This window comes from Amphiura filiformis, chromosome 13 (genome assembly GCF_039555335.1).
Source record: "Amphiura filiformis chromosome 13, Afil_fr2py, whole genome shotgun sequence".
Classification (NCBI taxonomy): domain Eukaryota; kingdom Metazoa; phylum Echinodermata; class Ophiuroidea; order Amphilepidida; family Amphiuridae; genus Amphiura; species Amphiura filiformis.
This window is the reverse complement of record NC_092640.1, coordinates 8986030-9095452: the sequence shown is the minus strand read 5'-3', so window position 1 is coordinate 9095452 and position 109423 is coordinate 8986030. Positions and strand designations below refer to the sequence as shown.

Below are 109423 nucleotides of genomic sequence, written 5' to 3'. Positions count from 1 at the left end.
CTTTTGATATGACACGTCACATATATGTCCTCGACATCCAAAAACAGGGAGTGGCGTCTCACTATTTTGTATCACTTAGTAATTTAGTTTGCATAACTTTAGAACAACTGAAGCTACAACTACATACAATGCACATGGTTTTATTTTAGAGCTTGAATTAGCTGTTCTTTGCTGGGTAAATTGTCATGAATTTATAGTTATTTGGTTGAGATATTACAGCATCTGGAACATAGCTCAGCTTCTATTCTAAACCTTGATATGAGTCCTGAAACGTAACTCAACCACAGGACCTACAAAAGTATATCTGTGATATTTGCACAGAATTAGATAAGGAGAACTGGGACTCCCTATACTGCCACGTACAATCGCGCCGTCAGCTATGGGGGGAAATTGGGGATATTCGGGTCCTTGGTGAAGGTGCGCGGAGACGAACAAAAACAATTCTGCGACTCACCTGAAGCGTCTTGGTACTCACATGCAGGGCGCATCAAGTACGTCGCTCAAATGCGTCCTTCATCCATGGTGCGCTTGTATGACAACAAATGCCTTTAATTCTGTGGATAGTTGAATTCTTCTACACGCTCGCTATGAAATGATCAATGCAATTTTTGGTGAAGCTCACTACCATTCGCAAGATGCTGTGAACTATCAAATCGCAACGGTTTAAAATAGTCGCTAACCTTAAAAATAAAATGTGAAAATCTTGACCTTCACTCTCTGAGCTCATCTAGATATGCTGGCAGCGGTCACTAAATATATTACGATCAGAGGGGAGGGGCAGTCGTCAGGACCTGTGGTGATCAGGTTTGTGCATATATGAGTTAGGCCTATGCTCTAGTCACTAGACTGGACATGTCATAACAGGATGCTGCAGTCACATATTTAACGATCAGCAGGAAGGGGCAGTCCCAAGACTTGTGGAGATCAGAGGGTTGTGTATGGTTTGTGCCCTAGTCAATATGTCATCTCATGTGAGCTCTGATTAAGAGCTAGATCTGGAACATTAGGCGGGGTGGTGGAGGTGGAAGTGCATTCAAGTGATAGAGTGTACATCCACTCCACCACTTTGGCGGTTTGGCATCCACCACCCTGCTCAAAGTTCCAGATATAACAACAAATTCCTACATGTGTGTAAATTTATCTTTTCAATATGTTCTAATGTGCAAGTATACATTTTCTGATCGGAAATTTTCTTGGGAATCTTAAATTCAATGTCAAGAAAGAATGATTATAGGACAACTGAACTCCAAATAACCCCTAAATGTTTTTGAATGGTATATTTAGATTTCTCTTGTAATTCCTTTCAGAAAAAGTATACTTTTCATTATACTAAAAAAAAAGTTAAGTTTGGACTGCATAAATAAGGCCAAGCTTTAAAAAAAGGTGTGAGATGCAAAAGGTAGTGAGTTCAAAATTGTCTTTGTGGTAAATTTAACTTGTGACTATTCAGAAATGGGTTTTTAATGCAATCATATAAAAGGCAACAACATATCTTGGCTGGCTAGTCGCTACTTGTTGTATCTTCATACCAGCACCAACATTTTACACACACAAACACACAAATCCAGTATCTTTGGACAGCCAAAAAAAGAAAATATTGTTGAGAAACAATGTCATTATACATGTACGTGTAGATGTAAGTATGTATCTAGACAACTCAAAAATCATGTACTGAATCAGCTTAGTGTGGACCAAGAAATTGCCTTATTATATAACCTGGTATTGTTCGATGTCTGTACATGTACAACAAATAAGGCTACACATGCCTTTTTAATTTCGTAAAATATTTTTCAATTTATTTCAAAAATGTTATTAGCGGAAACAAGCTTTCCTGTGATAATTTATGTTCATTTCAACATCATGAATATTTTTATGTATAAAAATTTACTCAATGGAATATTTCATTGTTTTATATTATGTATTATATGTGTATGTCACAAATTGTAAATTTGAAGCCAATTCACATTCTTACAATAAAACAACAACAATCTGAACATGATCAGTGTTACTTTGCATCTTTTATTATACAATATAACAAAATAGGCAGCATATTTAGAAAATGTTTAGTTGTAACATGATCAAGAGAATCTCTAATGTTGCTATAATCAAATTAAGTATTTCTTGGCCAAACTGGAATACTATGAACTCTAGTGGCTCCGCGATAAACACACACAAATAATATAGCGCGGTACAGAAGAAAGTATACATGCGCCTTAAACTGCGTACACGCTTAGTACGCTACATGGACGCAATGTGCATGTTCCAGTTTGGCGAAGAAATACTTAATTTGATTATAATTGATTACTATGTATTGATAAAAAACGGGTGATACATTTTCATGTTTTACTTTGTTTTTAAAGTTGGAGAATCACTCATAATCTGGCCAAAAGTCAAATTTTAAGGGGTACTACACCCCTGTGGTAAATTTGTGACTATTTTTGCATTTTTCTCAAAAAATAATAACACAGTGGTAACAAAAGTTATGTATATTATTGGGGCAAGGAATCCAATTACTACACTGAAATTTCAGTGACTCAAGCCAAGCGGTTCAGTATATATGATAAGAAATGAGGTACATCATAGCGGTACCTTATTTCTTATCATAAATAACGAACCGCTTGTCTTGGGTCACTGAAATTCCAGTGTAGTAACTGGATTCCTTGCCCCAATAATAAACATAACTTTTGCTACCACTGTGTTATTAGTTTTTGAGAAAAATGCAAAAGTAGACACAAATTTATTGAGGGGTGTAGTACCCCCTCAATGTGGTTTGGGCCAAATTTTAACATTTTAAGAGATTTCTGAAAGTTTAAACTGACTTTCAGCACAAAAATTCCAACTAAATTTTGGATGTGACATATTCAGTCCTCTTGGTCATGTCACGTTCACTGGGCTGTTCCAGTTGAAATCCATACCCCCTATGGAAGACATGATTTTAATCTTTCACCAGTTCACACAGGGTGTATCAAACACATGTATGTATTATAAATTGAGTCAACTGATGAATGGGCGACTCTCTTTGATGATTCTACACCCCCTATGTGGGAGATTATTAACATCATGTCTTCCATGGGGGGGGGGGGGTGGATTTCAACTGGAATAGCGCATTATCACAATTTGAGGTCTCAGTGCAACACTGTCTCATCTCCATTTTGCAGTGTTGCACTTTTTGAGAAAATTTCATGTAAAGATTTCTGGCCTCAACCCCAGAATTCTATACTTTGTGTCCACACAAGAAAGGCTGGTCTCCACCATAATTCATACTGCTATTTGTGAATATAAATTTACACTTTAATCAGCTCGTAATCGGCAGGCCTTATAACATCGCGGATTAATATCAAAATATTTTATTTTGAGAATTTACTTGTGACATCTCGCCAGAAGCAGCATGAATTAATTAATTCAAGTCCTATAGTTTGTCCTACTTTCTTTTACACAAAATAAAGACCAGGCAGGTCACAGGTCAGCTAATACCACTCTTAATGTGGGTTTACTTTTCAGTGTAGTGGTAAAAGCCTAACATTTCCCGCCTATTACGAGCTGATCAAACTATAGATGGTTTTATATCAAAATAAAATAGGACTAAAATTAATAATAAGGAAGTAAGATATACATTTAAATATTCTTAATTCTTTGGTTTTGTTCTATTATCAGCGCAACAAAGCCTTGTGAGTCTGTGTTGCACTGGTAACTTCTGGACCTTTTGGACACTGGTCTGTAGCTTTATTGTGATTGGTAATCACAGAATTGGAGAAGGAGAACCGGGACTTCCTATACCGCCACATACAATCGCGCCATCAGCTATGGGAAGAAAATTGGGGGTATTCGGGTCTTTGCTGCCGGTGCGCGGAGACGAACGAAAACAATTCTGCGTCTCATCTGAAGCGGCTTGGTACTCATGTGCAGGTCGCATCAAGTGCGTCTATCAAATGCGCCCTTCGTCCATGCTGCGCTTGCATGACAACAAATGTCTCGAGTGCATTCCGAGGGAAACCGGATACCCCCAATTTTTGCTCCATGCCTGTATCAAGATGGTGGTCGAGTCCCGATTCTCTGTCTTTAATTCTGTGTTGGTAATAATAATTTTTGCCAAAAATGGAAATGCGGCAGTGTGTCGCTGAGCCCTTGAATTCATCTGTTTTTCATTACATTTCAACTCCATATTACAATAGCACTTATATATCAGTAAACCCATTCTGCATTCTCAATGGGCTTTTCCAGTTGAAATTCATACACCCCCTATGGATGACATTAATCTTCCACACAGGGAGTGTGAATTCCAAATGGAGTTAAATGGAATAAGTGACTCCATAGATTATCTTGTTTATTAATTACCATCAGATATATTGTTTTACTTTGGCAGCAGTATAATGTGATATGCATAATTATGTGATGCAATCCAGCACATGAGTCTGATGTCAGGCATATCCACTTTTGGGTTTTCAAAATCAAAGTATCTTGAATTTACAGAAAATAAACCCCATCAAAATTGAATGTTCAGTTCCTGACATATTAATCCTTTGTATTGTCATCTTAAAACGAGCAAAGTGTGTCTTGTGTAAGCCTTTCAAACATGTTTTAATTAGCGTACCCTAAAGCCTTCTGGTGTGTTACTAGGAAAGGGGGGGGGGTAGGGAGTATGAATTTCAAATGGAATAAGCACATTAGGCAGCTCCAATTAAAACTCTCACTCCTTCTGTGGAAGATTCAAGTTGAATCTTTCTCAGAGTGTGTATAAAAATCAAATGGAGCTGCCTAATGTGTTAATTCCATTTGAAATTCATACTGTCCAAACTAAAAAATATTATCCTGTTTTGTGAAATGAAACTACTAAATCAATAAAAGTTATATTTTAATAGCAGCATGGATACTGATATTGGACTCTTGCATATTGGCAACCTGCCTGCCATCTACAATGATCTGCTGACACTTGACCACCCATCGGGTGGTCATGTGACCGGAGGATTGTAAACAAAACATCACTACACTCAATGAAGACGCCGTGATGGTGTCGCAAGCTACGTTGCTGCTTAATGATGACTCTGAAAAAGGTAACATTTTAAGCAAATGTTAAATTTTAATATTTTTTACAATTTGAAGAAAAATGGGCCAAAACATACAATTTTGCAGTTTTCTATTTTAATATTTTACTCTAATTTTGATAATTGGTTATAAAAGAGATTCAAAAATGTGTTTTCCAACAACCAAAACCTGAAACAAGTCTTTGGGCTTTATTGTCACAGCATATAAAACACCCTCAAAATTCATGTTTTTAACCCTTATTTCCAAAAATTAGCCAACTATTATTAAACTCTTATTACCAATTAGTTCTAACTAACGGATTAGGATTTAGCTATGTTTCATTTAGCAAAATGGGACAATATTTTTTTTTGATACAAAAAAGACTTTATTTTTCTGGAATCTGCAGTAGTCTGAATAATGCAAGGGATGAGGATGGGACGCTTTATAATTGTTTACTAAAGTTTGTTCTGAAAATGATTCGGCTTTTGTTACTGGACGCGTCAAATCAATTAAGTCCCAACTCAACGCTCGCATAAATTCACTAAAGCGTGCGTTAGTCACCCGATACATCACTAGCGTGAGCACTGCGCCCAACTGCATGCACACAATGCTATATTAATACACAGTGTTATGAGACTGTATTTTTTTGCCTTATATAAAGATGAACAAACTTTACATCAAAAGTTTCTACTACTACATGTACCAGTATTTTGTCAATATGTGACCATCCACCACAACTGAGCCCGGATGTCTCCAGTGCCACTATTAAGATATGCTCCATTGAACTTAACAATAAACAATAGGAAACAAAGGATTTATTGACTGTTTTATTGATTTTCACTACTTAAATGTCAAGTACTATAGACATGATATACATCATTTTAAAGCTAATTTCAAGCAGAATATTTTGGTTGAATATCTCAAAAATGATGATTGGCGACTTCAGGGCTCAGTTGTGCTGGATGGTCACATATATGTATCCAATTAGACCAAATGTGTAAATTGTGAAATTGAGATCTATAATCAAGTATGGGGGATTTCAACATCAGTAAGTGTAGGTACTAAGCAAGATAGAAATTCTGATAAGATCAGTCAGATCAGCCCGTTGGACTGGTCATGTGATTCACTCATTTGATTACAACATTATTTACCATCACAATCAAGCCTCAAAATAAGCAGATCTGGACCAGCCACACATTTGGAAAAAGCAGCTCCTGGTCCTGAGATTATCTAGTGAACCAGGAGCCATTTTTAAAGCGCTAAGAGTCATTTAAATTTCAATTATACACTTGAAGGGGGTACTACACCCCTGCTCAATTTTGTGCCTATTTTTGCATTTTTCTCAAAAATTATAGCGCATTGATGGCAAGTAGGATATGTATATTATAGGGGCCAGGACTACAACTACTGCACTGAAAATTTTATTTCAGCACAGACAACAGTTGTGGAGTTACAGTCAAAAATGAGGGAAACCACTATTTGATCAATAAATCAATAACTACTTGCCTTGAGTTGCTGAATTTTCAGTGCAGTAGTTGAAGTCCTTGCCCCTATAATATACATATTTTACTTGTCACAATGCGCTATAATTTTTGAGAAAAATGCAAAAATAGGCACAAAATTGGCCAGAGGTGTAGTACCCCCTTAAATACAAAACCTGCTTTAACTACCAGGCTATATTTAAAAAAATAAGGAAAGAGTCTGGTTCATATGATTTTGGTGTGGACCAGGAGCCAAAATGTTATGACCATTCACCATTGGGTAAATGGCTCCTGGGTGTCTGGTTATTTTGAAGCTTGATCACAATCATTGACAATTTTGTATACTGTCATCCTTCAATAGCACCATCAACATAACACATGTTATAAAAAACAAAATATAATCATAATGATTTACAAAACTGATGCATACAAATATATGTGATGTGATCACGCAAAATCAGCCAAAAGTCAGAAATATTGATTTTGAGATATAGCCAAACAAAGGAAAGATTTCCTTTTGTTTCCTCCTGTTTTGGAAACTCTTAATTGTTCATATCTTTTGAACTGTTTGTTCAATTTCAATGGGATTTCTGCAAAATGCAGCTTTGTAACTGCTTTTTACAATCCTATAAGAAACTGAAAATTGAATGTCTGACTTCAGACTGATTTTACTTGATCACACCACATGTGTATCACACACAATACACCTCTGAACATTTTTCTTTTGTCCATATTCAATGATTTTCATTATTCACAAATTGTATGGCTCACCGTACTTTTTCAGCTCTTGTAAAAATTTCTGCAAGATACCAATAAAGCCTTTAAGTTGCTCAAACGAGAGTGACCTGACCAATCTAACCAATTAGTGCCCTACAGAATTTTTTGAGTGACAACTGTCAGTGTCCACTTTTTAATGCACATGCAGGCCGTTGCAACTCATTATACCAGCGCAATGCAAAAAGGTGGGACACCCTCGGCTTCCCCGTGTAATACCCGCCAGCGCCATTGATAAGTCACGGCCGCTGCCATTAATATTGAATATTGCTACAATTCATTTGTTTATGTTTCTTATATTCTTTCTTTTATAACCATTTATACATGTACTTTAAATATTAACTATCATGACTGTATCCGTTTCCCGGGGGGGGGGGCACTCAAATATGACAGTGTACGCATGGGTGACCAAATTTTTTCAAACACCCCCTAAACGAGTTTTACCCTACCAGCAAATTTAGCCCCTTAATAAGGTAATTTAATACAGAATTTACCCCCTAATGAGATTTTGGCTGGTGAAAATGCAACAAATGTACCCTTTTTGGACTCATAATTTACCAAAAATTTGAAAAGGTACCCTAAACAAGTTGTCCTGTTTCAGAAAACTACCCTTATTCTTGAAAATCAGTGTTTTTAGACCCTAAATGTGTCACGCGCGTAACTTGCCTTGCCTAAAAAAACACCCCTTTTTACTTGTTTTTTGGTCACGCATGCGTACAGACTATTTATGTGAGTGATCCCCCCGGGATCCGTTTGTTTGCTAAATTTTCATGAAATATTGATAAATTGAAGAATTTTTAATTAAACCCTGGGCGTCGCCATTTTAGAAAAGTGAAGTAAAATGCTGCTGCCACCAACAGGCTATGGGAAAATTTGCTGCAAGTACCTTGGCAGGCACCGTAGTACTGATCAAACTTACTCTATGTCGTCTTTTCAATATTGTAGCTTTAAATTTCATGATAATTAATACTTTATATGTTAAATAACACTATTATCTTTTATATGGACTCTCATTTCGACAATAATCGCACATTTATCCGTATTTAATTGTAAAATCATCGTAGCCGAAGCAGACGATGCGCGAGCTGACTCCAGGCCCGCCATTTTGTCATGTAATGAATAAATGAATATATGATTTAAGAAAAATGCTGCTGCTACCAACGATAGCTAGCGATATAGGCTACGTAAATCACATATTTATATAAGGACTTTATTTTTTGTCACTGGCCTCACGTCGGTGAACAGAGTTGCAAGTCCATCGCACTTCGTGCTCTATTATTCATCCATGGCACATGTACAACCAAGTTCCATCAAATGTCTAAATAAAATGAACTTTCAACTTCAGATACACTGCATTTTGAGAATTTGATTTGTGTTTGGTTGCCCCAAAAAGGAACACTCTGGCAATCACAACATTATGGCTTACATGTTAGAAAAATAATTATTAAGCATGAATCAGATTTTTAAAATTTAAAACAAACTCATATTGACCTTGAAAACAAATAAAAACAGCCGTCTCTCACCACGCGATATTCAAATATCCCGGGCACCGAAATTGCCTTTTGGTATCTGAAAACATTGCATTGTTTTGTCGTACCATCACAAATGTGGTTCACTTCTAATCTTTTTGGGACATTTTTTACGTTATTTCATCATTTTGAAGGGTTATGACCTGATCGACAGCATCATCCCCAATTTTCCTTCATCAAAACCGAGATTTAGGTATCTGAAGAAAGCTCTTTTTTATCATTACCCCAGTAAAAATTGACACCATATGTTTCATTTAGATGGTGCAGGCAAAACATGCGGTGAATTGTGGTAACCACAACTTGCTGCAAGTATATGTACTATCCTATGGGGCATTGTTGTAAACATTTTTTCTTCTCACAATTTGAAACATTGCTTTTTAAATGGTAGGTCACAATGTAAGATGGAAAATAAAACATGACAAAAACTGAAAATGACTGACTTATGCCCAGGGTGCAAATTAGGTGTACTAGCGGCCGCTAGATGAGTAAATGGAAGCGTTCACTCAAACAGGACGAATTACTGTACAGGTAGACTCATTGAAAATTAGGCCTACCATTTTGTGTCCTTATTTCTTTTCTTTTTTCCGTACCCTTACGATTTATGTCTTCGTAGGCCTAATGCCGTTATCCCGTATCACCATAACCCCGTGCGAAAGTTGGCTATGCGACGCCGCACCCTGCGCGTGCAAGTCAAGCGGCTAGCGTCGTGTACGCCGACGCGCTAATGGCGCTGTTTATGCTAGACACATGACGCAGCGTTGGTTGGCATTGGCCGAAACGAACTACCGCTATAAATTTGCCCGAAAAAAAAATCACTTTTTTACTTATTTTGAGGCCAATACTTGACCGTTTTCAACCAAATAAACTTTAAACACATTGTCGTATATTCCTCGATTTCCCGTTTGAATTTGGCGACATTTGGATCAAAACTGACGGAGCTGGTTCGTTCACATACACACCCACAAACAAACAAAATACCCCTATTTATAGTAAGATACAATCAGCAAATTATATTAGGGTGACAAAATATTAGATAGCAACTCTTGAAAAAGAGAGACAAAGTTTGTCTACAATGCTGGCCATAAGTGTTGGGACAGTTTTGATAGGGTAATGTAAATATGCCCCCACTCCCCCGATCAATGTTGAATCCTACCTTTTTGGTCACACGCCTAGTGGCACCCAACATTGATTGGTGGGGAAGGGGAGAGGTTGGGGTGTTAGGAAAAGGTTTAGGCTTGTCAACAAAGAAACCTCCACTTTATCACGTTAACAATAATGGAAATAAGGCCATAATATAGTGTACGTTTTCCATAAGTGTCCCAACACATTTTGGCCATGGTTGTAGCCTGGAAGACATCTTGTGTGTGACAATAAAGATAAATTACTACAAGAAGAGTGTTTCAATTTGTTCACTTATTGTTGAATAATGATAAGATTACCTATGTGCAAGTTTACCAACCATGCTTCTTTATCACCGTAACACACTAAATGTGTAACCCATTTTTTAATTTTTTGCCCCAACGGCAATTTTGTTTTATAATTAGTTATAAAATTCATATTCAGAGAATTGTGAATAAATTATTATGTTTATAAATAATCCCCTTAAATGTGAAATATGGAATTATATTAGGGCACTGCCTCACTCTTTCAACTGTTGAGGCAAAAATCCACAGTCTTCACTGAGTGATGAAATACATTTAAAAATCAAAGTGTCATTCACTGATGAAATGTATTGACTCAGGAAGCTCATCTGGAGGAATATATGATGACTCAATAAGCCACAATACTCATCAACTGGAAGAATACATGTCTGTAAACTCAAGAAGCCAAGTTCTCATCTACTGAAGAAATGTTAATGCAAGAGGTCAAAGTTAATCTCATCAACCCTCAACTGAAGAAATATGTTGACTCCGGAAGCCAAAACTTTCATCAATTGTTAATTGTCTGTGGCAGACATTCTCATCTCATCCAGATATGGTGACTTGGAAAGCCAAATTTATCATCAACTGAAGATAATAAGTGATCAAAGCAGCCAAAGTTGTTATCAACTGAAAAATTACATTGATGCAAGAGGCCAAAGTTCTCCAACTGAAGAAACATGTTGTGTCTACAATCCAAAATTCACATCAACTGAAGAAGTAAGTGGACTGCAGTACATTGGTGAGATCAAACTCTCCTGGCTTTGGCACCTGCTTAACAATGTCACCAATGGTTTGTATTTCTGCATTCTGAGGTTTCTTCTTCACAGATTTTGATATCGTTCTAAAGAAAAGACAAGTGAGAAAGGAGTAACAATCTATGTGTCAAACAGAAGAGTGAGATTTATAATGTTTATGCATATCTGTGTGTTTGAGTAGAAAGTACTGAGATTATAGCCTACTAGGCGGTCACCTGTCTTTTGCGGTTTTTAAGAACAAAAGAATTCTTGGTTTGTGTGGTTGACTGGAATCACTGAAATCTTCCAGTCAGTTAATATATTAGAATCTCGCTTCAGTGCTCCTTCCCACCAAATTTCATGAACCTGAACCAATCTATGGTAATTTGACCCTGGATGACCCCAAAATGAACTTGACATTTGTTGTCTAACCGGTGGTCGTTCCCACCAAATGTCATGAACCTGCAACAATCTATAGCAATTTGATCCCGGATGACCCAAAATGACCTTTGTCGCCTCGCTTCGGTGGTCGTTCCCACCAAATATCAATCTATAGCAATTTGACCCCGGATGACCCAAAATGAACTTGACCTTTGTTGTCTAGCTTCGGTGGTCGTTCCCACAAATGTCATGTCCTGCAATAATCTATTGTGATTTGACCCCAGATGACCCTAATTACTCCCAAATGACTTTACATTGAGAACCATCTGTGTACAGCACCCCACAAAGCGGAATGGAAAACTTGAAAACTCTGCCTTCTGTTGAGGTGTGTCATCAAATCAAAGTGAAATGGAGGTGGTAAGACTATCAATGAATTCTTGTGAGAACACAGCACCTTTGTTTCCAGCGGACATTTTATAATTCAAATCACATATTTCATAATTTAAAAGACAAGGCCTTATAAAAGACAAGGCCTTATATTTAGTGAACTATTGTATGACACACCCCTATGTGCCTCATGGGCACGGTGGCTCAGTGGTTACGGCCTTGGACTCATAATCTGAGAGATTGCTCGACGTGCGTGGGTTCGATTCCCCATTCCACCACCGTGTTGCGCCCTTGTCGCTTGCCTCACCCCACCCAGGTGCAATTGGAAGCTGTTAGGGGTAGTCACAGTCGTTGTACTGATGGACCCTGCGCCACTATAGGCTGCAAACGTGGTTCCGACATATTCTAATGACGGCGAAATAAATGTAAAGCGCTTTGAGGCTGTTTACGGCATAACGCGCTATATAAATATCTACATTTATTTATTTATGTTTGTATATAAATGCACAATTTTATGGAAAAAAAAAAACCCTTTACATGTAATGTATGGGCATTTGTGTGAAAATGGTATTTAAATGCAAGTCTATTGAGGAAAAAATGTATGTTTTCATTTAGTTTTAGGCTTGTAGTAAAAAAACATGCATTTTGTTTTACTTAAAATGTGCACAATATGAGCTTTGAACAGGGTATGTCATGCAAAAGTTCACTAATAAGACTTTGTCCTCAAAGATGAATGTCCTATACCTCAATGCATAAGAAACATAGGGAATGGGAGCCTCACACACACATTGTATGTACTGTGTATCAACCGGGGTAATTATGGCCAATCGGGCACAAAAACGCACAGTTCGAGGTTAGGGACTTCCACTTTGCTCCATAGAGGACCCCAGTTGTAAACAGTCAATTTTTGGCATATTAAGAATGGGGAATATGGGGTTATGCTGTGAGAGTTTGACAACTGTAGGGTCTATGACTAAAATGCCTAAAATCAGTTAATTTTGGGGCTATTCTTGCTGCTGTGCACCTGGGCTGGTCTCAGGTTTCTGGGTATGCATGAAGTCCCCATTTGGTGTTAAAAATACACAATGTCCCCTATAGGCAAGAAAAGCAACTGCACATCATCACATACACAAAAAAACACAAGGTACTTACATATCTCCATATTTATTGTCCAAGAAAGATGACAAATTCTGCAGAACAGGCTGCCCATGTAATTTGACAAATTGCTCACGACATATCTAGCAAAAAAAATTAGTACATATTTTATAAAAAGACGAATTTGATCTGAATTCAAAATAAAAGGTATAAGATTTAGAGAATAAAGGTATTGTTTTTAGCCGCTGGAGTCAGGGGGGTCGCTAGACCAATATGATTCGGGGGGTGTACAGTATGGTTTGCCGATGGACATTTTTTGTAATTTGTTGACCCAGAATTTTTTTATCCAGGACGGCGCTCAGAAATCTAAAAAGTGTGGGGGGGAGGGGTAGGAGTCAAAATAATTTTCAAAACAATTTTTTTAACTAGTAACTACTATACCATTCACAGTAGGTCTATTACGTTAAAACAACACAATTACGTAACACATGATTAATCTGTTATATGGCTCTCACAATTTGCCGACAATCACACATACCTTTGACTACATTTGCAGACAGTCACATGATTTTGCCGACAGCAATCAAATTTTGCCGACAAATTTGTGTATTGGGGGTGTCACACCCCCCATACCCCCCCTCTAGCGACAGCCCTGGCTGGAGTGCATCTATCATCTCATATAACATGAGCAACATCACAACTTTAAGTAAAACAATGAGGCAAAGCTGAGTTGTTTTGCACCTGTGGCATGTTATAAGAGAAGATAGATGCACGACAGTGGCTAAAACAATATATTTATTCTCATTCTAATAAATCTATTAAACACAAGTATACCAAATTTTAATTAAATTAAATCCCACATTTTACAAGGAATTACCTAGGGCTTAGAATCGATCAGTCCCGTTGTTGCTATATGCACCTCTGATTGGTTCAAATAGCGCATACAAGTATTGTGTCGACACACACACACACACACCCCAAAGTGTATGATATCGTGTCATATCAAACAGGTAAAAAGCAATAAGATTAGAGGAACGTTCTCAAGTGTTTAAGAATCCTGTATCTTTTATGTACTACACAACAATGCAAATCCGGAATCATGGAAAAATCCAGGAAAAAAATAAAGAAAAGATTCGCCTAATGGTGCACATGGGCTACTTTGCCTTGGGGACAATTTCATGTACAAATAGAGAGCTCCTTCCACTGAAAATCCAAACAAGAAAAAATGGTTCTTGTCCTTATTTGCTGGTAGGATTTTTACTGGAGGTCACTTTTAGTTTGTGCCTACAATTTCATTGGGAGCCTATAGCACTAATAGGCTAATCTTTACGGCATCAAAGTAAGTCAAACATATGTTGAGAGAACTGTTTACAGAGGAAACAACACATTTGAATTTATTCACTTAGTGTTATAACAAGCTCAACGTTTTATGGCCATGATATAAGTTTCCAACTGCCCAAGGTCCAGACAGGAAGAACATTGTGATATGTAAGGACAAAGTCATCTGCCCAATCCTAGTATAAACATTTAGTAATTGGTGGTAATAGTCACAGCACAGCACACCTACCTACCTGGCCAGTTGGCCTGGCCAACGATATTTCTCCTTTAAAATCTCTGTATATCAAAGAAACAAACCCTGCTACTTACTTGGTTCATTTCATCTACAGTACTGGCATGTGTCCAGAAACAGTCATGTACTGATACATAGGTAATTCCAGCTCTGTTCAAATAAATGAAATAAATTTATTACAATGCAATAATTTGTGCTCTGAAATTGACTCCCTAAGCAAACCCTGTTCTAAATTTAAAGGAGCATTTTGTGATTCTAGCATTCTATATTTTGGGTATGGTCATGCCTATATGTACAAATTGCCTATACCGGCTTGGAGTACACAGAGGCACAAAATGGCCCAGCAACTGGTAGTGATGGTCAGGTCTACGTACATACATGATCATGCAATGGAAAGAGAGTCACATTTTTTGGGGGGAGTCATGCGACACTGTCCTCAGGTCAAATTAAATTTACAAATCTAAAATACTCACTGTTGGCAATAGAGTGATGTGAGCATCATATGTGTTGAATCCAAAGAATGAATGAAGTTGGGTGCAAAGCCATTCTTCTGTTTCAATGTGTCTATTTGTCTGCAAAAGTAGAAAGAAAACAATTGTAATTTAATTAACTGAATTCTCTGCCTCTAAGAACTATTTTGATTGGTTACAAAATGGGGTATATCATTGAGCCAATGAGAGATGTGGTAAGAATAGTCAATAGGTATGAAGGGGATTAAGGGGGTACTACACCCCTGGCCAATTTTGTGCCTATTTTTGCATTTTTCTCAAAAATTATAGTGCATAGGTGACAAGTAAGATATGTATATTATAGGGGCAAGGACTACAACTACTGCACTGAAAATTCAGCAACTCCAGGCAAGTAGTTATTGATTTATTGATCAAATATTGGTTTTCCCTCATTTTTGACTGTAACTCCACAACTGTTGTCTGTGCTGAAATAAAATTTCCAGTGCAGTAGTTGTAGTCCTTGCCCTATAATATACATATCTTATGTGTCACCAATGCGCTATAATTTTTGAGAAAAATGCAAAAATAGGCACAAAATTGGGCAGGGGTGTAGTACCCCCTTAAGCTTAAAATTGCTGAGATTTAAAATGCTAGTTGTGTGTTGCGTTATGCGTGACTGGCGCATGCTTATGTGAATTTACACAAGCGCGAGTTGGGACTTTATTGATGCGCGCAGTAACAAAACCCGCATAATTTCCACCTTTTATAAGCCGAACAATCTTTAGCAGTATGATAAATATCCTCAATAAAAAGTATACGATCTCACATGCACATTGAAGGTGATGAGCGTCCACGGTTTAAATGTGAAATGTCATGTGCGTGTCCTCGTTTGTCAGTAAACACATATGCCGGTAAACACCAGCAACCATGGACAGTGATACACAACTTTTGACTATACATCTGAGGACACACACACACATTGAAGTTTTACTCGTCTTACAGTTTATTGTTAAGTTTTTACTCACCATACACATCCAAATGCAAACATTGTTTTTAATGTGGAAAGCATGAATTTCCACATTTCCTGTACATCCACCATTACACATAGATTTTTCATGTGTACGTCTTTCATTGACAGTGTTTACAAACACACCCCAAGACCTATATACCTGTGTTTACCAACAACCGCGGACATCGTGAATTGCTATCAAAACACAGACCTCTGATGAATTGACATTTTAATTTAATCAACAAACCGAGGACCAAAATGGTAGATTTTGTGTGTGTGGCAAACAACCACACACTCTATCATGCATTAGGCATAATTACAGAAAACTATGATGTTTTAATAGTTTTTAAAGTCAATTTTTTGAATTAAATCAAATATTGGAACTTACATTTTTTGCAGCTTGCTATGTTGCATCTGAAACAATCAGACTTCATCAGGCAATTAACTGACCCGCTGGGTGGGTCATGTGACACTTTGAGATGGCTATAGTGTTAACATTACTGACAATTACTACAAAACACAAATAACACTTACACATTGGACCTTCCTACATCATCATATTTGCCATAGCGTTGTTTGAAGTACGGCTGTGCTACTGGAAACCCAAGTGGTGTGACCCAATCCACACAGTGTCCAGCTTTAGCAATATAATAGGCACTGTCTGTGAGCCAAGACTGAGGAAACAAAACACACAGAACTATAGTAATTAATAATCTCTCTCTTGTTGACGACATACTGTTGCCTGTGATACTGGGGCACCATGTGGTGTGATCCTATCTATAGACCACTTGACATCATTGTTTATTAACAAAGGTGAGGGACTGGTCTATTGATATGCTTGAATGAACCGCTGCACTGTTCAATGGCTTTCTTGTGCTATATGAAATGTGGTGGGCGATTTAAAATGCCCGTGCCCTGAGCAAACTATGATGCGTACACACAATGCAGGGCAAAGAACAATGGAAATTGCCATAATTCGCGCGCATACTGCCGGGCAATGATGTCACATGTCAAGTGGTCTAAATTTTTGGGCTTTGGCAATATTGGGCACTGTCTGTGAGCCAGGTCTGAGGAAACAATACACAGAACTATATATTAAGTTTTGTGTCTTGGTGAGGACATTATATAACATTTGGCTGTGCTGCTGGGAAAACATATGGTACGGCCTAATCTTTGCATTAGTATTTCCTATATCACATCATTTATTGAGCGCTATATCAAAAATTACCACAGCGCTGTACAATAGCATATAACATGGTTAAAAACACAATAATATAAAATTATACAGCAAAAATAAATATCACTTACATGTACAACAATAATTATTAAAAAGCAACACGATTTCTTGAAAATATTGACTGAGGGTGAAAGGCGGATATGGAGGGGGAGCAAGTTCCAAAGGCGTGGGGCAGCAACATTGAAGGCGTGGTCCCCTATTGACAGTCGAGTCTGAGAAACTTGAAGTTGAAAATTACTACTGGAGTATAAATTTTCCCTGCTTGGTTTGTACTGAATGAGTAATGAGGACAGGTAACCAGGTGTGAGATTGTTGATACCTTTGAAGGTCAAAAGCAGCACTTTGAAGATAACCCTCTCATTAACAGGCAACCAATGTAATTCTCTCCATGAGGGGTGCTGAGGACTGAAGTCTATTGCATCTAAAAAATGACTCGAGCTGCCCTGTTTTGCAGTACTTGCAGCTTTTTTCTGTCCTTAGCTGAAATTCCAAACAACAGCGAGTTCGCATAATCCAGGCGGGATAGGATAAGCGAACGAACCAGGTGGTGGCAGCTTCCAACCGTGATATATCTCCTGATTCTATAGATGTTCCTCAAATGAAAGTTAACTGTTTTAACAACAGATTTCACATGGTCCTTCATTGACATAGTTTGGTCAAATACTACACCCAATTTTTTGATTGTAGAAGATGGGGTGATATTTATATCATCAATTTTGAGAGAAACATCTTGCAGCTTTTTCAAGTTATGTGAGGATGCCGCAACAAAAAACTCAGTCTTAGAATTGTTGAGCTTGAGCATATTGATTGTCATCCACTCATAAATGTCCTTAATACATGTCGACAATTTGGCTAATGCTAATTCGGCAGCTCCATCAGTTTTTGGATCAAATGCCAGATAAAGCTGAATGTCATCAGCATAAATGTGATAGGCAATGCCATGCTGACAAATGATTGCGCCAATATAGTTGGTATATAACACAAAAAACAGCGGTCCGAGAACCGATCCTTGAGGTACTCCAAATTCCAGACTATACTTGCCCGATGCTGTGCATGCAGCATCACCGGATTCCTCAGCCTCCTCCGACACGGAGAGATCACCACCGATGGAAACACGAAAACTACGCCCCTGGAGGTAAGATTTAATCCACCTCAGCGCCATACCAGTTATGTTAAAAGTGGTTGATAAACGATCGAGCAGGATTTGGTGATCCACCGTGTCGAAGGCTGCTGAAAGACCCAGTAGCACCACAAACACCGCACTGCCACGATCCATATCCGTCATGATGTCAGTTTTTACACAGAGCAATGCTGTTTCCGTGCTATGCTGCGCCCTATACGCCAATTGGAACTCCTCCTGAGACCATGTGAGTGAAGGTGATCCTGTAATTGAACTGAGGCAATCTTCTCAATGATTTTTGAGTAGTACCTTATGTTGGAAACAGGGCGATAATTGTTCAGGACATTTTTGTCAAGGGTGGACAGGGCATACCACTGCTTCGCGAAGCTTAGAAGGGAATTCACCACTACAAAAAGATTTGTTAACAACTACCTCCAGAGCTTGACACATAATCTTGATATTATCTTTACACAACCACATCGGTAGTGTGTCTAACACACATGACTTATTAGAAGAAGCAAGAACTGTCTTTTCAATGTCTTCTGCACTCACTGGTTTGAAAGTATCAAATTGTTCAACATCAATAACTACATTGGAGTCAATAACACAAATATCATGATTTCTATCAGAAACCGAGACAAGTTCTTGTCTTATCTTAGCAACCTTGTTGATGAAAAACTGAGCAAAGGAGTTGCTCAGTTCAGACATTGAATCACAACTGGGTAAAGATTGACATTTTTGTTCAACAGTTTGTTCATTATACCAAACATATTCTTATAACAGTCAGAAAATTCAAGTTCATCATTGTGATATACCTCTTTCGCAGTTTGAATGAGTTTGTTAACAATATTGCACTGGTCGACATAAGCAACATGATTATCATTGGTTTTATTTTTGCGCCATTTACGTTCTAGTTTACGACGCTTACACCTTGCATCATTAATTTCCTCATTGTACCAAGGAAAGCGTGGTCTTAAGCTTCGAGAACGTGCCTGAGGAGGTGCATGAGCATCAAGAACACAAGTAATCGACGATTCAAGCTGCTCAAGCATCTCATCAACAGTACCTCGAAAGTCAATACCACCAACTGCTGAAGTTAAGTCACTAGAAAATAGTGAGCTACATGTATGTGTGAGGAAACAAAACAAAGGGAACAAAATTAACTGTTTGAGGACATTATGTTTGGTTGTTCATGTCCTACTAGGAACTCAATCTGCAGAGTGTACAGCTTGATCAGGGGTGTGATTGAGGATTTCTAAAAAATCCAAAAGCAAAATTGTTGCGTTTCTTTGCTTCTTCTAGTTCTTTCTTTTATCTATAAGGACCAGCATGTTTTTACATAGCTAGCCATGCATGTACATTTTGTATAGGCCTGGTTCATGGATTTTCCATGGACCCAATCATGCATCCCTTATGGACAAACTTAGATAAACAAACAAATGACATGATTGAAACAAACAGACGAATCACTATTTGACATTCTGCCAAATTCATAACAAACAGCTATTCCATTTAAAATCCACACTACCCCTGTGGAAGAATTTGGAAATATCTGCCACAGGGAGAATATGAATTTCAAATGGAATGAGCACATAAGGTATATTGCTGATCGAGATCGCTGGGCAAACATGATGCATGCTGGGAATGAAAAGGGCTCAAAAGCTATAGAATTTATCGATCACTATCAGCAATATACCTAATTGGGCAGCTCCATTTGAAACTCACCCTCCCTCTGTAAAAAGATTCGGATTAAATCATTCTCAGAAGGTGTAAGTGATCCAAATGGAGCTGCTAATGTGTTCATTCCACTTGAAATTCATACTCCCCCTGTGGAATATATTTCCAAAATCTTCCACAGGGGTAGTGTCGATTTTAAATGAAATAGCCCAATATAGCCTTAGCTCACCTGTATCTCTCTGGTTTTAGTAAACATCTTCAGCAGACTGTTGAAGACGGCATTCGCCAGATATTTGGATGCCAACGATTTCTGGAAGCGATCCAAGCCTTCTTTCTCCCTCAGCTGTTTTAGGATCTGAAGCTTAGCACCATACACTGTGACTCCATAGACAATAGTCATTACTGTCTGTTTGACAACCTGCCATAAAGAAAGAATAATACATGTCTGTAATTCTGGTTCATCCTTCGTATAAAACTAAAGAGAATTTGGTGTATAAATTACAATGGAGAATTACGAGTTTTATTCCATCCTCTTTTGCTAATCGGTTTGCACAAAGGATACATCATAATTCCTGGCACATAATTGACAAACCATCATCTAAGGTCTGCTACTCCCAAACGGTTCAATACCATTTTTCAACCTGATGTGGCATTGACGTCAGTGCGGGTTTCATTGGGCGCGGGTTCAAATCGCTAGCGTCTACTGAAAGTTCTGGCATACACACGCACACATTTAAAGCCGCTGCATAGATGTGTGTGAGAAAAAGCTACATCTGCGTGTTGATGTCACTGCCAAATCAGGGTGGAAAATGGTATAGGATCACATATTTATCCCTTTACACTGTGACTCCATCTATACTTTGGTTCACTGCAACTTTGGTTGTGACATCAATGCTTTTTCGTGGTTACATCACAACCGTGTCAACAAACCACCCTTATATGCATGCGCTCTGCTCGATTAACTTTAAGTGTAATTTGATACTACAACCAGTGACACCGTTCCTACGTCACTACCAAACTTGAAGTGAACCAAAGTATACCCACTTCACCTACCAAACAGATAAACGGACGGATTGAGTTAATCTGGCAAATTGAACTATCACAAATACTAGCAAATAGCACATCCACAGGGTTTTTGCAGTAAAGCTAAAATCAAATGACATGATCTAATGTTCCAAGTGTTTCTTGTGTTCAAAAATTGCTTTACACCCAAAATGTTGCTGTCGACCATGAACCTCTATTAAAGTCTTCGGATATGATATTGAGTTCCAGTACAAATGTGCATGAAATTTGTATTTGTATGGGCTTGAAATGCAAAGTTCACGCAACCAACCATATCTCTGCTTCTGGATATCATATGAAGTCAAACGATATATATGGAATTGACTGGAGGCCAACTTTATAAAAGGTTCATACATACCTATAATGTAACAGCGCGCGTGATTGGTTGAGAGCATGAATGAACCGGTCATGAATACCGTTTATGACCAGCTATCGGAAAAATATGTAAGAAGAGCTCTGATTCGTCGAGGGAACAACCGATTAATCGATATTCATGAGCTGTACTACAGTTCAAGGCCAAAAGGTCGTCATCGTCTGCTTGAGTAAACACGAAGTAAACAAAACAAAGATGTTTCACCAACCGGATTTTCTGTGCTTTAACCTGGGTTCGTCCCAAATTATGCCAGGGACACCAGCTACAATCAAAATATCCGAATCGCACACGCGATTTAACCAAACAACACCGCGATTTGTGCGGCCGGCTCCTGCTACGGAGACTCGGCCCACTGCCGGTACCAGCAGTACTACTGCCCGCAGCATACTCTGCCCGCCACCAACACCGGCCGCTGTGAAGCAGGAAGGACCAGGTAAATTACAGTCATTAAATTTATAAAAATATAAATAACATATGAGTAACCTTGAAAGATAAGAAAACCACAAGCCCGACCCTTTAAACCATTGTTATCATTCATGAACCCTGCGACTCTCGGCCCCCAGTGACATGTATGCAATCGAAATGGTACATGTACAATGTACATTGTAGTGCATGTACAATGTGTATTTTCGAGCCTTATTTTTGTGTGTATATTTTTCATGCAACCAAACTGTTCTGATCATTGAAGGGAAAAAGAATACATAAAAAGGCAACTAAAAGTTAGTAAATATTAAACAAACAAATCTTCTCGACGATGTCATGATGAAGTGTCATGTATTGCAAAGCCCCAAAACTACAAATTTCTCCCTTATTTCTTATGTTACAGGAGCACTGACTCCACCATCAGCACGGTTCCTGGAACTAACTCCAGATGAGGTTTTGGAGATAGAAAATGCCAGGAATGAAAGAGCAACAAACATGCAAACTAAAGTATACATAAAGATACTCAAAGGTAATATACCTTGGCTAGATCTAAGCAGTAAAAGAGTGAAAAAAGTGCTAAAGTAAAGATGAATGGTCCAATAAACATATGAAAGAAATGAATATATAAGTAGATAAAATAATGGACAAAATCACAAATAAAATAAACAAATAAATTTTAAAATGGTAAAAAAATAATGCCAAAGCAAAGCTGAATTTATACTCCATTGCTGGGCGACGAAGCGATTGGTTCGTTTCTAGCAAATGAGGTAGTGCGATTTCTGTTGGGTTAACAAAAGCGCGCTACCTCATTGGCCAAATACCGATTGCTCGTCGCTCAGCGATGGAGTATAAATTCTGCTTAATTCTGTTTAATTATACTTTGATATGAGAATTGAGATGGGAAAAAATGTGCAGGCTCACTCAATTTGATTTTTCCCATCTCATTTCAGACTGGTGTGTTGCAAGAAGTGTGGACCCCAAGTTTGAACTTCTTGACCCCGATGAACTGTGTCAATTGCTTCGAAGATTCTACGCAGAGGTGAGACGGCAGGACAACACACCATATTCTGCCTCTTCCATGAGATGCATGAGGGCTGCTATACAGCGTCATCTGAAAAGTGCACCGCATAATCGTACTTTCAATATAATGTCTGACGCCAGATTCAACCCGGCAAATAAAGTATATACCGGCAAGCTGAAATTGATAAAGAGGGAAGGTGGCGCCCACCAAAGCACAAAGGCAACATTGCGGAAGGGATCTACACGCAAGATGATGGATTCTGAAGCACTGGAACCCTCTAATCCAGTTGGGTTACAGCGGTTGGTGTTCGTGTACATCGCACTGCACTTTTGCAGACGTGGTCGGGAAGGCCTCCATGAACTGACCAAGTTGTCATTTGATTTCAAACAAGATGACCAAGGCCTAGAATATGTCACAATGGCACACCTGGAGGCAACCAAAAACCATCCTGGGGATCTGGTTAATGATCCGGATAATAACAATGAGCGACGCATGTACGCAACCGGAGGTGAAAAGTGCCCAGTAGCTACTCTGCGCTTTTATCTTAGCAAGCTACATCCAAAACAAAAAGCCTTCTATCAGAGATGCAAACCCTTGCACAAAGTAAGATACTGTGATCCTACATGGTACGAAAACGCCCCCATTGGTAAAAATTATTTGGGCAACTTCATGGCAGCTATATCTGAAGAAGCGGAGTTGAGCAAACGGTACACCAATCATTGTCTCAGGGCAACGTGTATTGCCACTCTCCTTCATGCCGGCATATCCAGAAGTGAAGTGCAATCGCTCAGTGGTCACAGGTGCGACGCAAGCCTCGACAGCTATGCCCAACCCAGTGGACAACAGAAAAGAGCTGCATCACATCTGCTGCAAGAGGCCATGGGACATGACACTGTGATCTCTGTAGGCCCACATTTATCAAGCTCAAATTCAATTGGAAATTTTCCTTCCAGTTCCACATCCATGACATCCCACTCCCAGGCACACACAATTTCAAGAGCCCCGCCTAGCCCCAGACCGTTGAGACAAGTTACCAACCAGATTGTATCAAACCCCAACAGCAGTCATGTTAGTACTAGTACTACACCTAGTATGTCCATATCATGTAGATCAACTCCTGCAGCTCAAAGTCAAAGTCAAACTTCTGTATCGAGTGCAAGTACCATGAGTACTGAATTCTCTGCACTGTTCAGTGGGTGCACGTTTTCTGGGTCAGTTGTCATAAATATCAACAAGAACTAAAATTAATCAAAGATATAAATCTAATTAACATTATCCAATAATAGTAACAAGCTTACCTTAAAAAGTTAAATTTTAAGCTTCATGATCGTACTCTTAATCCGTTGAATTTTGATCTTCACTTTGTATTATATTCACACTGATGTATTCTCGTTGCACATGCAATGAATGATGTTGTTGCATTTCACGTGTTGAAACAGCTGAGTTGAGAGAGCCAAGTTCATGTCTCTCCACTGCCAAACTTGAGTATCAAAGCAGTGTTGACATGAGAACAAATAAATCATAATTTTCTCTTAATTTTCTTCGTGTCAACAGACAGTTTATTGTACCTTTTCTAGCTCATATCCCTGATTTTACTACACAAACTGCAGACAGACAAACGCACCAACCCGCGAACCGTGTCCTGTTGTTGTTTATCACTTTCGAAGTTCCGAGTTTCAAATCGATGTATGTTAATAGGACTCGTTCATTATTGTAAGAGGGGTAGTTAGTTTTCCAGAAAAAAGTTTGTAAAATCATTAAAAATAGTAAACTTTAATGAAAAATATAAATATTGTGTTTTAAAAATCTTAAGAATTGTGTTTTAATAGAAAAGAGAAAACTAATAATCCTTAGTGAAAAATCTGCGATCTAATTTTAACCAATTTTCAATGACTCATCATTTCCCCCCTTTGCGAATAATATATTGACCCAATTAATCGATTAAGGCTGTGACGTAAAAGTACATGCTCATCTCGCATCTTGCCAATGTAAAAGTATGTTTGAGTCTTATTTTCACTGCATTTTATTTTCATTTTAATTTTCAGCAAATATTTGACAAATATTAATAATATTTTTGAATAAATAGAATGTTGGGTATGTATGAGCGGGGTTCATTCATAGGATTTGAGCATGATCGCTGTTTATGCCCTCGGCTTTCGCCTCGGGCATAAACAGCGATCATGCCCTCAATCCTATGAACGAACCCCTAATTCATGGTGGCTGGTCACAAATATGCTAAAGATAGCATGACTTTATACATATATAGGCAGTTCAGTTGACCAGGCCAAATTGTCAATTTTCACTATTCTAATTGGAATGAGCTATTCCAGTAGAAATCCATACACCCCCTATGGAAGACACAACCTTAATCTCCCACATGGGGAGTGTAGATTTCAAATGGAGTCACCCATTCAGGTAACCCCATTTGAAATTCAAACTCTGTGAGTAAAAGATGAAGGTCATGTCTTCCCCTATAATAGATCTCAACAGGAGTAGTCCATCATTAATGCATAAGATTCAAATAAATCAAATTTCCCTATATCATGCCATACCTTTCTTTCCACTTTGCCCTCTAGTAGCTGGGCAATTTCAACTCCATCCTCTGCATCCTGAGCTCGTTGTTGCTCCACCTAAAAAAGCAAGAAAAGTAAAGCTGGGATAACACATCACATATAAATTCTTGAAAAGTGATGCATTATAATTAATTCTTTCTTTTAAATTTATACTACTGGCTGTGATCACACCTAACCTAACAGAGCTAGCGTGTGTTTTTTCGCTATCGGATGGGAAAGAAGAAACAAAAAAAATGAAAGAAGATGAACAAAGAAGTCACTTGCTACCCCTGGGATTCAAACCTCAGACCCCTTGCATGCCAAGCAGAAGATCACCAACCTGTAGTCGCAGGGGTTTTGCTGGGTATATCTGACTTGATCACATGGAATGCGGGAATGCGCAGTGGTTTTCCTTATGATATTGAGTGAGATGCAGTTGGGTTAGGGTTTAAGTTGCTGCACTTGCAGACAACAGCTTTTCACAAATTACATTAAAATGTATTACTATATTTAGGTCAATGTTGTTAATAATTACTGCCTTGAATCAATTCACTTTCGAAAGCTGATGATTGCAATAAGTAAATTAATGGCAAATGTAATTCATGTCAGTAACAGCATCGCTTGGTGGATGAAATATTAGAGCAATGGTTATCACTTGATCGGCTTAATGATTTCATAAATAATGCACAAAAGAGCATGCCTTATATTGTCTCCTACAATGATGCAAGAATGATCAATTTCAACTCTTAATAATCCTGGAATAGGCCCTTATTTATGATTTGATAACAAATTTGCACCAAAACACTCATTTTCATAGAATATCATTTTACTCAATTTGACCAAACATATCAGTGTACATAGTATTACACACACAAAACAACTAAAGATCCTGGTATTCTTTATACAGTTACATGTATGGACAGTCACAGCTACATGCATACCAGTTGTTCAATCAGGGTTCTACCTAGCAAACCATCCTAATGTCTAATATCTGCACTACTTTCTCCCAGTACATATCAATGAAATAGTAGTATGCGAGCAGTAACAAAAAAGAAATAATATTTGCCATTTATAAGCCAAATTAACTTTAATCATGATTTTAAAACCCAAACCATAATCCAACTTCCTTGGGGTTGCAGCTGTTATTCTAAAATTGTGCTATATTTTAAATCAATGCAAATTAGCCCATTTATATCTACACTTACCAAATCAGCCACACCCATATAGACATCTTGTGGCACATCAAATGGATGCAAGTTAACTTGTTCAGCTCCTATCTTATCTCTACCTAATGCTGCATAATGTTGTAAACCATTGCATGATCCATCCTATGAAAAAATTACAGGAAAGTTGACCTGTTAATTTGTGGTGTACATTAATAAGGTCAACTGATTTGAGAAAAACTAGCATTCCTGTATAATATCAGAGTTCATCAGAGCTTAGAGCAGTGTACAGCATCCATTGGAAGCAGCACATAAGCAACAAAGAGCTGTAGGGAGACCTTCCAAGACACTCAGAGAAAATCGGAGAAAGAAGGACATGCTTCGCTGGGCACTGCTTCCGGTGTACCAAGAAGAGCCTGTCGCCAATCTTTTAAATTGGACACCTAAACATGGAACAAGAAACCCTGGTAGATGTACTCAAGCAGGACACCAGACTGGAAGCATTTGACCTGGGAACGGCGATGCAGGCCAGGAGCATATGGAATATTGTAATGGTTTGGGAAAACAACCTGAAATAAGCAAGTAAGCAATCAGAGCTTGTTTGCTGATGTAGTGCAGAAAGGCTCAGAACATTAGGCATACATGCTGCTATGGAAAGCTAAAACCTGCCCCTGTTTGTGTACCCCTTGCCACTATATCAACCCTATTGTAATTAAAACTCAGCACAGAATGCATGCAAAACCTACCTGATGAATAGGGAAATAACTGATGAATTCAGCAGGGTTATCAGATCTCATGGCATTTGCTATCTCCATACAGCATGCTAAAGACTGCCACTGCTTATCTGCTCCTTGCCACCATTTTTGACCCTAAGAAATACAAATAACATTATTTATGGATTTAACATTTCAAGTCTTTCATGTTTTAAATAATTGAGTTGTGATCTTGTATAGGATACTAGTATTTGTTCCATTAACCGCCCATGCACCTATAAGAGCCCATCCAATAACTTTACAACAAACTGCCCATGCAAATCTAGATCATGGCCCGAAATATATGGCACACTGATGATGATGCTTGAATATTTAGGGCCATTTTTTATATATTCACTTAATAAGCGGCCATCCAAAATGACTTTGTTAAGCGCCCTGGGTGGTTAATGGAATGAACAGTATTAATTAAAAAAAAGAAAAAGGAAGGTTTTATTTCAAATGGTGAACCGCAGGTCAAATTGCTAGAATTGTACATTAAACACACCTAAACAGACACAATGCAATTTGCAGGCAGCAGCTTAATCAGCGCCAATATTGCAACATTGAAACAAACAACTATACAAACATCCAATCCAACCCAACCACATCCCCCAGTAGGCAATGAGGATAAAGTGCCTTGCACAAGGACACAACACGTTGGCACGAGGGGGGCTCGAACTCACAACCTATGTATTATGAGTCGGGCGCCTTATCCACTCTGCCACACATGCTCCTAATTTTTATTGAGCTATATTATCAGCACAAAACATCGCAACCACTCTTGATCAATTTCAGTGTTTAAAACATGCACTGCCCACACAATTCATTTATAGTGTATCAAACTAGACATGCAAATGGCACTTTGCTACTTTTTTATCACAGCCTTTTCCGCTTACATTGTAGACCATCACTTCCCAACTTTTGATCACTAATAGTACAATCTTTATTCTTATTAACATCATTTCTGACCTACCAAATGAGACATATTATACATAAATAAATATTGGCATTTAAAAAACACAAGATTTTCATCAATCAAATGAATTTCAAGGTGCTGTTGCAAGGCGCACTGGGCAGTTAAATATGTGAAAGTTTGTGATCTCCTGATTACAGGACTGAAAATTTTATTTTAATTGGACATTCGGTTACCAAAATATGGCCTGTCATAAAGACGCGAAACCAAGAAGTTGGCAAAACTTTAATTTTCTTTATTTTTTGCATGTAGTATTGGCAGGTAAATTTGTAATTATATATGCAAGAATCATGCAAAGTAAAGTTTTTAATTGATTATGTAAATTGAACAACCGTAATTTTGCAGTACCTTGTGTGTACATGTATTACCCATGTACCATGTCTGAGTACCATACTCTTAATTGTATCTGAAAACTTTACTTTGCATAATTCACGCTTTTTAAATTCATGCATATATTAATTAGAAAATTATCGGGCAACTGGACTTATATAATATAGAAAATAAAGTTGTTGCCAATTTCTTAGTTTCGCGCCATTTTGACAGGCCATATCTTGAGAACCGAATGTCCGAATTTTCAGTTTTGTAATCTACAGAGCAAGAGCTTGGACATATGTCAACTTAAAGAATATCTAAATTTTTGCCTTAGCCAATAAGGCCACCTTAATAAAGAGAACCAGGTATGACGGGACGAGGCGATATGACAAAAAAGGTCCCATTTCCAACATCCCCTTCATTAATTTTACCATAGTCCCTTCCTTTGAGTATCTTTTAACCAAATTGGTACTGCTGGCCGAATTATCAGCCTCTAAAACTATTGTGACAAAATTAAAATGGCCTATAGAATTAGAGAAGGAGAACCAGGACTCCCTATACCACCACGTACAATTGCACCGTCAGCTATGGGGGGAAATTGGGGGTATTCGAGCCCTTGCCGATGGTGCGCGGAGACGAACGAAAACAATTCTGCATCTCATCTGAAGCATCTTGGTACTCGTGTGCAGGTTGCCATCAAGTGCGTCTCTCAAATGCGCCCTTCATCCATGTCGCACTTGCATGATAGCAAATGCCTCGAGTGCAATCCGAGGGAAACTGAATACCCCTAATTTTTGCTCCATGCCTGTATCAAGATGGTGGTTGAGTCCCGGTTCTCCTTCTCTAATTCTATGTATACCATACTGTTCCTAACAAACACCTCAGGCATAAATTTATAGGGACATATTTTCAATGAACAAAGCTTTAAAATGGGTTAAAATTGTGAAATATGACTCACTTCCAGGTTCCAATCCAATATGATATGGCACTGAAATGTATGCATTTCTGTCACTTTATCATTGAAAAAATTATGGTGGGTGCATTTATTAGACTGGGCCATTTATAACAATACAGTATTGAGCTACTCAGAGGTATGGTAATAATAGTCAGCAGGGCCGAGTGAATTAAGATCAAAATAGCTGAGATCCAAGCTCTTTTTTGATTGGTTACTCAGATGATTATATCATATAATTAACCAATCAGAGGTACTGTAAGAAAAGCAGCAGTGCCCATGGGTTTAAACTCACCTCTAGAGGATTATCAGCCGAGTCCAGAATAAGTGGCATCTTCTCTTCTGCATACTTTAATCTGTCTTGATTAGAACTCCTGTATCAAGGATAGAACATGCATTACTTTCAAGTAGAAATAAACAAATGGTTGTAATGTTTTTCTTTTTTTTTCGAACAATTTCATCTGGAATGTTAGTTACAACTGAGAATTGTTTCTTCTTTGCGTACATGTAGATGTTTACTCAACTTTTTAGCAGCATTACAACACTGGCAATCCATCCAATAATATGAATCAGTCAGATCTGATGGATTGCCAGTCTGATGAAGCCACTAGTATAATGGTGAAACATTAGCAAAGATCTATTGTATGCAAAGAATAAACAATTCTTGGTTTAATGATGTATATTCTTAGTTTGAGAGAATGATTTCAATCTATTCAACCAGGTTAATCCAAAACATATCAACGTTGCGGTCAGTACCACTGACCTTCAGCTGGGTAGTGATGTTAAACACCTTGAGTCACGATGACTTCAATACATTCTTAGTTTGTTATGTAGTAAACCGATATACCATCCAAGGTCACAAGGAATTACTTGGGGTGAAATACTGCATGCATGACAAAAGGTTCCTCTTTCAACCAGTCATTCCTATCTCTCCAAGCAGCATTTCTTGGCAAATCCAAGAATTTTGATTCCTACCTACTTCTTCAAAAACCATGTACAATTAATCAGATGTATACCTCAATCAATCCAGTCCCTTCTCTCCAAACAGTGTCTTCCTCTGCCAAATACTGCAATGCTACTTGTGATATTGAAATTGTTACGAACATGGCTGTAGTGATTTCCCATTCCCACTAACACTTCAAGAACAAAGTATAACAAGGGGGTTTTCTCTGGCAAACACCACAATAATTCTTGTAGACATCACTGCAGAGATGGTGGAAGTGATAGTCCAGCCCAATATTGGCTGGCAGTCTCAGGTTAACAATATGGTATCAAAAAGCAGTCGAAGGTTGTACATGCTCTCACGTCTCAAACGCTTTGGTGTTCCAACTGGTGACCTAGTCTGTTTATATTGGTTATGTTCGCCCAACATGTGAATATGCAGCCCCTGTCTGGCATGGTAGTATTATCAACGACCAGGCACATCAATTAGAGCGCATCCAAAAGAGGGCTTGCCGCATTATCCTTGGAGGTAATTACTCATCCTACACAGATTCCCTTGATCAGTTGGAACTCCAAACCTTGAATGATAGAAGACTACATCTCTGTACAGTTTTCTCAAAAATGTGTCGAATCTGATAGGTACTCAGAATGGTTTCCACACAATATGAGGACCCACAATATGACTCTTAGACAGTGCAATAAGTATCAGGTCCCCAGCCAAAACAAAAATATATAGGAACAGCTCAATACCCTATCTCACTCATCTCCTTAATTAGTGCATCTCATCATGTTCATATTCAGCTGGTGTGTTTTTTAACTGTGATTTTATGACAGCATTTTTATCTTGATGTATTCAATTTGTCCCTTACAATTTGGCTGGTCCAATTTATGTGCAATATTTTGTTATGTTATTTATTAATTGTGATGTCAACTTTCAACACTGTTACAAAGATGGTTGAGGAGATTTGATTCCCCCACCACTACCCTTGTGACAACAAAGTATAAAATTCTCTGTGCAATGCAACACTACTTTACTATAATCTTAGACATAATGAAAAAGTCTTGTTTGCATCTGACGTCACTATCAATCAAACTCCCCACGATCCTTGATTAGTTTAGTAGCATGTAAAAGGAAGGTTGTTTCATCTGGTGCAGATCGGAGAAAAGGAATCGCAGAAGATTGCAAAAAATGTTGGTACTTTACACAAGGCAAAAAGCAACTTTTCTAGGCATTGTGGACATGGTGCTTTCATGGTGTTTTCTATTACTAAGACTTAACTTTTGAGACTGTTTGTATATTTGAAGGAGCAAAATTAACCATACAACATGCTATTTTACCACAGATATTCAGAAACTCATGACACTTGTAAACAAACTGTGCACAAGGTTGATTGACAGATGATGTCAGACGCAAACTAGTCTTTTCAATCCTGTCTTTGATTATACACATACTTCTTTAAAAACCCTGTAAGATTAATCAGATGTATCTTCAGCCAATCCAGTCCCTTGTCTCCAAGTGGTCTACCTTTGGCGAATACCAGTATACTCCTAGTGACATCATTGCCAAGATGGTTAAAATGTGGTGGACACGGGTAGACTCTGCCACGGAAGTCCAAGTTGTAAGGAAACCAGAAGATCTCATCACGGTACTGCAATATGAATACAAATGATAGGTTAACCCTATGAGAACTACCTGCCGATTGGCCAAAATGAATATTGTGTCCAATTTTGATCCAATCAAGGAAGATGTTAATAAAATCATCTGCAAATAAAAGTTTAACCATGAATAGCTCAAAGCCTAGTCATAATTGGCAATAGAAATAAGCATTTCAATTTATCAACCAATCAGAAATGCTGTAAGATGACCAGTAGTGTCCAGGGGGTTAATTACTGCACATCAGTTGTCTTGAGGATACAGTGAAACATCTAAAATCTTTGCTCTTGAAACAAAGGAATATGCCAAAGGGCTGTATACCTCAAGTGATATTCCAACTGTGAACTCCTCAAAATGTCATTCCTGTATAGTGTAGAATGCATCCCTGGCATAAAAGCCATCTAGCCAAATGTTTCTGTCATTTTGATCCTCTAGCAGTATGTTTGGACTTGTTTCCTCTGACATATTCTAGGACTCATTCCACTGTTTGATCAATAGAATAGGGCTATGTGAATATTACAGAGCAGTTTGAGTGCTATGGAACAAAATGTTTAAAAAAAATTACAGCTTAGATTTATCATCAATGTTAGAACTACACACCCATCTTTATCAAAAAAATACATTCAATCTCTTTAATAAAATTATATAGATGACAAACTGACATAAACAAATTATTCATTCAATCATTTCCACAACTTTTTTTTAATATAAATAACATCAAGAACAGTAAAACGCACAATGAACACAAAATGCTGGATGGCCAGTGAGGTCAAAAATTAGCCTATGCTTTCTATTCTTTTTCACATTCCCTCATCCCTACTTAATCTTTCTAAATATTCCTAAAATTGCTTACCTTATTAGCAATGGATAATTTATACAAGTCTGTCATCCTCAATGAATGCATCTCTCCTCTCAGTTTCTGATACAAAGACCTCTCACGATACACATGAGCTGCATGAGCTTTACTGGTTTCACTGCAAACAAACAAGTGCATTTAATTTATTTAACAAAGTCACTCTTATCTTGTTGTACTGAGTTTATGCTCAAATATCTCTATCTTAAAAGCCGTACAAGCTGTATCAAAATGATAGGTACCCATCAGTTTTGATGGTTATTGAAAAGCCTGTTTTTTCCAAATGCAACATTGGATCCTCTTGCAATGACCATAATATAGGACTGTGTATGACATTAATCAACAAATTATGCAGACCCTGTATTGCATATTGCAATCATGTCAATAATCACTGAAAACTGATGGGTACCAATCATTTTGATACAGGCTGTATGTTAGATGACTCCAAAAGTGGAGACCAACCACTTCTGATGATGACAGTGATTCTAGTTTGAAAAACTAAAGTAGTCATATGGATTGATTTAGGGATTCAATCATGTTTTACCGTTGTTCATCACCGTTTAACAGCGATGCGGCCGCATCGTCTGCGTGGTTTACTTCGCGAGGGCAGCTAAAGCCCTAGTGAAGTAAAGCACGAGACGCTACCGGACGCGAAGTTGTTAAATGGTGATGAACAACGATGAAACTATGATTGAATCCTTTCAACAACGAAAAGAAGCTAAAGATCGTAAATTCTCATGATTATTTCATGAGGAGTGTCAGGTAATCATTGCCACGCAGCCTTGCAAAAACGTCGATGATTTCTCTAAACTGCAATGTTTAGCCGCTACCTGAAAAATAATGAATTCAAGTTGTAAAGCTTGCGTACGCACACAGGTTCCAGGCATGACAAATTTTACGCGCTCTCACTTAACGCGTAGTCTCGCTCGCGTTCACGCTACAGTAAAAGTGTGGGTTCATCACAAATTAACAACGGTTGACTCCTATACAAAGGTATAGGAGTTGTTGAAACCTTCTGTTCACAGGGATGGTGTATACATCCTCTGTTATTGTTCAAGTTACACCACCGCTAGGTAATGTAAAAGCCTTAATGTACAATTTCTGTCAAATTAATTTCAATATTCTTTATTCAAAATGTTGAAATAATATTAGTAATAACTGCTTGGAAGAGTCATAATTCTTTTAAATTATGACTTTATGTTGAACTTTGCTCTGTTGACCTATATAGACAACAAATTTGGCCGATTCCATTTACGTGCAAGTTGGGACATGTGTAAACATTACAAATGTGCAAAAAAAAATCAAGTTTGAAACAAATTAACCAATTTCATATTATAAGATCGTACATTATGGCTTTAATGTAAAGGATGAACATCTTATTATCATTTATCGAAGCATTATGACCATCTTCTCTCAGTATCAAATGCTGTGGGAAGGTTGCCACACACAAGTCTGTTTACTTTCCCAGAATATGCTGGTACCAGTTCATGAACTATGTTGGAAAGAGGCAATAGATGCAATAAGTGCACAACATCATGGTCCCAACAGGATTCAAACCCCAACAACTTGTCTGCAAGTTATTACCCACTGGCCATCAGTTGGCCAACTTTGGCCATCTACTTTTACTGTTAAGATTGTGGATTTCCACAAGTTGATCCCTCATCACTTTACTTAACATCAAAGGTCATCATGTTTAGACTTATGTAAAGAGTCTTGGGAACATGTGCAAGCACATAGCCCAAATTATCCATAGACAGACAGACACATACACATGAACCTTGTAATAGATGGAGGCTGTGGTAACAGGTAACACCGAGGCAGGTTGAGGAATGTTGAGCTCTATACTTCCATTATTCTTGAACACAGACACGATGACACACAGACAAATACACACTAACCTTGTAATGGATGGTGGCTGTGGTAACACTGAGGCAGGTTGTGGAATGTTGAGCTTCTTACTTACATAATTCTTGAACACAGACACGATGACAGACAGACAAATACACACTAACCTTGTAATGGACGGTGGCTGTGGTAACACTGAGGCAGGTTGAGGAATGTTGAGCTCTTTACTCCCATTATTCTTGAACACCGATATGATGACATCCAAAATCTAGATTAAAAATATGAGCAAATTATTACTTGAAAAGTTCAAATGCAAAAACTGATCTATCCATGTTTCCTTGGGATTTGACATGGTGAACTACAGGGTTTAGGATCTGACTACACTACAGTCTACTCAAAGAAATAGATATTTGCATAATAATTTCAATTATTCTCAAAAGAAATAACATAGTTGCATCATAATCTCAACCATCTTATCCACCATGCACAAAAGCGAGATCATGTCACACCTTACTTTCAAGATCTTCACTGGCTACCGATTCGTGAACGCATCACCTTCAAGATCATGGTTTACATCTTTTAAGTGTTTACACAGACTCGCTCCACGCTATTTGTTATCTTGCCTGCATTTGTACATTCCTGCATGGTCAACTTTCCATTCAGCATCTGATACCACTCGACTTAGTGTCCCAAATACCAGACGCCATCTTCATACTGCTTCAAATCGCACTTTCTCAATTATACTGCTCCCAAACATGGAATGCTCTCCCAAAAGTCTGTCAGAAAATCTGATTCCATATCCACTTTTAAGAAGTCTCTCAAAACTCAGTTATTTATGCATTAATTGTCTTTTTATTCCATTTTTTATTGTGTTTCCAAGTGCATCGTTCTTGATGTAGGTGTGCTATATAAATGCTTGTAATGTATGTATATGTATGTATGTATCTTCAAAAGAAATAACATGATAATCTCAATTAATCATTTATGGTTCAAAAAAATAAAGAAAATAATAAACAGGTAAGTCAGTCATAGGCGTACTCATCACATGGCTGGTTGCTAAATTCAAACATGGTGTGCATACCAGTGTATGAAAAGGGAATGACGCTAGGTTGGTTAGTTAAAGGTGTAGCAAATGAGGAGTTTGCCCGTCGATTACGCCGGTCACCAAATGCCATTTGAAAGCTAAGAAGAAAATATTGGGCCACTAGTGAGGATTAAAGATGTACCGAGACAGCTACAATAACATGTGACCTCTGTGAGACTGGACATAATATTGCCAACCTGACTGAAACATGCAGAAAACTCACTGGGAAGTAATCACCTTCATGCAAATACCTTGATCATAATAGTACTGAAAAACTGATTCATACATTCATCTCCTCAAGACTCGACTTAAACAATAGCATTCTCTATGAGCTTCCAAATGTTCAGATCGGCAAAACTACAACACACTCAAAATGCTGCCGCCCGGCTTGTTACATTACTAAGAAGAGTGAAAAACATAATTCCAATTCTTAAAATCGCTTCATTGGTTGCCTCTAGAGAAGCACATCATATACAAGCTTATGCTTCTTACTTTTAAATGCCTCAACAATCTGGCACCTGAATACTTAATAACCATCAAGAAACCAACTCATGCTCTTAGATCTAACATTACCACCAACTTGCAACACAAGCCTGTCAATACTGTTACTTATGACCAGCGATCATTTTCATATTCAGCACCAGAACTGTGGCATCAACTCCCAATTCGTGTCTCTCAATCAATTTAAGGGTTCACTAAAATCTCATCTTTTCAACATTTGACTGTGTTTATTTTGTATCTTTGCATATATTATGTATAGTTTAAGTTGTAGTGTAAGATGTCATTTGACAGAATGCGCTTTATAAGCATGCCTTTCATTCATTCATTCATTCATTCACAATTTTATCGGTATTTATCTACATTGCTTTATTGAGTATTTAAATAAACTTATTTTTCAGGAACAGACTCATCAAAGATGCAAGGCATTTACCAGAAGTCATCATCATTGGCATTGCCAACAGTGGGCCAATGTCTTATTTACCGAAGAGTGTTGCATCTTCCTGAAGAAAGTTGATGGACGGCAGAGGGCATGGAGACGCACAGGAGCAGATACACAAGGATTGCATTCAAGAGGTAGATCTTTACGATAAAGGCAGTGTGATGATGTGGGGAGGAATAAGTACCAATGGAAGGACGGATTTAATAGTGGTTCAAGGAAATCTCACACTATGTCAATGATATTGTTAGCCAGGATGTGGTGCTGTATGCTGCAGCCATAGGACAAGACTTTATCTTCATGGATGACAATGCTCCGGCACACTGAGCAGGTTGACGCATTTGCCAGAAGTTATCATCTTTGGCATTGCCAACAGTGGGCCAATGTCTTAATTACCAAGATGCACAGGACAGGAGAGCAATGGAGTACACTATGTCAATGATATTGTTAGCCAGGATATGGTGCCGTATGCTGTAGCCATAGGACAAGACTTTATGGATGACAATGCTCCAGCACACTGCACAAGGACCACCACACGTTTCTTAGAGGATGAGGGCATTGAGAGGTTAGAGTGACTAGCAAGATAGCTTGATATTAATCCAATTGAAAACCTTTAGAACTAAGTTCCACGGTCAAAGACGCAAGGCATTTACCAGAAGTCATCATTAATAGTTAGCATTGCCAAAAGTGGGCCAATGTCTTATTTACCGAGATGCACAGGAGAGCAGATACGCGAGGACTGCATCCAAGAAGTGGATCTTCACCATAGGGGCAGTGTGAAGATGTGAGGAGGAATAAGTACCAATGGAAGGAAGGATTTAATAGTGGTTCAAGGAAATCTCAATGGAGTACACTATGTCAATGTTATTGTTAGCCAGCATGTGGTGCCGTATGCTACAGCCATATTACAAGACTTAATGTTCATGGATGACAATGCTCCGCCACACTCAGCAGGTTGACGCTTGTATGCAGATGATCAGGTACAGACTCACCAAAGACGCAAGGCATTTGCAAGAAGTCATCATCGTTGGCATTGCCGAAAGTGGACCAATGTCTTATTTACCAACAAGTGTTGCTTCTTCCTGAAGAAAGTTGATGGACGACATATATGGTTTGGATACGCCTAAGAGAGGATATGTGCAAGGATTGCATCCAAGACATGGATCTTTACTAAAGGGGCAGTCTGATGATGAGGGGAGGAATAAACATCAATGGAAGGACAAACTTAATAGTGGTTCAAGGAAATCTCACTGGAGTATACTATGTCAATGATATTGTTAGCCAGGATGTGGTGCTGTAAACTGCAGCCATAGGACAAGACTTTATCTTCATGGATGACAATGCTCCAGCACACAGAGCAAGGATCGCTACACATTTTTAGAGGATGAGGGCATTGAGAGGTTAGAGTGACTAGCAAGATAGCTGGATATTAATCAAATTGAAAACCTTTGGGACCAAGCTGCACGGTCGGCTCATGAGCACGTAAGAGCCAACACCACTTTACCACAGTTTGCAAGGATCCTGCAAAGAGCATGGGAGGAATTGGATCAGCAACGTATCCACAATCTTACCAACAGCATGGATCATTGATGTCTTGCAGTGATAGAAAACAATGGAGGCCCAATACCCTACTGAACAAAAACACAAACTGCGAATTAGAGAATAAACGATAGGAATTTTTATTTTGACTATCCTCTACCGTGTGATAGACGACAGGCAGGTCCAATATTTTGAGTAGTGGTCGCAGCTGGCATCCACTACGATAAAAAATATTGGACCTGCCTGTCGTCTATCACACGGTAGAGGATAGTCAAAATAAAAATTCCTATCGTTTATTCTCATTCTTAGTCAGTTAAATATTATTTTAATAACTGTAATCTATTTATTTAAGCAAAAATTAAGATACCGTCATAAAAACTCCCCTTTTGCTAAAATGAACGAAACTTGTTTACAATTTCACATCTTCTTTTGCGCGTACTGCTAGCGCGTGCGAGTATCCCGCAATGCGTCTACGCATACAACGCGATTATACGCGCACCTCTATGAGCGTGTTACGCGTTATGAACATGCATGATGACGTGGGGTCGTCTACGGCCTGATAGACGGCACCCGAAATCATGCGATTGTCCAATCAGATTATGTGTCTACAAACTAGACCACTCCCACTGACTAAGAATCATCTTTAAGATCATCCTGCTTGTTTACAAGTGCCTGAACAATCTATCCCCGACTTACCACTTCATATTTACATTCAGTCTGTCAAGCTGCATTCCGGACACGACCAACCTCGCCTTGTTGTCAACAGAACCTTCACAGATCAAGGGGATCGCACCTTCACAAATGCTGCCCCAAGTACATGGAACACTTTACCAGTTGTTATCAGAAACTCTACCAGTTGCTTCTTTCAAGAGCCAAACAAAATTAAACTCATTTATTCCCCGGACTAATTCTTCCCTCATGTTTCATGCTGCTTTCTTTTTATTTGTTAATTAGTAATGCAAGATGTGTAGTATAATATGTTTTCTTGTAAAGCGCCAAGTTCGTGTTTGCTCATGTTACGAATCGTAACGATGCTTTATAAAAGCTGCTAAGCATAGAAAATTTGACTCAATCACTCATGAACTTGTTGCATTCCACTGGCTCGCCATACACCAATGCATCATTTTCAAAGTCCTCCTTTTAGTCTACAAAGCTCACCACAAACTGTCACAAACTGTTACATCTCTGATTTGCTTCAGCCACAACCGGTTCCTCAACAACTGCGGTCATCAACATCATCTTGAACTCAAAAACTCATTCGCAGACAGATCTTTTTCATGCTTCGGACCAAAAGAGTGGAACAAACTTCCCATCCATATTAGGAATGCTCAGACTGTTGGCATTTTCAAAAAGCTGCTAAAATGCCATCTGTTCCAACAAGCCTATCAGACTTGAATCTGCCTTTCAGCGCCTTTGAACAATTGACTTTTTGTATATTAGCGCTTTATAAATTTTTGTTGTTGCTTGTTGTTGTTGTGTTTAGACTTACCTGCTGTTTGTGGCAAATTAAAGTGTCGCATCGTACAGCTCAAGCATTGTTTCTAGTTCTAAATTACCAGTATGCATGTCATTTTCTTTAAACAATCTCATGTGAACATCATTTTCTTGTGAACAACATTCAGTTTCTTATCACATCAATCCTTTTTTATATTGAACATCTTGTAGAAATTCCATCAAAGTTGATAAACATTTTGTTGTTTATTTCTTTTTTTTCTAATTGTTTTTGATCTTGCAGCCATGAATGATACAAAAAAAAATATATTGCTGTGTTTTTAAACATCAGTTTGCCCTAACTTCTTTAAAAATTCATTTGAATAATTTCTTGGGTTTGCATCATTATTTCTGATCCTTGCATATATCAATTGCGTCTCGTATCGTCTTACACCCTGCCAGTGAAGTAATAGGCTGCCTCCTTTCTGGATAATTTTGATTTACGTAGTTTATTGTATCCAGTGTACCAACTGCCATATACTATACATTGGGGAAACCAGCCGCCGATTAGCGGATCGAACCACAGAACATCTCCGTTCAATTCCTAAGAACTTCACTGGTTTCCCTGTTGCTTGCCATTTCAATACTCCTTCTAGTTGCAATGTTAGCCATTTCAGAGTTTCCGCTGTTATTCAATCTCGCAGCTCTGATAAGGACAGACTTATTGCAGAACATCGTTTGATATTCAAACTCGGCACTATGCAACCTCGTGGACTTATACACAAGTTTTGTACATTTAATTTAAACTTTTCTTGTACCACCCTGTTCACCCTGTATTTTTCATAGTTGCCTAAGGGGTTTGTTTACATCAGCGTTTTGGTATAGATTTTTCTTATTGTTGTGTAATTGTACTTTAGTTTGTTATGCATTGTAGTGTAAGTTCTTTTCTTCTCTGGTTGGCCTCACAATATTCAAAGGGTCCAACACAAAACCTTATGTATATTTATGCCTTCTGGTATATATATTTTTGCAACCTTAATTTTGATTTAGTTGTTTATTGTTTGTCCCTGAAAAAGAGCACTTTCTCTGCATGGAATGTTGGTATTTTTTTTTGCCTGTTTGGTTTAAACCAACCTCTGTGCATGGGCTCTGGAATTGGTAATTTGGGAATCAAACTTTACCTACTTCTGTACCTAGATTTGTTATACCTTGTTTGTTTTTCTGCCTATGTGCGTATAGTGATTTTATCACTTGTTCCAGTGCACTTTTGTACAAGTATCCCTGTTCGTCCCTGTTGTATTTGTAAGTTTACACTTCAGTGGGCTGTGAAAAAAGCAAGGGAATGTGCCAGCATAGGATTCGAACCCACGACCTTTCGATCTCTAGACGCACAAACAAATGTTACGCACTTGCATAATATCTGCTTGTGTGTATTGTATACCTCGACTGCTCACATTAGACCCAGTTTTAAGCACCATTTATCAGTGGGAGCTAGTAGCCTAATGGATAGAGCATCCGTCTAGAGATCGGAAGGTCGTGGGTTCGAATCCCATGCTGGCACATTCCCTTGCTTTTTTTTTTTCCAGTTGGGTTGTTTGCCGGTCGGGATTTGTGTTTATTTGTTTTCTTGTTTGATTATAATATTTGGGTTGGTAAACTGTATTTTCTCTCTTATAAAACATGCTATAAAGTGTGGGGAATTTAGCTTGCTTCCCGGGAAATTAACATTTTTTCAAGCCCAGTCTCTCCCTTTAAACCGCTATCCAATACTTACAGGTTTGTTGACTTTCCATGGTACAGCAGACAGCTGATTTAATGAATCCATCACAGGGTACCAATCTTTAAGTCTTGATGGATCACTCAGCTCCTGGTCTTGTTGAGATCCTTCAGGGCATCGAGCTATACGTGCTGTGATGGAATAAAAAAGTACAGTGATTAATAATGCGCTACATACAGGTATGAACTTTCAGGCATTAGCACACTTTGCAGATATCACAACAGAAACCATTTAACAACAATGGATACAATTTTTTACATCTTCAGGCAGTGATGTTTTCATTGGTACCTAACCGGGCACCGATAGGTCCATAGGACCAAATTTGATGTGGTGCCTTATGGTTTATTTCAGTAGATATCACAAAAAAAGCATATTCCCAAAATATGACTAGATTCCGATTTGAGTATGCAAGCTATGCATGACTATGTGTATTACATAGGCTCCATAGCCTTTGTGTTGTAATTTTGTTCTGTTAACAGAACATAAATACAAATTTTTGCCAAATTACTGAAGCTATTTATATGTAAATGAAATTTTATCAATTTTGTTGTATCTACATTTTATGCTTATTTGATTTGAATTTGTGAACATGTATTTTAATGAGCAGTATGCAGACTCCTGAGTGTTGGACGTACGGTATTGTATGAGGCATGTCTGCGTTGTTTGGTCGGTTGCCGTTCTATTTCCGGTGATGTTTGGGGTCTAGCGGGTGTTTGGTGGCGTGAGGTCGATAATATGTTACGTATAATATCTGGTAGAAATATATTGTCGATTTTACGTTATCTGGCGTTCGTTGGTGCTTGAACGTTGCTGGGAGTGGAGTGGCGATGGATTGAATGGCATGGATGTGTTGCGTACGGTATTGTGCGTCTAATAAAAAGTCTGCATGCTGCTATATGCAAGCAATTTACACAAGTGCAATTTATATAGATTTTCTTGTTATTTTAAGTGCTTTGTAATTTAAGATTAAGGCAATTTTATATTTTTCAATATTTGTATATTTTTTATAACTTTGTATCTCTGTTGTATTTTAACATGTAAAGAGGGCCCCAGTGGAAAACAGTGCTTTGTTCACTGATCTGGGCTACCCTCTATAAAGATGCCGTTAATAAAAAAAATAAAATAAATAAAGCTGCAAGAAAGGTTTTGCACACAACAATTAAGTAGCCAGAGGTTTCTGGTTATATAAAATCTCAAGTTTTTTGGAAACAAGTAGGGGATGAGGCTGTGGATCACGAAAGGCCCCTTTAACTCAAGTTCAATTTGATATACAAATACATATTATGCCATGAAACTAACCATAGGGCCTATAAAGGACACTGAACTTTTGCAGCATACAAAGTTTATCTGACAGAAATGGTCCATGCACTGATTGCATTTATCCCATTAGCTGGCAACAGACTGAATTTCTGTAGCTTTCAGTCAAGAACCAAATATGTGGGCCCCAATTTGTTTAAATAAGCCTAAATAAGGAGGTTAAAATTTGTGTAAATAGCTCTATTTGCATCATATAATTCACAACAAAAGCCATTTTAATTAATTTACTAATTCAAAAATCACTACGTCACACGGGTCGGACACGGTCCCAAGAGGTCACTCATATCGGTAAACAGCTCTATTTGCATCATATAATTCACAACAAAAGCTATTTTGATTATTTCATTTATTCGAAAATCACTATAAAAAGAATGGTCCCAAAACAAAATCCCAATAAGGAGGTCAATATTTCTGTAAACAGCTCTATTTGCATCGTATAATTCACAACAAAAGCCATTTTGATTTGTTTCACTTATTCATAAATAACTACGAGTAAGAAACGATCCCAAAAAATACCCCAATAAGGAGGTCAATCACTTCTGTAAACAGCTTTATTTGCATCATATTCACAACAAAGGCTGTTTTTTTGTTTATTCTATTTATTAAACAATCACTATACGTGACCAGTCCCAATTTTTTTTAAATGCCCAAATAAGGAGGTAATAGTATATGCAGTTCTATTTACGTCAAATAATTCACATCAAAGGCCGTTATTGGTTTATTCCACTTATTCAATAATCACTATACATAAACCTGAAAATGGATATTACGCACTAACTGTTAACTAACAAAAAGTCCTTATATTTAGGAACCAACCACTATATTCACCTGTCACTCTGTTCTGGTCACACCAATGGGGGTTGTTCTTATGAACTTACACAAAGTAGTCTACATCTACAGGAAATATTTGGGGAAGGAAAGCGAGCTAAACCAAGCACAAATTTGTCAGCTCTGTTTTAATTTGGAAGCCTGTTTCTCAGATCTTTGAAGTCGGAATACAGTCTGTACTCCACTATTGCATTGGAGAAGATTCATTAGCATCATTTACTTCATATATAACCAAGGTTCTGCTACACTCGGCCTACTACAACCACCAAATTCCAAACAGCAGAAGATTATCAATACAAGCTCATCCAACCATCTTGTGTCCAGTGTTCTTTTCTTTTACAAGCAACAAAAATGAGAGGTAAGTTTTTCTATGCTCCTACAACAGATTAATAAATATAACAGATGGTGCTCCAAGTGGCAAAGTCCAGCATCATCTATTAATGAGGGCCAAACGTTCCATGAAGTGCAACAGATAGAAAAACTTGGATTCTCAATTGACAAACTTGGATTGTCATTTAGAAACCTGGTTTTTAATTGAAAAACCTGGTTTATCGAATATCAGCGAGAATCCAGGTTTCTCGATCGAGAATACATGTAGTTTGATAAATCTGGTTTTTCAATTATCAACAAAAACTTGATAAACCACAATCAAGTATTCCGCCCTGGAGAATATCGAAACTTCTGTTATTCGTAACGAATATAAGCTTCAAGTTTACACAAGGTACTTTCTTCCCTCTTTACGCTACCATTTGACAGTCAATGATCTCTGCTTTTCTCATCTCCAAGCGCTGGACGCTATGTGCAATCGTCATTTGAAAAAATGGTTTGGTATTCGAAACCCGCACCCTTGCCTTTATTTTCATGCCTAATGGGCTCAATATTCGATCCATTTCTGATCTCTATCTTGAGAGTCATGTGATGACTCATATTTCAATTAGAAATAAAAGTGATGAGCTTGTTAACCACTGCATTGATTCCAAATTGGATAGAGAGCGAAAATGGACTCGGAAGAAATCAGTGACTGTCAGGAGTGAAGAAATATTTAAAGCAGTTGGGGAAAAGTCAAACAAGGTTACCATTCAGAAGAATTCCGCCAAGAAAAGCGTTGACCCATTCAATTTCTGAATTTTGGCATAATCATGTTCGTTCTCTTGCAGTGCAAGGACGTTTTATGATCTCCTTTCAAGGAATCTTCCTGCACTCTCTGGCGTGGCATCATTTTCAATCTTCCTTCGAGAGTCAGCAAATTTTTGGTTAACGCCCTTGGCGACTCTCTGAACACAAGGGTCAACCTTGCTAGGTGGGGTAAATCTGTTTCCAACAAATGTTTACATTGCTGCAACAAAGAGACTCTCAATCATGTTCTAAATAACTGTAAAGTCTTTCTGGACCAAGGTCGTTATACTTACCGTCATAATAGTGTTCTGAAATATTTTATATCTGTCGCACGAGCTGGCCTCAAAGATTCGGATGCAACCATTTTTCATGACATTCCAGGTGAAGCTGGTTTTGCCGGTGTCACTACCATTCCTACTGAATGTTCTCCAACCAACCTCAAACCTGATCTAGTAATTCTTTGGAAGAATCTCAGGAAACTATTGATTGTGGAACTGACCGTTCCTTTGAGCATGGTATTGACAGGGCCCATCAGTTGAAGCTCAATAAGTATCGCCTCTTATTTCTGATATTCAGGAAAATGATTTTGAGGTTACTTACATTCCTGTTGAAGTTGGCTCGAGAGGTTTCATTTCGCAAGATAATGCTGACAGGCTCAAATCATTCACTTCTTTAGTTCACTCCCGATTTGTTTCAAGGAATTCGCGACAAGGTTTCCAAATTGTCCATCATTGCCTCTTTTGTCATTTACCATGCCAAAGCGAAAGGTCTTGGGACCAGTGCAATTTGCTCAGTGCATAATGTGATAAATAATGAAATCTTATATCTTTTTTTATGTCTTTTAATATTGCTATTTCTAGTGCGTATATGTTGGTATACTGTATTTGTCCGCCCTGCATGATCTTTTATACGATCTGTCCTGGGCTTATTGTATTCCTTTATTGTTCAATGGTTTTATATGTATTTTGATAATAAAGTGATTTGATCTCTTGGCACACTCTGGCATACTAACTGTAAATCACCACCCCTATACCCCAATTCAATGTTGATGAAAACAATTTTGAAATTTGCCTTTCCAGTCTCCCCAACATTCGTTGAGGGGGAATGGGGGAGGGAAGGGGAAAGGGGAAGGTTTGCAAGTCTCCCCAAACATAGTTATACTCATTTTTAACTGGATTTGTTGCAAGTGGCAATGAAGAGGGGAAAGGGGAAGGTTTGCAATTCTCACATAGTTTTACTCATTTAACTAGATTTGTTGCAAGTGGCAATGAAGAGTTCAAACATATTGTCAAAGTGTGCCAACTATTTTTTCCTCGAAGGCAGGTTTTTCGAACCTGGATTCTCACTGATAAACCTAGTTTATTGATATAAACTTGGTATATCGGTGAGAATTCAAGTTTTTTAAATTAAAAACCTGGTTTTTTGATTGAAAAACTTCCAAAAATATCACTGATAAACCAGATTTTTTGATTGAAAAAGTTGGATTCCCGATCAAGAAACCTGGATTCTCGTTACGAAATCAGGTTTATGGGCATCAAGCTTGCCATATGATAAACCAGGTTTTTCAATCAAAAAACCTCGTTTATCGGTGAGAATCCAAGCTTTTCAATCGAAACCCTGGTTTATCGATCGAAATACTTGGATTTTCGACAGACATAATGAAGTTTTCGATAATCAAGATTTCTTTATCAAGAATCTAAGAGTTTTGATTGATAATCCTGAATTCTCGGCAAGAAACCTGGTTTCTTGATCAAAAAAACCTGGTTTTCTAATTATTAAAATACTAAGTCCAGAAGAATAGATTTAAATTTCATTCCATTATAAATGTTTATCTACCTGGATGATTGAGAATATTCACACATTTATAGCTAATAGTATTCATTGAGGCATAAATGTGAAATCTTGAATGTGGTGTTTTTTATTAGATTCAAAACATTATTTAAATAAGTATTCGGGCATGCACATTGCACAAATACCTTATACATTGTAGTATTAATTATGACAATACTTTCAATAATCAATCTATACTTTAAATGTTGAAACAACTCTGTTTTGTTTGTTTAATACTTTTTACACATCATTCCACTTTGATTTTACCTGGGTGTTTATACTATTTTGTGCAATATTAAGGCACAAGTATTTCCTTTAATATAAAAACTGGAAGTATATTGCTACATGACTCATGCTTATCATAACATCATGACTTTAATATAGAACTAAAAAACTAAATCAATCAGATTCATTACATGAACCATACTTCCAAACTGTAATTTATTTTAGAAATAATAAACTACCTGATCGATTGAGCCCATATTTATTGGTCGAGCTACGAGTTAAAATATTGGACAAGACATAGTTGAGTTCAATATTTTATTATTGGGCGTAAAGCATCCAATGTTATCATTATTATGTTTTGGATCCAATATTTTTACACACTTGGATCCATCAAAAATAATAATGGGAAATCTTTTGAAGATGTGACAAAAAAAAGCTATAAAATGTCCATATTTGGGGGTAAATCCACTTTTTTAAATATTAGAACTGATTTCTTTGCAAAAACAGGTCTATATTTTGGAAAATATAAATGCCTGAATTTCATTAATTCCGATTGCCTACCCATTAAACTATTTTCCCTGATTTGGGGTCAAAAATAAGTAAATTATCTTTATATTTCCCAGACTGGGAATTTTTTACCCCCGTACATGGGTCAAATCCAAAATGGCACCACATCTTAAAAATTAACACTGGACCTTGTACCTCATATGTGACACGATCAAGGGAAATGATGTCGCTAAAATTGATTTTGAGATATTGACAAAAAAGTTTTAAAATTCTTTTGTTTTACATTGTTTTCAGCGACTGATAAATTGACATAACTTCGCAAAGAAAAGTAGTATCAACATGGGGTTTTCAGTTTCTGAAAGCTCCAAGTGTCCTGTTTAGAAACATATATAAACTCATTTTCGACCAGGGTCAACATGTGACTCATTCCTCTTGATCATGTCACATATGTGGAAATTCTCTTGCTTCTATCAAAAATTTGATCAGGTTAGCAAATTCAAATTTTGATATTTGGCTTATTTTTGGAAATTAGGCTAAATCATAAAATTCTGAGCCAAATTTGGAAGAAAAGTTTATTATTTTATTTTATTTTTATTAAAACTTCTTTTGCCTGGGTAACAAAACTCAGTGTAAACACTGTTTTTCAGTTTTTTTTAGGGGTCAAAATTAAAACATCAAAAAAAAAAAAAAAAAAATTAAAATACATTATAAAAGTATATAACAGATTGCACATTTTAACAAAATTATGAATACATTAAGATCTAGACCAGCTAGGCATAAAATTTGCATATACAAACAACAATGATATATAAAAACAGTGATATTGCACTATAGGACATCACGAGGTGAAATTTACTTGCAAGCATATTTAAAATAACTGACTGTAGCTGGCAACAGATTTTTTGCTCTGGTAGGAAGAAGATTAAAGGACAGTGCACCCCTGGAGGAGAATTTTTTTTTTTTTGGCAGAGGCACTTCTGTTAGTTGGAGGGACAAGATTACCTCGGGATGCAGATCTAGTGGAGTGGCCATGACTGTTACTGACTGTGGAAAAGATGTTACACAAGGCGGTTCTCGAACCACGAGTCTCGCCTGCTTTTGTGACCGCCTGCTTTTGCGATAACTGTTGGTAGAGAGGTAAATGAATTTGGCGGTTATCGGCTGGGCACGATTATCTGGCCGATGGTAACTGTACCCACTAAGTTTCATGACCATACGACAGTTCTTACTAATTTGACCTCAGATGACCACTGGTGACCCCGAAATGACCTTCCAAAAATTTGGCTTTAAATGTTGACTGTACCCACCAAGTTTCATGTCCATCCAACAGTTTTTACTAATTTGACCTCAGATGACCCCGAAATGACCTTCCAAAAATTTGGCTTTAAATGATGTCTGTACCCACCAAGTTTCATGCCCATACGACAGTTTTACTAATTTGACCTCAGATGACCCTGGTGACCCCAAAATGAACTTCCAAAAATTTGCCTTGAAATGTTGACTGTACCCATCAAGTTTCATGCCCATACTGAGTTTTTAATAACTTGACCTCAGATGACCCTGAGTGACCTCGGATGACCCGTAATGACCTTCCAAAAATTTGGCAAAACCAAAGAACTATTTCATCAAAGTAATAAATCAAAACAGAAAGATGCTTCCTTTACGAGTTATCACTCATTGAAAGTGCTACTTTGCTATACTTTACATGGAAAGCGACTATCTTAAAGTCGTCATATTTCCTTAATTACATGACCGATCAAGCTGTTATTGGGATATGTGATGCACAGTTGAAAATTAATTATTAAAAGATTTGGTGACCTCAGTTGACCTTTGACCTTGTATGTGACGTTTGACCTCACGAAATTGGATAAAGTATGTTGCGCTGAAAAATCAAATTTGGCAATACCAAAGAACTATTTCATCAAATAAATCAAAACAGAAAGATGCTTCCTTTACGAGTTATCACTCATTGAAAGTGCTACTTTGCTATACTTTACAAAAGCGACTATCTTAAAGTCGTCATATTTCCTTAATTACATGACCGATCAAGCTGTTATTGGGATATGTGATGCACAGTTGAAAATTAATTATTAAAAGATTTGGTGACCTCAGTTGACCTTTGACCTTGTATGTGACCTTTGACCTCATGAAAATCTAATCAGGTCAGTACCTCTGGCCACATAACTCCCTACCAAGTTATGTCACTGTACCCCATACGGATCTCCAGATAATCTGTTCACAAGGTATTTTGCTTATTACGCATATATTATGCAAATTAGGTACTTAATTACCATATTTTACGCTCAAAATCTAATCAGGTCGAGAACCTCTGGCCCCCTTCTCCTCACCAAGTTCGTCACTGTACCCCATACGGATCTCCAGATAAGCTGTTCACAAGGGTTTTTTGCTTGATACGCATCAAATACGCATAAATTATGCAAATTAGGTACTTAATTAGCATATTTTGCGCTGAAAATCTAATCAGGTCGAGAACATCTGGCCACGCTACTCCCCACCAAGTTACGTCACTGTACCCCATACGGATCTCCAGATAAGCTGTTCACAAGGGTTTTTTGCTTGATACGCATCAAATACGCATAAATTATGCAAATTAGGTACTTAATTAGCATATTTTGCGCTGAAAATCTAATCAGGTCGAGAACATTTGGCCACGCTTCTCCCCACCAAGTTACGTCACTGTACCCCATACGGATCTCCAGATAATCTGTTCACAAGGTATTTTGCTTATTACGCATAAATTATGCAAATTAGGTACTTAATTACCATATTTTGCGCTCAAAATCTAATCAGGTCGACACCCTTTGGTCATGCTACCCCCTATAAAGTTTCATCATCATAGCACTTACGGTTCTCAAGATAACGCGTTCACAAGCTTTTTCCGAACACACACACGCACACACACGCACGCACCCCCACACGCACACCCCCACACACGCACCCCCACACACACACCATAGTGATTACTAAGTCTCTCCCTGAACATTCAGGCGAGACAATAAAGGAGTGGGAGGATGTTGCTAAGGCTCTTATAGATCATGATGTTAAGGTGGATACTGCGACGGGCATCAAGTTTGTCCCACTTCAACGTATTTAGAAGAACATCAGTGGGGTATCTACGTGGGAGACCAAGAATAATTTTGCCAGCAGTGATTTGCAACCTGTCAAGCGTTTTCAGAAGGGTCGTACCAGCATTTCCCCATTACTTGGTTCGATACTCGCATTGTTTAGGTATAAAACAATTGATATTTGTACACTTCAATTGTGTAAATCAATTTTATGCTGTGTACTTTTGAACACTCGAAAATTACATCTTAATTCAAAATTTAGTTTTAATAAAATCTTTAGAAAAAATAAAAATCTTATAACAAAATCTCATTCCACATTCGTTTTTGAAACTGGCATGGGCTCGTAGCCTAATAAAGTAAAATATAGATGGGTAACATTGTGCATACATGTATATACAATTTGTTGGCCATTTCACATAATGGCATATCTGATATTTTTGTGAAATTTGGCAAGGTACAAGGTAAATAAGTAAACAACACTCTACAAAATTACCAAACCCTGACAGGGAATGTTGCTTTATTAGTGAGATAATCATTAATTCATATGTGACTGGACGCGGCGAATCAGCCGTAAATTCGGCCCTGGTCAATATTGTTTTATTTTGTGTTTAGAAAATATATACCATAAGCTTTAAAATGGTATATCATTTGACTTCAAACGATATCCAAAAGCGGGGTTATGATTTGTTGAATTCTGTTCCTTCGACAAAATTGTATTTTTTATCGGTTCTGCATGTGTCTCTTTTTCTACATTTCTGGTAATAAATATCCAACAGTCATAATTGGCGGTCATTTCAAATCATCCCCAAGTCAACGAGGTTCAGAAATATCCTCTCATTGTTCATTGTTGATTATACATACCTAGACAAAATACAATGCTTTGTTATCTACCACTTGAACAGAATTTAGCCAAAGCCGCAAACAAAGACAAGAACTATTCTATAGAAATAGGTAGAAGCTTATTATCCTCTTCAGCAGTAGTATTATTGATTGATTTAAACAGCGTTTGATAAGATACTTATGTCATAGCGAATTGATACACCTATGAATCGACCTTCACATACATTTTACACTTGAACTCAGAATACAATTTGCCGAGTTTACGGCTGATTCCCCGCGTCCACTCACATATGGCTGTATGTGCATTATTTTACATTGTCTGTTTCACTTAACAACATATCTGCTACATTATATCGTATCTAAACACGATTACCACCTTTTTCAAATACCGGCGTTTGTGTGGATGTGTGCCCCGATTCAAATTGCCGTTTCACAGTGACGTGCCTGTGTCGTATCACATATAATTTAAATAAATTATATAGTGTTGTATCTGCATAAACATGGGTTTTCACATAACAGCATTTGTTTGGCATGATGTTTGGCATCTCATATAGTGATGTATCTGTATGTTGGAGGGCTTATATTTGAAATTTGTTCATTACATATAATGTCATTTTTTTTCAAAATATGTAGTTGTCAGATACGCCGCTATATGAAACGGACAACAAATTTGTTGTTTCCTTCCTTCATTTCTTTCTTTCCTTCTTTACTAATTACAATACAAGACAGATGTATTTTTACACTTTTAAATATAAAATATACTGCCAAACAGCAGACAACTATAAACCTGATTAAACCAACTACGCCCCTGTTTATCATTTTGTCAATTATAGAGGGCATCATTATTGGAAAGTTCATAACAGGAGGCGCGGCCATGATCTGGATAAATTTTGAATTCGCCATTGCTTTACTTGTGATTTTGATATACATAACCAAATATTGAAGAATGTGGTGTATGTTAAGACCAAATAGTTTCCATTCTTAATCCACTGGAGTTTGAAAACGAATCAGTGCAAGTATTTTTTTAATTGATAACTGACTATTTTGAACGGACTTTCAGTCTAGCAGTTTCATCAGCCTCGTATGTCCTCCTCTGGTTCACAGTGCAAAACTGGTTTTCTATTGGTTGCAACTGTCCTCAGCTTAAGGCACTCCATTTATGGAAATGAATTTCTGCAGTCTGGGATTGTCATATATGCGGTGTTTATGACAATTATAGTCATGAATACAATGAATGGTTTCACCAAATGGTTTGCTCAAATATGACACAAAATACACAATCTAGGAATGCTACCTTTCTGATTTGAAACATTGAACTTTAACATCATTCTTCTCCCCTTATCTTGCTTTCTTTCTTATTTCTTCTTCCCTTGTCCTTACTGGTACTGGCTGGCCAAATAAGTGACTCTGAAGTGGGGATATCTTAACTCCAAAGATGTGAGATGGCTATGTGGCACTGAACCACAAGCCATGGAGCACCTATTGAGATGTCCTCTGATGGAGCAAGAATGTAAAGCCGAAGACCTTGCAGAGAACAATGATATTGCTCAGAATTGTGTCTAGCTCTGGCTAAAACACAATATCCAGCGTGTGGACATGATAAGAAGACAACTTGCTCTTTTCACTTTCTCTTTATTATTTATCTTGCAATCTTTCCACAACAAGTTTACACAGCCATGACGTTTTGGGACCCGGCTGTTGCAACAGACCCACTGACAGTTCTGGTCCTAAGGTTTGATTGATCATTACCAGGGTTACAAGAAGAAGATGGCTGTAGATTGATGGCAATTACCTTGTTCTCTGCACATTTCTTTCTATATTGAGAAATAACCTCCGCTATGGTGTATAAATATGGGTTAATAGCAGAATTAATAGGTAACACAAAGGTCACACACCAAGCAAAAACAGAAGGGGGCAAAGTAATCACCCTTGTTTGTACCAAGATCCCAAGAACTATGACTGGAAACCAACAGCAAAAATCTGTGGCGACTATGACTGCTACCTTCATGGTAAGTCGAATCTGTTCTTTCATGTCATCATTGGGAAGCCCAGCAGGCTTAGCAGAGTTTCTAACAGCTCTGATTATCTCAATGTAACAGCCAAGTATTACAAGGTAACACACACAGTTCAATCCCAAGAAAATAGCTGTTGAAAAGTACAAACTATCAGCAAAAGATTCAAATTTTGTAATTTGTTTGTCATAAAAGCCATGTAAATACACATTGTAAGTTTGTGTATATATAGTGGTGTACCTCTTAGTCAAGGCAAGTGGAAGGCCAATACAAACATGTGAGTTATCATAAAATTTGATATTATTTCCAGCTAAGACAGATGGAACAATGCCTAAAGTACATGAAACAATCCAGGTCAGAATTGCTAATATCATTACTGAGTTTTCTGTTATCTTCCTTGTTGCATATGGAAATCTGATGTTTATAAACCGGTCTATGCTAATAAGTGTCACAAAGAACACAGATGCTTCACTAGAGATTATTGATAAAGCTCCAGCAATTCTGCAAGCAATACCAGATCTCCAATTCTCAGACAGCATTGGAAAATGGTCTCCAAAGTAGATATCAGCAGATGCAATAATTAACATATAGACACCCATCATGAAGTCAGATATGGCAAGATTACTCAATAATGTGGCATTTACTTTATTTGTTGTGGTCTCTTTATTCCTCCACACCAGAACAAAGAGATTTCCACAAAAAGCATTCAAACCAATAAGCCACATAACAACTACCAAGGCCGTATCAGAAAGCAACCGATCACATGTAAGATATGGGGATCTCTGATCCCTTGCCGAACAAGTAACATTACTAGGAGCATAACACTCACAAACTTCTTGTTGACTGACGAACAACTCTGAATTTCTTGCTAGAGAATAAAAACTATTTTGACTTATCCATGTCAGTGGATTATCATAGAGATCTAGTTGAAATGGACGAGTTAGAAATTCCTTCCCACTTGATAATTCTTTTATTCTATTACCAGTCAAATCAACCAACAAAAGGCTGACCGAATGCTGGAAAATTTCAGTGTGTAACCATGTTAAATAGTTATATTTGAGACTCACCCGTCTTAGAAACACTAAACCTTGAAATACATCTCTATCCATGGTTTTCAATTGGTTACTAGACAAATCAATTGTTTTAAGTTTGGCAGCATGATGGAAAACACCAGTGTCTAACTGTGTGAAATGGTTATTGTGGAGGTATAAAAATGCTAAATTATCTAAACCTTTAAATACATCCTTATTCAATGTTTTCAACTGGTTCTGACTGGCATCAAGCTCCTCTACATTGGACAAACCATCAAATACACCATTGGTCAACTCCATCAAACTGTTCTTTGAAACATTGATCTTACCCAAGTGAACAAAATCACCAAATACACCAGACTTGAACCTGACTAACCTATACATATGGGTAAGTGAAAGTGACTTCAGATCTTGAGTAACATCTTTCAATAAGATTGGCAGCAAATTCACATCATCAATTCCGACCTCAAGATATACAAGATTACTTAATCTTCCAGCTATATCCCAAACCACTGTACTATTTTCACCAGGGAGTTGGTTGAAATAAACTGACAACTCCAGCAAATTTCCAAAGTTCTCATACATACTTTCGGGAACATATAATTCTTTCATCATAGGATTAAACAGGTACAGACGGCTGAGCCAGTTTAAACCTACTATTATACTCAGATCCAATTGTACTATCTGATTCTGACTGAGGTCTAAATGCTCTAAATTTGTCAATCCCTGAAATATGTCTTCTGGTAAAGTACCAAACATATTTTTAGAGAGATCCAGGTATGATAGCCTACTCAAACCATGAAACAACCCAGCATTTAAAGTACTCAACATATTGCCAGAGAGGTACAGGTATGTTAGGTTACTCACACCTTGAAACAATCCTGAATTCAAGTTGGTTATCTGATTGTAACCAAGGTCTACACTGTACACATTGGTCAAATCCTGAAATATTCCCTCTTGTAAGGTATTCATCTGATTGACCTGAAGTTTCAACTCATGCAAATTTGTCAAATCCCAAAATATTCCCTCTGGTAAAGTACTAATCTGATTTGAACTAAGGTCCAACCCATACAAATTGGTCAAATTCCAAAATATTTCCTCTGGTAAAGTACTAATCTGACTGGAATTAAGGTCCAACCGATACAAATTGGTCAAATTCAAAAATATTCCCTCTGGTAATGTACTAATCTGATTGGAATTAAGGTCCAACCGATACAAATTGGTCAAATTCCAAAATATTCCCTCTGGTAATGTACTAATCTGATTGGAATTAAGGAGTAAGATGTGCAAATTTGTCAAATCCTGAAATATTCCCATTGGCAAAGTACTAATCTGATTTACCGTAAGGTCCAAAAAATGCAAATTGGCCAACTCCCGAAATATTCCCTCAGGCAAAGTACTAATCTGATTGGAACTAAGGAGTAAGATGTGCAAATTTGTCAAATCCTGAAATATCAAATCTGGTAAGGTGCTCATCTGATTGTAGCGAATGTCTAAATTGTACATATTGGTCAAATCCTGAAATAATCCCTCCGGTAAGGTACTAATCTGATTATTTGCAAGGCTCAACTTATACAAAGTGGGCAAATCCTGAAATATTCCCTCTGGTAAAGTACTAATCTGATTGAACTCAAGGTTAAAGTCATACAAATTGGTCAAATCCTGAAATATTCCCTCTGGTAAAGTACTAATCCGATTGTAGCTAAGGTCCAATCTGTGCAATTTTGTCAAATCCCGAAATATTCCCTCTGGTAAAGTACTAATCTGATTGGAACTAAGGTCCAATCTGTGCAATTTTGTCAAGTCCTGAAATATTTCCGGTGGTAAGGTACTGATCTGATTGTAACTAAGGTCTAAACTGTATAAATTTGTCAAATCCTGAAATATTCCCTGTGGTAAGGTACTCAATATATTACCAGACAGGTCCAGGTCTGTTAGCATTCTCAACCCTTGAAACAATCCTGCATTCAATTTGTAAATCTGATTCCAAGCTAACTTGAGTGACTGAATATGCTTGAATTCTTGAAAACTACTGTCCTGTATTGCTACTAAATTATTGGATGATAGATCTAGGTTGACGACATCAAATTGATATACAATAAAATCCCTGTGGTTTTGAGACAAGTCATGGTCATCACATTGGTAAATTACTTCTCCGGGACCAAGTATTGTATCACAAGCAGTCTGAAATTTAATTTTACAGGCATCATAACGGAAATAATATTGCAACTTGCACATTAGCTTGTTATCATACCCTTGTACGTTTTTACACATAGAACTCTGGCTTTCTGCAACATCCATGATATGTTGATCAGTTTCTGGACATTGTTGCATTGTACCATCTGCTAGTCTCTCAGTGATGGACAGCCTGACATCACCTTGCAGTGTTATTGTGATATTCCTTTCAGTTATAATAGAAGTACACTGCTTAGACAGATCATTAAAAACTACATACCTATTTGGGCAGTTGTCAAGGTCCCCAATGCGTTTAATAATGAATGACTTCTTAAATTCAGTGGTGTAACTAGATTCTACATCAGAATACATGTAGGCATACACATCTGGTTGCCACTGCTCAACATATTCATTCAAGGGCTCATGAATCTGTAGTTGGATATAATTTCCTTGAGATACTGCTACCTGTAGGCTGCATGAGTGATCAATACTACCTCTGAAGAGTGCCCCATTTTCCCTGACATTGACAGAGCATGGATTCACATCATTCCACAAAGGTGTCACCACTAACTGGGCTGATGCTACCAGTCCATTCTGTATTGATATGACTGTGGTAATGATGATGAGCCATTGTGAAATCCCATGCATACTACTTGAAATAGGCATCTTCCTAAGATACAGTTGTACAATTCTGCTAAATACCATCTATTTATAGAAATTTGATTGATATAAACTCATCCACTAATTATAGGTGTGGATTTATTAAGTGCAATAAAAAACTTTTTTACAGAATAACAGGTTTGTAAACTAGCTTTGGGGATTAGTCTACATATTGCAAAATCTGTCTTTTTACATTTATAAATAAAAAAACACCTGTTTCTCTGTAAGTGATTATTACACACACAGGTTCCTATAGTGTTCTCACCATATATGTGACACACACATGGTTCCCTTAGCTACTTAGGTAGAACTTGACACTTGCACACAGGTTCCCTATGTTTCTTTGTAGATATTAATGTTAACACTACATGTTCTATGTGTTTCTTAGCAAGTAGTTGACGCTTACACACAGAGGCTCTTTGTGTTAATTCCTTGTGATTCTCAGCAAGTAGTTAACACAAGTTTAAAAAAATGTTCCTTGTCATTTTAGAAGATAGTTGGTACTTACACACACATATTCGTTGTGTAGCAAGTAGTTAACACTTTCATTGTCTTTTTCAGCAAACACTTAAACAGAGGCTCTTTGTGTTTGTCAGCAAGAAATTGATAACACTACACACAGGTAGCTTGTGTTTGTCAGCAAGAGGTGAACACTATACACAGGTTCCTTGTGCTTCTAAGCAGATATTTTACACTACACACATGTTCAGTATGTTTCTCAGTCAGTAGTTGACACTACACACAGCTTCCATATGTTTCTCAGTCAGTAGTTGACACTACACACAGCTTCCATATGTTTCTCAGTCAGTAGTTGACACTACACACAGCTTCCATATGTTTCTCAGTCAGTAGTTGACACTACACACAGCTTCCATTTGTTTCTCAGCAAGAGGTTGATACTATACACAGGTTCCATATGTTTCTCAGTCAGTAGTTGACACTACACACAGCTTCCATATGTTTCTCAGCAAGAGGTTGATACTATACACAGGTTCCATATGTTTCTCAGTCAGTAGTTGACACTACACACAGCTTCCATATGTTTCTCAGCAAGAGGTTGATACTATACACAGGTTCCATATGTTTCTCAGTCAGTAGTTGACACTACACACAGCTTCCATATGTTTCTCAGCAAGAGGTTGATACTATACACAGGTTCCATATGTTTCTCAGTCAGTAGTTGACACTACACACAGCTTCCATATGTTTCTCAGCAAGAGGTTGATACTATACACAGGTTCCATATGTTTCTCAGTCAGTAGTTGACACTACACACAGCTTCCATATGTTTCTCAGCAAGAGGTTGACACTATACACAGGTTCCTTATAAATGTTTTTCAGTAAGTAGTTAGCACTACACACAGACTCTGTATGTTCCTCAGCATGTTGTTCACACTAGATACATGTTCCATATGTTTTTCAGTAAAGAGTTGACACTACACACAGGTTCCTGGTGTTTCTCAGTAAGTAGTTGATACTACACACATGTTCCTTGTGTTTCTTAGCAAGTATAGTTGACTTGACACTACATAGCAGGTTATGTATGTTTCTCAGCAAGTAATTGGCACTTACACACAGGTTCCTGGTGTTTCTCAGTAAGTAGTTGATACTACACACATATTCCTTGTGTTTCTTAGCAAGTATAGTTGACTTGACACTACATGGCAAGTTCTTTATGTTTCTCAGTAAGTAGATGACACTACATACAGGTTATGTATGTTTCTCCGAAAGTAGTTAAACACTACACACATGTTCTATATGTTTCTCAGTAAGTAGTTGACACTCCATATAGGTTCTGTATGTTTCTTAGTAAGTAGATGACACTATACAGGTTTCTTGTGTTTGTAAGCAACTAATTAACACTACACACATGTTCCTTGTTTTTCACAGCAAGAGGTTGATGCCACACACATACTCCTATGTTTCACAGAAAATAATTCACACTACACACATGTTTCTTGTGTTCCTAAGCAAATATTTAACACTACACACATGTTCCATGTGCTTCATAGGTTGTGTTTCTCAGCAAGTATTTGAACTACACACCGGTTCCTGTGTTTCTTTGCAAGTAGTTGACACTTACACAAAGGTTCCTTCAAGTAGCCTGTTCATAATGGTCACTTCTGAGTTTCCTGCTCCGAAGTTTTAATCAAAACATATCACTTGCTCTGACATGTGGAGTGATACAAACATGATTACATTGGAAATATAATTCCTATCAAACAAATAATCTATATCAATTGCACTGTGCATGCATAAGTTCCTCAGTGTCTTAACAATCACTCCTTCATATGTCTATCACAATTCTAAAATTTGTGATTATGATATCTGTTTCTAGAATCGTGGGCAAAATAATTATTCTCATTTCATCATGAAGTACCATCTACCTTTACACATGCTACTCACTGATTGGTCCAATGTGATGTAATGAACATGAGTACAAAATGATATGCAAAAGCACACCCAATATACAGATGACAAAAATAAATAAGTGTTTCCATGACAATATTAGTAGAACAATTGGCAACAGACTATCCATTACTTCTATAATTATTACCTTGCACTTTACTTTATTATACATATGTATAATTATACATGTATAGCTCAGTGATTAGCTACTTAAAAAAGTGGAGTGATGAGCATTGTGCACATATGCATGACAAAGTAATAAAGAAAACATATTGGATGCTGCATTTTAACATTATTATTACTGACACAAAAGAGAGAGGGAGATAGAGATAAAGAGAGAGGCAATAGGGTGATGGGTGTGCGTACATGTTTGCGGGCAAACGAGGACACACACAAGATTTTTCACCCTAAACTGCGGACTTACTTCCAACCGAGGACAGTCCGCAATCTCAAACTGCTGCAAAAGACCTCAAATGCATGCTAAATGCTTTATTATATAACGCTATTTGCCTGAAACCGAGGACCACATGTGTAAAAACTACCGGCCGCAAGTGATGGCTAAAATTCTGTTTCGTATTATACACAAAAAAATCCGCCATTTTAGTCCACGGTTAGGCGATGAAAACATCATACACACGTCCTCGGCTAGATAGCAAAACACAATGTCCTCGGTTGGCGACAAACACACACAGGTATGTGTGCACGTTTGTAAAATGTGTGAAACCGGGATACATTTCCAATCCATCCCGATAAACTGGTGATAAACCTGCAAACGGGGATATTTTCTTACTATGCTAATGGGGCTATATAACCCCCTAGAGGGTGCTAAAGGCATTAGCTAGACATATGGTGGGGGATGAGATCCCCTATTGCATAGTACAGAATCTAACTAATATCTGATTCCATACCATCTAACTGGGGATACACACACATGATTTTTCCCAGCAAAGTGGGACATATCCACACATGCACCCCAACATAGCATAGTCATGGTTGGATAGTCCCAGACCCCACCCCCACACACCCCCACCCCCACACTCAAGTAAACTCATGTTTGAGGGGCTGTAACTACAGAATTAAATAATATGCTATAAATGAAAATATCATTGGAAAGAGCAAATTCTAAATGTTTAAATAAGAAAGAATTGTTGTAATTGCTCACAGCAAATCCAAGTTATACTCATTTGAATAACACAAATTTTGTAGCTGCACACGGTTTCATTTCCCACGTACCCAGTGTATTGATTAGTAACACACTTTTTTAACATAATGTGACACATGAAAGAATATGTACAATTATTATTGAACCTTACCAAGCTGGTAAAACTAACTTTTTCACATTTTTCTTCAAGAACTTTCTATCATGTTTTGTTCCCGGTCCCCGCACTCCGTGCATCCGCGGGTATTCATGCTCGTCGAAAATTTCGCGAAATAAGGGGTGTTTTCAGATGAAGAAAGCGATTCATGAAACACACAAAAAGGGGTGTTTTTTCAAACCATGTGTTCGCGAAATTGAAAAAAAAGGGTATTTTCATCGAGCAACCTATGCGTTTTTGCCAGAAAAGGGCATATTAGAAATACCGTTCGTGTTTTAGCGAAAATAGGGGTATTTTCGAAGGGCAAATAATTCGTGAAATCGCTAAAAAAGGGTGATTTTCCCCTAAACACTTCGCGAAATGAGATACAAAAGGGGTTGTTTTTAAAGTTCACCGACAAGCATGAATACCCGCGGATGCACGGAGTGCGGGGACCGGGGTTTTGTTCCACTCTATATATCTAGCATATACAACAAAAGACAGATATTATTGCTATCTTGTTAACACGTATGAGTGATTTTCTTAGTTAAGTAAAATTCAAAGCATGTTAAACTTGACTTCAGCTAGCAACCAATATTATTTGTAAATATTATGTTTTGTTGTTGCCATTGTTACACAAGAAAATATGAAAATCTAATTAACTTGATTACACTTTTGTTGAAAAACATCTAGACATCCATTAATACCATGGAAATAAGAGAATTAACCTCTGATGAGCGTGTACTACCATGATGTTTCAAAGTCAGAGCTAACAACGCGTAGTCGCGTACAGAGCCATGTTCATTCATTAATTTCCACTCGGCAACAGTAGATCACCTCAGCAGCCAATTAAAAACAAGTGTTTCAACACAGTAATTACGCAATGTATGCTTAAAATACGCTCTCATCAAAAGTTTACAGGAAAAGACACTGAGTGTGAATCAATTTGGCATAGAAGTAGTGACTTAACAGGATTAATTACCATAGAATGGGTTTACAATTTTTTGAATATATTGTCCTGCACTATAAGCAGGATGCACTCATCACCTGTGTATGTGTGCAATCATTTGATAGATTGACTACGATACTACTCTTTTCAAAGAAACTAATCTTACAGGTACGGGCAATCAGCATGATGTGAAAATTATATAGTATTACGATCCAGGTCTTTATCACTGTACGGCGCTGTCTAGTGCAGGGAAATACATTCAAATATAGTGTAAACTCTTTGCTATGGTAATTAATTCTGTTACTTTTATGGCAAGTTGACCTAGCAATGATTGATTTTGATGTCACACTACTACAGCTAAAATATAAAAGTGTCCACCCGCATATTACAGAAAAAGTAGAAAATATTATTGTCTACTCCATAATCCCCCTCCATTCATGACAAAATGCATATTGAATAATTCCCCGTATCATTATTTACAAAATCTTGTTGAATTGTTCATCATTAATTTACCCCCTCTGATTGCCTTTACATCTTTCAAACAACACCATAGTGTCACACCAATTGAGGGCAACTAGTCACAACACCAGTCAGGCTGTATTACAGAAAGAGCAGAAGAAAATGTATGTACTCCATCACACTCCATCATTATTTACATGAGCTTGTACATCATGAATTTACCCCCTCTAATTGGATCATATCTCAAATAATCACAACTATGAGGGCAATAGTCACAATGACACATTAGCTTTATTGCAGTGGGAGTAGGTAAAACATAGATCAATCAAATTTATTTATTTATCTAGCATATCTCTAGAAACCGAGGACGATCCCCCATTGCCGAGTGGTTCACGGTTGGAATGTGAAGTGCATGTGTGTGTCCCTGATTGAAGGCGAATGCACACACACCCCTGTGTGTGTTTGCCGCCAACCGAGGACAGTGTGTATTGCTATCTAACCGCGGATATGTGTATCATGTTTTTGTCGCCTAACCGTGGACTAAAATGGCAGATTTTTTTTAATATTGATTATTCAATACTGATTGTATTTTTCACACACATGGTCCACGGTTTTATGCAAGTATCACTTGAGGTCTATTGCAGCAGTTTGAGACCGAGGACTGTCTTCTGTTGCAGGTCAGTCCGCAGTTTAGAGTGAAAAATCTTGTGTGTGTCCTCCTTTGCAGGCAAACACAGATACACCCTAGGTGTAAAGACCTGCAAAGATCTACAAACTTTTTCCTATCAGGAATCCTACATGTATGTAATGTAGCCAAGTAGTTAGAGCATGTGCTCTGCACACACAAGTCTCAGGTTCAAGACCCAACACAGGTGGATTTTTTTCCAAGGTCTATTCACTTGTGCATGTTATGTGAGCCTGGGTTCCTCTACTGGAAGTCAGTCTTAAACAACATTCCTCCCACAAGGTAATAGGCGTATTGCATAACAATAGATACAGCTTAGCGGTTGAGTAATAGATGTAATGCATAAATGAACAATAGATACAGCTTGGTTGGTACAGGAATAATAGACAAAGGGATAGGCATCCCAAGTTACATAACCAAACCGGAAGATGTAGCCTAGGTCTAGACAATAGGCGCCATATTGCAGGAGGGTTAGAGTTCATATAGGAAACGTTAAAGGTTAGTTGATTAGGTCACCCAGGCACATCACTAATGTGTTTCACGAGTTGTAATACCGACAGGTAAAAACATTGATTTCTCTCAATTACTAAATATAAGTATAGTACTTAACAAACCATTCTTTGGTGAATCTATGCAATATGACGGTAATTTTTGAAACATCTATGAATCAATTTTAAACATCTTCATGATATTATTTTTTTGCGCATGGTCAAAGCATGCTCTAACGCTATCCACAGACTATCCGGTGGAAACTTCAAAGCAATGATCATGCGTTAATATTTACAAAATGGCGAATGATGTAGCCTAGGTCGAACAATAGGGTGACGTAGTTCCCGACATTGTTCCTATGCACTTTCACCCTCCTGGTTGTTACTGCAATGTATACGCATATTATTATGAGGGAAGGAATTTCAGTAAAATTGACTTCTGGAGGACAAACCTAGGATCTACGTATTTGATGTTAATATGCTTCTTTCTCCACTGTAATTTGATCTATATTGATCTTTTGTGTCATGTTTTACAGTTTATGATGAGTGAGCCTCTTTCCTTGTTACAAATAGTATTTTTATTTTACTTTTTCAACAGGACTACCAATATTTCTGCTCTATATCCTTGGCGTATTTACATGTACATTTTTGTACTACACGTCTGCTGATGGTAACCAAACCATGCCGTGTAACAGCTGCTGTCAAGGGCCAGCTGGGAGCCAAGGAACGCCAGGAATCCATGGTATACCAGGAATACCAGGCAGTATAGGACCAAAGGGGGACAGCATCAGGGGAGAAGCTGGACCACACGGTGAAAAGGGGGACATTGGAAATCCCGGCTTAAAAGGAGAGGTTGGAATGGCAGGATTACGAGGTCCGCCGGGAATTGAAGGACCTGTAGGAATAGCTGGACCAGTTGGAACCCCTGGTACACCCGGGGTTAAAGGTCAAAAGGGGGATATGGGAGCGAGTCGTCTGTCTGCATTTTCAGCTGTAAGAAGTACCAGCTTCGTTTCATCTTCAGATGGTCTAGCTTTGCCTTTTGAACAAGTTCACACCAATGTCGGAGATGACTTTGACGCATCATCAGGACAATTTACCTGTGAGATTCCTGGCATCTATATATTTACATACAATATTGGGACTGCCTCATCTAATCCTGTCATTCATCTGATGAAAAATGAAGTACTCATCAATCGTGTGTATAGAAATGGTGACAATCGCCCTGGTATAGTCAGCAATACAGCTGTGTTGCAGCTTGCTGCTGGAGATGTAGTGTGGCTGAACTGTGTCTATTCAGGACAACAAATTTATAGTAGTGGCGATCTTTACACCTCATTTTCTGGTGTAATTTTACATGAGATTTAGTTCAAGCAATGCATAGCATATTAAATCAATTAAACCATGCCATCATGGATGGATGAAATTGCATGGTACAAACAAGAACGTAATCATATGGTAATGGGAAAAATCATTCACTGATATAATGGCTTGAATCAAGTCTTTGAAAATTGGCCTCATGAAATAACATAGCAATAGTCAAGCAAATCTAAACCACAATTATAGAGACCTGCCAATCAAATTAGGAATTTAACGAAAAGGGATATGCAAGTTCAAACTTTTTTGTTATAATTTGGCATTATATACTTTCAACAGGTGTTCGTTATTGAATCTGTTTCAAGTCAATCTGGTTTTTTTTAGGTCTGATGGACCCCTTAATACTTAATGGCTTGTGTTTTATGCCTAAGCTCAAATGATGTATATAATTGTAATCAATATATTAATTAAAAGGGCATTTCGTGATCCACAGCCTCATCCCCCCACTTTTCTAAAAAAAAGTTGAGATTTTTATATCACTGGAATACTCTGTCTACATAATGTTTATGTACAAAATATTTCTTGCAGATTAATTCGTTTAGCAAAGATATCGAGAAATTTGAATTTCGTTCTTGTGCACCAGAACGAAATTACAACGTATTGTCTATGGAGCAGTGTAATACACATAATCATGCATATCTATAAGCATAAAATCGGAATCAACTGAAATTTTGGGAATATGCTTTTTCGTGGATATGTACTGAAAAATGTCATAAAAAGAGGATGCTAGGATCACAAAATACTCCTTTAAATCATTATTGTCATTTTAATCCCACTATACTTTTATCATTTATATCTCAGGTATAGTTAGCATGGTGCAGGATGTTTATTTTCTATGTTATGTTATATTAGCAAATACCGTAAATGCGGAAATTGTTGTGGAACATTAATTTTCACGCTTTTTGCACTCAACACAGCTACCGTAAAATAAAATGAAATCAAAATGTTCTTTTGTGTATCAGTCTGTGAAAGAAACCTCAAAATCGCAAATTAAAGAAATTGCGATGTAGTTCAAAGTCGGCAAAGCCTGAAAATTAACACCCACAAAAATTACCACTTTTTCAGTAAATATTAATTTCAGTCACAAAGTGAAAGTAGGTGTAGGTCAGGTGATAATGAGAGCAACCTGCAATGTATATAGCAATAGATGAATACAATTTTGACTATATCACCCTGCACTACAAGCAGGTTGCACTCATCACCTGTGTATGTCTGCAATCATAGATAGAATACAATACCACTCTTTTCAAAGATACTTATCTTACAGGTGCGAGTGATCAGCATGATATAGTTCAATGTATAGGTACCACGTGAACGTTATAGTGCAGGGCGATATAGTCAAAAATTGTATTCATCTATTGCTATGATAGTTAATCCAATTATTACAACACTTCTACAGCGAATTGACAAGAGGAAGCTGAACTTACTACTCAAGCTGGCATTTGATTGGTCAATATAGTTTGACATATGCGATACAGTCAAGTTATGAAGTTATGTGATGTCTATTTTCTTATGTATTTTATTGTTTTTCTTATATATTTCATTTTTTTTTACTCCATATTTTTGCTTTATCTCAATTTCAATTTTGCTGCCTTTGGCCTCCATGGATCAGATCATGTCACATATGTGACCAGCTCCAACAAAACCCGGAACAAGCTGCCAGGCATGTTTTTGAGTTATAGGTCTTTAAAGATGACATTCCCATAAAAAAAAATTAAATTTTGGAATTCTTAATTTCATGGTATTTGACCTTGGGACTGAGTGGACTTTAAAAAGATGTTTATTTAATCAATAATTAACAGTTGAACTATGATAATCCCTATTCAATCCTGTGTAAGGCAAGAAACTAATTAGCACATTACTCGGACTAGTCATTTTGCAAAAATATCAAGGTATCATTTACAAAATTATCCATATCTTGAAAAGTATTGATGCTATGTATATAATTTTGGTATCATTTTGAAACTTATCATCCCGTGCTTACATTTTTTATTAAAATCATGAAATGTCAAAAATGCGACTTGTTCCTGGTTTTGTCGGAACAGGTCACATATAAGCAATATCTTATTGACTAAAACTAACATACCTCTATTTTATATCAATGTTAGAGTAAGATCTAAAGTATGTATCTGGGAGAGAGACCACTTCATGGGCTATTCCAGTTGAAATCCATACTCCCCCTATGAAAGACACAGCCGTAATCTCCCACACGGGGGTGTAGATTTCAAATGAACCATTCAGGTAAGCCCATTTGAAAATGACCCTCCCTGTGTGGAAGATTAAGGTTATGTCTCCCATAGAGAGTGTGTGGATTTCAACTGGAATAATATAGCCCAATATCCGAACAATAAATAAACATCAAACCTGAATAGATCACTCAACATCCTGGAATTAAGAGTTTCAATTATTTCTCTGTGCCATTTCCCCCAGCATCTAACCTACCTCTCAGTCAACACAAATCAAACGCTCACCATAGCAGATTTCAAATCATGCAAAACCTCCATTTCCTTCCTTATTTCTGATGGTGAGCACCCATCCTTTGTTAAGTGTCAATGTTATTGTCCATTTAGACAAAAGGGAAAAGTTTAATGACATCATTGGGCAATTCAAAAATCTGAGAAAGGGGCTTACTGTAAAGTGAGTTACAGCAAAGAGAATGATTGTATTTGGACCAAGCCCAGGGCACTCTATAGTAAGTGCCTATCAGGGTTGTAGCTACGCTGGGCGTTGGCAGACGGACCTGCCCGGCACTCGTAATTTCCACCCGACACTCAAGTTTTGAGCCCAAATACCCAGCACGCCAGTCTCAAATGTTTCAAAATCAATGAACAATCAGTATAAAAATTAGCAATTCTTATCAAAATTTCAATTTTTTTACCATTTCTTATCAATTTTACCCGGCACTAAAATTTGCCTAGCTATAACCCTGGTGCCTATTTTCATCTCGGCGAGTCACTGACATCAACCTGTTGAGGCAGCTGTTTCACGAGCGCATCTATATGCCATGTCTTTAAACGTATGTGTATGTAAGCCAGCAGTTTGCGTGAATGCTTGTGGCTTAAAGCTGCACCCAATGAATGTTCTGATTCTTGTGAGGACTCATCACTGGTTGGCTCTTTCATCACCTGCTTTATTTAGGTGATGAAAGAGGAACCAGCCATCTGAATATGATAATGGAAGTTCCATGAAAAAACAATGCAAACATTATGGAAATATGTGCAGTATGTTTACTTCAAAAACAAGTATTTTTATTTGGTCATGTTTCATGTTTTTGGTTGAAGATCCAAATATATAATTCCAACCCAATTCCTATCATCTTTCAGTTTATTACACTTTAAATTTGTTTATTATGCAAGGGTCTGTTCAATCTTTCTCAGTAATCTGTGACTGGCTCCATAGAATGCTACAGGTTACTGAGAAAGATTGAAGTAGCCCTGAAAAATTGTCCTTACTTTCTGTGAGCAGATATCCTCCATATTTACAGCTATTCCAAGGCAGCGGTGGTACTAGCATTGGTAAGACAGTGGTGTCAAAGGTCATGTCTGGCTCCTTAGCGCCCTCTATCAGGTCCACTAGTGTAGGATGAGGCTGAAAACACAATCATGAGGGTGAAGCATTCTATAACTAATAATGTATTTATTCATTCAAAAATCAGCTAAAAACCAGTAAAAATCCACAGAGTACTTGTTGACACATATATAATTAAGGTTTTGGGGGAGAAGGACACAGACAGAGAGGCATACTAACTAAACACAGAAGGACACTGAACGAAAATAGAAACCATTTCCTCTGAAAACGAGCTGTGTACTCTAGACATTGTCTCTTTCAAGGAATTGAGTGATTTTAATTTTGATACCTTATATGGTCAAATATCTCAATAAATAAGGCCAATATCAAATAAATAAACCTTTTCTGGAATGGGATCTCAAGATCAAGAAAAAACACAATAAATATTGTTGGAAAGAGTACCCCAAAACAATTTTCAACAAATTCACTTTTTTGTGATTTTCTCCATAATTGTTGTTTTACACCAAATCTGTATTTATATTTTAATTATTTTTCCTGTTCTGTTTTCTATCTTTTTGAGGCCTACCATTAAAAATTTCAAGCTGTATTGCTCCATCGGTTTTGATATGAGAAGCAAAAACATGTATAACAATGCCCCATAACATAGTACATACTTCTGGTTGTGGTTACCATAATTCAACAAAAATCACATCTCAACGAAACATATTTCAGCCGTTCATCTTTACTGAGATAATGACAAAAATATGAGCTTTCTTCTAATTCCAAAATCTCAATTTTGATAAAGAAGAATGGGGGATGAGGCTGTCCATTGGGTCACATCCCTTTAACAACTTTCATGTTTCATACCTTGATGTAGTTGACATTCTTGGTGCCTTTGAAAATATACACATTGTAGAAGGCAGGAATCAGCTTCCTAACAGAATAAAGAAAAACACAAAAGGAAAAAAAATTTATACAACAAGAAACCGCATGTTTTGATTTGCACACAAAGTTGTAGGTGAGCATTGAAAACAAAGGCACTTTATCCCTTGTGACTGGAATCCAAACATGAAGTTTGTTTGTTTACTTGTTTGTTGTTTGCTAATGTATTTTGACTTGTTCTGTATTCTTTTTTCCTATTTGGTTACTATGGCTCAAGGATGCATCACATAAAATCGTGAAATCTGTTACTATTTCCAGATGAATACATTGAATAGGTCCTCAGCAAGCTACAGTATGGTTTTCCACAAACTGATGACTCTGTTAATGCTTTACACATATCTTGTCAACATTGATAACCCCTTCTCCTCCCAGTGAATGTCCATGATTGAGGGAACCAAGCTGCATATCAGAAATATATTGACTTATATTACTGGCACAGAATGGAACACTCCCTAACTTTGACTTGCATTTTTTTATACTTGATAATCTATGTTCAATTTTAATGAAATTCAATAACAATGAAGTATTGAATAGTGCCAGTACAAGATGTTCAAAAGTAAAACGTTAATACTTCCAAAATGTAATTGGTTTCCCTTGATCAAAAGACTATTTGTTTACCTCTCTGCTTGTGGATTCATGATGGCTGTGTCAAGGCGAAGCTCTCTGGCAATCATTTTGACTAACACAATACCCAGCTGTAAGGATAAAACATTGAATAATAAACAATGAGTACAGTGTATCTTTAATTTACAAAAGTATGGCAATGCTTGCCTCATTCCCAGGTCTGAGCCTCAATCTTCTGCACTTTGTCAATGCAACACATCAGAATATTTCCAACTAAATAAGAAAATATAGTTCAACACTTGATACTTGATATGAGTTGGGAGGGGCCATGTTACATATTTTTGTCCACAAATTTTGAAAAGAATCTGCTGTATCTATACTCTGTTTTTAACTGTGTTAAGGCACTGATGTCACTACCAAATTTAGGTGAAATGAAGTGTTGTCTAACCTCTTTGATCTGAACTGCATAACTGAACCATTGGAGTGGATCAGTTGGTCATGGAAAAAACACTATATTTTTGTCAATCTTAGTCTTAAAACACAAAAAACAAGTTTAACTGTACATTGCACAGTGTGCAATGTGTCCTTGTAACTGTGTGTGCACTTGTGGATATTTTGCTGTCAGTGAGAACTAAAAGCCTGTTTTCACATCTGCCACTGTGGACCCATGAATTACAGCAGACCATGTTCTTTTCTCATGAATAATGGACTAGAAGCACCATAAAAATGTATTTCAACCATAATTTGGATAATAACAAACAGGTATGCAGCTAGCATATTAATTATTACTATGATATATACTGTCTACACTTATGCATTTTGTTTCATTTCAAATTTGGTAGTGATCTAAGTGCTTTTATGTAGTTGCGCTGCAAGTGTGCCAACAAACCACCTTTGTATGCATATTCATGCCCCACCTCTACCCCACTACACCACTATCCCCAACCTACCTACAGTAGAAATATCAACTGAATGAACACAGCTTTCAACAGCTGTGTGCCATCCAACTGTGATCGCATATCAAACTAAAATGCAAATGCACAACCTTGGAAACAATAATTAAAATACTAACCAATCACAAGAGAGTTGGCATGGTTGGATTTACTTCCATGTTACGCATGCACAGTAGGACACGGTGTTGTACATCATGCAGTGTAGGTGAAAAATCTATGTCAGGTTGTGTTCATTTAATTGAAATTTCTACTGCAATCATAAATGTTTGGTGATAAAGCAAAAGGTGAATACTCACACTGGCATTGGTTAAGGTTTTCCATGGTTTTGTTTCATGATTCTGAAAATGAAAAATTGGATATATATTAAAAATTTGATGAGGATGAGTTTTTATTTACCTCAACCTTTGACAAAGATAGCAACATTGACATTTCCATCTTTCATTTGGTAAGTTAAGTTAGTGCCACATGTCATTATCCCTCTGGTTTTCAGGCACCGCTCAACCACGCAATGAAAAAAAAGGAACTGCCACAAAAACCAATGGCAGCTGGTGGCAAGAATTTTCGAACTGCAAACATTTAAGTTCACATTTCAAAGGGGTAGGATAACAAAAACAACAACATGGGTTTACCAGGAAAATATTTTCCAAACATATTGAACTAATACCACAGCTATATGGTACTTCAAAATATACCAGTAAATGGAAAAAAAGAACAAAAGTTTGTCATTTTTCGGCACAAATAATTTTGGCAAAACATGACGTCCCATACATAAAGATCAATGTCTTAATTTGCATAGCCACCACTCCTCCAGCTAGCGTATCCATATTCCTGATCTCCTATTGGTCTAAGTATATAAGATATCTATGTGGATACCCAAGGCAGTTAAGTGAATGCCCTGGTGCCGTGTGTCATTACCGCTCATGCACTGATCAACCACACGATAAGAGGAATCGGGAAGCACTGTAAAAAAAACTTGGCATGTGGTGGCAAGAAAGTTTCGCAACACGTACGTCGAAGTTCACTTTTCAAAGGGCGAACTGTTGTTACGAAAACAAAATGACTGGTAAAAAGTCTACTAAATGACCTCAAAAGGTCAAGTCTTCTATTTAAAAGCAAAATGTTGAAATTGCAACAAGAACTGTCAGTGATTGTCACCCTTGCGAGTAAAAATACAGCTTATTTAGCCAGTGTCAACATGGTGTCATCGCACATAATATTTTCTTAACATATTGGACTAACTCCACAGCTATATGGTTTTTTTAAATATAACAGTAAATGGAGGAACTGAAATTGTTCGTCATTTTTCGGCACAAAAATTGTTGGTAAAAATGACGTCACAGACATAAACAACAATCTCCTAATTAGCATATGGCCGCCATTCCTCCAGCTAGCTCATCCTGTGATTGGTCCTTTAGTTATCTAGTTTTTATTCTATATCGCTGGTGGATACCAGACCTTAGTGATGGGCTGTACTCACCAGTGATGGGCCATCCAACAATTCATCTTCCAATTGCTGCCAGTATTCTCTAGGTTTGTAACGTTGCATCATTTCCTCACTGAGGTGGTAATCGGCAAAGGCATCGTACATTTGTTCCAACTATACACAATAAAAGAATGAATTTAACAATTAATGTTGTTAGGTCACCTGGGCACCTTGGGAGAACAAGGCTAGTGCATTGAAAGGTCAAACAGGTTAAAGTGCTATTCTAACCCTCAATGTGACAATCCAATGACATGGGAATCAATTACACTGCAATGTTACAAATGGAAATCAAAATAGCACACTCTGAATTATTTTTTTACTTACCTACCGTATTTGTTCCATTAACCACACAGGGCACTTTTTGTGAGAGCATTTTTTAATATTGTTTACATAATTGCATATAGGTAAAAAATGACCCAAAATAGTCATTCATCAGTGTGCCATATCTTTCAGACCATGAACCAGATTTGCATGGGTGGTTAATAATATGCTTGTTGTGAAGTCACTCGGTGGGTGCTTATATGGGCATGGGCGGTTAATGGAACAAATACGGTACGTTTTCAACCAAAAATTGTTATTGTAATTTTGCCCGAAGTTCTACAAATATCCTACCTTTTCTGCAAAACCCTTCTGCAGTTTACTTCTTATGATCAGCTTGCGATGAACCCGATTACCAAGTTCATGAGACAGACTATAGGATCCTAATCCTTCTGTAGAACACGCCAGGGTGTCTGCAACCGCCTGTAGCATAAGATCCGCAAACTCCTCTGGTTTTAGAATGTTCAGGAAGGGGTACAACATACCAGCATAACTGCGCTGATCAGGACCTAGAAAGGAAATGTTTTTATAAGATAAAAACAAACCAAAAACTAAAACCACATACATGTAGGGCCCGCTATTTCCACAATGATCTGAAATTTCAATCATCGTAAATAAATCGTCTCTGAGTTTGATTGACAGATGATGTCAGTGGAAAAACAATGTGCCTATGGTTAAGCAAAGTAGATTTAAACTGTCATCCCACACAAACATCTATTGAGACATTATACCTCAATGTGCCTATGGTTAGTTTTTTCATCTTCAAACATACAAACAGTCTCAAAAGTTAGATCTTAATAACAGGAACTTCCCTTTCCTGGTAAAGGCACCATATCAACAATACCTAGAAAAGTTGCTTTTTGTTTTGTAAAAGAACCGGCATTGTCATTTGCTGTGATTCGGTTTCTCGGATGAAGGCACCAGATAAATACCTTCCTCGTTACGCAACCATCACAGGCTATGGATAGTTTGATTGACACACAATGTCAGACGCAACTATACTGGGAATTTCAAATGAACACACCTGTCAATAGCTGTATAACCCAACCGTGATCGTATATCGTGTAACGCACGACTTTGGATACAATAATTACAACACTAACCAATCATGAGTGAGTTGGCAAGGTTTGATTCACTTCCGCGTTATGCACACACGGGCGTTCATCACACAGTGTACGCAGAGAATCATCACGCTGTTGACAGCTGTGTTCATTCAATTGAAATTTCTAGTAGACTGGTTCTCAAATACCCGGATGTTTCACTAGTATCATGGGATCGCCTATAAATCTTCTCTGTCTTGAAATATACAATTAAACCGACTCAAAAAGTTAGATCTTAGTAATAGGAAGCTTCCCTTTGCTGGTGAAGGCACCATATCAACAATGCCTAGAAAAGTTGCTTTTTGTTTTGTAAAAGTACCAACATTGTTGTCGGCCATTTGCTTTGATTCAATTTCTGAGATGAAAGCACCAGATTAATACCTTTCTCGTTAAGCACCACTAAACATCACGGGCCATGGATAGTTTGATTGACATCAGATGCAAACAAGTATCTTTATTTCCAACTTTTATTATATAGGTATAATTGAAGACCAAATTAAATAGACTAGTTTGTGTCTGACGTCAGGGCAAAGGTGCAGCATGATTGGTTGCTGACCTGCGCAGTACGGCATTTTTGGTCTGGTTGACAAGATGTCATACGCAAAATAGTCTTTAATTCGGTCTTCAATTATAGAGTTGCTATTATGAATGCTGTATGTTGTTCTCTATGCATGCTAAACCAATTTGTCAGATTTGCCATACAGTTACACACCAGGGAATTCTGAGTCAGTCTCCTTTATGTCTAATCTCATTGATTATACCACTAGGCATGCTATGTTATAGAGAACAGAGGATGAAAGATGTGGGTAACTTACCACTAATGCCTCTTCCTTTCCTCTTGAATGCCTCGCGTTCCTCCTTGATAGCCTGCACAAGACTCATCTTCCAGACTTTCTTGTGCTGTTGTAATATCTCTCTCTGCATGTAAGAACAAATGAGTAGTAGTATGTTAATCAAGTGACATAACTGTGTTACAGTGGTACTTGCTTCAACAATGATTGTCAAAAGTGATAAGACTCTTTGAATTGGGTAATTTAGGCCCTTTCCCATTCCCTGATCAATTTTGAATTCTGCAATGTTGCATTAGAGTAGTACACATCAGGCTCAGAAATCCGAAATCGATTCGCTCAAAGATTCTCACAAAACATCAACCGGGCGAATCTATATGGATTCGCGCAGTGCATTGGCAGTGTACACAAAGAAAAAATATGTACCCAGTTTGCGTCCCGGTTTGACTATTTATGCTTCATTATTTAAGCAACTGAACCCCCAAAATGGCAAATTATGGTATAATTTACTTCATTAATAATTTGTACAATAATACTGATTTGAGAGGGTATTTTAACAGTAAAAACAGCCATTGGTTGCGTGCCTATGAACCGCCATCTTGGATGACTAAATTAGACTGTCATAACCGTATGAGGGCAGTTTATTTTTCAATCATTGTGCAGCGGGAGTGGGATATAGATTTGCACGAATCAGGGATTCTCGCAAAATTCTCTTGCGAGAATCCAAATGGGATTCGCCCGCACTGCCACGGATTTCTAGGCCTGCACATTATTGATTAGGAAGGAGGTGGAATTGGATTCTTTCTCTTTCTCACTCACCTTCTTTCTGTCTCTTTCCTTCACTTTCTCTGACTTAAGCACTTTCTCACTCTTTCGCTCTGTACCTCTTTCTCTCCTGCTCCTCCTTTCTCCCCTTCTCTCACACACCCTTCTCTCACTCCCTTTCACCACAATCTCTCTCTCACATAGTAACTCAACAGTAAATACCTGTATACAATGCCCCCTCCCCCATTCTCTCTCTCTCTCCCTCTTAAGATATATCAATTTCAAATACCCAGTTTACACAAGAAGAGCATAAAAAAGTAAATAAACAAAACAAGCAATCAACTCACCTTCTGCAAGGTGTTTTTGTCCGGGTTCCCATCCTCCTCAATGGACTTGATCACTGCTGCTTCTTTGATTTCCAGATCCAATTGTTCCTTGAATTTATCCTGGAATTCCTCCTTTGTCAAGAGTCCTGAGCATCCCAAGGAACCATGACTAATGGCAGACTATCAAAAAAAAGCAATTGACAAACTTGGGGTAAGGATTCATCCATAATAATGCAGAGATGTAACTGGGTAACAGATCCACTTCATCACAATGGACCGGGCCTTGCTCTTGGCAAGGTGCTTCATACTGCGTCTATGACAGGAGTTCAAGTGTTATCATCCTTTATTTACGATGAAATACATTGCTTCTTTGATAATTTCATCATTTAAGTCATAATATAAGAAATCAATCACAGTTTTTGCGATAATATGATATAAATAAAGGTTGCTGCCTTATCCTTTACGCAGAAATAATTAGTCCTTGCGAAGTAAAAACGTTACTGTTTTAAGGGTACACAATGTACTGTTGGTCAAAGCAGCCAAAAAAAATTGATTTTCATTATCAAAATCAATATATAATTGAAAAAAAAAACACTTTGATGTTTTGCAAAAGTTCATTCTACAAAAGTGTTGTTGTTTCAGCCCTCTTTACAACATAACTCAAGAACCACTGGGCTTACAAAAGTATATATGTGACTGATATTTGAATTCTTCTACACACTGGCTATGAAATGATCAATGCAATTTTGCCAAAGCTCACTACCATTTGAAAGATGCTGTGAACTACCAAATCTTAACAGTTTAAAATAGTTGCTAAGGCGAAGAAAAAAAGAAACCCTGTTCTACAGGACGGAAGGACCTTTCAAGTAGGGTCGGTCGGTCAGCCTTTTTTTTTTTTGGAAATGACCCAAAAATTACTAAAATCTGAAAATAATTTGCAATATGAGAAAATACAAAAAAAAATTGTTCCTGAAATTTCTGAAATTTGGGTCGGCATTCATGTAGAACAGGGTTTTCTTTTTTCGTCGCCTAACCCTAATTTGGTCATATAATAAAGCTTTAGGTGACCAGGGCAACATGCCGGTTGCTGCATGCCGAGACATACCTCATCATTCTGACCATCTGATAATTCTGCCTCATCTTGGTATAGATCCTGGACAAGACCACACGTAGCATGCGGACGAGATAGGGGTCTAGGAGGAATGTAATCTGGATTGACCTCTTGGATGACCTCCAACATGACCGATCTATCATCGTTTGAGAACGTCGTCTTGAGGAAGAGATCATCTATGGTGATGTCATGAAGAGCCATGTCTGAAAGGCACTTGGTAATTGTTTGCAAGTGACGAAACTTCATCCTGGAAATGATATTGTTTTTAAAAATGGTTATAAAATAAAAATAGGCATAATACACTGATCAGCTTGTAATAGGCAGGACTCATAACATCGTGGTTGATATAGAATGTTGTGCACACAGCTGGGCGCAGCACCTACATGTATAATCAAACTGCACTTTGCATGACAACACAAACTAAGACTGGATAAAAATGAGTTGCCACTGCACAGAACTAATATTGAAACACTAAATACATACAGTCCTTTAATTGTAGATCAGAAATTTTAATTTTCAATTAGGACACAGCATAAAAATACCAAGTCGGGAATAATAAAAAAAAATCACATTTGTTTTCAAACCACATGTCAGCTTTGAGACAAAATGGTTTTTTTGCCCAAGAGTTTATAGGTCGACCTGGCACTGTTTTCTGTCTGATCGACCCAAACTGGTAACAACAATGTGATTCTTACCTGCCAATACACTATAACACTGCTGCATAGGACTGGGCATCAGAGTGTATACCAGACAATGCCATACTCCCCCACCCCACTCCCCCACCCCCAGGTGTGATAGTTACCTGCCAATACACTGTAACACAACTGTATAGGACTGGGCATCAGGGTTTATACCAGATGCTGCCATACTCCCCCACCCCATTCCCACCCCAGGTGTGATAGTTACCTGCCAATACACTGTAACACAGCTCATAAGACTGGGCATCAGGGCTTATACCAGATGCTGCTATACACCCCCACCCCACTCCCCCACCCCCAGGTGTGATAGTTACCTGCCAATACACTGTACACAGCTGCATAGGACTGGGCATCAGGGCTTATACCAGGCGTTGCCATACTCCCCACCCCACTCCCCTACCCCAGGTGTGATAGTTACCTGCCAATACACTGTAACACTGCTGCATCAGACTGGGCATCAGGGCTTATACCAGACGCTGCCATAATCCCCCACCCCACTCCCCCACCCCCAGGGGTGATAGTTACCTGCCAATACACTGTAACACAGCTGCATAAGACTGGGCATCAGGGTTTATATCAGATGCTGCCATACTCCCCCACCCCACTCCCCCACCCCCAGGTGTAATAGTTACCTGCCAATACACTGTAACACAGCTGTATAGGACTGGGCATCAGGGTTTATACCAGACACTGTCATACTCCCCCACCCCACTCCCCCACCCCTAGGGGTGATAGTTACCTGCCAATACACTGTAACACAGCTGCATAAGACTGGGCATCAGGGTTTATATCAGATGCTGCCATACTCCCCCACCCCCAGGTGTAATAGTTACCTGCCAATACACTGTAACACAGCTGTATAGGACTGGGCATCAGGGTTTATACCAGACGCTGTCATACTCCCCCACCCCACTCCCCACCCCCAGGTGTAATAGTTACCTGCCAATACACTGTAACACAGCTGCATAGGACTGGGCATCAGGGTTTATACCAGACGCTGTCATACTCCCCCCACCCCCAGGTGTGACAGTTACCTGCCAATACACCTAACACAGCTGCATAGGACTGGGCATCAGGGTTTATACCAGGCCCTGTCATACTCCCAACACCCCACTCCCCCACCACCGTGTGTGATAGTTACCTGCCAATACACTGTAACACAGCTGTATAGGACTGGGCATCAGGGTTTATACCAGTCGCTGTCATCCTCCCCCACCCCACTCCCCCACCCCCAGGTGTGATGGTTACCTGCCAATACACTGTTACACTGCTGCATAGGACTGGGCATCAGGGTTTATACCAGACACTGCCATACTCCCCCACCCCACTCCCTCACCCCCAGGTGTGATAGTTACATGCCAATACACTGTAACACAGCTGCAGAAGACTGGGCATCAGGGTTTATACCAGACGCTGCCATACTCCCAAACACCACTCCCCCACCCCCAGGTGTGATAGTTACCTGCCAATACACCCCAACACTGCTGCATAAGACTGGGCATCAGGGTTTATACCAGACGCTGCCATACTCCCCCCCCACTCCCCCACCCCCAGGTGTGATAGTTACCTGCCAATACACTGTAGTACAGCTGCATAGGACTGGGCATCGGGGTTTATACCAGATGCTGCCATACTCCCCCACCCCACTCCCCCACCCCCAGGTGTGATAGTTACCTGCCAATACACTGTAACACAGCTGCATAAGACTGGGCATCTGGGTTTATACCAGATGCTGCCATACACCCCCACCCCACTCCCCTACCCCCAGCGTGTGTGATAGTTACCTGCCAATACACTGTAACACATCTGCATAGGACTGGGCATCAGGGTTTATACCAGATGCTGCCATACTCCCCCACCCCCACTCCCAGGTGTGATAGTTACCTGCCAATACACTGTAACACAGCTGTATCAGACTGAGCATCAGGGTTTATACCAGACGCTGCCATACCCCCACCCCACTCCCCCACCCCAGCGTGTGTGATAGTTACCTGCCAATACACTGTAACACAGCTGCATAGGACTGGGCATCAGGGCTTATACCAGACGCTGCCATACTCCCCACCCCACTCCCCCACCCCCAGCGTATGTGATAGATACCTGCCAATACACTGTAACACAGCTGCATAGGACTGGGCATCAGGGTTTATGCCAGGCGCTGCCATACTCCCCACCCCACCCCCAGGTGTGATAGCTACCTGCCAAATGCCAATACACTGTAACACAGCTGCATAAGACTGGGCATCGGGGTTTATACCAGATGCTGCCATACTCCCCCCACCCCCACTCCCAGGTGTGATAGTTACCTGCCAATACACTGTAACACAGCTGCATAGGACTGGGCATCAGGGTTTATACCAGATGCTGCCATACTGTCAAATAGAGTTCTAATGTTACCCAAAGCTCCCTGAAAAATAAAAGGATATGAAACGTGATGCAGAGATATTGTGGATATTCATACATACTGGTCATAAAACTGATGAATTGAGTTGTAAACCCACCCCCACACAATCATCGGTCGCAACACATAGTGGCATAGAGGGATTTTGGTCATTTATTTTAATTTGGCCCAATGGTTTTTAAACATCAAGTTCTCCAAGTACACCAAGTAAAAAAGCTCAACTATACTTAAAGCCATATTATAACATTTGCTGAGGAAGACGCCCTCACTGAATTTTTAAAATTCCTTTTTTACACGATTAAATTGTACTTTATTAAACCAATATACCCTGCAAAAATCAAGACTCTAGGTACTGTAGTTTTGTCAAAATCCTAGATTTTGAATAAAACGCCGGAACCGGCGCTTTATTATTACGATGGAATTATTAGTCGAACGCATACACGATGTCAAACACACAGTACGCATTACGGCGTATGGACGGTGATATACACAACAAAGGGTCGTACCACAACATGACCGAAGGAGTGGTAAGTGACGTATTGGCGATTGTATGTGCGCTGGTAGTAAATTCCAATTTCATTGCTTTGCCGTAGTTGTTCGGCTCAAAAATAAAAGGGGATATATCTGACAGTAAAAGCTAACATTTGCTAATCTATTTTGTTTGAAAATGTTATAATATGGCTTTAATTAATTTATTGACCTATAATTCCGTAAGAATCCAATGTCTTCTGTATCACAAACTGACATACGCTACTATGTGAAACAGTGAAAATCAGGTTTGATGACATTTTACTTTTAAACTTGTGAACAAATATACAAAAATGTCTCAGCTGAGTTTCATTTTCTGTTAGCCAAAATTGGTGAAATTTGTAAAAACTCTGGCAATTTGTGTTTATTTTGGCCTAAGATTTGAACTTCAATTTCCAATTCTCAGCGGCACCTCCTACTTATAACCAAACCAAACTTGAGTCCCCCGAGCAATGAGCTCCATTTCTTACGATTGAAGACATATTTACAGAGTCTATTCATTTACATGGGGTCAAAGGTTAACTCATTTACATACCTTCTGCGCAAGACCTTTCAGCATCATATTGTAGATTCCTACATCAATTGGCATTTTGGATTTCAATGAGTTGAACTCACTTAATGCCCTCTTTGTCTGTTGAGCAAAGTGAAAACAAAACCATATCATTTTCTTGAATATTTCAGGGACACTTTTCACATACAGTGAGTGATTAAGTTGGTTAAAGATATTATTGAATGAATAGGTCCTTGTTCTTGTTGACAGTGTGACCTATTCACTCAATAAGATCTTTGACAAACTCATCATTCCCTCTATACTGCGGTTCCTGTCAAGCTCTGTCGCCTATAAAGGGTAACAGTCAGATGTAATGGTTTACCATGCAGTCTGTTGAAACAATGTGGTAAAACATCAATGTGAGTCTAACAGAAACACCTTCATTTTTCTTGGAATTGGATAAAAAGAACTAAAGTCTGCACAAAAAGAAACTCAGCTGTTATAAACACGACTATAGCTTCAAAACTAATAATTGTTTTCACAATATTTCAACATAGAGTAAAGGATGAATTATTTACACGCATTTTGAGACCACATTTGTCAAATGTTGTTCAATATTAACAACACAGTAGTGTTTTTAAAGAAAAATACCCGAATATAAAAGTTGCAGTTTACAGCGATCAATGGTTATTATGCCAGCACAGTAGCACGTAAAGCCCGCCATTATCTTCACGCTTACTTCAAAATCAATACAAATAGCTGCAACTTTTAAATTCAGCTATTTTTCTTCCAAAACACTGCTGTATTGTTAATATTGAACAAAATTGGACAAATTGGATATCAAAATGCGCGTAAATAAACCATCCTTCTTTTTATGTTGAAATAAGGTGAAAACAATTATTATTTCTGAAGCTATAGGCGTGTTTGTAACAGCTGAGTTTCTTTTTATGCAGACTTTATGTTAACGTGGTACTATAATACCCCTTGATAAATTTGTGACTATTTTAGCATTTTTCTCAAAAAATAATAACACACTGGTAACAAAAGTTATGTATATTATAGGGGAAAGGAATCCAGTTACTACAGTGGAATTTCAGTGACTCAAGACAAGCAGCATGTTATTTATGATAAGAAAAGAGGTACCGCTAGAATGTACCTCATTTCTTTATGAACCACTTGTCTTGAATCACTGAAATTTCAGTGAAGTAATTGGATTCCTTGTCCCTATAATATACATAATTTTTGTTACCAATGTTTAGTTATTTTTTGAGAAAAATGCTAAATTAGTCACAAAATTTATAAGGGGGTGCAGTACCATCATAACAACCTACCATATTTTTGAACATGCATACTTCAATCAATGGCTCCAAGTAGATACTCTTATCTCTCATAATATGGTACATATGTTTTTTGTCTGGCTTCTCAGGTGTCTTTGGATCTGTTCTGGCAATGACAAGTTTATCATCTTTTATATCTGTATCAACTTTTTCTGATTGATCAACTTTCTGTGATTTTAATATCATCCGACTATGCTCAGTTTCACCCCTAGTTCTATACGATTTGAGACGGGATTTAGTTCTTTCCGTTCCGCCAACTTCTGAGGAGCTTAACGTTCTATCCTTCACAGGTGCTATTCTTTCCTTTGGCATTCCTCCCTCTGGAAGCGAAGCTACATCTTCCTTTTGCATTTGAGCTACATTTGAAGATTGCACTGACTTTAGTGAAAGTTCCTTTGCTTTGAACTTTCTCTTTGGTTGAGTTGAAGCGTGGCTACTGCTTTTATTGTCTGTCTGATTCTTTGGTTCAAGAAAGCCAGGCTTTCGTTTCGAGTGTGGCTGGTGTCCTTTTTGACGTGATGGTCGATTTACTGTCCTCAATGGTTTAGGGTACCTATAGAATCTTCCTGGTTCTCCATGTTTTAAGGATTCTGTAATGAGAAACATATGCAAATGGAGATTACTAAGCCAAGGATTTTCAGGCAGTTTTTTTTGTAGTGTCTCAGGACCTAGACCTAAATGATAGGATCATTCATAACCGGGCAGGGTATTTCCTGCCCGGGTAATGTAATCTCAGGCGTGTACCCGCCTGAAAAATGCGCCGGGTACCCGGGCATAAAATTACCCAAAAATCACACCCCTAGATATTACCCAGGCCATTTGAATACTTGTCAAATTGTTGTGATCACCGTATACTGATGAATAACATATCTATTATAAACCGTCCATGTCTGCACCCTTTTGTACTATTCTAAACACACAAGACGATGTTAACAATTCATTTTACAGTGCAAAGCCATGTTCGCTTTTTGGTCACTATTCACACTCTATGAATCGCATAAGGCACTAAGAAAGTGATGGTACTTTGGATCAACATGTAATTACAACATGGCAACATTTTGGTAATATCATTTTATGATAGTAACTTGGATCCCTTCTTCTAATTGTATTTTAATACAGACAGATAAAAATCATTCTATAGTTTACAATAAACATTATATTGTACAATTCCTTGCTTATTCTAACACTATGTAGCATATTTCAAATGATTAAGTTTTTGGAATAAGTGACTGGCATCATTACCGAACTTGATGCGAACCATTGCATAGTTATATTATGATTATTATCAATTATATTCCTTGCATTTACAATGCAACAAGTGCATTTTCACTGAAATGAAATTGATCAATATAAGAGGAATGTGTCATCCTACCTTCTAAAAGTTGTTCAAGCCTCACATCAAGAACTGAAATGGAAAATAAAACCAATCATACTTTATAAAAGAAGAGTACTAATATGGTTATACAAGTGGACACTTTCTTCAAGGCTAAGGCGAGTGGGGAGGGCGAGTTAGCGCAGCGGTAATTCCCTCGCTTTGCACCACTGAGGTCCCGGGTTCAAGCCCCGGTGCAGACCAAGGACTCATGTGCACTTGGTTTATCCCGATTCCATGCTCGCTCTCGAAGGTTTTCTCCGGGATCTCCGGTTTCCTCCTATACAAAAAATCGGTGATTAGTTAAAAAAAAAAAAAAAAACTTCCTTCACCCAATGGAATTTGGGGAGCTGCACAGATAATTGGTGGATGTTACAATCTAAATGCGGATAGGTGTGCGCCGTTCGGCAGCAACCTAGTTGATGTGATCTGATTGTGATGATTCACCATTGCAGCGAAATTTCAGCGCTTTGAGTCCTCTAAGATCTGGAGAAAGGCGGTTTATAAATCCAAAATTTATTTATTATTTATTAAAAAAGAAGACCAGAGGCATAATATGTGGTGTGATCAAGCAAAATCAGTCTGAAGTCGGAAATCTTCAATTTTCAGTTTCTTATATGATTGTAACCAGCATTTGCAAAGCTACATTTTGTAGAAAACACTATTGAATTTAGACAACCTCTTCAAAAGATATGAGCAGTTTAATACAGAGTTTCCAAAACAATAGGAAACAAAAGCAAATACTTCCTTTGTTTGGCTATCTCAAAATCAATATTTCCAACTTCCGACTGATTTTGCTTGATAACATCACTAATGGATATAAAAGTGACACTTTCTTCAAGGCTCAGATGATAAGAGACATAATGTGCATAAAATGTTATGCTGTAATCTGCACATCTCACACACTGGGATCTTAAACATGCTCATCTGTCAAGACACAGTTCTTTAACCCCAGCTTAGTTGTGCACTTATAGAATGAACTTTGCATGTGTTGGGTACAAAAACTCATGGCATACATGTACTTTTAACTTGAGGACAAATTTGGAGATATGATTACTGTATTCATTCCATTAACCGCCCACAGTGGCAAAAACGTTAAAAATATGAAAATTTGCTCCTAATCAGACTCAATTCGGGGAACTGAATAACCTGGCCCCCCACTTTCAATGTGCTGCGCACGCCACTGACCGCCCATGCCCCTATAAGTGCCCACCCAGTGACTTTACAGCAAGCAAGCTGTGATATTATTACTGTCTGTCCAATTAACTAAACTTAGATACCCAGTTTTTGTTACTTAAATTTGAAAAAATACCCACTTTCAAAGAAAGTCATGAAAGAAAAGTGTTAACATTTGCTGAGACCTAACAGGATTTTTGTGTTTCAAAAGCATTGAGTGCGAGTTTACCTGAAATTCTATTGAAATTGGAAGGTTTTTCTCAACAATTTAAAAATAATCTGGTAGAAGTTGGGTACCATTATTTTGGAAGGTCTCATTATACAGATTTGTAGGTATGGTGATTTTGGATAGTGAATGGATGAATAGTAAATTAAATATACTCCTCACCAAAAATATTTGTTCAATATAGTATAGTAGGGCTAAGACTGACATTCAACATCCTTGCTAAAGACCTATTGACTTGTACCAACCTTGCTTCAGTTGTGCCATTGCTCCATCTTCCTTTGGTGATTCCTTCTCTTTGACGACTATCAAGTATGGTTTCCTGGTACTGATCATGTGACTTTGTGAAGAGCTGAAATACCTTTTTGGTAGAACTGGAAATGGAAAAATGAAATAAATAAAAGATAGGCTTATAATAATTGGCTATTGATATTATCATTTTACATCATCAGGGCTGGAAAAAAATGTTACTTCCTGAGAAGATGAGCCAAATTTCTCTCTAAGATATCAAAATTTCCCATAATTCCTTAAATGTATTCCTTATATGGGGAAGCAAACTTTCTTTCCCAATTCCAAACTTTCCCTTTAAATCCCAAAAGTTTCCTGAAATGTGCTTCCTGGATTCCAAGGCCCTTGCATATATTTTAGTTATCCCCTAGGGTTTGTTCATGAATGAAAAATACCACTGGTTTGAGGACATATCACACAAGGCCACACAAAAAACCAGTCATATTTTTTGTGTTGCATGAACAAACAGGGAGTAACAAATTTAAAATAAATTAATAAATTAAAAATATATTATCAAGTTATGCTCTAAAATAAATAATAAATAAATAAATAAATAAATAAATAAATAAATAAATAAATAAATAAATAAATAAATAAATAAATAAAAAATAAAAAATAATAATAAATAAATAAATAAATAAATAAATAAATAAATATAAAATAAATAAATAAATAAATAAATAAATAAATAAATAAATAAATAAATAAATAAATAAATAAATAAATAAATAAATAAATTAAAAATAAATTAAAAAATAAATAAATAAATTATAAATAAAAATTAAGTAATTCAAAAATTCAAAAAAGTTATATTCGAAACTCTCCTGTGTATGCTTTTACAGTTTTCAGTCATGTGACTACCGCCAGGACCAAGTAATATGGCATGCATCTCTTCCGCATATGCAATCAGGAGAGTATGCAGACCGACTAGTATGCAGTCCGGCTGATTGCAGGTGCTGATTTATTGTAATGAAAGCTGAAAATACAAAATTATGCAATTATGACCATACGGGGATGTGCCGTAATTCCCGTAAATATGGATTGCATTTTTGGCCATAATGGTATATCAATGACCCCTATTTCTAGGCCAATTTTAGTATAGACGAATCCAACAAGTCAAGTCATGGTCAAGATTTGGTCGGCCATTTTTGGGTACCCGCTAGCATCAACCTGGTGTTTTGAGCGCCCCATTGTGCAAATAAAAGCCTGTCGCATCTATTCATACATAGTCCCTTTGTTCGCAAGTACATCCATTTGTAGCGTTTACTATGGTGTATGAGACCGCCATGGTTGATCAATTTGCACGCTGGAATTGGAAAGTATTAAGGCCCCCCCCAAAAAAAACATTTTTTGTAAAATAATATAGGCCTATAAGTTTATGATTGTTAGCATTTTTTCAGAGAAGTGATGATTATTGATCATTTTTTTAAAGTTTTTTTCTGTATTTTCTGTGGTTTCCTGAAGCCTGATAATCAAGATATTCTGGTACAAGCACTACAAGCAGGTTGCACTCATCACCTGTGTATGTCTGCAATCAAACATTATGTAGATTGAATACAATACCGCTTTTTTCAAAGATACTTATCATACAGGTGCGAATGATCAGAATGATATGGTTCAATGCATAGATACCGCCAGTGTTTACTCTCTCTGGAAATTGGGTGCGCCAAATGAAACATTTTCTTCCCAAATTGGCCCAATTTTGGCCCAGTAATTCCCCAAATTCACTAATTGTAATACAGCATTACAAATTTTTGTGAGACAAAAATAATTTTCACTGGGCCAAAATTGAGACATACGGCCTCTGAGTAAACACTGGATACCGCGTGTAGTTAATCCGATTATTATGTCACTTCAACCATGGAAATAGTAGATCTACTATTTCCATGCTTCCGATTATTATGTCACTTCAACCATGGAAATAGTAGATCTACTATTTCCATGCTTCAACAGTGAATAGACCATGTAGAAGCTGTGTGTTTTGCTGAAGGGAACTGTAGGGCCTATTGTGTTGTAAACTTTAATCATTCTTTTGTCTACCTGTGTTTTCGCGGAAGGTGTAAAACGGGTGATGGAATGCAGTTTAAAATTTCCGCCAAGGCCGCGAATCATTTCACATTTTGGGTGCATTGTAGCCGACGGGTACCCAACTAAAGGCTGCTAGTCAGGTGTAGGAATGCGTGGATTTGGATTCGTCTATATGGATGGGGATCATTTTCTCAAAAATTTTTAGACTTTTAGCGATGGGTCAAAAATTTCTCGATAAATTGACACATGGTTGGGTCCACTTTCAAATACACACACAACACATCCCTAGCCAAACCAAACTAGAATACCCCCACCCCAGGAAAGTGAGTGGCAATCGGAGTGAAGGTTAGGTTAGGTGTATGTAGTTGCTTGTTCTTTTGGATCTTTTTGCTTGTACATTGTACATAGGAAAGGCTTTATGGTGGTGAATGGAACATCCAGGCCACTTTTTGAGTTTGGCAAAGTAGTACTAGCAACTAGACAGGGTTTGCAGGTTTTTGCAGCAGGTGGAAAAAAAACGTGGCTTTTCCGCTTGGCAAAAACAATTTTTGCCAGTTTTGCCGGCAAAATGACAAAAACTAAAAAAGTGATTTATAGTTCAGTTTTTTCATCTCAAATCAAATTATTAAGTTACAAAAATCATTTCCTGAGTGTAACAAGGCCAGATTTTGTAATTATAAGTAACTTATTTAAATTAAAGGCATGTGTTTTCATTGCTCAAGTGCATTTAACCGAAATGTGGCATATATCAGATTCAAAACTTTTTCATTTTAAGGACTTGATGAGATGAGACGCAAATTATGTTGAATGATTTATTAAAAGTTGTGTGCTACTGTTTATGAGCTTTCTGTGTTATTTTGTAATATTTGAGTGACTATATGTGAGTTTTTGCCATTTTTTGCCATTTTGCGGTTTAAACCAGGCAAAAAACTGGCAAAAACAGAATTTTGCCAGTTTTTGCCACCGGCAATGGCAAAAACAGGTTCCCAAAAACCGAACCCTGCAACTACATGTAGACAGAACACAGCTGCATGCTTTAATATGAAAACTAATCATCTGAGTTTATAGTCATGCTAGACTGAATCCTCATCATCATTACCATAGACAGGTGCAAGTTATACATGTGTAATTAGGCCAAGTAAAATAAAATACAAGTTTCTCGTCCCCGCCCGCCTCCGTTTTGGCTGCCGCCTCCTTTTGTTTACTATTTACTATTTTTAAAAAATATTAAAAAAAATAAAAAAATTAAACTGTTTTTCCTACCCTTGCACAAACTCTAACCCACCCCAAACCTTACTACATGTATACAAACCCACCCAAGCCCAACTAGCCAAACACCCTTGACCCAACCCCCCAAAAGGGAATTAGGGGTGAACTTAGTAAAACTTAGTAAATGCATGAATATATTAATTTCAATTACTTTATTTAGCCTCATCTCATCTCATCTCATGGCAATATTTATAGGAAGGAGAAACCTTTCACATAATTTTGGAAATTAAAAAAAAATTCTAAAATTCTAAAAATACTCAAAAAATACATTTAAGTGCAAAAGCTTTTTTCTTCTGGGTAAGAATTTTTTTCTTATGTGCAACAGCTTTTTTCTTGCAGGTTAGAAATTTGATAAATAGGCCCATGCATGCATTTTGTATATGATGACCTATTTGGCTCAAAATATGCTAAGGTGTCATATTATAGCCATATATTTTGACATCTTTTTTTAAAAATAATAATTATAGAAATGGAATATTTGCTAGTTTAGTGGCAAGTTTAGGTAGTAAAGACATACATGTAGCATACACAATTTAAGTAAAATCCTTTCACTCTAAATAATAAAAATAATAAAAAATAGCTGTAAAAATGCTTATTTTTACACTTTTATTTGTAACATGCCAAGAGACGCCTGTTTTCAACAGCTTTTAATTTTTTTTATGGATCCTTATAGAAATTCATGTGACCTGTTTCCCAAAATGGTGCATAAACCAATCAAAAAAACAGAAAGAGGCATTATGAATTATAAGTTAACAGATCAAAAAAGGATTTAAAAGTTTGCCCTTTGCGTATGTTACTATTGTCTGTCAAACTTTTGATTGATTTTGAAGTCCCTCAGTTTTTATAAACAAAGACTTGAAGCATAAACTAAAGGGTAAATCTATTGTAAATAACTTCATTTCTCAATTTGTAAGTGGCTGCCATCTTTTTGAACATATAACAATTTTAAAATTTTTCTTGAAATGTCTGTCAAATAGTAACATACGCAAGACGGTGCTGTAATTCCTGCTAAACTAGCTAGGGTGATACAGCTAATTATGCTACATGACATAGCATTTAGCTCCACCTAGCTTTGTGGCACTATCACTTTGTGAGGAGAAGCTTTTTTGATGACACAATCCATTGTTAAGTGTTGTCTGTCAAACATTTGTACGCATAAGTAACATACGCAAGATTTGTATGTGTCTGTCAAAAGTAACATACATAACACGTTTAAAAATTTTTAAATCACTTGATGTTCACATTATGATGATAGTTTAGAGTTTATAAAAGTGTTTTAAAACATGTGATTTATAAACTGCATGTGATCTTTATTCAATTTCCCATCTTGAACTACTGTTTTTGCCAAATTATTATTCTGTATGTTACATTTGACAGACATCTTGCGTATGTTATGGCTTGACAGACACACATATTTTATTTATAACAATTTATCCTCCTTATTGTAATATTTGGACACATTTTTTCCACAATCAGTTGCTGTAGGTCCTACACCTAAATAACCACAAAATACCTTATGTAATACTTTATAAATTTTTATTTGATTGCAGAAAATCATCAAAATTGTGTCTATCAAATATAACGTACGCAAGGGCTAGAAAATTAAATTTGTGAAGTAAATGGTCTATAACTTATCTTTCTTTTAGTGTATTATGAACGATATATGTGCATACTATAATTTAAACCTGGTTGGAGACCAAAAGAAAAGAGCTGGAAAAATAATTGTGTGTTACACTTTTATGACACCTTAGCTTATTTTGAGCCATTTATCAAATTTCTAAGGGCAATAAAAAACCTGTTGCATGTAAGAAAAAAAATTCTTACCCAGAAGAAAAAAAGCTTTTGCGCTCGAATGTATTTTTTTGGTATTTTTAGAATTTTAGAAAAAAAATTAAATTTCCAAAATATAAATATGAAAGGTTTCTCTTTTATTTTGTTATCGATAAAAATAACAATTTCAATGAATTGAGGCAAAATAAAGTAATTAAAAATTTAACACATTCATGCATTTTAAAACATTAAATATAGGTCTGATTTTCAGGTGAAATCAATTTCTCCCTAATTCCCTTTTAAGGGCAAGGGTTTTGGAATCTAGTTAAAGGTTAAAGGTTAGTTTGGCTTGGGTGGGTGTATATTTGGGGATGGGTTAGAGTTTGTGTAAGGGTAGGAAAACATTGAAAAAAATGTTTAAAAATTAAAACAAATGTTCGATATCGGTTTAAGTTCGGTATTGATTTCAAACCGATATAAACCAGGAAATTGGGTATATCGAATATGTCAAGCTGAACAAATGTACATAACTATTTCTGAATTTTGAAACATGCTTAGCAAGTGGACTAAAGATGATACAAATCATTTGTTTTGTCATATTGCATCAGTATACTCAAATAGCACAATATCGGTGATTAAATATACATTGAACAGCCATATTTAGCATGGCGGCCATCTTGAAAAAAATAGCAAAAAATTGAAAAATAGTAAATAGTAAAGCCCTGCCTCCTCCTTTTTTGAAAAATGACGAGAAACTTGTTTCTTTTTTATGTGGCCTTATGCTTGTAATGTTAGTGAATGTTCAAATAGCGAGCACGCGTATCGCGTTGATGCACACGCGCTGACCTGTGTGATATCGTGTCATATCACACGGGTAAGAACCAATGAGATTGCAGGAACGTTCTCAAGTGTGAAAGAATATATGATAGAATGGATCGAATCCATGGGTTCCTACAGTCTGATGGGTGTATCGGACGATATACTTGATAATTTTGTTTTTCTAGGCCTACAAATACAATGATGTATGCAAAGTTATTAACGGAATTCATACAAACCAACAGGGTCAGGGATTTTGCGAGGGTGTCCCTTTGACAGACATGAGAAATGGGCAAGTACAATGGATGGGACAACCCCGACTGAGACTGAGAGAATTGCTTGATGTTGTAATTGTGTTATGATATCATATTTTGTGGTAAAAATGATTTATTTTATACAATTTACAAAATGTGTGATTTCCAATCATCATTCTCTTGGTCGGGCTGACGTCACAAAGGGGAAATAGCCTTGTAAAACCAGTGTGCGCATGTGCAGCGCATGTGCAGTTCCCCTTTCTCGAGCTGGTTGCTATGGGCGCGCTTGTGCAAAGGGGACGAAGGGGACAATGTTCCCGGATGTCCGACCGAGTGAATTAGAGCCAAGCCCAAGGTTGTTTCGTTAATGGACTAAATGTGAGCCCATGCAGCTTAAATTAATAGAGCCCTGGAGTTACGACATTGGAACCGATACTAACCTGACATTGAATTGTGATTTCGTCCACATGCAATGCACACCCTACGAAATACACGCAGTTCTGTGGCGTCGGTCGTCGGTAAGCTTAAGCGTCTCTCGCCCCTAAGATTCATCGGTAGCTTATTGACAGTGGCTCTCTGTACGGCCCATGACCCACAGCTTCGCAGGAATGACATGACTTTACAGAAATCTCTTCACATTATGCTTAATTTATAAGTTGAAAATATCGTTTCACATCGTTTTTCCAACCATGCTTTCATTAAATGTTGACATCGTAAATGCTGACCTTTGCCAAGCAAGGTCAAAGTTCGCGTGTCGCTGAAAGTTTTAGCCAGGCGGCGGATGACGGATGACATGATCGAGCCGGCAACTTGTGAAACCGCCCGGCCGTATGGCATTTTCCAATATAGTCGGTTAGTTTTGTGGGGTTCATTATCGTTCATTCATTCACAGTGGCTCCGGAACCGCCGGGGCCTGGGGGCCGGCCCCTCAATATTTTAGTGGGGGGCAAGTACCCTAGAGCCCCCCCAATAATCTGAGGTAAAATTCATAATTTTAGGGTAAAATTCATAAATTTTCGGGTAAAATTCATAATTTTAGGGTCAAATTCATAAATTTTCAGGTAAAATTCATAATTTTAGGGTCAGATTCATAATTTTAAGGTAAAATTCATTATTTTAGGGTATAATACAAAATGTAAGGTAGGCCTACAATTCATGTAAAAATGTATGCATGTCAAAAGCTTCGCGCTTCGCGCGGAGGGGATACCACCTCCGCACCCACCCCCCTTCAGCGTTTGCGCCCGGAGAAGGCCACAAATTTTGGCCCCCCCCCCAATATTCAAAATCTTCCGGAGCCTCTGATTCATTCATATTTATTCGGCAAAATCGACAAGAACAATAAATATAATCAATCACAAATTATCACAAATTTAGCATATATGAAATACATGGATACAAGCAAAGACACCAAAAAGCCGAAATGCCAGGATAACCCATAAAGTCTAAAATCGAACCCCAACTGTTTTAGCTTGTATTTATATTATTTATCAACATATGCCTATTTGTTTGTGATATTTCAAGCGTTTTAAAATTTCAAAATAATCCTATTCAATTACACGGTTGACGATGAAAATTTACTGAATTTAGAGAATGCAATGCGGCCACCACCTGGTTTTAGCCTCGTGCAAGTTCGCCCCTTTACAAATCAGACCTCATTTTAGCAAAAATGAAGCTATTAAAATGAGACCAGTTTTATTTTGTCATCTTCAAATGCACTCATGAACTCATATATTGGAAAGTAACATGTTTGTTTGTTTGTCACTATTAGTAGAGAGGCCACATCGGTTTATCTGATTTTCATGCAAAATGATTAAGGTAGTACGAACGGCTAATCAAGCTTGCAGCAAAATAGCCACAATAGCAAATTGGAATTGTGTATTAATTTAAAACTTAGAACAAACTAAAGATAAGTCTTCACTCCACCTATTTTTAGAGTTTCATAAAAAATTTTACCATTTCTTATGTATTTCTTTATTTTTTGAAAATTACCTAAATTTTTCCACATTATAATTTTTTTTGCCAACATGGAGTGTGCTATGGTTTCCAAACTTTCAGGGATGGTGTATAAGCTTAATATCTAAATTCTCTCGCCAGCTTTTGTGGATAAAGTGTTTAATTTTTTAGAAAATTAATTTTTTTTAATTTGATTTTAGGGAAATTTAGAAACACCTATAACTTAAAATAGAAACACTTAATTAAAAAAAGCTGGCGAGAGAATTTTCTAAATTTGATTACCTTTCATATGACACCTTGTTTGTTGAAATTGGACCTATAGTTAGCTCAAAAAATTCTAGAATTTAGGTAATTTAGTGTTTCTAGAAAAGTCAAGAAAATTGAAAAAGTACTAACATTACCATTTTATATCTCCTTTGTTAAGGCCAATATCTTGGAAAAAATTGCTGTCCTTTATTAAGTAACATTTTTGCAATAAAATAAATTAAAAATCCGATTTATGCAGTGGGTATAAAGGAGAGAAAATCACATTTAAACAAATTACTTGTTTTCAAAAATTGAGCTGATTTGAAGAACTTGGCAACATGCCAAAAACATGCCGTGTGTAAAGTCTATGGGGTTTTCCAATCACAAAAAAATACATAAGTCAAAAACGCTCTTTTGGAAAAAATTAAAAATTGGCAGGTGAGTTTTTCTCACCCATCTCCACATTCAGTATCATTTTAAAGCAAATCTGAGCATGACACCGTAGCCGTTCATGGTCATTGGTCTTTTCATTTTACCCGGCTGGGCATTTCTGAAAAGTGATGAGATATTTCGCCGTGTCAAAATGCAATTTCTGTGATTTTTAAATTTTAGATTTTTATCCGATTTATGCAGTGGGTATAAAGGAGAGAAAATCACATTTAAACAAATTACTTGTTTTCAAAAATTGAGCTGATTTGAAGAACTTGGCAACATGCCAAAAACATGCCGTGTGTAAAGTCTATGGGTTTTCCAATCACAAAAAATACATAAGTCAAAAACGCTCTTTTGGAAAAAAATTAAAAATTGGCAGGTGAGTTTTCTCACCCATCTCCACATTCAGTATCATTTTAAAGCAAATCTGAGCATGACACCGTAGCCGTTCATGGTCATTGGTCTTTTCATTTTACCCGGCTGGGCATTTCTGAAAAGTGATGAGATATTTGAGTTGAAAAATGCAATTTCTGTGATTTTTAAATTTTAGATTTTTTTCACCGAAATTGTCACTTCAAACAGTTGAAAGTAAATTATTTAGTATGAACTTCGTTGTGGAAATATGCCTATTCAATAAAGCTTGTTAACAAAAACATCTTTAATGAAGATGCGATATGGGGTAGGCCTAAATGCATTATTTTGGTGATTTTGTTAAATTTTGATCAGAAAACAGGCCCGTAACCAGGGGGGCGAGGGGGCAAAAAACCTCCCCAAAAACCCATTTGCGAGCGTAGCAAGCGAAAAAAAAGAGTTTTTATAGCCCTGCCTTTTTGGTCAAAAAAGGTCCAAATTTTGAAGAAAAAAAAACAACTTTGTCAAAATCCGCCCAGTCCATTTTTTTTCTTCAAAATTAGCCCCCCCCCCCCCCCAAATGGTTACGGTTCTGCTAGAATAAGTTAATTTTACATTTTAAATCATTGAATTAAAACAAAAAATAAGATATTTGAATGTATTGATATGATTGTGTAGGTCTAGGCCTATTATATTATATAATTATATTTTTTTAAAGTCAATTCCAATTTGTTTTTGCCTTTGTTTTGATTAGATCTGTTTTTATTATTGTTTGTTGTTTGCCTCTTTTATTTGATTTTTTTTGGGGTTTTCAGTTTCTTCGTATTTACTATTATTGTCATCTACGCCTACACAACAAATAGAATTGTTGTTTGTTTCATTATTTATTTGCTTCTTTGCCTGTCAAGATATTTGTTTCATTAACCAATGTTTTTTGCAATTGTGAGTCTCAGATTAGGCCTAGAAAAAAAATTGTTTGATTGGCGTAACCCGACTGACCCTAAAAATAGGCCCGACCCTAGACTATTTTTCTTATTTTTTTTCAAAAAAAAAAAAATCTTTTATGTTGCGCCAATCAAACAATTTTCTTTTTTGGCCTTAGTTTCAGTTCAAAGAAAGTAAACACACAGTCAATTCGAATCATTTAAAACACGCATTTTATTAATAATTAATTATCTACAAATAACATGAAACATAAATAATTGTAATTACATGACCCTTAATATATAATAATGATAATCATACTACTCCCTATTAAATTCCAGAAAAATACAGCACTAATTTTTTTTTTTTAAAAATAATTATCTTGTTTTGCCAAATGAATCATAGCTACTGTCTGTTTTAAGATATTTGAAAAAATAAATAATAAATCTTAATCCTTTAGCTATTATAGTTCTAACTGGCCAAAAGTGAAATTTTAGGGCCTAATAGTTTTGAAATTTGAGGGAAAATGGGCAATATGCAATTATGCATGATCTATTACAATTTCAATGACTTGGCACAAGTCTAAACATTCAAATTTTGAGTATAGGCTATGAGTTTGCTCATGCATAATTGTAACATTTTATTTTAATTTTGATAATAAACGGTATTAGAAAATGTGTTTTCCAAATATTAGAATGCATAATCTGGCAATAGTCTTAGAACAAGTCTTTGGCCTTGATTGTCACAGCCTACGATAACTAAAAACGCATATTTTGTGCCCTTATCCAAAAATTAGCCAAATATTAGAATTTGACCTTTATTACCACTTAAAGGATTAGGATTTAGCTATGCTTAATTTCGCAAAACCCGGGGGGCAAAACAGGATAATAAACAATAGTGCTGTATTTTTCTGGAATGGGGATTAGTGAACGTATATGTAAACTAATAAAAATAATATTTATATAACTTCAGAAATACATAACATTAAGGGGTGGGGTATGAACGTTTGGGCAGTATTTATTGTGGGACATTAGAGCACATCAGACATATCGAATTGCATTCTGAATACGAAGAATGTCCTTCTGATATCAAATAATTTTGATTTTTTGAAATTCGCAATGTAATACACATTTTATGGCAAATTATTAAAAAATTATATTTTTGATATTTAACAGTACTGGAAGCAAACTTTATAAATCTGATGATTTATACTTAAAGTGTATGTAGGTGGGATGAAAAGCCGACGATCAATTGAAAATTTTGACCTTTCGTATTGAAGATATGATTTTTTCCCCAAAACACCAAAAAATTAGGTCTTTTTGGGAAAAATCCATATCTTCGATATGAAAGGTCTAAATTTTCAGTTGATCATCGGCTTTTCCTCCCAGCTACATACACTTTAAGAATATGTCATTAGATTTATAACATTTACTTCGAGGACTGTTATATATCAAAAATGTGAAAAATATCAAATTTTAATAATTTGCCATAAAATTTGTATTATATCGTGAATTTCAAAAATGAAAATTATTTGATATCAGAAAGACATTCTTCGTATTCAGAATGCAATTCGATATGTCTGATGTGCTCTCATGTCTCACAAAAATACTGTCGAAACGCTCATTCCAGATCCCTTAAACATTGAAGATTAACTTTACTTTGACACCCCGTACTTGAAACGTATATGTATAGGGTCTGCCAAAAGTCTCTATACCACTGAATTATGTCTCACAAGTAGGCTATACTATCGAAGGAAAATAAAAATACACAGCAAACTGGTGCATTTTATTCTGACACTAAACTTGACATAATTTTCGTCTTCATTGAAAGCATTAACGCCATTTCCAAGCCACCCAAATGTTGAATATTTCATTGAGTTCATTTGTGCCCTTTTTATACCAAGGATATCAACTTTTAGATATCCAAGTTAGTAATGTTTGCTGCTTACCAAAAATATTTGATTTACTTCCAAAAAAATACAACATTCCCTGACCTCAAATTCCAAGCACCTTCACCTGCCAGTCAAATGGTGCATCACTGTATTCCCACAAAACCCGAAACATTGTCAAACTTCACTTTTGGAGATTTCGAATTTTTGATATAACTTTAACCACTTGTCTTGATATCTAGATTATAGTTGTAATTTCCTTTCTTAAAGGAGTAATTCGTGATCCTAGTATACTCATTTTATGACATTTTCCAATAGATATCCACGAAAAAAGCTTATTCCCAAAATTCCAGTTGATTCCAATTTTGCGTTTGTGAGTTATGCATGATTATGTTGTTTTACTGCTGGTCCATAGACAATGTGTTGTAATTTCGTTCTGGTATACCAGAATGAAATTCAAATTTCACGATATCTTTGCTAAACGAATATTAATCTGCAAGAAATTTTTTGCAATTAAACATTATGTATAGCCAGAGGTTTCCAGTGATATAAAAATCTAAACTTTTTTTTTTGAGAAAAGTTGGGGGATGATGCTGTGCATGGATCACGAAATGCCCTTTTAATTAACGGTGACAATAATAAATGTTTGTACAACTTTTCAGTCAAAATAAATTTTTGGCCTATAGACCTACTCAGTTGTTGGGCTTATATACAAAGCGGAAATTCCTGTCGGATAATACGGTATACCAATATAATTATGATGAAAAATACGTATTTTAGCCACAAAAAAAATACAAAACTGCCAAAACACGCATTTTATGCTGACCATTTATTCTCAAGGGGTCATAGTTCAAAAACCTTGGGTTTCAGGAGGTTGTCGTGTTTTGTTTGATGCAAACAAGTTCATATCAATAAATTGGTATACTTTTAATTTCAACTATCTTGATGTTTAAAAAAATTCATTTTTTGAAGTTCTTCGGTCAAAAATTCGCTGACAAATTAAAAAAATAATGCACCCCCAAATACATTGATCAGATTAAAATAGTACGATGTGAGGTTTTGTTCATGGATTTTGAATAGTTATGGAACATAGATTATCAACATCAAACATGTCAAATACCGTAAACGTTCGCCTAATGGCGCACCTGGGCTCCTTTACTTGGGCGTAAATTTCATGTGCAAATAGAGAGCTCTCTCCTCTGAAATCCCAACAAGAATTAAGGTTCCGTGCCCTTATTTGCTGGTGGAATTAAGAGAGAGCACTTTTAGGTTGTGTCAAGGGAGCCCATAGCGCCATTAGACGAACGTTTACGGTATGAAATTTATTCTCGAATTACTTTTCGAACTATTTTAACATTGACGTTTTGGCAAAAATAATCACAAAATCATTTTTCAATCCAAATAATGTCAACTCACGTCACAATTCAAAATGACAGTCGGGTAAAATTAGGGCATGATCACATCAGGCACTTTTGATGTAGGCCTAGGGACGTGGAGTCGACCCTACATCGAAACCACTTCCCTGTGTAGTGTGAACACAAAGTAAGTGGATTCGACCCTACATCAACAATGTGGATCGAAACTACCCGGAGTGTCGCGGCCCTGATCGTAGGCCTATAGGCCTATGGTTCTGTATTCGGCGTTTTAGCCGCCACAATGTTACCGCTAAAGCGCTAATCGCTTCTCTGGGACTAGTATGCTGCGTGGTAACAGCGCTTTACTTCCGGGTCGTTCTAACATCCAGGTATGTGGATTCGCTCCACTTACGTCATAACCCACTTTTGATGTAGATTAGCTTGGTAGTGTGAACGCGAACTCAATGTGGATTCGATGTGGATCGACACCACTTCACTACCTAGGTACGAACCCACATTGTGTAATGTGAACACGCCCTTAGAGTGTATAGGCCTAGACAACAAATTTTAACACCATTAGAATATTTGTCCAAAAATGTTGTACGAAAACCTTAAATATAGGTCCTTTTGTCAACGTGGCCTACCTTATTATCGCATATTTCAAGATAATATTAATAATTCAAAATTGACGTTTCCTACAAATACAATAGGCCTTCATTTGCAGACAAATTCGAGACAAGGCTGGCACACGTAAATATACAACTAACATAATTAAATGACATGAATAATGTACAATTAAATAATTATTATATACATCCAATAAGCTATTCTAAATCTATAATACAGCTAACATTGAATTACTCAACAAACCATTGTCTATCGCCTCTGCATCACTTATTTCAATATCTTCCTCGTCATCAGCGGTAGCGGTCGTCTCATCTGAGATCACCATACCCTTCATGAAACATAGGATCTCATTTCGGTAATGTTCTCCCAATGCTTCCAAAGCTTCATCACAAACAGCCTTCATTTGGTGCTTCTTTTTGCTTCGCAAATCATCCGGGCTCTCACGTTTTCTCTTCTCCGATGAAAACGATGATTTTGAACCACCGGCAGCATCAGACGCGGGATTCGAACCACCGCCGACGCGTTTTGGCGTTGACGTGATTCGAGTGCGGTTTTCGCATTTGTTGTCGGGGGAAAATGATTCGTCCGCCGACGACGAAGTCGAACATTCTACATATTGGACTCCTTCTGAACTACTTGCACTGGAAGAACTCGTGTCGGATTCGTCTGGACTCGTTCGCTTTCGGCTTAGTATTTTTCGACGAATTGGCGTCGAAGTCCGACAAGTGCTATCGTCGTTGTCGTTGGCTGGCTGCGTCGACCATCGAGAGAGCTTTTGCTGTTGATACGGTGGCAGTGACGAGGCTACTTGATTGTTAGGTGAATTGCTGGCGGTCGGATCCCTGGAGTTTTCAAAATGAAATAATATCGGCACATCATGTTTATATAACTATTATTGACTCCGAAACATATTGTTAAGTCGATTTAATTAAAAAGTCAAAGTAATCATAACGCGAGTGCGAGTCGCAATCAATATTTAAATGAATATTCATTTATTTGAATTTGATACATCCTGGAAAACTAATTGACACTTCCATTGGTCAAGAGTTTCAATCAAAATTCAATATTCAATTTATGAAACTTGGCACTTCATCAAAAACAAGCTGTGTAAAGTTATTTCAGTAGATCTATAGGTACCTTGTTTGGTTTTATAATGCCGTATTGGCGATTTTTTTTTCTGACTGTGCGCGACAATAAAGTCCCAACTTATGCCCGCGTAAATGTGCATCATACCAGTCACGAATTGGTGTTGCGCCCAACTGCGTGCAAGCCATTCTTATGATTCCCGATGTTATAAGTAATCGCCAATAAGCCGAACAAAGAATAGACCCAGCAAACAAAAAAACGTTTTCGACATAATTAGCAAAAGGTTATAAAAGGTCGTTTAAATGTCGGGTTATATAAAGGGTATATTAAGAGTATAAAACGTTTTCATAACCTTAAAAAACATTTTTTGATAATCTACTGCTCAGCAAACAAAAATGTTTTACAGAAAACGTTTAAATGTCGGGTTATAACAAGGGTATAAAAACGTTTTAATAACATTCCAAAAACATTCTTGAAAACTTGATACAAAACATTCTAAACAGAATGTTATTTTGGGGTTGAAAAAATATTTGGCGAAAAAATGTTTGCCCAAAATATTTCCAATAACGTTTTAAAAACGTTTTCATGACCTTTTTATATAACCCGACATTTAAATGTTATTAAATGGTTTTGAACAAAACATTTTAAGAACATTTCTGTGTTTGCTGGGTTCAAATATTTTAACATAATGTTATTTAAGTATTGACACAATATTTGGCAAAAATGTTTGCAAAAATAGTTTACAATAACATTTTTTGAAAACATTTAAAAATATTGTTGTAGTGTGTTTTCATACAAAACGTTTTAAAACGTTGTCATGACCTTTATATAACCCGACATTTTAATGTTATTAAAACGTTTTTACCTCAACCAAAAGCCAAAATATAACTTATTTAAAACGTTTTTGTGTTTGCTGGGGATACTTCATCAGCGCCGACATCAGGAGTAGATCCATATTTAACATGTTTAATATACACGATCAACACTGAAATCAGCTGCGGATAGCTACTTTATCATGAGTAGTAGGTATAGATTGCTATACATCATCAATACCAATATCAGCAGTAGATAGCTACTTCATCAATACCAATATCAGCAATAGATAGCTACTTCATCAATACCAATATCAGCAATAGATAGCTACTTCATCAATACCAATATCAGCAGTAGATAGCTACTTCATCAATACCAATATCAGCAGTAGATAGCTACTTTCATCAATACCAATATCAGCAGTAGATAGCTACTTCATCAATACCAATATCAGCAGTAGATAGCTACTTCATTAATACTGCCAATATCAGCAAAAGATAGCTAATTCATGAATACAAATATCAGCAGAAGTTAGCAACTTCAACAATACCAATATCATCAAACATGTCAAAAGATATAGGTACTTCATCAATACGAATATCAGCAATTAAATCATAGACATGTTTTAATAAAACATGCTTTAAAGAAACACATAATAAGCCTGTTATAATTTTACATGACTGACCACACAGATCCGAGTGTAATTTTAGTGACCAAGTCGAAGTCTTGTCTGTCGTATCTGACCCGACACACGGTGGCTAAATGATGAGTATCTCCTGCCATGTGGTGAAATAACTGCAAGAAAAAGAAATATATTTAACGTTTTAGTATAGTTTACAGTACAATATTCTGGGAAATTATATTTTTCAAATTCCTGGTCTACCCAAACATGTCTATGTGACACACAGTGTGTGTCCTTCTGTCGGGGTGTGTGTGTCTGTGTGTATGTCTGTCTGACTACCGTGCTGTATTTAATCAACCAATTTCTCCCATTCTGATCGATAAACACTGATAAATCTCAGTTTTTTCTCCGTCTCTCTCAAAACAAGCTCGTGCATTGACGAGCCTATTATGCGCATCAAACGCACACAAACGCTTGCGGTCTCATGCGCGTAAAAGCAGACGCACCCCGCTACGCGTGTTATAGTCCTTGGTTTTTTTCTCAATCCAATGAATCAAACAAAATAATGTGAATGTGTATTTTTTTTATTTAACCAATCATTTCATTCCAAACATGTCAAAAGTCGCTAATTATAAAAATAATGCCTGAGCTGGACACAAGCCGCGTCCCGGCTAATGAGAATGATGAGACAGTAAACAAGTAGCGGCTGCGTAAGTTTGAAAAATGATAAGTAAAAGAGTCCAAGAGCAGAAATATTTGGTGTCAAACCACATTTGTATAAATATATTTGCGTAGCAAAATTAAACACGAATTTTCGGTCATAGACCTTTGTCAAGTGATTGACAAATGATGAGAATGATGCCCGTGGTCGTGGACGCGGCGTAACTTGGCGTAATAGGAATACCTACTCACATAATAGGTCATAATTTAATAAGTGACTCATTTCATTATGCCTACAATAATTTATTGTTCAAGATCATGTTTGCTTTACAATGTTCCATTTATTTGAGAAAAAAATAATAATCCAATTTTGTTATAATTATGCTTAACATTATAACATGAACATTTATGATTCAAAACTTACCTAAGTTATTGATGCTCTTGACAAATATTTAAAATTTCGATGATAGTGTTTAAGATGACTTATTCTTAACCGAAAGAGAAACTTTCGGTGACCTGATGAAAGTTTAGAAGTTGGCTTATCTTCATCTTTTAAGATAAGATATCTGCGGCAATCCATATCTTGGCTGATCAGCTACAGGTTCATTGTCAAAATCAGCTGTTTTCTTCTGATTCCATATTCGCGATCACGGTTCGCGATTTTTATTAAGCGTGAATTCCTTGCGCCACTCAAAAACGCGTCATGCAAACGCATTATGACCGCCGCCGGCGCGAAAAGTTTGGACGCATAATAATCAGGACTGGGAGAGGTCAGTGACCTATTTCGTTTCTTTTATAGACTTTTTTATCAGATATTTTATACTTGGGTTATATTAGTTTGTTTTGTCTTGTTTTGTAGCTTGCTTTGTTTTTACTTGTTTTGTTTTATTTTGCACCCATTGACGAAGTCATCTAGATATCACCAGTGTTGTGAGTCGGTAAATTACCGGTTAATTTACATGGTAAATTACCGGTAATTTACCGCCATCTTAATTTACCATGGTAAAATAGGGTAAAATAAGTAAATTAAGTAAAATATGAAGTAAAAGGATTTTTTTAATTAAAACTTCAAATATTGTTTTTGTTTGTTTGTTTTATACTAGATGCCAATTTTGTTTGCAATATTTGCACAACTTTACTTGAAATAATGATTTTGTAGACCCCTACTACCTATAACTGCCCATACACTCTAAATTTCAAGGATTTAAAATAAATCCCAAGGGACTGTGATTAGGGACCAATCAAGTGTTAGATTTAAAATTAAATCTTTAAGATTTAAAATTAAATCTTTAAGATTTAAAATTCAAATCTATAAGATTAATTTTAAATCTAAAATTGATTGGTCCCTAACTACAGTCTTAAGGATTTATTTTTAAATCCTTGTAATTTAGAGTGTAGGTCTCATACTGTTCTACATAGACTAAAGTAGCAAGTAGAGAAAGTGTCAGTGATTGTGCATTCAGCTGATCAACATGTTCATTTGTACTGCATTTTAACACTCATAATCATACATTTTTGCAAGAAATAATTTAACAACACCTCATTATGAAAGCACTGAAAACAGCACCCCTCCCAAGCCCCCTTGATGGTACTTCCAGGGGGTTGAGGGGTTGACTATGTCATGAGCTTTCTATATTTTATAAACATTTTAAGGAACTGTACTACTCAAGGTAAAGTTTCCCATATTTTTGTCACAAATATGAGTGAACTTCATTCTGAATATAAATGCTCTTTGTCCCTGCATATTTTGGGTACCACTGTAAAACATTGTCATTTTATTCTACAAGTAAGTTGTGATTAGCATCCTTGAAGTATAACTTTTGAAAAGTTTACTTTTAACCAGATCCAAATATTATGAATGACCAGGTTCATTACATGTACCATCAGTCATGAGATAGGGTATACAGTGGAATTTGTGGAAATTTCAATTGAATAAACACAGCCTGACAATTTGTTTTGCGTCAAAAGCTGTGTTCATTCAATTGAAATTCCTAGCATAAATGTTCTACCAAGACTACCATGAAAATGAAAACAGAATGTAGGTTTCTCCGATATAGTCCAGGACAATAGTGCCAAGTGCCTACACAGGCTCTGTGTCTGTGTGTTGTTTATATGAGAGAAAACATTGAAACACTTGTTAAAAATGTACGTAAATACTACATGACTTTTGTTTCACTTCTTACAACTTCAGCTTTATTTATGAAGCTGATTTTCATCTGGAAAGGTATATTCAACAAAACAGGACTGTGTTCAAGTATCTATGTAGCTCTTAATATGGAAAGAATTGAATTTTTATTGTTCAATATAACTCTAATTATAATTTACTTAATTTACTTATTTTACCATTTTTACCGGTAATTTACCGTAATTTACCGGTAATTTACAGCCATTTTTAATTTACCGGTAAATTAACAACACTGGATATCACCATTAATGAAACTGTATTTAGGTATAGCACGAATGGATAAGCATGATCATAGGTATAATATAGCATTCATTGCATTGATGAAGTCAGGCTAAAAATTGTTGCCCTCAGCGACCGACCCCAAATCCTCATTAAAAAAAAATTGAATGACGATTTTTATAAATAATTATTCAAAAAATCATTGTTTTTCACTTAAAATTAATTTTATTGACAACCTAGTCTTAAATTGATCATCTAACAAGTATCCAGTTGTTATAATTGACAATTGTCCCAATGGAAGAACCATTATCATTTTTAAGAATTGAAAGTTTTAAAAAAATCGACCGACCGGCCGGCCCAACCTTTCTATTTTTCCCATTTGAGAGCAACACGGCCATTTTTTTGGCCTCATCTTATGTAGATAGTTCGTCATCATAGGAATAGCGCTCAATGCATTGATGAAAATTATCTTAGGTAGATAAGGTAGATAACATGAATTGATGGAGTATTAATCATAGGTAGATAGCGCTCATTGCATAGATGAAAGTCATCTTAGGTAGATAGCACGAACTGATGAAGTCATAGGTAGATAGCGCGCACATTGACGAAGTCATTTTACAGGTATATATAGATTACAATCAGTTGTTGAATTATATTGATAAATATTAAAGACTTATTAAGCGATTTGCTTATTCCAAAAATCATCAAAATTCAGTTTCTCGCACTTTGGTTAGCAGCTAGCAGAGATGTGTTAACATAGCCTGTAATGTCGTGTATGAAAGGCAAAATAGGACAGAGACCTACATGAAAATGTAATCTCTTTACTCAAGTAGTGAAATTAGCTACATGTATTTGAATAGGGCCTACTTTGCTGTTTCTTCGTTTTGCCAAATTTTAGAATACTCAGTGACATTTTTTGAAGTCTTATCCTTCTATTCACTTTTAAGTAATTTTTATTTGTTTACACTTTCACTGGGATCAATGAATAGGCTGTCGTCAAAAAAATTTGTCATGCTGAGAATCACAGCGGCTTTCGCCATCGGGCCAAAGTGTTTTTAAAATGCGTAAAAACAACTTGGTTTTAATTTAATGCTAATTATTCCCTTTTTAGGGAAGTCTGATTATCTTTATAAAATAGCCGAGCGGGCGGGTTTTCGCTGAAATATTTTGTGTGTAAAAATAGAAGCATCCTATGTATATTATGTAGGGCCTATACGTAGAACGATTCGTGATACCCAATACAGTTGGTATTGTTTAGGAGGGGAGAATTCTATTTCAATTTTATATACGTCAAAATATTTTTTGAATTTAGTGAAAATAAACGCTCAAAAAATCGATGTAATTTTTACATAGAACCCCGATAAAGATTACTGTATCGTTTTTTATGGTAATCTAATTTTCTATTTTCTAAAAACATTTTGGGGTTCTATGCGAAAATCTTGAATAATCTGGGGAGGGGGGAACCCAACGTCTATACCCCGGGGGTATATCTGGCTATCAACACCCGGGTACCAACAACTCATGTGGTCCAATGGATTCGCGCGCTGGACTTGGGAAATATGTTTGTAGCTTCGGTGTGGGTTCGAGGACCACCTCTGCCAAACTGAAATTCACTTCTTTTTTTTAAATTTCATATTTGTGAAATGGGACTGGGCGAATTTATGTATGGCGAAAGCCGCTGTGGCTGAGAATTAATTTGAACTATATCACCATCATCATCGACATCATCAGCCGGCTGCGCAGTAATGGAGTAAAATGGGCTTATTATGAATAATGTATTTGTTATGGTGTTATTAATAAATCGGGATACCATAAGTTTTTAAAAATGTCTAGGGAGTACATGTAAGAGTTTATAAAATAAAATGTGATATTAATAATACAAAAGATGGAATGCTTGAAAAAATATACATACAATCTTAATTATAATAGTTGTATCCATCTCAAAATTGTCACATTCTGGATCAAAAAAGTGGAATCGTAAGTGGAAAGTTAGGTGCTATTTTACACGGCAAATTTGCCAATAACAGATTGGTGAGTATATAAATTAGGTTATTTTAATGCACAAGCATAGGCACAATTGCTCGTTCAATTCCCCTAGTTCATTATTTGTTCTTAATGAACCAATTAAAAAGCTTTTAATTTTAGACGCCATTTGTTACCAATATTGCGTCATTTCTACTCCATATTGTAATACAATAACCATTGTTCAATTTAATTAGCGTTTTTGTTCATTAAATTTTACTTTGTGAAATATTTTCTGGAGATTAAGGGGTCGGCCAACACCTTTGCACAACAGCCATATCGAATATTGCATTCTGAATACGAAGAATATCCTTCTGATATCAAATAATTTTGATTTTTTTTTTTGAAATTCGCAATGTAATACAAATTTATGGCAAATTATTAAAAATTGATATTTTGATATTTAACAGTCCTCGAAGTAAAATTTATAAATCTAATGATATGAACTTAAAGTGTATGTAGCTGGAGGAAATGCCGACGATCATTTGAAAATTTGGACTTTTCTTATTAAAGATATACTAAAATATCTTCATTTTTTGATAATTTGCCATAAAATGTGTTTTATATCGCCAATTTAAAAAAATTAAAATTACTTGATATCAGAAGGACATTCCTCGTATTCAGAATGCAATTTGATATGTCTGATGTGCACTTATGTCCCAAAAATATTGTGCAAGCGTTAATATCCGATCCCTTAGGTCACCAGCAGGGTAACTTATAATACCAGAAGGTGAGACCAAAGTTCGAACAGAATTTCCATTGGAGACGATCCATGCCCCTTTGGAAGACATGACTATTGACCTTAATCTTCCACACAGGAAGTGTGAAGTTCAAAGAGAAATGATGATATCATTCTTCCACATAAGTAGTGTGAATTTTAAATGGGGTTACCTGGAATCTACATCACCCTAAGGGGGGGGGGGGGGGGGTAAGGTCATGTCTTCCATAGGGGTGTAGGGTTTTCAAAGGGATACCCATTATGCATGTGACCCGTTCCCGTAAACGCGAAACATGACGGCAGAACTATTTTGAGATGAAGGTCTCTAAATGACACGTATTAATAGGCCTGAACCATAAAAATGTCCACACAAATTCTGAAATCTTAGTTTACAAAATACCAGTCAGTCTAAAATAATCAATTCAAAACGATTAGTCTGATAGCTACTTCATCAATACCAATATCAGCATAGATAACTACTTCATCAATACCAATATCAGCAGTAGATAGCTACTTCATCAATACCAATATCAGCAGTAGATAGCTACTTCATCAACACCAATATCAGCAGTAGATAGCTACTTCATCAATACCAATATCAGCAGTAGATAGCTACTTCATCAATACCAATATCAGCAGTAGATAACTACTTCATCAATACCATTCATTCATTCATTCATTCATTCATTCATTCATTCATTCATTCATTCATTCATTCATTCATTCATTCATTCACTCATTCATTCATTCATTCATTCATTCGTTCATTCATATTTATTTCCATAAAAATCAAGAACATTACATTACATCAAAAATATTCAAACACGATACATATGGAGGAAAAGGCTGGAAGACCAAAAAAGGTCTGAAAGTTAGCCTTTCCCTAAAATTAAATGAAATTAGCTAAAATCAATTGAAATTAGCAAAACAAAGCAACCAGTATCAGCATTAGATAACTACTTCATCAATACCAATATCAGCAGTAGATAACTACTTCATCAATACCAATATCAGCAGTTAGATAACTACTTCATCAATACCAATATCAGCAGTTAGATAACTACTTCATCAATACCATTCATTCATTCATTCATTCGTTCGTTCGTTCGTTCGTTCGTTCATTCATTCATTCATTCATTCATTCTTGGCGACGTGGTAATTTCTCTTACTCTGGAGCCAAAACAACACCTTGGTTGGCGAACGGTTATTTTTCTTACCAGTCGCTAATGAAAAGTCAATGGGTTCAACCAACCAAGGGTTTGTTGGCAAATTTTGGTAATTTTTCTTACTTTTGTATAAAAAGCACATTTATCTTGATATTTATCATAAAAATACAACAGAAACGACATAAGATGTTAATTCTCCACATTTTGAACACATTCCCCCACTTTACAAGCAACTTAATCAAAACGGACCTACTGAAAACATGCACTAACACTTATAAGCCCCTACGTCTTCATTTTTTGAGCCTTATATTGCATGATTATGGAATTCCAAAAAAAAATTATGGGGAATGTTTGGGTGAATTTTTTACTTTAAGAGTTAAAAAATATCATCTGGCAAATCTTTGTGAAGTTTTGTACAATTTGGAGGTGGAATATTTTTTTTTTTTTTTTTTTCTGGACAGCCCAACTTTACTTGATTCGGTACCAAATGACCCAAAAAGTGGTAATTTTTCTTACTCATTCATTGTTTTTTTTGCATTATTTCAACCAAAAACAATTTTTCATGACCCTTAATTTTTCTGTGCGAGGCAAAATTCTTAATGTTACTATTTGGGTAAATTTGACATTAAAAAACAAGAAATTTATAAGTTATGAATTTTTTTCCTATTTTTGCGGTAATTTTTCTTAATATTGCCAACCAAACCTGTATTTTTATGGCTTCAAAAGCTTACATTTTTGGGATATTTTACAAGGAAAAGTGTTGAAATAGGAATGTTATGTGATTCCCTGCTGAAAAAAACAAGTTTGGGTATTAGAATGTTATTTAAAA

General features: G+C 37.0%; 1 protein-coding gene and 1 long non-coding RNA gene across 2 annotated transcripts; one reads left to right on the top strand and one right to left on the bottom strand.

Annotated features, from left to right (window-relative positions):
* Positions 1-9606: 9606 nt before the first annotated feature.
* LOC140167963 (DNA-directed RNA polymerase, mitochondrial-like) lies at positions 9607-92025 on the bottom strand. Its single transcript, XM_072191247.1, has 29 exons — positions 91768-92025; positions 85151-85276; positions 83504-83536; positions 82126-82721; positions 80840-80935; positions 79682-79782; positions 76672-76924; positions 75588-75746; positions 74503-74605; positions 72882-73096; positions 72264-72383; positions 71083-71124; positions 69888-69964; positions 69195-69261; positions 68273-68408; positions 41529-41662; positions 34931-35031; positions 32919-33039; positions 31864-32060; positions 29765-29843; positions 27227-27349; positions 26523-26645; positions 25318-25395; positions 20116-20304; positions 16387-16526; positions 14868-14966; positions 14472-14544; positions 12882-12967; positions 9607-11068 (listed from the first exon to the last, which is right to left on the bottom strand). Exons 1-29 carry the CDS (start codon positions 91940-91942, stop codon positions 10933-10935), a joined length of 3978 nt encoding a protein of 1325 aa, XP_072047348.1. The 5' UTR covers positions 91943-92025; the 3' UTR covers positions 9607-10932.
* LOC140167191 (uncharacterized) lies at positions 21717-22863 on the top strand. Its single transcript, XR_011860992.1, has 3 exons — positions 21717-21754; positions 22148-22273; positions 22695-22863. It is a non-coding gene; the product is annotated as an uncharacterized lncRNA (long non-coding RNA).
* Positions 92026-109423: the final 17398 nt, after the last annotated feature.

Excerpts from the sequence above, each read along its gene's own strand:
- LOC140167963 (XM_072191247.1), bottom strand. The coding sequence starts at position 91,942 with ATGTCATTCCTGCGAAGCTGTGGGTCATGGGCCGTACAGAGAGCCACT. Across the intron at positions 83,537-85,150 it reads AATGGCACAACTGAAGCAAG|TTCTTGATGTGAGGCTTGAA; the intron begins GTTGGTACAAGT and ends TTTCCATTTCAG. Across the intron at positions 16,527-20,115 it reads CTAAAACCAGAGAGATACAG|TCTTGGCTCACAGACAGTGC; the intron begins GTGAGCTAAGGC and ends TTGTTTCCTCAG.